At 36.6% G+C, this 144,179-nt stretch overlaps 4 protein-coding genes across 7 annotated transcripts in view; 3 read left to right on the forward strand and 1 right to left on the reverse strand.

The window, feature by feature from the left end:
* Window positions 1-16,282: 16,282 nt before the first annotated feature.
* LOC127975202 (ephrin-A3-like) lies at window positions 16,283-74,046 on the forward strand. The gene is made up of 5 exons (XM_052579068.1): window positions 16,283-16,929; window positions 62,387-62,673; window positions 63,335-63,400; window positions 68,475-68,552; window positions 71,472-74,046. Exons 1-5 carry the CDS (start codon window positions 16,823-16,825, stop codon window positions 71,591-71,593), a joined length of 660 nt encoding a protein of 219 aa, XP_052435028.1. The 5' UTR covers window positions 16,283-16,822; the 3' UTR covers window positions 71,594-74,046.
* Window positions 74,047-107,614: 33,568 nt separating this feature from the next.
* On the forward strand, window positions 107,615-118,761 carry efna1b (ephrin-A1b). Its single transcript, XM_052577500.1, has 5 exons — window positions 107,615-107,893; window positions 116,113-116,408; window positions 117,273-117,338; window positions 117,452-117,550; window positions 117,702-118,761. Exons 1-5 carry the CDS (start codon window positions 107,796-107,798, stop codon window positions 117,821-117,823), a joined length of 681 nt encoding a protein of 226 aa, XP_052433460.1. The 5' UTR covers window positions 107,615-107,795; the 3' UTR covers window positions 117,824-118,761.
* Window positions 118,762-121,805: 3,044 nt separating this feature from the next.
* LOC127975514 (sugar transporter SWEET1) lies at window positions 121,806-127,271 on the forward strand. 2 transcript variants are annotated; one of them, XM_052579652.1, is made up of 7 exons: window positions 121,806-121,847; window positions 121,921-122,031; window positions 122,595-122,672; window positions 122,980-123,103; window positions 123,760-123,921; window positions 124,969-125,088; window positions 125,173-127,271. In XM_052579652.1, exons 2-7 carry the CDS (start codon window positions 121,964-121,966, stop codon window positions 125,278-125,280), a joined length of 660 nt encoding a protein of 219 aa, XP_052435612.1. In that variant the 5' UTR covers window positions 121,806-121,847; window positions 121,921-121,963; the 3' UTR covers window positions 125,281-127,271. The 2 variants fall into 2 exon arrangements, with proteins under 2 accessions (XP_052435612.1, XP_052435613.1); XM_052579653.1 differs by having other exon boundaries at window positions 121,814-122,031.
* Window positions 127,272-138,734: 11,463 nt separating this feature from the next.
* The window catches only part of trim46a (tripartite motif containing 46a), a 12,539-nt gene continuing 7,094 nt past the window's right edge, over window positions 138,735-144,179 (reverse strand). For 2 of the 3 annotated variants that reach the window (XM_052578906.1, XM_052578905.1), the window contains 6 exons: window positions 144,023-144,179; window positions 143,702-143,823; window positions 143,256-143,603; window positions 141,899-142,128; window positions 141,029-141,096; window positions 138,735-140,402 (listed from right to left, as the gene is read on the reverse strand). The exon at window positions 144,023-144,179 is cut by the window's right edge and continues 97 nt beyond it. In XM_052578906.1, coding sequence (XP_052434866.1) covers window positions 140,012-140,402; window positions 141,029-141,096; window positions 141,899-142,128; window positions 143,256-143,603; window positions 143,702-143,823; window positions 144,023-144,179 — 1,316 coding nt within the window. In that variant the 3' untranslated portion in view covers window positions 138,735-140,011. Of the gene's footprint in view, window positions 140,403-141,028; window positions 141,097-141,898; window positions 142,388-143,255; window positions 143,604-143,701; window positions 143,824-144,022 lie in introns of those variants that run through there. The other variant, XM_052578907.1, reaches the window with a different exon arrangement.

Consider the following 144,179-nt stretch of genomic DNA (forward strand, 5'->3'; position numbering starts at 1 on the left):
CATGTTTTATTATTTATTTTTAATTTGATTTTTTTTTTTTTTTGGATTCACATTAAAAGGTATTAAAAGCATGGTACAGAACACATGATTACTGTGATATCTGTCATATAAAAGCACATAAAAACACTAACATTACAGTGATACAAACATAGCTGGTTTGGTGATTATTGTATTGTTGTATTGATTATTAATATATCATAGTAAAACTACAGTTACAGTTACTAATGTCCCATTTACTGTGTTTTAACTTCACATTTCATTTATTACTATTGTGTCGTGATTACCATGATTTTACTACAAATACAACTTACATCATTGATCCTGAAATTAATAATAATATAAAACGGATCGAAGGTCTATGGCACGTCACGTGACAGATAGAGTTTAATCACACTAATTAGCAGCTGTGTTCATTTATTTAAACGCAATGAAACTCAAAGACAGCCGCGGATGACCGATATAATACAGCGATTAAACATATGGCACTAATCTGATTAATAAAGAAGACAGAATACATTTGATAAAAGGCATTAAAAGAGCGTATATACGACTACTCACCCAAACTGTGGAACTGATAGCAAGTATCGCGCGATGTGTGCTGAATGAGACTTCTTGAACGTGATTTCATAGCGATAAACATCTCATGTCCTCGTGTCGAATTCTGACGCCAAAAGTTTCCCACTGAAAGCAATGAAGGTCGTAGTGCTTCGATAGTCGACGCCGAGAGGCACATTTGGCGTCATAAAAGTGACGCTAGGGGCGCTTGACCATGCTTCGGTTTTTGACGCCTTTGGAGTGAGAATGGGTTGAAGATCAGCACTAAATATGAGACAGAGCTAATAACAGTTTCTAACCTTTTTCAATGCTATTTATAAGAGAAAGGGCCGTTCAGGTGAGTGTGTTTGAAATAAAAAAAACAACGATGTGGTGCTTGGTTCGTTCAAGTAGGCCTTCCTTGCCAATGGAAAAGCTGTGCTACTGTCACGCTAGTGAAAATGTAGTTAGCAGCGTCTGCATATGTTAGACTACACTCTTTATGCTGTTTTTTAGAAAATGGGAAATAGGTTGGATCTCACATTCACAGATTATGAGATTAAAGCTCTGTGACTCACAGTAGAGATGGGTTGAGAAGCTCCTACGGCTCTGATAAGCGTGGTTTAACTTCTTGACAGTGTTTTGGGACTGAGCATCTGAACGCGCACACAATATTCCAACAGACAGCACTACAGCGTTTTTAAATATCACCGCTGTTCTCACCTGTGAAATCACTAAACCTCCTGGTGGTTGGAGAAAAGAATAAAGAAAAGAACCATTTGACTTAACCGTGGCGCCACGGGCACCCGCCGTGTGACTTAATCAACCTCCCAATCATTTTATGGTAAAATACCTGGAGAGAAGCAGAAATTGTCTAGACATAACATTAGCTCAGTGTCGAAGGAGAGATGAGACATTATTTCTTTGAGCGTATGTAAAGTCTCAGAGGAGAGAGGTTTTTGTCTGTTTCAGGGAGAATACTATTAAACCGGCTAATGACCCAGCAGAACTGAAATCCAAAACCATGGCAACAACTGCAAAAGAGCCACTTCTCTAATTACATATTAGCAAAATCGGATACTGTAATTAAAGAAAAATATATATCGTCCCCTTGGAATTATAAGATTTTATCTGACATTTTTGTCAAAATTGAGTTATTTCCATATTGTAATTCTGTGACAATTTATTGACATTATGTGATAGATTATTTTTTAAGTTGTATACATTATGGGATTTTTATTTAAAAAACAATAAGGCTCTATCTACACAGTCGAATGGAATGCAAAAACTTTGAAGCTCAATATCTCAAAACTACTCTGAATGCAGATAGAACCTTATAATTCCAAGGTTTGAGATTATAATGAAGAAAAAACACACAATTCAAGAATATAATTCTTAAAAATTCAAGAATATAATTCTTGAAAAGAAACCCTTATTAAATTGTTCGGTGTGTCATTTTTCTTAGCGAGTTGAATTTTGTTAAATATTCAATTTCAAATATAAATCTTTGAAAACTACCAAATCAAAGTGTATGTGGTGCAGTAAAGTGCATACAATTAATAGAAATTATATCATATAGACCCTCATGACTGTGTGTCATATTAATAAAGCTCTCAAAATAATTTCATAATTTGACCTTTTTATGAAATGGCAAGGAAATTCAGGTTTTAAATTGGCACGGGGAACACATCAACCAAAAAACAAACAAACGAAAACAAAGATGAACATCTGAAGAATTTTAAATACTTTTCCCCCACTTTTCTTGTGCGCTTTTATGAACCATTGACCCATTTAGTGTGAACATATTTTATTCTGTGCTGAGTAAAATAAAAAAAAGTTATCCTGCACTTATAAAATACTGTTATGTCATTTTATGTCCTGATTTTTTCCTCAAGAAAGCCTATTCAGACAGTCAGATTTGATTTGTGTTTCTGTCACCCAGCTGGTGCTGATCAGCCCGTGAATGCTGGAGGTTACGAAACTATAATATCTCTCATTTGTTCCATATTTCTAACATCAGTCATAAATGAGATCTATATTTTCAGATCTAGCTCACCGACTTACATCACATCTTCCCCCTTTGGCTGTACTTTGATTGTTTATATCCATTTGTCTCACATTGGAAAGATACATCAACAAATCCTAGAAATTGTATATGCATTGGATTTTTGACATACCATTCATTTGTTTGTGAAATTGATGGTTAAATCATTCTGCATTTGAATATGAAATTTAAATTGTAATTTAAACCTGGAAATAAATTAGAACTATTTTTCAGTAAATTTATTATTTTTAATATAAACTATATATATATATATATATATATATATATATATATATATATATATATATATATATATATATATATATATATATATGTATGTATGTATGTATGTATGTATGTATGTATGTATATATATATATATATATATATATATATATATATATATATATATATATATATATATATATATGTATATATATATGTATGTATATATACATTCAATATAAGTTTTTTTCCCATTTCAATTAGATAAATAGTAGTTATTTCAACTTGTGAGCTGTAAGATGGATGGATAGATAGATGGACTGACAGACAGATAAATGGAGGTTAAATGGAGCGAGGGAGAGCAGAAAGAGAGACATGGTACATTGACAGACTAAAGAGATCAAGTGAAACAATAAAAATTGTGCTGACTCTGAATTTTATGTCTATAATAAATGAGAGAGGGAGGGGTCAGAGAGAGGAGAGGATAAAAGAAGGATGATGATGGGGGGAGGGGCGTGTGACTGAGGTACCTCCACAAAAAGGAAGCATGAACTAAGACAGCAATATGTAGGAAAAGAGGAAAAGACAGAGGAGAGAAAGGCTGGAATGAGGGAAGAAAGAGAGAGGAGAGTGGAGATGATGGATGCGCTGCTCTCGTTTTGTGCCCCCTAACGAAGACTCTAATTAGTGTTTGTGTAATTCTGCACTGTCTTCACTGCCTGCTCATCTTAATTAACTACATTCATCTTCACCTCCCTCCTCTCTCTCATTCTATCCCTCGCTCTCTCAGTCTCTCCCATTGCTCTCTTAAAAATAACGCCGACTAACTGCGTCCCACCTGGAGCAGATCTGCTTTTACTGTACTGTACCTCCCCCTCCCTCTCGCACACTTGTTCTTTCTCTGTTTGTCAATAAAAGTTTAATTGGTATTATTTTAAGGAACTTCGATACTCCCAAAGCACCTACGTATTTGCTTATATGAGTGTATGATGAATAATAAGAGTAAATGATGGAAAATGTTACATGATGAGTATGAATATAATACATCACAAGGTCAAGGTGACCATATCCATATAAGTCATTACACTAATTAAATTGATTAAGGAATTGATTATTATTTTTATTTTTTATTTTAAACATCAACGTCTGTTTCAGTTCTGCCTGTCGTTTAGAATCCATTGATCATTATTCCTGAGTTTTCCCCGGGTTTTTATGCCAGCTTTTATCATTATTAAGCTGTGATTGCTGACTCTGTAGTTGCTCAGATTTGTCTTTGGCAAGAGTCCTAACAGTAATGAGACACGCTGCCAATTTGTGCTCTCGTTTTAGAGGCCGGAAGCTGTTTAATTTGCTTTGTGTTTGGGGTTTTATTTTCCATATGTTTCCATATGGGTATTCTGTTGCACATACTGCTTTTAGTTTGTGTTGATCTGTATGATGTTAGTGTTCGATCTGCAGGCATTTGGAGGGTCCATATCTCAGTGGTGTAAAAATCACAGTGATATTGCACTGAATTCAAAACATGTCAAACTTATAATTCAGTTAAAAGTCATTGTATCTAACCTGAAATCTTCTTAAGTGAAAGTAAACCAAAAACTAAAATAGGAAAAGTAGTTGGCTGGTGAAAACAGGAATGAATTGAATGAAAAATAAATAAATAAATAAATAAACATATATATATTTGCCAGTTTCTAAAGCTTACTAAACATTATAGTATGTCTCCATTCTCTCTGCTACCTTATATCTATTTTGAACAAATAGAGAGAAAGAAGAAAGAATTTTAACATGGAAACAGGCAACGCTGTTGTGTGACTTACACCTTCGAATAATGTGTACTAATCTAAGAGTTGCATTATTACTCCATACAGAGCTGCTATTGCTTATCATTAAGTGAGCATGCAGTTATGTTGAAATGTTTGAATGTGATAATGAGAAGGCAGCTGATAGGTGTGTTGTGTGATCTGAGGTTGTGTCACTGAAGTTTACTGGAATCTGTGTTCATGAAATCCAGGATTTCCCCCCATTTTCTTTCTCCGTCTTCGTTCTTAATTGATTCACTCATTACAGTTGATGTGACATTATATGACGTCAGTTTAAAAACAACAGTGTTACTATTCATCATAACCACATCACTTCAGACTCTTTCAGGCTGTGTGGGGGAGTTGAGTTTGAGGGTTCAATTTGATTGTCATTACAGTAAAACAACACTATATTTATAGTTTATTATGCTCACCATAGCTTTTTAAAAATAAAAATGCAATAAAAACAGCAATATTGTGAAATATTATTACAATTAAAAAATAATTTTATGTCATTTATTATTGTGATGCAAAGCTGAGCAGTCTTCAGCGTTGCATGATCCTTCAAGAAATCATTCTTATATATTGATCTGCTGCTCAAGAAACATATTTGATGATATAAGTTGTTCTGCATTTTGTGGAAACTATACTTTTTTTCAGGATCCTTTGATGAATTATAAATAAAGGTAAAGAAAAACCTATCTTTTGTATCATTGTAAATGTCATTGTTATTTTTGTTTTGATCAATTTTATTGCATTCTTACTGAATGAAACCAAAGATCTTACTGACCACAATCTTTCCAATACAGACCATATCTTCTCTCAGCCTCAAATGCCACAACCAGTTAACAGACCGTCTAAAGCATGTAGAAACACAAACATGGCAAGAAACGGCTGGAATAAACACTTCCAATCTGATTGCCTGGGTTTCTGCACAACTTCAGGTTGAGTCAGGATGAACAGATGTTTATCAGCACGTTGATAAACCGTGTTTACAAGTTACAAGGATAATTATGATCTTACATTTACCCAGTCTAATTGGACTGAAAGAATAAACAATAATTTGGTTCATCAAATGTTCATGTAATCATTCCAGATGCACTTTAAATTTAAACCCAACTGTTAATATTTAATATTCTTCTGTGTCAAAAACTAAAGCGAAAGTGCATTTCTACATATAAAGACTCAAGCGACTGTCAAAAGATTATTCTGATGCATTCTAATTGGCAATACAGGAAGTGTGCAATCACATCACTCTGAATCATAACCCATTAGAAATGCCACTGTAATTCATGAGTCAGTGTATTTTTGTTTGCATAATATGTGAACAATCTCAGGTAAGAACACACTCACATCATATTTTTTTCTTCTGAAAAGCATTCATTTTGCATCCTAACTAAGAGCGTGTGATGATATTTTGGCTGTACAGCTGTGCAGATGATGCAGGTCTCAGTGAAGCAATGGCCCGGTGAGACCAGCACACTCAACACAACAGCTGGGAGATGATGCTATAAACTGCCATACAAATCTCAAGCTGCACCGCAGTGTGCAATTATCATCAGGGTCATTGTCACACATCCACTGGGTTTTTTTAATTGAAAAAACTATAAACGTCTCAAGCTTATAAATGCTGAAAGGAAGAAATCAGCGGCCATTCAGAGGGATGAAGAGAGAGCAGGAGACAGTCGATGGCGTCCGGTGAATGTGAGCAGAGTCACCGTCTCATATTGGCCAATCAGTCAACCTGCCTGACAGTTATTACGTTAAGCGGCCAATCAGATTGCTCTGCCTCTTTGCCTGGAGGCTGAAAAAACAGGAAATGATGTGATCTCTTGTGGAAGTAGGACGTGGCTTACTGACACAGCTGGTAAGAAGTGCAGACTTGGAACACTTTGGAGAAAATTAGTGTTTATGTGTAAAACAGAATGAAGCCAATGATAGTACCTAATCTTTGAAAGCTGCTTTGTTTTGTGGATTCTTTGTAGCTTTAAGGACATCTAGAACACTTTATTTTTTTGCAGATTTACACATTTAAAATGTACATTTTCCTTATCTAAACTGATCAAATTTATTGTTGACTCCTTGTGCGCTACAGCTTTTTGTCCAATCAAATGTTAGTTAGGATGGGAAAGCCCCGCCCTCTAAATGACAGCAAGTAGCAACTGCTTCATGGCTGTGACATAACTAAAGTCTATTGGGGGGGGGGGGGGGCTTCTTTTTCTTTTTAAATTTTTTTGAGCTCTTCAGAATGCCCCATCCAAATTTCTAGTGGGAAAAAAAGTCTGTAAGATTCCTTTTATTTTTTATTTTTAAGAAATCGATACTTTACATAGCAATAATGTATTCAGTTGCTAAAAAGTGAGAGTAAAAATCTTTCCTTCTTTAAAAAATTGTACCACAGTTCCCACCAAAATATTATGCAGAAATAAAGTAGTAGTTTTTTTTTTTTCACATTAATAATAATAATAATAAGAGTTTCTTGAACACCAAATCAGCATTTTTCTGAAGAATCATGGAGTAATGGCTGTTAAGAATTCAGCTTTGCATCACAGGAAAAATATATTTTAAAATATATTCAAACAGACAGCATTTTATAGTTTTAAAATAATAATGTCACAATATTACAGTTTTTACTGTATAAAAAAATCTTACCAACCCCAAACCTTTGAATAGTAGCATATATACAAAAAAATTTACTAATTTAAAACCAATATAATATAATTATAAAAACTAAATAATAAGATGGAATTTGCAACTGATCCAAAACCAGCTGACCAGTATGAAATGTTTTCAAAGCTTTTAGAGGCATAGGAAATAAACATTTTCAAGGGATATTCAAGGAAATATTACCACTTTACAATAAGGTTCTGTTTGTTAATTACACTTAACATGAGCTAACAATGAAAAAATCACCTAAAATGTACTAATACATTAAAATCAAAGTTGTATCTGTTGACATTAGTTAATAAACCTAAGCTAAAATGAACTATGAACAGTTGTGTTTTTGGTTAATTAATGATTACAAAATACTGTAATAAATGTACTGGTCATTGTTAGTGAATGTTATTGCATCAACTTGTGTTAACATTAACTACTGGGACCTTATTTTAAGTAATACTGTAAGCAATTAAATAATTTTTGTTTTTGTTTTTAGACATTTAAATGTTACTCATTTGTCACACACATTATTTAATAACTGTTCATCAAGCTTACTTTCATAACTGTAATGAAATATGGTTTGCAGACAGTATTCTTATGCATGCTCTGTCTTTACCACACACACAAACTTGCGTGACAACCTCGCTCCTGCCTAAAGCTATCCGGTCTCTTAAGGGCACGTGAATGTGAAATACTGTGCTGCTCACTCTGCCTTCTCTTAACACACTCACTCTCTCTCTCTCACACACACACACGCAGACATTGGTCGATTCACATGTCGTTATGGTGTGAACCGCTGACCCAGGCTTTTAGAGAGCAAGGAAAGGATGTTATTGCAGTGAAGGGCATGACTTCTCACAGTAATGTTTCAGCGCTAGTCCTGAGTGTCGTACTTTAACATACACAGAAAAACACACAAATTTGAGACTGCATTGGAAAAGATTGGGTTCATTGACTCTGAAAATAGGTGAGGGTGATTTGATGGTGAAATACAAAGGAATGTTAGTCTCTGAAGCATGATGCCCAAGACTGATCACTTATTCAAATTCATGATTTTCCCTCTTGGAAAAATATAATTTTGTTTACAAAAAATATTTTATTATTATTGATGTGTTATATATAATAAAAACATATAATATACAATATATATATGATCATTATTTATATTTACAATTTATATGCTGATTATTTATGATAAATATTATTTATTATTTAGATTTACTTGTGTCATAAAAACACAAAAATTACAATTAAAACCTTTCAGTTTTATTTATTAACTTTAATAAAATTTAGAATAAATTGTAAATAATAATAACTTGTTATAATTATTTTATTAGTTTGTAAACATGTTTACATTAGTCATTAACTTTAATAACATTTAGAAGAAACTGTAAATAATAATTATTATTACTTTTATTCTTAATAATAATAGGTTGTAAACATGATTACATTACTTATTACCTTTAATAACATTTAGAAGAAACTGTAAATAATAATTATTATTACTATTATTATTAATAATAATAGGTTGTAAACATGATTACATTGCTTATTACCTTTAATAACATTTAGAAGAAACTGTAAATAGTAATGAATTATGAAAAATAGATTGCAAAAAAAAATTTGCATTATTTATTTATTCACTTTAATGATATTTAGAAGAAACTTTAAATAATAATAATAATAATAATAATAATAATAATAATAATAATAATGAATTACAAAAAATAGATTGCAAAAAATGTTATGTTTACATATAGGGATTAAAAGTTTTCCCAATTTCCCGTATTATGAAGTTCTATTCTGCACAAACAATAAATAAACATTTGTATGTATGTATTTATATATATACTTCATTGTATAACTTACAGTTTATCCAGGTGTATGCGAAGACTGTAAATGTGGAGACGACATGGAAAACCACGACATTGCAGAGATCAGGATGTTCTTACTAAACTGATGACTTGGCAAGGAGAAAGCTTGTTAGCCAGGCCAACAAGAACCTTAAAGAAGCTGTAAAAATTTATGGCCGTGACCGGACACTCCCTACATACAGTATCACCAAGTCTGAGTTTTAGGGTAAGAATTCAGGATGGAAACTATTTCTTTCAACAAATAACATCCAAGCTCATATAAATTTTGCAAAGAGACACAGCATCCAAAAATCATTGCAGAAAATCCAAAAGAAATATTTGCCAAACCAACACAGCTCATTCCACACAAACATTATCCGGACTGTCAAGCATGCTGGGGGTTCCTCCTGTTGGCAGAGACGGCTGTGCACAAGAGACCTCTGTGCTGTCTGACAGAGCTTTAAAGAACAATGAGATGAATTGTCCAGGTGTCTTACCAAACAGAGACTGACACTGTAAAAATGAAAACGTGCAGTTGTTATTTCAAGGATCTATTTCTGCTTGACCTGGCCATTGCAAAATGCGGCCTACCATTTTTACAGTATATCCCAACAGACTGATTGTACAATGTTGAAACTTGATCAAATTACACATCCAATCTATTAAATCAAAGCTAGAACTTTTGAATTATTAGTTTCATAGTTCATACATATCTTCCAGAACATTTATCACTTATATTATAATTTTCAACTGATCTTTTATTACTACCTTGACAAAAATACAAGCGATTGTAAAGCTTCTTCATATCCACTGTAATATAACTTTAATAAAAGACCTCTTTGATGAAATTAGATCAGTTTGTTTTTCTAAACATATTGTTTCCATAAAACAAGTGCATACTGTATGTGTTGTCTCTCCATCCCTCATAAACACACACACACACAATCACAAACATCCAGTAAGTGCTCCGAGGGGAGAGGGTATTCCTGTGGGGCAGTGCAGCTCCGGGCCTGATTTATGTCAGCGCTGCTCAGGGAAGAGACCCAGCAGAGCCCAGTCCTCATCATCTGATCACTGATCAGCACTGCATCAACAGGAGGCCACGTCAGCTACTCTCCCCTCTAAACATCATTAACACTGCTCATAGAAACCGCTATTTATTTCATTTTATTTTTAAGTTATTTATGCCATGTTTAGCCTTGTGATTAATTACAATAATTTATAATAAGTAGTACTTATTTTCAGACTATAGGTATTTATTTGTTTTTTAACAATTTAATGTCAAATAATTAGGCTAATATTACTCAGGGGAGGAAACATGCTTCAGCTAAGGTCGCAACTGCATTATAATTATAATCAAAGCACGCCGATTTATGAAGACTGGAGTTATGTTATACGCCAGTTTTGTTTACAGAAGTGCTCCTACGGCGAACATTTATAGTGTATAAATGCAAATGTAGAGCCTCTAAACTTACGGAAAATTTGCTGCGACTTCCACAAGTGGAAAAGAAACTCCTACCTGCGTATACAAACGGAAATCTGCAAAGCACGCGAACGTTTTCCCGTGAGCGCAGAAGAACGTTCTCGTTCACGCGCATACTGCAAATCTGTTTTGCGTTTTTTTCTTTACTTCACTTCATCTACGTGTTATTGTAAATTGTAGGTAATTTAAACATTAAACAAAACTACTTATGCTATAACAACGTTTAAGTAATTATTATAGTCTATGGGCTACAAAAAAATTAGGCTAAATAATAAAATCAAAATACACATTCTTTATTGACATCTATAAGTTTTCAAAAGACACATTTAACATCCAAGAAACCTTTCAACAACACACAAACACACACACACACACACACACACACACAAAATCTTTAGATTATTAGAAATTAAATGTTTAATGAAACGCTCTCTAGGGAACCTAAACGGGGAATTAATTTAAAGATGCAGTCCGTAACTTTGTTGTGTACTAAATGTACAAATTAATCAAATAAGCGATTACATAATTAATAAATTTTCCAAACCATGTTTTTTGCTTATCCTGAATCACGTACACCTAATAATTAACGTACACCTAAATATTTCAGACTGGAATCGCTGCGGAGTAGCCCAGTACCTGCGCGATTCGCCATAGACATAAACAGAGAGAAGTAGATCCGACTACAATGTTCGTCCGCAAAATGCACGCAGTTCTGTTTATGAACCGCTAGCGCAACAAAAGTTACAGCTTTAAAAATGTTTTTTTTTTTTTCTTTTTTTTTGCGGAAGCCAGTTAGCTGTTTTATGGCATCACTGCAAGAATAAAACAAAATACAAAGAACCTTTTTTTAATTTAAAGTCAATTTAAAAAGGCCCTTTTTATTGTTGATCATGTGGATTTAAGTTTCTCAAGCTCTCTGAAAAATAAAATAAAAATAAAGGCCAGTATGAATATTTGGCTTTCAAGAGAAGGAAATTAAAATTATTTTAATGGCTGGAGATTACAGCAAGTGAACAGCCATTCAGATGATCATGAGATGCACACCTATATGGTTTCTGAGAGGAAGCCAGGGATTATAAATGAATAATGTTTTAAGTGTCTCTGAAATTTTAGCCTTTGGCTCTCTGTTGGTAATGTGCCGAATTTGAGCAGAAGCCTGAAAAACACAAGCACATCTGCACGGCAATCTGAACAAAACCTGCCAAACATTTCAAATTTGATGGGGGAGCGAGAGAAAGATCAGTGAGAAGAGAGAGATCAAAGCAGGAAGAGTGTGGAAGAGAGATTGGAGGGGGAGGACTGTTGGGAGAGAAGAAAGATGATGAAACACTTTTTGCGGAGTAATATTTTCAACAAAAGTGTACCATTCATCCACATATATCAGTCATCAGAATCCAAACAAATGTTTCTCTCTCTTTCGTTCTCGGAAAGCCTGCCCTCACCGCATGGCCTTCATTCCACCGCTGCCGGCAAGACTCTCTCGTTCATCCATCTTTTCCAAAGTGCTCTCCTTCCCTTCTTCTCGTTCACTCCCTCCCTCTATCTTGCACTCTCCCTCAGCGCGCACTAAACAAATAACGATTGTATTTATCTCTATCATTCTCTCCATTTTCCTTTCCTCTCTCTTGTTTTCTTGCTCCCTCGTTCAATATTTCATGCGGATGAGAGCGTATCTATTCTAAGCTTGCTCTCTGCCACCTCCCCTTCCTCCCCAGTCGTTAAAAAAATCCTTTTTCTCTCCACATCATTCTTTCTGTCTACCCCCTTTCCCTCCATTTCTATAAATCTTTCTCTCTCCCACTTCATCCCTGATGTTCTGTGTCCCATTTTTGCTCTCCCTCTTTCTCTTTCCGTGACTGGACAATGTCCACTTCATTTATTCAAAGAGGTTCTTAGCCAGCATGATTTCTCTTTTTTCCATTGTTTGGCAAACAGCACACACACACACACACACACACACACATATGCGCGCACACACAGGCTTTTCTGTTTTTCCATCTCTTTCATTGTAATACTCTTTTCTTTTCACCAGCCTTACTAATATCTCCACCTGCTTCTTGATCATCTTCTCGTCTCTCTCTCTCTCTCTCTCTGTGCGCTCTACCTATGTCAGTGTTGTTTTAGGCACAGCAGTGGAAGGTAAACAGTGAGATTGAAAATTCATGTCAGACAGATGAGTGAGAGGAAGGGAGAGCGATGGAGGGACGGAGAGTGACAGAAAGTGAGAGAGAGCATGTGTGGAGGGCCACTTTTGCTTCTTAATTTTGAAACTAAAAAGCTCTAAGATATAATCGGTCCTGTAAAGCTACAAATTGTGAAAGTACACTTAAAGAAATGTTGCAGGTTAAAAACTTCAGTTCTATGCAGAAGCTGTGTGGCAGTTGTTGACCACAACAGTTGACACATTTGACTTGTTCCTTTAGTTTGTTTAAAAAAAGATATTAGATTCACTGAAATGTGGTTAAATATGGAAATAAAAGATAAAACGAAAGAATGGAAAACACATTACAGTAATGCACTTACAATGGAAGCTTGAAGCAAGTGTTCCAAAGAGCTTAAAAGCAAAAATGGTCAAGTTTTACTTAAAGTTTTGTTATTTGCCCTTTTAAATCATTTTCTATAATAATATTTGGAACATTCATGTTTCATTACAACCCTTCCATATCGCTTACTGTTATCCTGCTATCAGTGTTGGGGAGGAACTAGCAACATGTAACAGAATTATTTAATTTAATTACAAAATAAACGTAACTAATCTGTTTTAATTTCTTTCCAAAATTGCTCTGAATTGCTCTAAAATGTGAGACACCAATGTTTCAGGAGTTTAGGACACAGAATAGAAAACAGGTTTATTTGATAACAGTTTTGTTTCCAATTTGGGTTTTTGTATGCGATTTATTTTTTTAAATTAACTTAAAATTAAAAATAAAATTTTTACTAAAAAAATATTCACATGACTGAACACTCACTTTTTTATTTCAATTTGCTAATTATATTAACTGCAAACTTGTTTTCTTTTGTTTATATGCTGATTATTTTTCTGTTACAGCTGAACACAGCTGTATTTTATCTGGAATATTCTTAAATAGACATTTTATATGTGCTAGATTCCCATGGTGTGATATTTTAAATGAGATTTGGCAACTTGGGTAAGTGCTGCAAATATAAATCGACATTGTTATACAACAGTCTACAGAGCCTGTTTCAGTCTGCCCGGATGTCTTCAGCGTGACGGTGACGCGGCGTCACCTCCCAGTCACGGGGAGAGAACTTCAGTGTCATAAGGTCAGCCATTCAGCCCGATGTGTTTGTGTTTTAGTTGGGTAGTTTATATCTGAAAGCAAATCAAAGTTGGGCCAGAGCTGAATGTTCTATTAGATTGAAGGCTATGAGTGTGTGGAGATTGGATTTGAGAGCGAGAACCCGACAGATAGCGCCGAGCAGGAACTCCCAGAGCTAAATGTCATAAGGGCCACGGTGTCACGGGGCCTGAAAATGATACACTACCATTTTTCATCATCTGCTCTAGAGACAGAGAGACGCAATTGAATTGGGAAGCAGTATTGCAAATGAAAGATGTTTTATGAAAACTGACAATAGCCCGTCATGGTTATATAAAATGGTTTGAATCGTCGTAAATAAAGAAATGGAACAGAAAGGATATGTAAATGTCTCACTCTAGGGGGAGCGCACAACTGAATTGCTTGAATATTACAATTTAGGAGCTATTTATGATTGCAAATTTCAAACTCAATTTGCAACATATTTAAAATACCTGGAATCTTAGTGTGTGACGCGGATGTTGCAGAGGGGATATTTTCATCTACCGATTTACATTTTTTAGCTGGAGTCCCAAAACTTGGGTGCTGACAGGGCGAAGGAGCGACTTTTGAAAAGAGGAGTGAAATATCTCGTCGCTGCCATAGAAACTCTGGCAGAGAGAAAGATGGCAGGGCGATGAGAGTGAGGCACACAAAGAGGTGACAGAGGTAGATCACGAGAGAGTGAGTGAACAAAAGGAGGACAGAAATAGACTTCCAAAGAGTCAATGTAGCTTGACACAATGGGTGTAGGGTAAAGACAGGAGCTGGTAAATGTGTATGTGTGTGGAGGGTGGAGGGGTGGTGGCACTGTGCTTTACAAATGGGCAGCGGGAGAAAGACAGGTGAGAAGTAGTAAAAAACAAAAAGAGGGAAAAGACAAAAAGACAGAGGGATTCCCCAATGACACCTAATCTCTTCCTCTCTTTCTCACTGTCCTCTCTCCCTCTATTCCCTTCTTTTCTCCCAATAAATCATTTTGACTTCTCCTTAACCAACTCATTCCCAGCAGACAGGAGGCAAGCTGCAACTATCCCTCCTCTGCAACGCTCTCCTTCCTCTCGCTTGCTCACTTTTTCTCATTCCTGAAAAAATGAAACCATAAAAAAAAGAAAAAAAAAAGAAGGAAACTATCGCAGCTATCACCAAGGCAACGTGTCTTAAGGCATCATGACATCGACCATCATGTAATAAATATTACAAAGCGCTTTTGCTTTAACCATCTACAAACATTTCTGTATCTGTGTGTTATCTGTTCTACATTTTAGAAAAAACAGACAGACAGATAGACAGATAGAGAGACAGATATCAGGGTTGCCAGGTCTGCATAACAAAATCAGCCCAACTGGTCCTCAAAGCTAGCCCAATAGTGTTCCGGGGGAAATGGCTATCAAAATCTATCCAGGGGGATACACCTTAGTCGAAATAACATTCCGAGGCACCCACGACAGCAGAATAAAAGTTATCTAAGTTTGTGAAAAAATGCATCTTTGAGATACAGTAGATACCTGTAAATAGATAGATAGAAAACATGCCCAATTGTGTTGCGGGGAAATGGCTATCAAAATCTATCCAGTGGGCTCGACTTTGGTTGAAATCATGTACTGGGCGCCCACAGCAGCAGCCACAGTGTTAAAGTATCACAATTTTGTAGGAAAACTACGGATTTGGCAACATTGTGATAAAATGAAATAGAATAGAATAGGTCTGATAAAAGGGACACATCTTTCACATTGATGCAATTTTAATATAAAACAAATGACACAAGTGCAAATACAGGAGCGGGAGAGACTGATTACTATCATATGAACATTAACATCAGCTCAGCATCCTTTATGTGGATGAGTAGATCCCATGAGTGAAGGACAGGGATAGAGATGAGCCAATCCATCAATCCATTCACCCTCCTAAGAGGATTTCCCATAATTATTCCATATTAGAAAAGACCTACACTGTCTGGAGAGAGAGAGAGAGCGAGAGCGAGAGAGAAAGAGAGGGCAGGTGTAGATAGGAGGATGGAGGTTTGCGTATAATAGGATATAAAGCTCTGCTCTCTGACAGACAGTAAGAGGATGTGCTGGTGGTAGGTAATTAAGACTGCAATAGGAACCGTCCCTGTCGTAATTGTTTAGAAATATAAAATAAATTTGATGTCGTCCGTCTCGAGAGCAGCTGTCTAAAAGCATCTCTGAAAGACTGAGAGCTGAAGCCAACGGACGCGCGCTTTTGTCCTGGGCAGGAGGCGGAGCTGGTGCCTGAACGATCGAGCACAGCCTACCAAACAGCGCGCTGGTGTGTGTGTGTGTGCGAAAGAAAGAGAGAGGGAGCGTGAGTGTGTGTGTGTGAGAGAGAGAGAGAGAGAGAGAGAGAGAGAGAGAGAGCAGAGCGGTGGATATGGCCAAGGAGAGCGAATAAAACTCACACGAGCACTTGTTCGTCAGACAATTGTAAGTGTGAAGCATCCCGCAGCCGCGCATCCTACCAGATACGCATCAACAAACGAGAATATTAGTTTTACAATCACGGAGCCTCGTTGCCTCCAGAGTTTCTCTAACCCTACGGCGGGACACGCTTCTCTCTTTCCCGCATTTAAACTCTTACCATCCAGCTGCCTGCATCCATTTCTGCTCCGTCCGCGAAGGACCATCAGCGGTGGTCTCGTATCGGACTATTGGATTTGGGTTGACGCCATGGGGACAGAGGGAGGGGGTCTTCGCCATGGATTCTGACTTTTTAAACACTTAAAACAAACCTATAGATTGCGAAACCCCGTGTTTAAGTAGTTTTACGCTTCAGGTCGCATCTCTTCCTGCCCTTCTTCACCGAACGGGATGGTTCCGGCGCAGCGTCGCGTGGGGTGAGAAGATCTTGCAAGACTGAGAAGAAAAGCGAGAGATCGAGGGATTATGGCACTCTTCGCGCTCTGTCTTTTTATTCTGACGCTCACCTGCACGAACTTTGACCTGGTGACTGCAGCCAGGCACGCGGTACACTGGAACAGTTCAAACATTCTGTAAGTCGCATGTTAATCGTCATTTCCCCCCTCCAATAAGGCCTCCTTTTTTAGAAATTACATTTAAATAGATTTTTTTTAAATGTCTGAAAAATAGCCAAACTCCGCTTTAAACAGGGAGAGTAGGGTACAATATAGCTAAACTAAAATTGTGCATGTAGTTATCTAATCTGAAACCGGGATTCCCTTATAGCCCTTACTCCCCTGGGTAGCCTACACCAGTAGACCAGCTTTTTTGAGATGTGCCATGTTTGAGTGTATTGTGCATGCATTACTATAATTAATGCAGGTGTTTGTTTTGGTAATATTCATAAAAAAGTAGGAATTATATATTTACTAGATGTCTTGATCTTGAAAACAACCAGGTTAGGTAGATGTTTGATGAATAGGGTTAATGCTCTGTAGTCCTCATCTGAAGTCTTTCTGTCAATTTAGTAAAAAATCTAATAAAACAGAACAGAGTTTTATGCCTCAAGCCCCAACTGTAATGTCAAAGCCAGCCAAAAACATAGTAATGATCACTGAAAACACTGAGATGTACATACTGATGTGGCATAGAGAGACTTCTGTTCTAAATATGAGTCTTGTACAGTTTCATATCTGCTGTATGTTGTAGAAATGTGGTCAGATTTGAGCTTTTGTCCTCACAGAACCTTTCTCTCTCTCTCCCTCCTCGTGTGTCTCTTTCCATCACTTCTCCGTTCTCTCGCATGTTTCTCTCAGGGAGACTCCGTCTGTTTCTCCCCTCTGCTTTTTCGTTCTCCTCCCTCTTTCAACATCATACATGGAGCCCAGTCTAGTCCCCTGTTTCTTTTCATTCCATCTGCTGTAATTAGCAGCACTTTTTTAAAATGACCTCAATATGCCTGCATTGTGACACCATTCAATCTCAGCAGCTCTCACTGTCACACACACACTCGGTCTCTCTTTCTCTAACACACATACACACTTCATTTTTTGACTTCACATTAGATTGGATGAGGTGCTTAGGTCACGGTTAGGTATGTCAGCCCTGACTGAATGGTAAATTAGAGCAACAGTGGGGATGTAAATGAGTGTGTTGGTGTATCAGTGTGTGATCTGGCTCTACTGGTTGTAAAACCTATGAAATAATGCAGGAATTGACCTAGTTTACAGGTACTGTTCACACTAATAAGTAGCTTGGGGCAGAATACAAATTTGGCCTAAATCAAAATCCAATTAAAAACATAAACCAGCAGCAGCAGCCCACCTGCCTTAGAGCCTCTTATTTATTGGTACGTCTATCTCAATCTCAATCACTCACACACTCTTGACACATTTTACAGCTGTTGTCTGTGATTATATGAAAATCTTAAGCTTGTTTTTAAGATGGCGCACACAGTTCGATTTTTACAGCCATTGGACACCCCTAGATATGAGCATTTTGCCCGTATTTGAGTTTCACCCCAATGTAGTTTAAATACCCCACCTTCTGTATATACAAATATCTCTGTATATATAAATATTTTCAGTTATATTTTACTTATAGTGCTATATAATCATCATGCTTTGCGCCATGTTGAACATGGCTGTGTGACTGACTACAAACTCTGGCATTCATAAAAGAACAGAACTCACACATCCCCTATAAATTGATTGATTTTATCCCAGTACAGCCATGCAAATGCAAACATTTCAGTTTGATTAGTGATAAAGACTTATAATTTTGCAATACAATAGTGGTTCTCAACCAACCAGTGTTGCGCTTACCAAATCCATTAGCTAAAAGTGGTTGTTAGTTCCATTGTATTGGCAACGACGGAACTTGCACCCCAGGTTGGGACCTACTAGGGGACCTCAACAAACTTCCAAATGAGGGCAGAAGGATGATTTAGGCCATGTCCACAGGTCTTTTTCTTCCGTTTTGAGAAAATTCTCTGTCCACATGAAAACGCAAACACACGCTATGATGATGCACTGTCAAGAGCATGCTAGACCAACAGGTGGCGATATAATCTCAACTGTAAAGCCATGTTGGCCAATCAGCAGCCTGAAAAAGTTCAAAGTTGGCGGAGATAACAAAGCAGGCTCTGACATAAAAAGCCCAAAACTCCGGTTTTGCTTTCTACACGATAACACTGCAACCAGAGTTTTTGAAAATCCTCGCCCTGGCAGGAGTTTTCAAAAATGTTCAGTTTCAGTAATCTGGCACTGCATTTACGTGTGGACGAACGTCCAAAGCATGTAGAAAAAGCTGCGTTCGTGTGGACAGGGCCTTAAAATTATTCAAATTAACATATTATTAATAATACAATTTATTTTATTATTAATAGTTAAAATGAATCAGATTATGTCTTTGTGGCCAACATCATACAGTGTGAACATATTAGTTTTAACGTTAATCACACGTATTTATGCAAAACTTAAATTTACTGACTTTTTTTGCACTGAAGTTTGAGGAAAAATCTTGGTAAAATGTCCAATAACGGAGTGGAATAAACCAACATGCAAAGGGCATTTTGCACACACTGGTTTCGCGTGGGCCTGCTTATGCCTTGGTGTTTAACGCTACGGGATTATATCTGCGCCGCCATGTGCTTTTCCATTCATTCCGGAGTGCTCACTGTGCAGAGAAATTAAAAGTGCTTCTTCCACCCAGTTTCAGCGTACTGAGAAAGCTGCCTAACTGCATTAGCATCGGTAGCAGCATGGGGCCGGATATGTTACGTGATAAAGCCAAATTAAACTGGCTTATTTCCATGGATTAAGTTTAATAAGACTTCTTCAGCAAATGCCATTACACACTTTTCGGCCCACTGCACAGTATGGACATTAACCCCATTTTACTACAAGCCACAGTGTTTTCCCATTATTTCTACAAGATGTTTTCCAAGAAGTGTGTACTTAGTTTTGGTCAAAAAAACAAAGGTGTGTGGGGAAATTAGCCTGTGTGCTAGCATTATCTGTGTGTATATGTGTGTGTGTAGTCATCCCTCTCTTTCCGTAACTGCTCTGCAACACTGATAACACCCTGTTACCTCAGCTTGGACTAGTTATACAGCAAAGTGAAAGAAAGAGAGAGCTGATATTTAAGTGCTGTAATGCTGAATGTCGGTATGCTATACGTACACTTATTCTCATGGGTCAGAGTCTAAATGTAGCACAGCATGCTAATAGCGGTAATAGCTGTGGTCAATTTGCTGAATTTGAGTCTACAGCCAAAGCTGCACAGTCACTCCATCTCTCCTCACCGTGCACCAGCTAGTATTCTCTGGGTAGTGTTTTGACTCGGGGGTGTGATACGGCACACGTGTGTGTGAGTGTTCTACAACTAAACGTCTTTGTTTCGAGCTGAGCACGTTTGGTGTAAACAGTAAGAGAGGCGCCGTAGGCTATGAGGTAAAAATGAAAACAAAGCAACCAGACCACTGCCTCCTCATTCATCTTCTAAGAGAGTTATAGCTGAGTGTACCTCCAACTCGCACACATACACACACTGACAATTACTGAGCGCGGAGTGGGCAGTGATCCTAACGGCCCTACACTCTCGCTCCAGTGATGCGCATCCCAGAAAAAATACAGAACCCTCTCAGACGCATAATTGAGAAACAGGGTTGAATAAATACATACGGACTACCAGTTTTCCTGGGCGAACAAACAGTTGACGAAAGGATAGATTCTGTTTTCACATTCTCAGTGAATGCTTCATTACAGTTACATTAGGGGACTCTGTGGTATGTAATGGAGAAAAAAACCACTGTAAACACATGTGTAATATTAGTAGAGGTGAAGTGAGTTTGGACTCCATGGGGGAACAGCTCCACTCTGTTAAAGCGCAATTACAGAACGAGAGTGGAAAACATGAACTGAAGACAGCTAAAAAAAAAAACATTAAAACTACAAATCTGTATTGGTTAAACTGTGTGACCTATAAAATGTTGTTCTTGTGGTAACATCAAACTTAACTGGTGTGCAAAACTGGTTCAGCTGAATCAACCTGAGTACATTGGGTTTCATGAATGACATTTAAATGTTTAATCAGCTAACGTAGCTGTATGTATTTCCTTTTAGAAGTCTGTTACAGTGCTGTTAGGAATAATATAAGATAAATATAAGATCGGTTTGTGAATTGTACAATAAATTTGGTGTCAGGGTGAGGGGGAAGGGGGTTGTATAAGCATTGACATTTTAAAAAGAATTTCTATTTAATTTTAGAGCACAATCTGACAAGCTTTGTTGAGCATAAACCAAATGATCTTTTGGTGCCATTTAAAGACTTGTTAAAGGTGCTTTCAGTAGCTTTTTAGCTAGCATTAGCATCAGTGTTTATGTACGATAACAACTAGTACCACAATTGTGGTAGACCCTATGCTGCTGTCTATCAATGTGGTGTTTTAATGACTAATGAGTACTAAGATTTTCTGTCACCAGATCTTTCCACCATGTTTGCTGTGATGACGTTTACATTGTTTTTGTGTTTGTCCTTCTTTCTGTCTTCTACCTTTAGTTTTTACTTTGGTGGTTCAGATTCTCCTGTTGTCTCTGCTGGTGAAGTACAATAATACATGCTTGTCTAATTTTCACATTTTGCATAATCAAACAATACTACACTGTTGAGAATCTACAGAATGAGCGCTAATGGAAAGTACTTGAGCAAACAACTGTTTCTATGGTTTCCACTTCAGGCCGGGTGAACGTGATTTTTGTTTATGAGCATCTATTTAGGATACTGCTAGGTGAACTTGATGGTCTGACTAGAGTGTCAACTTTTAACACACTGAAATGTTTGAAAATCTTGTTTAAGGAAAATATACTTGGTGCTTTTTGTTTCACTTCATTCATCGTTCAAGGTGGGTCAGAAATGTTTCAGAAACTGCACACTGCGTAAGAGGCTAATAATGACACATTTGAAAGATTTTTAGTACTGACTTCTCCCTTTCTCTTTAGTTAGATTGTTAGTTACAGTAAATTTTGACCACATGTGTCTACGAGGTTCTTACCTCTTATGCTTGAAAATTGAGATTGTGTGCTCAACCTGCACTTTGAGGACTTTATAATAATGATTTATAAAGATGATAGGATTGTTTTTTTTTTAAGATTTGAATGATTTTATCCATTTTTGCTCAAAACACAGTAAAACCATACTTTATACGATTACAATTTAATTTATTTTAAAATGTAATTTTGTCCTATGAATTTTCTGCAGAATTTATGTTTATCACACAATAATGGTATTTTTTTCCCCAGAATTATCTGATGAATAGAATTTTCAAAAGCACAGCATTTAAATAGACATATAAAATGGTAACATGCTTTTACAGTCAATTTTGATCAATTAATGTGTCCTTGCTAAATTAAAACGAGTTTCTTTAAAAAAAAAAAAAATGTTAAAAAAAGAAAATAATTGTTTTTTTTTTTACTGACCCCACACCTTTGAACGGTAGTTAATGTGCACATATAGTCTGAATTACATTATAGCCGATTATTGTATGCGCAGGTCATTGCATAGCTGGTGTGTGAGTGTATTTGTTTGCATGCAAGAAAAAGCACAGGTGTGTCCAGGTGTTGTTCAGATGGTTCTCACACACACAGGTTGGTTCAAGTGAGGTGAGCTGGCTTCACGCTGTGCGTAGGTTAAAACTTTGGGATAAGCAGCTACTTTGCTTATTTCCTGTATTGTTATTAGTAATGCATAAACAAGGGATTTGATTGACAGGTGGATGGAAAGACTGAACAGCAAAGCCCATAAATCAGATAACAGTCTGATGTTTGCATATGCAAATTGCCCGGTGCATATTCATGAGTAAACGGAGAGATCTATCTAAGTGACAGAGAAGACCTGGTTCTCGTTCATCAACTTTGTGTTATCATTGAGTTGAAGCTGTTCTGCACGCATGTGCGCCGAGCTTTATGATGTTAGTATCTATGTGAAGAGCAGCAGTCTTTATTAATAACGCCAGTTCAACTGAGGCTGATGAATGAGGCAGTTGTGCATAACCACATCCACTTATCTCACCAATCACTTCTGTTTATTTATTCTTGGTCATGGTGAGGGGTTGCGATGAATGCAGGCGATGCCATGTAAGATGTTCCACACTCTTTTCTTTTCCATAGTGGCGTCTTTGCTTAGTCATTCATGATCACACAATTTATTCATTTAATGTTTTTAATACCCTCCTCACCTTCTGAGGCTAAGCCTGCCTTCATTTCATTCATCTCCTTTTTTATTCTTATTATGAATACCATCTCTTTATTTGTTTATTATTTCCAAACAGTGTCACACTCTCTATGAGCATGATGGAAGCAGTGATCCCAGCAGTCTTGGCACACTGTAATAATACAATAAATAATAGTTGCACTTATGTAGTTAGTTTCAGCATGTATGAATGGATAAACTGAAACATATTATTCATTACTATGTTCATGTAATGGCCAATAACCAATTAATTGTCAGTATTAAAATTCTGTTTAAATAAATACAATAAAAAACATATATAAATTATGCTATTATGTAAATTAAAACATATGTAAAACAGAGATTTATTTGGAGATTTGCTCATTATTACATTTAAAAGTGTTAATAACTTAAATAGAGGTGAACTGAAACTACAACAAACATATTTTTTGCGTACTCATTTGCCCCACTAGAAAAAATTAATAATTCCATTATTCCACTTAAGTGTTTCTGTGTCTTTCCAAAATACGGAAAATATTGATTATGTTCATCAGAAAGATGTCAAATTTGCAGTAACTCCCTCGGCTTTTGTTTTAGAAACACTCACAGAGCAGTGTTAATATGTAATTTAATACAGGAAAACACAAAGTACAGTTGTAAGTGTACATGAAAAAAAAAATCCAAAGCGAAAATATATATACAAAAAAAAACATAGCTAGATTACAATATTAATAACTATGGAAACATATCATCACAGTCTCTGGAAATGGTCTGTTTTGCTGATTTCCCAGCATGCTGTGCGGTATTAAGTAATTAATTTTTTGCAGTCCAAAGTTGAACAAACAAGGTTGTGTGAGATACTTTGGTCGAATGCTAAGAAAATGATAATCTCTGTGACATTTTGAGTTTTCTCAACTTTTCACTTTTGACAGTGCAGCAGTAGGAGGGGAGGATGTTAATGCAGATGGAAATGATGTGTATTTCGGGCCGCTTCTAGTCTCCAATTATTCACTTCAAAATCAGGCCAGATTTGACACACCTTTCATTACTACAACTCATGGTGATGAAACGAACAGCACTGTTTCTCGCCTCACACCGCTGTGTTTTATTATAAACAATTGATTTACATAGAAACACCATCTCTGTGGTCTCGTCATCACTCTTTCTGTAGAATGGCCACGATTCAATCCTCATCCAAATGTTGCTTTTCTTAATTTCCTGATTTATGGTTGTTACTAATCTGTAACGCCTCAGTTTTACAAGGCAAAATTCCCTCAGTACACCTCGAGAAAAACAGCTTAAACCAGCCTAAACTGGTCTCCATGTTGAAGCTAAGATAGTTTAGTTGGTTGCCCAACTGACAAATCCCAAAACCCTTTTAAAACCAGCAAATAATTATCCTAGACTTTTTTTCAGACGTTGATTTCTCTTCAGATCACACACGCAGACATAAACATGTATATACACACTAACGAATGAGCTTGTATGGTTGTGTGTGTGGTCCCCTCTAAGTGTATGTGTGTGGTCTCTTCATCTTCCTGTGTGTTTGTCCTTTGAAGGAGGGGAATTGAGCAGTGTAAATGTCCGTGATTCGAACAGGAAGAGCCGTGACTCCCGCTCATTTAAATCCAGCAGGCTGATGGAGGTGAATCGTTCAATGGAAGAGTCATCTCATCTTAATGAATAGAATAAAAAAAGAGCATTCAGAGTCTTTCATTCTGTCTGTCTCTCTCTCTCTCTCTCTCTCACCGTGATTCTCCTGTTACTCTGCTAGTTTGAGCTCTGGCACACAGAACAACAGCTATCTTACCCACAGACAGGCTTCAAAGCCTTCAAACACACACACATATAGTGAAACGCTGCCGGAGACTCATGTACACGGTGATATATAGACACATGACAGCAGGTTATATTCTCGTTAGTGTGTGTTCTATAAAATTGGATGATGTGGAGGCTTTCTGCCCTCTTCTCACATCAACAAGACACAACTGGCTCATGTGATCCATTTGAACACACACACACACACACACACAAGTAGGAGATCGAGTAGCACTAATCCAGACAGACAAGCTAATTCGGAAAGTATCGTATATGCAAATTTAAACGTGAAGAGGGTAAAAAGCAGAGGCTTTCAAGCAGGTTATAATCACACTTGCTGCTGCTTTGTGTTAGTTTAGTGTGACTGCCGCATGATCAGGGTTTTTAGCAGTGGTTAAACAACATTTTCATTAAGTTTCTTGTCAACGTCAAGGGTGGCAGAGGTTTAGGCCTGCATTAACTTTCTTGCGGTTTAATATGCAGAGACAACTATAAGTAAGCCATTTGTTGGTTGATTCCCACAAAAAAGTCTACTGTAAACACTGTGGAAGCCTCTCTGAGGCTTTTTCAAAACATTGCTCTGTTTGTTTGAGAATCCGACCGGGCTGGCATAGCAATGGCTCAGCTGAGTTTGAGGACATGGCTATATGTTTAGCTGACCAATAGCAGATGGAAGAAGTGTTTAGGAAACCAGTTTGAAAACAGTCATTGGCTGAATTTTAAGACATTTCTTAAAGACAGTGAATACCAGTACTAGTAGCTACATTCAAAATATTTTTATAAGGTAAAAATGTGCTGAATTAAATGGTTATTTAGTTTAATATGTTTGAATCAAATTACACTTACTAAAGAATATTTAAGAGTCTGTTTACATAGAAATAGCTTCTTATGGTTATTAACTGCCAAGAATGTGTATGCAACACTAATTTTCACTTAAAAAAATTAAAAAATAGATAAATCTCAGCTGCTTCCCATGCCACAGTTTTCCCATATTCGCCTTTTCAGTCATTTTTAATGGAGAATGGTGAGCTCTTGCTCTTTATATGAGGGTGTGTGTGTGTTTGCATGTGTGTGTGTGTGTGTGTGTAGAATGGGGGTTTTAATGGGGATTTTGACCATTAAAGCCATCATTAGCCGGGTCACGAGTGCGCCCTGTTCACCATAATCATGAACATTATTAGAGAATTAGCGAGAGTTGGAGAGTGAGTGTGTTTGTGTGTGTGCATTTGCACATCTTGGATGTTAATGGAGAGATTTTAAATGGACAAGCTAAATTATGACCTTGTATAATGGCCTTTTTTATCAGGCAATGTCAGACTGTGCTTCAGGAATGGGCCTCTGTCACACTGATGAGTACGTGTTTGTCTGTGTATGCGTTATTGTGTCTAATTCAAGTACTTTTTCTGCATATGGCAACGTTTTTTGTAGACTGTCAATCGATTGGAAGTTTTAAATTGTATTATTTACATAATATGTCAGTAAAGAAATCTAATTAGTTGCAATTTCATACCAGCAAGTCTGTATACCGATATTTGCTGATAAAAGCCCTGAAATAAAGATATCAGATGTTACATTATTATATTTTTAAATGTATCAACGTTTAAATGTATCAATCTGTTGAAATTGTATATTTTATTGTGCATGCACATTTTCCCTATTTTTAGACTTCGATTACCTTTAATGTCTAATGCTCACTTTAATTTAATCTCTAAAAACAATAATTTAATAACATTGTTAAATGTAATATTTAGCCAATCTAAAAATGAATATTCCCTTTTCATTCTGTACAATTCCTACATTTTCTTGAAGTGTTTACAATGATGAGTTTTTGGTGTTGTATTTTTCATTAATTTAGACTAGTTTTAACATTGGCCATTTGTAGGTTTTCGGCCATAACATAGAAATACAGAAATAATCTTAATATCAGCACATCTCTGCAGTATTTTTTTAGTTTGCTTCATTTCAGTGATGTGCGTTGTCTCTAGAAGCAGCCAACTATGGATTCACAGAAACATGAAGATGGTAATTAATCAAATTAAATTAACAGCTTAAATTGACAGCCCTTTTCCCTCCAAAATCTGTCTCGTTCCATTTAAATCAATTCATCCCAAAGCATTCTCTGACTGCCTTCCTTTACTGTGACACTCAGAAACTCCTCCATGAGCGTGTAATCCACAGAATACAAAGTGTACAACTGATTCTGTGAAACAAACTAGTTTCTGTGAGTCCTATCAGAAATGTATGTGTATGTGTGTACATAAGTCTTTACTTCAAAATCCTCTCTTGCCCGTACGTGGTGGCACAGAATATCAATGGCCTACTGCAGGTCCCGCTGTCTGAGTGAGTGTGTGTGTGTGTGTGTGTGTGTGTGTGTGTGTGAGGGGTGGGTGTGGGAGTGCAGTTGTTAGCATTGCAGGCTTATGGTAATAAATGCATTTTCACAGCAGTTAACAGAATTCTGTGTCACATCCCGGGAGAAAGACAGAGAAAGGAAAGGAGATGTCTAGAAAAGAAGGATTGAGCAGAACACAGGTAGATATTTATAAAGAGAAAGATGGAGGAGGAGCAGAGAGAGAAAGCAGGGAGCCCTTTTCTTATTTCACTCTGGGTTTACTGTCTTTCACGTGCATGCACAGATACATTAAACACACGCTCTCACACTAACACAGACTCTTGTTGAACCAAAGCAAGAGATCTCACAAACAACATTTGTGTGGGGTGTAAAACATCCTGATGAACTAAAGTTTAAGCATTTGTACTGTATCAGTTTTATCTATCCAAAAATAAGTGTACCTACACATAAGGATCTTTGTGTATGTGTCAAGTCATACCGCCCTAATTCTAATATCTTATGCCATATTTTATATAAAATACATGTATTCCATTCTGTGTACTTTAAATCCTATAACATATTTTTGACATAACACTTAAGACCTAGTGATATAAAATTATAATTAAACTCTATTTAGAATATTTCATTATTGCACAATGCAATTTTTTACTATTATCCCTATTTTTTTAAATGTCACTATGTATAATTTTAATGTATAATCTTTGAATTAAAAAATGCAAGATATTTAAAGTGTACCTAGAGTATACTTGCAATAGTTCCACTTTAGCACAAATAAATATACTTCAGTATGTGTCAAGTTGGACTCTCACACAATTAAAGTGCATTAAGCACAAAATAAGTTTCTACATTTCTCAGACTTTAAGTATAACAGTTTAGTATACAGTGCCTTTCGAATGTATTTATACCCCTTCATTGTTTTCACGTTTTGTTTTGTTGCTGCCTAATGTTAAACTGCTTTAAACAATCTACACTCCATACACCACAATTGTAAACCAAAAAATAAATAAAAAAATTATTAAAATGATTCTATTGTATAAGTATTTATACCCTTATCTGGGACAGTTGAAATTTAGCTCAGGAGCATTCATTTCATTCCTTACCTACCTATTTGTATTTTTTTGTTTTGTATTTTTTATTCCTTATTGTGTTTTTTGTTCTGCCGCTGTCATTATGTTGCACTGCGGAGCTTCTGTCACTAAAACAAATACCTCGTATGTGTGAATATACCTGGTAATAAAGCTCATTCTGATTTTTATTTTTATTTGGCTTGTAGATGTTACTACATTTCAAGTGAAGTTAACCTGTGGCAAATTCAATTAAATGGGTATGATTTGGGACGGCACACACATCTTAATAAAAGGTCTACCACCTGAAAATACATATCAGAGCAAAAACCAAGCAGAGTTCAGAAACAGGTTTGCGTCAAACCACAAATCTGTGGAAGAGTTCAGAAAAAAACATTCTGCTTCATTGAAGGGTCATAGAAGCATGTAGTCTCTGTTACCCTTAATGGAAGAAGTTTGAAACAACCAGGACTCTTCCTAGAGCTGGTCTTCTGGCCAAACTAATCTGGAGAAGGGCTTTAGTTAGTATGGTGACCAAGAACATGATGGTCACTCAGTTTGATCTCCATGATCAGAATAGGAGATAGAAGCAGTCTACAGAAGGACAAACATCACTTCAACACTTCACCGATCTGGGCTTTATAGCAGTGTGGCCAAACTCAATCCTCTCTTCAGTTAAGACACATTAAAACATGCTTGGAATTAAAAAAAAAAAAAAAAGCACCCAAAGGACCCTCAGACTCTGAGAAACAATATTCTCTGGTCTGATTGGCAGTCAATTCCTCAATTCTAAGCATCATGTTTGAAGGAAAACAGCTCTGCTCATCACCTGCAGAATACCATCCCAAAAGTAAAGTGTGCTTGTAGCAGCCTCATGTTGTGGGGCTGTTATTCAGCGGCAGGGACTGAGGGACTCGTCAGAGTAGAAGGAAAGCTCAGTGCACCAAAATATTGAGATCCCTATGCACACAGCATGAGTGGCTTATGGACAACTCTGTGAATGTCCTTGAGTGGCCCAGCCACAGCAAGAGCTTGAACCCAATCAAATATTTCTGGAGAAACCTGGAAATGTGCGTCTGCCCCCATCCAACCTGACAGAGCTTGAGAGGTGAAGAGATGAAGAGAAGGATGGCAGACAATTGCCAAATACTGATGTGCAAAGCTTTTCGCATCATACCCAAAAAGACTTGAGACTGTAAAGATGCTTCAGCTAAATATTTAGTTAAGGGTATGAATACTTATGCAATACACTTATTGCAGTATTTTAATTTTTTTTTATTTTTTAAAACTATGAATTTGTGACAATTCTGTTTCTGCTTTGTCAGTATGGTGTATTTAGTGTAGATTGTTGTGGGGGGAAAGTAATAAGTTTATCATAAGGCAGCAACATGAAAAAAATCAAGGGGTATAAATACTTTCACAAGGCACTGTAAGTACAATTACAGGGTAATTTTCTAAGCACGTAAATATGTAAATGTATTTCAAATACATATTAGTATTTTTTGTGACTAGGGTATTCATCTGTATATTTTATTTTTGACTATGTGTGTGTACTATTGTGCTTATCAGTGACACAACAAAGGTGTAAAGTGTTATTGTAATAATTGTACTTCATTGCTATATGGAGAAATTTGAGCTTTTACTGTAGTAATTTTAATTTCTAAGGATTATGTATTCCAACTTTGGTTAAAGTATGATGATTGTGTCCAAATTAAATTTAAATACAAATATCTAGCCAAAGGCATAATTGGAAGAATACTTTTAAGTGGAAAATTAACTTTAATTCTTAGCTGTTGAAATTTACTTAGAAACCTTTCACCTCATTCGCATTCATCTCATTGATGCACAAACTTGTGCAAAAAAGCCTGTTTAATTACAGTTTTCTCAATGTTCTAACTTTGAAAGACTCTAGGACATACCGAATGTTTAACAAAAAAGAAAAAAACTTGATTTTGTTAAACTCTAAATTCTGCAGCTGGGTTTAGTTGTTTGACACAATATAAATGACCTCTTTTTTTTTCTTTTTTCTTTTTTTTTTATAAATTAGTTTTTCTTGTTCAGGGCACACCAAATAATTTCATATTGAAATGAATTATCATTCATAACACTTTAACTTGTTTTAGTTGCTCAGTAAGATGTTACAAACGATTTTTACATCATAGTGACCAGTTACTTATGTACTTTGTACTAGTTGTACAGGAAAATGTCAAAAGTACTTTTTCCTTCAAAATATATGTACTTTGTGTACTAAAATTCAGTTTAATTAATAACTCTCCGTTGACATTACAATCTCCAGCACAAAGTACAATAATACTAAAGAAATATAAGAGCTCTAATATATGTTTCACTAATATGAACATATGCAAACTCACAAATCCAACACAACAGCACACTCCGTAACTGTATAAATCTCAGCCTATCCCTACAGTCGAAAATTACATTTACATATAAACAGTAAAGCTAAAGACACATACGCACAGACACTTCTGTGAAGGTAAACTCATTTAAAAGTTGAATATATAGTTTCCTCAGTATTGCAGTTGTCACAGGTCTGAGGAGCTATTTCTAACAGCTGTCATGAGTTTAATATAATTGAGAGAGGGAGAGGAGAGGAGAGGCTCGGGAGAGGGTTCATTAGAGAAGAGGGGGTAGCGAAAAAGAGAGGATGGAGAGATAAAGGAGAGATGGGAGAGAGGAAGGAAAACAGAGATGGGTAGAAAGAAATGGATAGAGGGATGGCATGTTGTTGCAGTGAGATCGGGTCTTATCTGAGGCTCAAAATGACAGCAAGCTGACAACACTCTGCAGCGCTGTGACACGAACAGACTTCACACACACACACAGACATACACACACACTGAGCAACAAGCTCTCACATGCACAATACGGTTGACACACATCATTATGCATGTGCACACATATACTTGCTCTCAATCACATACACATGACCCAAAGCGCATCATGGTTATACATGTAATTTTGTGTGTATAAGTGTGTGTTCTTACTTTCACACAGGAGCATTCACATTATGGTTCATAAACATAATTATGCAGACACACATATGTGCACGGCCAGGCACACACACACACACACACACACACACATGCGGCTTCTGGAGCCTGGGGTCATTATTTTTGATGTGATGTACAGCAGCTGGAACATGTAGGGGTCTTATATTCTTCCACTGGGACTGCAGCAGACCAGTGAAAAGCTTGTGTGTGTGCAGCAATTTATGATAAGAATGGTGCGCCGGCTCTGAATACATTACTTGATCATAATATTTCCGTATTTTCAACTATTTAATCTACATAATATCCTTTTGCTACATTTTCGGCTTTTTTGCTATGTGTGTGTGTTGCAGATGGGATTTATTGTATTTGAATGGGAAAGGTATAGTGTTCAGACTGTCTGGCCTATTTGAATTTGAATCAAACTGTGGAATAGTAGAATCGAGAGTGGACAGGGAAAGGCAGGAGGCGGGGGTGCGGCGGTGGTTAGTCTGGTGTCAGGACGGGGCGAGACGAGAGTGCGAGAGGGGCCAGACTGCCAATCAATTGTAATTATAATGTGGGTCAATTGTAATTAGTTTGAACTCTCATGTGACACTGCCACAGTGATATACAGTCAGCATTGCAGACCATATGCTGTGTGTGTTTGTGTTTGTGTGCGTCTGTCGCGCTCAGTCAGTCAAACGAAGGATATCGGAGACAAATTTGATGTGAATGCCTCTGAGATTTGACTTTGACCAGTTTTGGGGTCAGCAGATTTAAATACATTACCATGTCAAACACTGGTTGAGGACTTCATAGTGGGGCATTTGAATTCACCACTTTTGTTTGTCCTGCAAAATGTTGCTCCAACCAGCTCCAGAATACCTGCTTGGAGCTTTCTAATCCTGAAGACCTTTCCTGCATCCCAGTGTTCATACTATCCATCCTAAATGTTATGTGAGATTAGAGTAAGTGTGTCCAAAATCATAGTACAGTATTTTGAAAAGAGTATGCCAAAAGTACATATAAGTATATATATATATATATATATATATATATATATATATATATATATATATATATATATATATATATATATAGATAGATAGATAGATAGATAGATAAAAATGGCAGATATGTGCAACCAATGGTTAAGTAGAGAGGTTTAGATAAAAGTGTTTGACTTATTAATAATCAACATTGAACTTGGTAAAAAAAAAATGTAATTTAATGTTATCTGTGCTTTAGTCCATCTGCAACAACAATAGGAAGGTAGGAAGTTTAATTAAATAAAATGTGGAGGATGTTAACTGTGACAATATGATTGACAGGCCAGTTTACAGTGACAGGGTGCGTCTAAGTATGTGACAGGGCGGTGTATGCAACTGTATGATGTGATTGTACATCGCAAAGATTGCCTACGCTACTACTACACACTCAAGTACTACGAGTGTGTACTTTTTCATAACTTAAAGAGTACATACTTTAAGGGCGCTGTAAGTAAGCAAAATGGGACACAGCACTTGATTAGATGGTTCAGGTGTGTATAATTAGGGTTAGAGCTCTGCATGAGAGTGGCCTTCCAGGAGCCCTGATTTATACTACATCAAACATACATTTATAATCGTTGCAAAGTTGGTTCCTTATGAAATGTACTACATGGACAGTATACAATTTTAGACACACCTCAGTTGTTTTTTAGGCAAGATTCACCCTGAACTTTAAATCAGTTTCAATAGTTGACAGAACCTTTTTTATGGGTATTTGTTTCTCAGGGCCTAATTAGAAATGATAGAAAATCATGTAATTGTATTTTGTATAAAAGTATTAGTATTATGTCTAAAGTGTATTTAATGTGTTTTCAGTAGCAAATCATATTTCCCAAAAAAATTAAATAAATCTAATTAAATATTTCCCTTATTGGTGTTTAATCCTTCGTTTAACAAGCTCACAGCTTAGTGCACCAGAGTCCATTTCACACCCTCTAAAACATTAGTGACTGCTACAACATCTACTATAAATTAATGAATTACTTGTGATGTCTGCTGTTATTTTGCAAACAATACTTAAATGGTTTTAGAAAATTATGTTAACATATGCTAGCTGTTTTGGAAAGACTGTTAAAACAAAGATGCTTTTTGCCCCCATAATGGTTTAATAGCTGTGCTAACCAACAAAATTTTGACTTACCGTATTTTCCGGACTATAAGTCGCCCTTTTTTTCATAGTTTGGCTGGTCCTGCGACATATACTCAGGTCCGACTTATTTATCAAAATTAATTTGACATGAATCGAGTGAAATGGACCAAGAGAAAACATTACCCTCTACAGCCGCGAGAGGGCGCTCTATGCTGCTCAGTGCTCCTGTAGCCTACCGCTAATAAACATAGAGCGCTGTAGATGGTAATGTTTTCTCTTGGTTCTTGGTTCTAAATAAATGCGACTTATAGTTCAGTGCGACTTAAATATGTTTTTTTCCTCGTCATGAAATATTTTTGGACTGTTGCGACTTATACTCAGGTGCGACTTATAGTCCGAAAAATACGGTATTAATATAGTCATGTACTTATTAATATAGTCATGTATCACAAGGTGTGTCCCAACTTGCTTACGCATGCACTATTTTTGGCTATTTAGTAGTGTGAATTACAGTGGCCCAGTAATGATCAATACAAGGGAAACAAGCCGCCACACAACAAAATTAGTACAACACAACGGAAACAAGCCACAACACAATGAAAACAAGCCAAGAACACATTGGAAAAAAGCCGCAATACAATGAAATTAGCATAACACAATGGAAACAAGCCACAACACAACAAAATTAGCACAACACAATGGAAACAAGCCACAACACAATGAAATTAGCACAGAACAATGGAAACAAGCCGCTACACAACAAAATTTGTAAAACACAACAGAAACAAGTTGCAACGGAAACAAGCTGCAACACATCTAAATTTGCAAAACACAATGAAATTAGTCCTTTGCTTTTTAATTTTGCGATTTTGTTGTGTTGTGGAGATTTTGTTGTACTGTGGACTACTGGGCCACTATAGTACAGTGATCACATTAAAAAAGAAAAAGTATCAATTGACCTTCATTGACCAAAAAAAGTGTGGAATGTTGGGCACTTCACGCTCTTAACTTTTATAGGTTTCCTTTCGTATGGAAGGAGAGGGATAGAATACATACACTGGACTGTAGCGTACATCATTTGGGACACAACTATTGACTCAAACACTCGTTTACTTGATAGCTCACCAGAAAGATTAGCAATATTAATTGCTAAATTATCTAACAAAAGTGGCCATTGGAATATGTTTGTTACAGTCTGATTGTTTCAGTATTAATTACCCAGTCCATTTCACAGCTCCAGATACACATATCATAATAAAATCCTCCCTCAACCATTACCAGTTTCACTTGGCTGCCTATATGATGGCTGTATGTGTGTGTGAGAGCATGTGTGATTTTTTTAGACAAGTTAACGGAGTGTGAAGCTGCAAGAGCTGTCACTAACAGAGGCCGCAGCATTACTGGGTAACTGAATGGAGTGTATCGGAATCGGCTTATTTTTTTTTCTGGTTTTGACACGCCATGCTGACATAATTATACACCAGCCTCCAGTCAAAGACAGCACTAATGTAGGAATGAGGGGTTGGAGGTGGGCCCAAAACCCAGCTTTGTCACTCGTAATTAGTGATAAACTTTTCTTGGAGCCTGACTGGGCATCGACGTCTTGTTTTGAAGTTGGAATCAATCGAAAGTGTGCGATGCCCCATCAGGGATGTGAGTTTCCCACCAGCAACTTTGTCATTGATAATTAGAAGTGAATTTTTAATTTGTTATTGGGCGTCTGTTGCAGATTCCTTCCTCCTCCTGTTTACGCCCATCAGACACATTTTGGATTATCAATAAGAAGCAGGAAGCCTGTCATGGACTGGCATTTTATCAAGCCGAATGGTAGTGAATTTTGAACAGAGGAGAACTGGATGAGCTTAGCAAGTACATCACTTAAATCAACATAGAAAGTGCTAGTCACATAGCACCGTGCAGTTCTTTGATTTATATCCATCCTAGTCAGCATTACAGCTGTCTCCCATTGGGACAGTTAAGACTACATATAGCAGAACACATTTTTTTGGTGCCTTTACATACTTTAATGCTGTTAATAAATGAAGTGGTGTCCGGTTTTATTTCAGTGTCACACAAGGACCCAGTAACTACAGATGGGAGCTAGTGGCCTTGGACTTGGACCTTGGACCACACGTCTCTAGCTGATGTGAGGCAGGCTTGTTAGCCTGGGAGAAGATCCTTAAGTGGTTTTTGTGCTTTCTGTCATCGACTAACCACATAACAGAAGAGCCTCACACGGGATTTTTCACCTGTTTGCTATTTATAGTGAGTCCAAGGTCAAAGAATACCAGCTGCAAGCTGTGACTCGTAGCATTTCCCAGTGCATACTGTCTGCCAGGCTGCTGAAAGGAACATTGGATCTTACTGCTAGGTAGAGAAGCACTCAAAAAAAAAAAAAAAACTCATTATGTTCATTTTGACACAATGTTATATATTCACTTCCTTGATTTTGCATGCCTGCTTTATGCAGCTAAATTAAAGGATTAGTTAACTCAAAAGTTTCAAACCTGTATGGCTTTCTCTCTTCTGTGAATTGTAAAAGAAGATATTTTACATTTACATGTGCTTTTGAATACTGAATAAATTTGGTTGCTCTTTTCCAGATAGTTACAATAAGGGGGAACTGAAGCTTTTAGGCTTCATACTAGACATAAAAGATTTCAAAAAATACAAAAGTGGTTCTACTTCATTTTTTACTCATAATCTTCCAGTAACTAAACTCTTAATTTGAGAACCATCAGTGCTGAATCAATTCATTGCCGTCCTCTGATTTAAAAGAACTCTCTCATTAATGTTTCAAGAAGAGCTAAAACAGATTTTTTACTGTAAAAAAAATTAATTAAATTAGCCTATTATTAGTATTGATGTATTATTTTATATATTTTTACTTATTAATTATTAGTGCTGGGCAACGATTAACATTTTTAATCGACATTAATCACATTATTATGCACAAAACTGATAATGCATTCAAAAGTAGTGTACTGTGCACTTTTTTCATTTAAAAGTACTGCTATATACCCAAAAGTGCAATAACATTTGGTTTGCAACACACTTTTTTTAGAGCAGTATTCCTTTGACATAGTAGCAGTTCAAATATTTCTTGTAAATCTTAACTTCTAACATTAATGTATGATATAAAAATATATCATTGTAAGGCATGTTCCTGCAGGTTCAACATTACTGTCCAAAAATACAAACTTAACCCAATCCCTACCCCTAAACCTAACCTTACCAATAATTTATTCTTAAAATCAGAGGGAAATGATTGTAAAGCTAAAACTGAACATGTTGTACTTGATGAAATCACACTCACCATGTATATTCAGAGCCAGTTAGCAATGAACTTTCAAAAAAATAAAAAAAATAAATTCTTTTTTTTTATTATCTGCTTTAATCAATTAATTAAAAGATATATAATAATAACGCATTAACTTGCCCAGCCCTATTAATTATTATTATTATTTTATGTATTTGTTCATTTTTATGTAAAGGTATGTACAGTATGCTTCAGAAGTTTTTTGGATGTCTTAATACCTTTTAATTTTGAGTGACCAGCATGCTATCCAAAATATCTTCTTTTGTGTTCCACTGATGGAAATGTCAGGTTAGAACATGACAGTGAGAATATTATGACCAAAGGTTAATTTAGGGTGAACTATTCTTTTTAAGATGAATGCTTTTTAATATTACTTAATTCTTTGTTCAGCAAACAAGAACAGAAAAGTCAAATTTTTAACCTGTAATAGCTGTGTGAAGATGGATTGGTAATGGCTTGTCAACACACACCTCCGCAATAAATCCAGTATCTGAGCCCAGCAAGAGCTAGCCTGAGGCGAAAGTAGTGCCACGTCCCTTTGGGTAGGAGACTAGGCTTAAAGCCCTCAGAGCATATTGAAATGCCATGTTCGGCAGATCCCTCATTTGTGAAGCAGAAATCACCAACTAACCGTGCAGCGAGAGATTTTCAAATGGGATTTCTCACACTCTAACCTTGTAATGCCGGAATTTCAAATGAGATTTCGCCACCTGCTAGCGTGCTAGCATAAGGGGGGATTCACCTGCTGTATGGGGGGCAGGGTTTATCAACCATTAACTACTGTTCACACCAGCGCAGTTTCCCGCCAAACAGTTATCTCTACTCGCCCACCTGCCTTCCTCGCCGCTTTTCATAGCGAAGCTTCAGCTAGCAGATATTTGCAGTACAGCATAGCTGACCTCACCTGCTATTCAAAGAACCGTTATACCGATCTTTACCACACTGCCAAACTTTACTTTACACTATGTGCAGGCAGTGCTATCTCCTGTTGGATTAGCTTGCTCTTCAGATGCTTGTCAGATTAGCTATATGGAGCAATGGATATGCGATCCTTGTGAACAGAAGTGTTTATTTATGTTGGCCTCGGTGTTGATTCTTGATAGTATGTTGGTTTCTATCTGTGTACTCAAGCTTGAACGGGAAAAAGTCAGTGTTATTGGTCTCTAGCAAGTTTAGGGAGGTAACAACGGTTTCTTGAGAATTCAAACAAACCTGATTCTCTAATCAGTGTTCCCACTCTTCCTGGCCACAGACTTTTCCATGACCTTTTCAGTGATTTATTTTTAGTGGAAAGTATTTTGTAGAAATCATTTTATAGACATCGACGGACTGATTTATATCTCTAAGTCAGCCTTATGAATAACTTGTTTAAATTAATAATCTTATTAAGGTGCAGATTTCTCCAGATAGATCTTCAGCAGACAGACTGATGTTATCATGCTGGTTTGCAGACAAATTGTATTTTACACAAGCATTCACTTAAAGCAAAAGCTGGAGGAAAAAATACAAATATTGTATTAAATTATCCATCCATTCTCTAAACTGCTTGTCCTAAGGGTTGCAGGGATGTTGGAAAATATCCCATCATCTCAGTCTGAAAGCATTATATTATATTATATTATATTATATTATATTATATTATATTATATTATATTATATTATATTATATTATATTATATTATATTATATTATATTATATTATATTATATTATATTATATTTCCATTACTTTTCCAGATTGTCCTTGGCCATTCCTTGGAACCCTGTCTCATGCTCCAACACTATCAAAAATAATGCTTTCAAAAACAGAAACATTAGTTTCAGGGCCAAGATTTTATATTGACACAACACAGTTTGTTTATTTGACAAAAGTGACAAAATAATATTAAAATCAAAGATTAAAGTTATTAATAATAGCATAAGCTCTATTATGCAAAATTATTATAATGACAAGATAAAAAAAACTGTCAACCTAGTCAGAACAGATCTGCAAATTACACTGCCAAATGCAAAATGTTTTCATGTCCCGCAAATAAAATTTTGTTCTCCATTTTTTAACCAACCAGTGCAACAATCTGAAGAGCCTATAATATAGCATGAAGACATTTGTTTTTTAAATAATCTTAAGTAGAAGTTTAAGTATAAATGCATTTAATGACCCCCCTTTGCTCTGATGTTGTAGTATTTGTATATGTTTGTGTATGTATACAGGAGCAAGGACTCTTATTTTGTCTTATGCTGACCGACGCATGTACGGTTTCATATTTTGACAACATTGCATGCGAGTTTTCAAGTGTGTTACATTGAAACACACTTGCAGAAGCAAATGCAAATCCAAATCCACAATGTAAATAAATACACATTATTGGGGTGCACAGATATATATCATCTTTAGCCAAGAAGACAAGAGGAAAGGCAGTGGAAGCCAGAGGAGAGATGAGTGTTGGATCTTTGAGAGTCTAGTTGACAGCATGTAGAGGGCTCGAGTAAATCCTGGGCTCAGAGGAGCCGCAGTGTGAAATAGAACAGCTTACACTCACACTGGGGGACTTCGGGACATCACATTCCCGCTTTCATCCATCCCTTTCTCTCCTTCTCTCTATGTTTCGGTCTTTCCTCCCTCTCTCCCTTTCTCTCTGGGGCCATGCTGTGTCTCCTCTGATGCCCCATAAGAAGAGCAGTCACGGTCCATTGAGCTGCATGGACAGCAATTTGGTTGAGCTGCGCTCAAAGCTCAACTCATGAGTTTCTTTAGGAATAGTGTGACAGGAGTGTGTGTGTGTCTGTGTGTGTGTGTGTGGGGAGGGGGGGGGGGGGGTAAAAGGTTTAAGGTTGATGCTGGAATCTCAAACAATTTAGAGATTTTGCTGTATTTTAATGCTAAATTGCTAAAGCAGTGGGTTTGATACTTCCCATTCGGTCTAAAGAAAGCTTTGCGCTACGGACGTGGCCCCCAGGCTAAAAGGACCCTCTGACTATGCATTCATATGGATATGTGTGGGTTTTTGTGAAGCACAGTCTTTTTTTTCATATGTATATGTTCGTTTGAGTCTGGAATTGCTAGTTTAGCCGTGCATGCTAGTCTATTAGCATGTCAACTTTTATACTGAAATTAATCACAAATCACTCCCACAGAGAGCTTCTTAGAGAAAAAATACAGCCCACTGTGACCGAAACTTTGTTTCAGAGGAAGGAATTCATTTTACTGTGAGAATTTTTCATCTTTTGTTCTCAGTTTTTTTTTAAGATTGGGAATTTTGCTTTCAGCCCAGTATATTTTGAATGAATATCAGAGCTTTATTTGACATAGCATTGTTAACATTAGCTATTTCCTCAGTGTTTAGTTGTAGGCCTAGCGCTGTGATTGAATAAAGTCTGAGAGAGAGAGAGAGAGAGAGAGAGAGAGAGAGAGGTAGTTGAGGTTAAGATAAAGGCACAAGATTCCATTAAACTTGGATTCACTTCTTTAGTTTATATATTTAGCCGTTTAGTGAATGATCTGATGAGTATTGATTCAGTAGAGTGGAATCATTGCTGCTGGGCGGACTGCCTGTTCACACAGCTAATCTTTCCATTTAAATTATACATCTCCTTTAGATCGAGCGAGCGAGAGAGAGCTGTGTTTCAATGCCTCCCTATATAAATTTTGACCATTATTTCTATGCATAATGGAAAAAAAAGAATGGGGCTAGCAAAATTGTATTAGGTAATCAAATATTTAGAAAGATTACCTTGAGGTGTGCGCCGAATGAGACTGGACCACAGTCAATAACAATCCTCGCTCTTTCCGTAGACCTGAAGCCGGGGTGTTTGTGTGCTCACCACATAGGTGAGACTTTTTGGCATGCACTGCAGTAATATAAATATTTAAATCTGACTTTTAGCGCCTTGGGCTATTTTTTCACTCTTTGTTCGAATGCGGTCACTTGTGACTTATGCCACGCTCCAGTGTGAGGCATTCTGGGCATTATTTTTTACCATGCCTATAGCCTGAGTTAGGTTTTAATGTTCAATAAATGAGCCATACCCTCGCTTCTAGTTAACACACACACACACACTGGCTCTGCAGTGCTGATTGGCAGTCATTGTGCTAGAGGGTGAAATATGACTCTAATGTGTTTATCTGTAAACTGTGCAGTGTGCGTTATAAAGTGCCATTCTCGCTCCATACGACACAGCTGATTACGACGGCCTCGCTTAGTTTAGCCCTCAAGATAGAGAGAAAATGTGGAAGAGGAACGACTCTATCACTCCTCTTTTCAGGCCGATGGCATCAAACCGTGTCCGTTCGAAAGCTCACTTCGCATCACCGCCATAGGCGGGTAACTATTTTAGAGCACTCTGACCATTAAGGATGGCGCTTTGCATCGTAATAAAACAATGAAACAATTAAAGTGCGTGTATGCACGCAGGAATTGCTTTTTAAACCGTTTTTTCATGCTTCGTCAGACTGGGAGGGTGACTCTATTCCACATTGCGCCACTAGTCTTACGAGAATAATCATATTATGGACTAATCGCTTGCGCATGCTCGCACTGTATGCTTGACCAATCAAATTAACAAGTCATCAAAGTGAACTAAAAAGTAATTTGCTTTTCTGGTCCACTAAGTCAGACTCCCTATCTGAGCCACACACACACACACACACACACACACACATGCATACACGCAGTGGGACAGAGGGATACACTCCTGGGAGAGCAGGATGGGATCAGTGCCATCAGTAGCTTGTGAAGTCTCAGTGGTGAAATACACACACTCATAAAGACCTAACTGTTCAGGTGTACAACTATGCAGAGCAATGATTTCCCTTGTGTGTGTGTGCGTATTATAGGAGGAATTCATGTCGGAGTGTTTAAAGCTGGATTTGTGGGTCGGAGGGGTCCGACTGTGCACATCTGTTGAGAATTAGAAATCGAAACCTATTTACAGAGCTTATGTACGTAAACTCAACCTATGTGTTTGACGTGAAATCGAAACCTTTTTCACTGACAATCTCTTTTTCGAATCCCAGGACTGAAGCATTACAGAATATGAGCCTGAGTCTGTTTACTGAAGCTCTCAGCAGACAAACTCTAACAAGAGAGGAAGGCCAAGACCTGGAAAGAGAGAGAGAAAGGGAGGGAAGGAAGGAAGGAAAGAGAATGATGGAAAAAGAGATTGGATATCATGCTCAAAGTGTGATTATTCTCTCTCTCTCTCCATCTTCTCTCTATTTCTCTCCTGCCCTCTATGTCCATCAGTGCTGTCCATGATTAGAATGAAATTGAATTACTGCAGGCATGAATTTGCCTGGACTCCATGGCACTCCGATAGAAGGATAGATGGATGGATGGATGGATGGATGGAGTGACAATACTTTCAGAAGGAATCCGTTGAGGCTATCCTCAGGCAGTAATGTATTATGGACTGCCATGACAGTCTAATAAATGTGAATTTGGGATTTAATTGAATGGTTAGATAAGAAACAGAAATAGAAATGATAGATATACTGGAGAAAGAAGAGAGAGAGAATGAGGGAAAACAGAAATAAGCCCTTCATCTGTCACGGGTCTGATATATAAATATATTGGCCCGCTGTATTTTTTTTTCTTTTTCGCCTTCGGCCTTCTATGGTCCAAATTAGCCTATCCGTCTCGCTTTTTTTGTTTTCCTTCTCTTTCTTACTCTTCTGTTCCAACTGTGCTGAGTATTTGTTTATGGAATTAGCAGTTTATCTTTTTCTTTTTAACCTTTGACCTTTTACAGGCTGAGAGGTTTTTCCTTATACTCTTATTTTTTCCCCGTTTTTTTCTTTCTCACATGCAAAAACTCTTTTTTTAAATGTGTCTATATATATGTGTGTGTGTGTGTGTGTGTGTGTGTGTGTGTGTGTGTGTGTGTGTGTGTTAATAATAAAAATAAATTATTTGATTTTATTATTATAATTAAATTTATTATAATTTTTTTTATCATTCGTTTTTAAATTAATTGAGGAACATACCGGATTTTGAAGCAAGTTATTCAAAGAAAGAAAGAAGGAAAGAAATAACTTTATTTGATCGGTTTACAAAAATCTTTTCGAAAATAAAAGATTCATTTTAGTTTAAGGTTTGTTGTACAATAATAATCTGATCCGTGTGGGTATATTGTTTTGATCTTTTCATATAAATTGCTTATAAGCCCACAGCGTGTGACATTTTCATGCTGAAAGCAGTCTGCCTGCATAATCTTGTGAACTGCATCTATGTGCACGCATTACTGTGCTGTAAGATGTACTATCAAAATTAGCATTAACACACAAAAGAAAGTTCTCATTTTCAATATGCCATCCTCATGAATATTTGATTAGATCCTAGAGTACCTCTTGGATTCTTTCTTACAAGTGTGAATTCAGGTGACTGTAGTGTGCTGGAGCCAGAATGGCCTCGTCTGCATATGACTCCAAGTGTAGAATGGAAAGCCGGCATGCCAAGCTTCAGTGCATCTTGTTCATTTCTCCGTGATCGCTCAGTAGCGATGACATTGCTTGCTTTGTCATTGCTGAAGATCTCATCCAGCACATTACAGTGAAAGCCCTGAGGAACAGATGAGAACCTGGAGTCATAATCAGCACAATGGACACATATCATCATTATGGTCCTTCTAATGCTAGAGCTTTTGTGTCTGATAGATTGGAGGCAAATACTCTAAAATGTGAAAAAGAGAAAATAATGCCTGCTTGTTCTTACAAACTCCTGTGTGTTTATGTGTCCACTGGTAAATTATTCACCATCTCACCACATGCTGTTCTTTTGAATTGTGGTGTCTCTTCAAAACACTGTAGCACATGCAGGCTCTCAAATTAACTGGAAGACAGTTATACAGTTACAACAATACAACTATTGAATTTCCCCTTAGGATAACACTGATTTTTTTAAAGTCTTACCGTTATTGATTATTATTTAATGGACAATAAATGTCAGGTATTCAAATATTTTATATTTAATTAGATTTTATAAGCTTGAAATTGATCAAATAGTAAACTTAACTCATGTTATGCATGAATGCACACAGCAACAAATCACTCTTAAAGAAACAGTACCCTTCAAGAGTGATTCCCTTAAAGCATTAAAAATGTGGCATTAATGTTGCTGCTTTAAATCATCCAAAGATGATTGCAAATCGGAAATAAGCATCTACAAATAAACATCCAGTATTTGCCAATAACTATTATAATGCTCTCTGTATATTGTATGGTACATTGAAGAGGAGAGTGATTTGGGAAACAGCCATGGTGTTGTCTATTGTCTTCATTTACATTGTGCTTTAGGCCAGTAGTAATCCATGTGTGGGGAAAATTATCTATTAGGCTGCTACATAAAAATCCTTAAAGGGATGGTCACCCAAAAATGAAAAATCTGTCATCATTCTGTTTTCAGATCTCCTTCTCTATGACTTTCTTTTTTCTGTGGAGAATATTTTTATTTAATAATTAATAATTTGTTTTGTCCAAAAACAACATGGTGTACCCCATTAACTTGAACTTCATTTTATGGAGAGAAAAAAAAGTTATTTAGAAGAAATTACGTTTTGGAGAAACATGAGTAAATATGCCAAAATTATCATTTTGGTGTGAACTATCCCTTTAAGGGTATTATCTGGTATTATCCACCCCCAATAATAATAATAATAATAATAATAATTTTCATAATTAACTGTTGATAACCAACATTTTGAAATCTCAGCAATGTTTATTTAAATGAATAAATAAATAAAAAATACAATCAAAGCCAACATTCAACAACATTCTTCAAAATATCTTAATTTGTGTTCAAAGAAAGTCATACAGACACCTCAAGTGTTTTTGTTGGGGAGAACTATCCCTTTAAGAGAACTGCGGGGCCAAACCAAGTTGTGCCAAAGAGGTGACTCACCCATGGGTCATAAAAAAAGGAAATAGGAAGAGAACCTGACCTTGTTGCAGCTCACTGTCTCCTATCCTTCACCCACTATAAGTGAGAGTCGCCTCTGCTGCACCAAATCTATTTATGATAGATTGCAGTCTGGAATTATTTACGACAAAGTAAGTCTGGACATTTGGAGAGAATCGGTTCTCCAGACACCCACATACCTATCCAACTCTTTAACACAAAGGGCAGTTTTCCACCTCAGGAGATGAAGTTTGAAATGACCTCCGGACACACATCAACAGCTGCCCCGCTTTTCCAGCCCATGTACACACAAAGACACACTCATTCTTTCTCTGAAAGGGAACTGTATTGTTAGGGGAGCTATTCTAATTAGAGTTAATTACCGCAGACCCTCTCCTCTCTGTGGTAAAGTGAGTGTTCTGTCACACGACGGTAATGGAGACGGAAATAGAAACCGTCGACTGGGAGACAGAATGTTTGAAGGGGATTTAGATAGCGAGAGTTTGTGTGTGAGTTCCTGTGATGTTGTGTCTCAGGTACAGGGTCTTGTTTTACCACATCAGGATTAGAAGAATCATTATCTGTCACTTTGACGGACTGGTTTGTACATTTTCCATCTTGATCTATTTTTATGCATCAGTAAATCATTCTAATGCTTGACATTTTTAATGTGACATTTGATATCAAGATCTCTTCTGCTTTTCCCAAAGCGCTGTGTTCTTTTTTTCTGTTTATTTCCTCTCACAATTCGTTTCCTGGTTCCTTGCACAATAGTATGTTATGACTTCTGAACACTTTTTTTTCACATTTGCATCACATAACCAGACCATATATATGGCTTTTCTGAGGAAGTAAACTTGCTCAGTTGCCCACCTGGTACAGCATTGAAATTGTGAGGCAGAGAACATGGGTTCGAGCCCTAAAAAAAGAATTAGTCAATAATAAATAAAGTCTTTTTGAAGCAAACTAAAATGGCATGGTTGCTTAAGCAAATGTTTCTCTTGGCCTGGGTTAAGCTTTGCTGGTATATTATTTTTAAATGTGACAGTACTTTAGCCTTTTAACTATGCAGTCAACCAACTTAATAAAAAATTACCAGATTTACATGAATATGTTTTAGATTTCCAGTTTTCCACTCACTTTCCACTTATATTTCACAAAATGTGTAAAAAAATGTAATAATTTTGTAGAAATGTTGCCGCAGGCATGGCAACAACACTATAAATTTTTTTCTCTTATTATTATTATTTGTCAAAATTACAGAAAGCTTTTGTTGTTTTTTTTTATGTTTTTGTTTTATTATTATTATTATTCGATAAATGACAGAACATTTTTAACATCGGTTTTGCTGGATTTCCTACAAATCAGGCTTTGCGACAGACCGAGGGAGGGATGGACAGAGATAGAAAGCATCCAAGAGAAGGAGGGAGCTGATGAGAGAGAAACAGATTGAGGGAAACTGAGAGAGGGAGGCTGGGAGAGATGAAGGGGTCAGTCCAAGGAGATAAGGAGGGAGTTAAATGAGAAATGCACAGAAGAAAAACAGATATTTTACATATGGCCCGGTGACAGCTCAGAGGGAGGGAGAGGAAGAAAGGACAAAAAAAAAATAGAAACTGCAAAGATATAAAAAGTTTAATATAAAGAAGAGAATTGAGCAAACAAGGATACAGCAAAGGTACAGACTGCATAAAAAGGAAAAGGATTTATATGACCCTTACAAAGAGCACAGTGCTACAGTGACTTTATCAGGCACCCTATAAAGAATATGTTATCAGGTAACCTAGACAGTGCTTTATGTGGTAAAATGTAAATTAACTGATTTTTTAATTGAGATAAATATATTATATAGAATCATTGGGTCTGCCTGAATACAACTAAGGTCATTTTTATTTGGGCAAAAAAAAAAAAAAAGTACCTAAAGGTAGCAATTGCAAAGTTAGAAGGATAGTATTTAGTAGAAAAACTTTTTTTCTTGTAAACTTTCTTTTATTTACTCTAAACAAATATATATATTTTATTACTGTGTATTGTACAGGCTATTACAGTGTGTTTACATGGAGGTGAAGGGGTTTTGTTTGTTGTTTAAAATGTAAAAAATAAAATGTTTATTTTGATACCTGTTAAAGTTACTTTAACAGAATTAAACAGAATTAAATATAAAAATTAGGAAATGAGCATGCATATTTAAATATACATTATTGAATGTTGTTGAAAAAAAAAATCTATAGCGTGCATTTTGATAGGCAAGACGAATACGGAAAAATAAAATGGTAAAACACATGCGAAAATTTCAGCATGTGCAAGGACCTTAAAGGGATAGTTCCATCCAAGTAAAAGTATCCATCCATCATAAAACTACTCCACATGGCTCCAGGATGTTAATAAAGGCCTTCTGAAGCAAAACGATGTGTTAGTTTAAGAAATATGTAAATTCTTATAAACTATATGAACTGTAATGTCCAGCTTCTGGTCGCTCAAGCAGCTGTGTTCACAACAAGGTGGTCGAGCGTATGACAGAGGCGTAAGAAAAAGCGCAACATATGATCTGGGGAGAAAGTGATGAATGCAGATGCACAGAAGAGAAAGCAAAACAAACACCTTTCACACACTTATTAACATCCTGGGTATTAACACTAATGCTAACCAGAAGCTGGACGTTACAGTCTATAAAGTTTTAAAAGTCAACATTTTTGTTAAACTAACACATCGTTTTGCTTCAGAAGGCCTTTATTAACACCCCGGAGCCGTGTGGAGTAGTTTTATAATGGATGGATAATTTTTTTCGGATTCAGAAACAAGGGCACCATTCACTGCAATTCCACAGATTGGAGCAGACAGGAAAATGTTGAATAAAACTGAATGTGTTCATCTGAAAGAGCAATATCAGACATACATAGGATGCCTTGGGGGTCAGTAGATCTTTGGCTAATTTTCATTTTTGGGTGATCTATCCCTTTAAGAGTCATTGAAAGTGTCGTTATGAGGGATGCGGAAAGATGAGTATGTTATACCGGAGGAGTGCAAACAAAATGACACATCTGTTGGCACACAGGGGAAAAAAATTAATAGAAGCTATGACATCTCGGTGTGTGTTTATTTGTGTGTGCTGTTTGTGAACTCTACCGTACGGTCATATCTCACCTCCAGCACGAGTGAATGATTGTTTCTCTCTCTTTTGCAGTCTCTTTATTGCATCTTTGTAACAATGTGCGATCTCTGCTACCTTGTAATAAGGTGAAGCTTCTCATATTTTCATTCCACATTATCTCTCAGTATTTCCTTCCTTTCTCTGTTTAGTCTTTCTTTTTCTCCTTTGTGCCAAAATCAGCTCTTCATTATTGTTTCTGAATTGCTTCTTTATCTCTAGCACATCTATTTCCTTCTCTCGTTCTCTCTCCTCTATGTTAGAGATACGCTCAGTTGGCTTTGCTTTGTATGTTACCATAAGGACTGTGAACTTGTTCAAGTTGTACATGAAGAGGATGGGGTTTTTGTTGTTGTTGAATGGAGTGGACTATAAAGGGGCTCTTAAAAGTGGCTTTCTCTTCCTCACTCTCTCTTGTTCTCTGATATTAAATTTTCATCCCTTGTAGCTGAGAAAGAGGATGGCTGCTCGCTGACAATGGAAAGTGAGGAAAATAAATAGAGAGGGAACTGTTTGTGTGTATGTGTACGGTTTCAGTATTTTGTATGAATAAGCTCTTTTTTCTATAATTTAGACGTCATTATTCACATGAGTCATAAATCATACTTGAGTTACAGATGTAATAAACCTCTGCTAATAAATTTCACATGTAAAAGAGCAAAATCTATTGCCTTAACATAACGTATGTTCTTCAGTAAGAATCGGATTATAGCCTTCATCAAACTTTAAAGAGGATATTGGTATGCTGAAGTGGATTTTTAAGAGAAAATGAAGAAAATTTCCCAGGCAGTGAGCTTTGATTTATAAATATAAAATCAAACTGATAGTGTCTGAATTCAAATGAAACCTTTTACATTTTTGATCAAACTGTCATTTTGCTTCCTTTCACCTCTCATTTCCATATGTTCTATACACACACACACACACATATATTTTTTAATGGAAAAAAATAATTATGGTGTGAATCTTTTTACAAAAATAGATATAATAATAATAATAATAATAATGAAAATGATGATATTATTATTATTATTACTAATATTACTCTTATTTTAAATCCAACACTTGGTTTTGGTTGTTGCTTTTGTTGTTATTTTAATTAAAAAATTATGTAAAAAATATGATAATATGTTAAACAGCTACCATCATTTAAAATATGATTGTCATTTTGGAACAATTCAAAGGGATTGTTTATTTATTACCTATTTTTTAATTATATATATATATATATATATATATATATATATATATATATATATATATAAACAGTTACAGTGCTATTTTACAGTACAGCATTAAATTGCAAAAAAAAATAAATAAAACAACAGTAATAACAAATATTGTTATTATTATTTCAAATTCAGCGCTTGGCTTTGGTTGTTGTTGCTGCTATTTAAATTAAAAAATATATAAAAATGTAAAATAGTTATTTAAAAATAGCTTTTCACTTTGGAATGATTAAAAGGGTTTGTTCCCATTTTTTTTTTATTATTTTTCATAAAAATAATTCTAGTAATACTACTGAAAATAATAAAGTAAATATAAAAAAAACATAAATAGTATAAGAATTGTAGAACTGCTATCTATCTATCTATCTATCTATCTATCTATATATATATATATATATATATATATATATATATATATAAAGTACACACATTGAGAGAATGATAGACAGATGTCACCATCATCTGGAGTGGCTTATTGACATGGTATGGCAACAGTAATCATAAGAGGAAAAGGAAAAGCAAAAAAGAAGTAAGTGAGAGTTAAGGAGGGAGAATGAGTTTAGAGAAAGAACGATAGAGACTGGACAGATGTCTGAAAGAGTGCCCAAAAAAAAAGAACCCAAGACAGATGGAGGATGGAGATACAGAGACAGACAGATGCAGAAATGAGAGTCAAAAAAGTGTCAGAGTAAAAGAAAACTAGTAAAAGGGGGACAAAAAAGCAATCTACACTGGTTTATTGCTTTTAGGCTTGTCGGTTTGCTGGTTTTAGACAGTTTCTTCGCTGGGAGACCTTCACAAACCAGACATGACCACAAAGTCATTTTTTTTAGCTGGGGTTAGAAAGAAATAGAAGTAAAGAGAGGTCAAAGAAACAAAAGCGGTTGTTCACCTACGTTGTTTGACAAAACAGTGTTCCGTTTGGTGGGCAAAAGATGTTAAAATATGCATCAGAAACACAAACACAAACAAACACACTGTCTTTCCCTCCTCCTTTTTTCTTGCTGCACACTTTCACATCTTTCTCAAGAGGATATGGTAACGTTAGACGTGTGGGAGAAGACAGAGGCCAGCGAGGTTAATGGAAACACACACACACACACACACACACACACACACTTGCAGCGGAGAATATGTGCCATTTACTGTGTCTCACGTGTCTCTGGGACTCTGACTCTGTCAAACTGAACCCACAGATCACACATTTCTCCCTGCACATCCTGTTCAGTTCAGAACCGCTCATGGACTGAGACCCGACTGTGAATAGTGTTAGTGCGAGTGTAAATGTAGTTTAATGACGGCCCTTTATCTGTGTGTGTGGGTTAGTGGGTGGACTCGGGTTCGGAGAAAGTGCTTTTAGAGTGAGTACTTGAGACCATTAAACTGCTCCAATCTGCTCCTTTCTTAACCGCTGTATTGATTCTCCATAAGAGCCTCCAAACTACCAATAACCAGGGCTGTAAACATGCCACACGGCCGGAGCACGTGTGTGTGTACATGTGATGAGGTGGGGGGTTTGCTTTGGATCAATGTGAGGTTAAGGTTTTGAAACTACAGCTCGATAAAGGTGTGCTGATGTGTCGTTTTTAGATTGAGAGTGTAGGAGATTATCTGAAACTCTGAAGTTCAAGTGTCTGTTTACTCTGCCTTTTCATTTGTTTTGTCCTCCAGCACCTGGTTCTTTAGAAAGAGTCACTTAATTATATTAATCCACATTTAAATCTTTATGTATAAAATAATGACTCAAATGGCTCTTTCTCTCTAAGTATGCAACTGTGTGCACTGATTAGATTTGTGGTGGTAACAAACCTAAGGAAGGTGATAGAGTTGCCTCCAAATATTTGTTGATGATTAAAGTTCAAGTTAAAGTTTAAAGTTTTTTTTTACCTTTAACCAAAGCATGTAAACTGTTTAACTAACTTAATAAGCTAAAACTTCATATTTCTTCTGGCATTTCAGCAACTTTGGAGTGAAAATATTTGTTGTATTAATTTGTATTGGAGTGAAAAAGAAGAGTGCAAAAGCCTTTAAGTGCCATCTGCAATTTTCTTCTCAAATTAGTATTTTTCTCAGGCTCCTACAGTTATGTTCAGCTATTTTACTTTAATGGAAAATAACCTATTCATTGCCATTGAAGTGAAATTACCGATCTTACGAGCCTGAAAAAAAGGCTTTTGCATCTGAACTCTTCAAAAGTTTGTGTGTGTATATACAGTATATATATATATATATATATATATATATATATATATATATATATATATATGTCAGGATCTTGGCAAGGAGGAACTCAGGTGCAGACAGGATTTACAACACAAACAGGTTTATTTACAAAAAGGGGAAAATAAAAACCCACGAGGGGGAAAACAAGGGCTAGGGTAAACACTAAATAATTCTACAAAACACAATAAACAAGGTAAACAAAGACTGAACACTAACTACTAACAAACACTCACTGCAGGACAAAAGACTTCGAGGAGTTTCAAGGACAAGGTACAATCACGAATGATGAACACATATGAGGTACACAAATCACAATCACAATTCTCAGGGAACAAATCTCAATCACAGGTGAGGAACACAATGAACCGACGCAAGACAGAGCACACTAGGAGATCTAAATAGGGGGAACAATCAAGACACGACAGGTGGCACAAATGGGACAATCAAGACACGACTAGGTTAACAAGGGGGGCGGGGCAAGGGAACGAGACAACACAAGCACATGGCCCAAAGACAAGGCCATGCGCTTGTACACAGAACACGGGTCTGTCATGATCCTGCCTCAAGACTAGGAAAAATCAAGGACACGAGGGCAGAATCATGACATATATATATATATACACACACACAAACTCCTTTGGAAAAAGCACTGTAAAATAATAAATAAGTGTAACAACTAATTTTATAATAAATGTAAGTTTAATTGAAAATGCTTTTTCAACATTCCTCTCAATGTTGGTAGAAATGTTTTTATTTTCTAGATAATATATTTAATCATTTGCTTTGGCTTCAGTATAGCAGTAATATGAATACCAATTCTTTCATTTGAGTTATTACATTTGAATTATTACATCTTTGTCCACATTTCATGAGCAAGTATTAATAGATGAAAATATGTTAATATATTTTAGGAATAGTGGCTCTTGCAAGAAAAGAAAATACAATCCACACTCATTTACTGTATATACTTACTTGCAACAAGAATACACATGGTTTGATTCGTCCACAATGTTTTGTTCAGTGAATTTTTGGCTGACAAAATTAATTATCAATTCTAATTTGAAAAGATTAATTACATTTTATAGAATTAATATCATTCCTTTTTAAATGATTAGGCTTTTATAGTTTAATCTCAGAAAACTCAACAGATGTGTTGAACTGCATTATTTCCCATGTTAAATGTGACCCCCTTCTGTATTTTGGAAATAAAGTTGTTCAACACATTTGTTTGTTAAAGCGAAACCAGTTGGGACTCACTGGTGTAGAGTATGTTTAGGACTTAAGCCTGATGGACGCGTCCTCTCGCTCTTTAGTTCAGCGTCCTGTTTCACCTTCTCTTAGTCTCTCCGTCCCAGTTTCTCACTTCTGTTCCTGTCGTTCATTTCTTCATTTGCATTTCTCCTCTTCCTCATCCCTTTATTCCTCCCCTTCACTTCCCTGAATGTGTCCATCCATCTCTGTCGTTCATCATCCATCTCCTTGAGACACGCACGCACACACACAGTCAATGCTAATTCAATTTTAATTCATGACACATGGCCTGTACTGAAGCCAAATGCTTTTAGAATGGAACCCCCAGCCCGGACCACTGCTTAATCTGTGTGTGTGTGTGTGTGTGTGTGTGTGTGTGTGTGTGTGCGTGTGTGTGTCGCGTCCCTTTTTCCTTTCTGTCTGTCTAAAAGATTGTTTTAGAGATCCATTTAAACTCCAGACTACTATTGCAAAAAAAACAAACAAAGGATTGGAGTGGAAATGTTTTCGTTAAAAGGTTGCTCTTTCATAGCTCAGGAGACATAAATACTGTATGTTTCATTTAAAGCCATAGTTCACCTAAAAATAAAAATTCTGTGATCATTCATTCACCCTTACATCATTCCTGTGAGACGTTCTTTATTCAGTGGAACACGATATCATAAAAGTTTTGTACATACAGTTGAGATTTTACACATTATGACGTGTTTGAATTCATATTGAAATCTCTGATGTTTCCTTGCAGATCTGAGGATATTGGCAAATCTTAGCACAGTTTGGAATAATAAGATCTCTTCTCAAACACTAGAGGAGTAATGTTTTTATTCCGGAGAAAGATCTGAAAGACAGGTGAAGATCTGAAAGACAGGTTACTTTAGCTAAAGTTCCCAATTGCTGTCTGGTGCCTAGACGAAACAACAGAGTTATTATATAGACCTTTCTTTGTGGTTATTCTTGCCATGACGATGGAACATACAAAGATAGAGGCAAATCTGATTTTTAAAGGTTCTGTAGAAATGTTTTCTAAACCTTTAAAATGTTGACATGAACAATGAGCTCCAAGGCTATAAATCAAAGGTATATGTGATTCTTTTGAAGCCATCAGTCAGCATGGTTTCAACATCATTAAAAAAAAAATATATATTTTAAATTGCAAACTTTCAGGTGAAGTAGTACACTAGAAAAAGATCCACCAATCCAGATAATCATATCAATCAAAACCAATTCACAGCAAATCAAACCATCCACTATATTTGATAAAATATATGAAAGAATAGTGATATTGTGAAATGTTTTCTTTTTTACTATATTTTAAAAACTTTCATTATTAATAATTTGAATATGCTGATTTGGTGCTATTAAAAACCTTTGGCTTATATATAAAAAATAATATTTTACACATAACCAATTCATCTAAAATCAAATGTTTTGTGTCACGCTATACATTTGGGATCATGTTATCATGCTTTACTCATTCCCTTATAAAAAAAAAAGGAAAAAAAACAAACATGTTTTGCCATTTTTGTTTATATTTTAGCTTTGAACCAAAGGTTATGATGTTGTGATTCATCTTAAAGCTGGGTGGTTTTGTTCATGGCCTAGAGAGTTTTATAAAATCACTGTGGAGAAAATCAATGGGAAAACACTTCCTGAACCAAGGCTACTGACAAAATGGGTGGTTACCGTTGCACTCAATATGACCAACAGAGCTTAATCAACACACTTAAGACAACCTCATAAAGCAGGACAGCGGCTTGCGGCCACAACAGCACATATGACACATAATTAACAGGCTTTGGCAAAACATCAAGCTTGCATAATCGAGTCATTCTTCAACTGTGGTGGCAAGTGGTGTCCCTCTACTTTACCACAGTTGAAATAAACTTTAAATACCAATAAATTATAAAAAGTTTGCATGTTTGTATTCTGTAGGGAAACACAATTTGTGCACTATTAATAGTAATTTTTTTGTTTTAAAATACATATTTAATTGAGTTTGGGAGGCTACATTTGTAACAAAATATGCATGTTCCCACCATACCTTAGAGAGGTATCTCGGAATGTAATTGCAACATTATAACATTTTGAACACAAATAAAGTGGTTATAATGTGATATTTAACACAATTTAAATTGTTTTAAAAAATACATATTTTGTTATATTTAAGAAAAAAGTAATGTCCCCCAAATGCGTGTCAGTGGATTTTGCCCCTTTAAGAAAAGGGGGAAATCTATTTAACCTACTATTTAAACTACTTCCTCTGTTTAAAAGTCAATGCAGGTGCTGGTTGATGTGAGGGTTTTTCATTTTCTTAAAGTTAGCTAAATGTCTGACAATTTTATGTGTCACACTTTATTAGTGTATGTGGTGTTATGTTGATATCCTGCATATTTTAGATATTTTAATAAAAAGTTTGATAAATGCATACTTATCAAATATTTCCAAAATGTCCCCTGATCTTGAAATCATCATGATGGCAGCCTCCATTTTAGAAAAGTCTGGATTTAGGCTGATTTGTCTTTGGTGTTGCTTTCTTTTCTGGTAACACCACAGAGCCTATAGTGACTTTCTATTTATAATAATATATAAAGTCTGTGGTGTTATAATTACGTCTGTGGTGTTACTTCAAAATGACATAGACATAAGTGTCTGTGTCACCAGTGTTTGATTTAAATTATGTTCTAAAGCTTTCATTTTAATAGATAAAGCATATTTAACTAATTTTAAATGCATAGCACTATATTTTATTAGGAAAAAACAGACAAGCATTTTTACAAATTCTGTCTCTCATATGCCACCCCAACTGAAGAATGACCCAATCCCAAAGTTAAACAACACAAAACGGATAACTGGGCAACCATTTAGCTTAAAAGCTTTGCTTTCCAGGTGCATGATGGGAAATCAACTGCCTCCAGCTGATGCAATAACATGTATAATAACATAAAAGAATAAATAGAGACATGCCCACACACACAAAGAAACAAGGCCCAGCAGACACATACATTCTCTCTCTTCATTGCTCAGAGGGGAGCTGTGTTCTGTAAACTTACTTGAACTTGCAATAAAGAGAGCGAAAGAGTGAAGGAAAGATGCAGAGGAGAGCAAGAGAGTCATATCCTCATTGTTGTTCAGGAGACAGGGAGTAATAAACAGTAAAGTGAGGACCAGTGTGTGTGTGTGTGTGTGTGTGTGTGTGTGGCCGGTCTCTGTGTAGAGGTGACTGAGAAGAAAATCGAAAATGGCTAGACTGAACTAATATATTGAAAAAGATGAAATATATTGTGTCTATTGAAAATCATATCTGCACCCTCTGTTTAATAAACAGAGTCTCCCAGGTTAACTTTAATCTTCATGTATTATCGAACAATGTCAGAAAGTGGCTCTTTGTGTGTGTGTGTGTGTGTGTGTGTGTGTGAGTGTGAATGTGTCTGTTGGATTAGTACAGTTCAAAAGGCTAAAACTCACCATCAGGCCTGTGACACTGAGCGACTGCGCTGATACAGAGTGAGAGAAGAGAAAGGAGAACAGCGGAAAAGAGTGAGATGTAGAGAATGAGCCGCAGAGAGGAGTTAAAGCAGGAGAGCGAGAGATTGGTTGGTTTCTAATTGCCTGTGGCAAATGGGCTTTGAAACGAGGGGAAGTGAATGGAGGTGTGTGTGATTTACGCTCACACACACTCTGCTGATGTGAGAGGAGCGGTGATGAGGTCGGCCTTGAGAGCAGGTAACAGCAGCTGAACTCTCCCCCCACCGACACATATCAATTCCTTAGCAGATTTAGCAGACCAAACACACACTCATCCTCTCTCTCGGCTGAAACACTGATTCCGAGACAGTTTGATTGATTAAAAAACCTGCTCTGAAGCCAGTGAAAAGTAAGTGTCTGTTTGGCTGCAAAGAGTGGAATTGCGGATTAAATTTATTGGGGTGGCATGTGGCACGTTTGCAGTCGCACCCATGTGTGTGAGCTGGCGCCAGAGGCTCTATGATGCCTCTGAATTTAATAACCTTTCAATAATTTACCGCTGTTGAGGAGGAACGAAAGGACGAGTGAAGAGAAAGTGGTGGAGAGGGGGGACCAAATAATTAGATGAGAGACAAAATGGAGATGCGCAAGAAACATGGAGCTCTAAATAATGTCAGGGGAATCAAGCACCTATTTTTTGAGGGTTCACTAATGGCAGTCTTGGCTATAGTGCCAGTCATGGAATTAAGAATATTTAAAATGTTCAATAATAATGTAATATAAATCAGTAGGCTACTTTCAGTGTTGATTTCTGTAAGTTTTATTGTTACTCCAATAGGTGGCAACAAATGTCTTTATGAGTGAGTCATTGAATCATTTACTCAAGCGATTCATTCAGAAACAGTCATTTATTCAGGAATGTAATTAGGGGTGACCCCAAATAGTCAACGATTTGATGCTTCAATTCGAGGAGCCTGATTAGACTACCAATCTAACAGTCGGATATTTACGGGCTGTTATGATTATGCCATTCTGACTATATGTGAGCACTCAAATGTCTGATTTCAAAACATTTCAGCCGGTGTATATATATATCGTGGATATATTATTTCCCTGATATAAGATGTATTTGGTTTTGAATCAAGCGCTTAATGGTAGTACTACGGTGATTATCTCATTTTAGTTTTAGAGTTTGGCTGCTGTGTTTCTGCTAATTTTTTCGTGAAGAACTCGTCCACAAAAGGACTTCATTCAGAGCCCCACAGATATGTTCATGTGCATTTGGGCTCTTTTTGCAGATAGCCAATAAGTCCTAATATTAACGTTATTTTGTATAAATAACGAAGCGTATTCTACATTAAATTATGAGTTGAATCCCATTGATTAAAAACTTGCTATCAAATGTGTCACTCTACTGGTCATCTTCAGCGCGCGCAGCTCAAAACAGAAATGCAGAACATTAATAACTACTGTCATAGAGGCTAACTTTATAATCAGAGCACTATTGTAAAAAAAATGTCATTGTTAGGGTTTCCCTGACGTTTAGTGTTAACTATCTCTTAATCAAAACATAAAAAACATTATTTACCCCGTTTGTATCTGCGAGGCATTTGTTACACATTTTCCCTGTGTGTTAACATCAGTAATTATGACTGTCGAATGTCTGACTTGACTCAATGTATTTTGCCCCGCCCCCAAATATATGATTTGACTATTAGTTGAATATCAGCAAGATTCTAAAATTCCCATTTGACTGTGAAAATCCTTAGTCGGGGACACCCCTAAATGTAACATATGAGTGAGTTATTAAACCATTTTCTTAAGTGATTTATTCTGAAAAACTGATTCATACAAGAATAACAAGTGTGTTATTGATTCATTTACTCAAGTGATTCATTCAGAAACACATTTAACACTGATTCATTGCTGAATCATTCACTAAAGCTTTTTATTAAAATATATTGATTTATTCAGTATTAGGAACTAAACAATACTTTCACATGTTTGGTTGGGCTTTATTTTGAACTATTTTTATTCACAGAGCAAAATTAGACAATGTTAATTGCAAAATTATATCGGAAATTTAAGTGACTTATTATGAACTTCTTGTTCATTAAACTAAAGTATAAAATGATGCTTTTGGTCTGAATATCAGTGCAGCTGTGATAACCTGCAGACAAACCACATGATATTCAGAGTAACAACACTGTTGCTCCGGGTGATACTTCTTAACTGGCTCGATGCAGAGGTCTGTATGTTAACTAAACACTTACGCTTAGTCTACAGTCATCAGTGGATCTGCAGGTGTCCTTTATAGAACGAAGCAAGTGTGTGTGGATGTGTGTGTTTGTGTGTGTCAACGTGCCCCTCACATGTGTTTTGTCAACTGTTCGCAGGACAGATACTCTCCTTTAATTAAATGAATTGAGGGGGTTAATTAGAAGAACAGAAAAGAACAACGAGGGAAGAGAAGAGAGCTGCTGTTTCTCCTGTGGTGCTGATTCAGCTCTGCCATTTCTCTCTCTCTCTCTCTCTCTCTCTCTCTCTCTCTCTCTTGCTCATTACAGATATGCTCTGTAGGCACAATCATTCTGCATATATGTGACTTTGAGAAATGTGCATCTTACTTGTGTTCAACATAGACAGGATGAGGATTTTAATTAATATGTGTCCTAAATCAAGAAATGGACAGTAATAATGGGATTTCATGGTGTACTTGAAACATTTGATTAATGAAGCAAACTAAAACGCTTATGGGCAGCTATGTTTCAGATTGTATTATTGCTTTTCTTGGCTTTTGTTCTCTTGTAGAAGCTTGGTCTCTGTCTCCCTCTCTTGTAGTGACATTGATCCACTGAGTCTTGATCTTGCTCTAACCTGCTGTCCCAAAATCCCTTACTGCCAAGCTCAGCATCTTGCATCCTGGACCCACACAATCTATCTGTACACACATATACAGTACAATAACGTTGACTTGTGTATGTATGTGCCTTCAAATGTTAGCTAAACAGTACCAGTGTTTTTGCTCTTGTAGACAGAGAGGTACCTACTCTGAGCCGAGGAGAAAATGTGTTGCAGGCATATTTTAAATACTCAGGAATGGATCATTATTAGTGATTTTAGTTCTTACACAGTGGGTTACGTTTCCTCTCTTCGTCGCCCCCTAGTGGACTTAAGAACAACTGCAGATTGTCTTCCATTAGTCTTCCTCTTGTGATTGTCAGCATCCATCCATGCACTCCTGAACAGTTTTGGGTGTAACGCATTACAAGTAACGCGAGTTACGTAACCAGATTACTTTTTTGAGTAACTAAAGAAAAGCATTTATTTTTAAGTTTGAAGGAAATATCTGAGTTACTTTTTCAAATTAGTAAAGCCAGTTACTTTGTTCTCCATGTATTGACTGACAGCTCTCATGTTGCCATGTTGAGAGAAATCAGAATTGAAGAGTATTGTGTGTGAACATGATCTTACTGTAGTTCTAATCTTGACTAAATATGAACATGTATTTACTCATCTCACCTGCACAAAAACAGATGCAGTATTCCTCAAAATTAATTAAAACAGTCAAATGCAAATTAAGAATATGACACGAACTTGCAATAAATATGTTAATTAACACAAATATAATTTATCTATTTAATCCTGTTTTATTCACCAATGTCTTTGTAACTGATTTTCAATGATCCAATTCAACCAGTTGAAAAATGTTTTTCAGTTTTATTATTGCTGAATAGTGTTGAAGTGTCTTCTCCTGCCATTTGTTTGCACTGTGCCCCATACTGTACAGATGTGAATTTACATTTCCTTCAGGCTGAGGCGTATTCATTTCACTTTTGATGTGAAAGGGCTAACGTAACTGGTTACTTTTTTAGGAAATAGCACAATATTGTAATGCATTACTTTTAAAAGTAACTTTCCCCAACACTGCTCCTAAATGTTTGTAATGAAAGAGAAAAAAGTTTTTTATTCTTGAAATACAAATCTGAAAAGTTTGCTTCATTTGTGTGGTCATAAAGAAATATGTTCTTGCACGTATTTATAGGCATTCAAATATTTATTCAGTGTTCTTTAATCTGTCTGACTTCTCCGGTCAGTCACTGTTTCTCTATTTCTTTTCTTATAAAAATAAAATTTTACTATCACCACTCTGGTAAAGGTCAAGGGTAGATTTGAAATGTTAACCATTGATTTAATTAGAATTGAAATGTGATTACAATATTTATGGCAATAACAATGATTATGATCATATAGTTTTATATTTCTTTGAAAACATTTTGCTCTTTAATGAATTGTTTTGTTTTAATATTTACACTTTGCTCAGAGGCCTATAGTTTTAACAGCAGATTCTACTGTGGCAACTTACACAGTATGCTGTGTCAACATGCTACATGATTGGTCAACATGTGTTTAATGTGCTTTGTGTTTATTATTATTATTTATTTTTTCATGTCAAATAATACTGGAAACACTCAAAACCTTTATTATTATTATTATTAATAATAATAATAATAATAATAATAATACTATTATTATTATCCTTTCCGGATGTACGTGCATGTGTGTATAGAGGGGTGTGGCTCAATAAGAGGCAAGCAGAAAACATTGCGCTCACTCACCATATTTGCATTTAAAAGTCAGAAGTAAGATGGAGAAATTGAATTAGAGGATTGTGTGAGTGGGGATCAGAAACGGGGGGCTAGGGGGGTTCGTTAATGCAGCGTTTTTGATCTTCATTTAATAATTGAATAATAATCTCCCTGGAGAAGTGACCTAGAACTGCAGAAAAGAAATTGATATTCATTTGGCATCAAAATACTGACACCTGCTGGTCAGTCGTTATTACTGCAATTGCCCGCTGAGTTTCACTCCATCCTCTCGGTGTCTACTGCTGTGACTTTGACAAACGAGTGCAGTGAAGAAGGGACCGCGGCTGGGGTTTGATCTCTGACGCTTGCCCGTCTGCAACCTCTCCAGCCTGCAGTATGACACTTCCCGCGAGAGCTGCATTCACTCCTCGTTGTTTATATACTCTGCGTTACGCGCGTTTTTATCAGACTCCGTCTTGGAATGGTGAGACTCATTGTCAATACAGCTGCGCACTGGAGCGGTATAACAATATATCACTACAGGTCCCAACTCAGCCATCAGTCGTCTCTCGCTTCTTCATGCTCTCCTTCATTCTATCTCACAGGCCCGAGGGAGCTTCCCCCGAAATGCAAATGTCTGAAACAAGCTTGTACCAATTCTGCCTGAACTTCAGCCGAAGAAAAGCATCCATAATCACGTGAAAGCTTATTTTGTCCTCCTTTAACTTTGAAGGAAAAAGAAAAGACCTGTGTGTGTGTATAATGATTCACAACAAAACGAGCAGTTTCGTCTTGTGTAATGATTATACTGTAAATGTAGCAACATAAATAATCTAGTGCATGAGCTCTATTTCCTCTAGGAGATGTCACTGGGGCCGAGAGGAACTCTTTTTTTTGCTTTTCATTTTGGAGGAATGTGAAATCAACTGCACCTGACCTTGTGCCATTTTAAATCAGATGTGCTTTGCTGATTCCAAATGTGAGGGGATTTCTAGTTGTCCTCACATTTGGCTTGGCTGTTGGAGAGAGCAAATGATTGTTCTCAGCTGCATCCGTGTCATCTGGTGTCCAGCCGTGTGTTTCCACTGGTCGTCTATACATTTTGTGTAATTCAAGCATATTTTGCAGAACTCTGAAGGTAGTAGTTAAAGTACAGTATTTGGTTGACTGCACTGTCCGTCAGTTTTATTGCAAACTAAAAATAAAACCATTGAAACCTTTTTTTCATCGATTAAAATAAAGCTAAAATAAAATATAAAGATCAAATAAAACAAAAATTCTAATGAAACAAAAATGAGTGAAAGTAACCACTGAAATAAAAATAAAAGCTGTACAAAGTATATCTACAATAAATAATAAAAATGAAAAAAGCACAGAATTATAATTAATAGAAAAATAACATGTATTTAGAAGACATTTACATGTATGCATTTAGTTGATACTCGTCTCGTGGACTCGTGGCAATGACTCCATCAATTATTAATAATTACTAAAGTATTTAAAATGGAAGCAAGTGTTATATTTAAATATTATATTGTTTAGTAAATATTTTAGTTTCTATTTTATTTTGTATTGTTTTGTTTTTATTCCTCTTTCCTTTTCTGTTAAATTTTTGCCCAAGGAAATGGAAAATTGGAGTACAGGAATTGTGAGATTGTGAAATTGAAAATTGTTTTGCAGTTGCTTATACATAAATCTGTCATGTTTGTCCTTTTTTTTGGGGGGGGGGGGGGGGTGGACCTACTGTATGCGTAAAGATATGCCAAATGCATGCATTTATGTATGTCCAGCATTATTTGTGCAACAGCTGACCATCTTTTGTGTGTTTCTTTGTGTCATCAGACTTCGTAAGGAGGGCTACACAGTGCAGGTGAATGTCAATGACTATCTGGATATCTACTGTCCTCACTACAACAGCAGCCAGAGAGGCGTCGCCGAGCAGTACGTGCTCTACATGGTCAGTTATCGTGGTTACCGTACATGTGACCCGCAGCTGGGCTTCAAACGCTGGGAGTGTAACCGTCCCCACGCCCCGCACGCACCAATCAAATTCTCTGAAAAGTTCCAGCGCTACAGCGCCTTCTCACTCGGCTACGAGTTCCACGTCGGGCAGGAGTATTATTATATCTGTGAGTATATAGTGAGCTTTACCTCACCTATACATACTTCCAAGTCTATTGTGACACAGCCCTGTATGTTTGTGTATTACTGTATATGAATCTCAAAGTTTTAGAATAATAAATTATTATTTTGCATTACTACATTATTATTTACTAAATTATTAAGCACATCATCCCAGAACCCAGATTTTCACAAGTGGATAAAATGTGAAAAAGTTATCTATACTTTCTTTTTTTTTGTACTATTTGTTGTCCTGCCTTTAATTTATGTTAAATTAAAATGATTAAAATATCTATTTATATGTTATAATAGCTACTGCAATAATTTTACAAATATGATTAATGATAATTTATTGATTATTGCTAATCAGAATATTGGGCATTTAATAATAATATTAACAGTTGTTGTTATTTTTATTTATACATAAAAAATTAAGTGCAAAGTATATTAATATTGTTTTTTATTTTTTGTTGAAATTGGGGTGAAATTTTAACATTTTGTGTGAGATTCAACAGTTTGTGAATATAGAATGTTTTATAACTCTCATTGGATTATGTATAACAACTGTGTCCTTTGGATGTACAGTACTAAAGTACTAAAGAATATTACAGTTATGAATCCTGTTTCTGTTGATTGACAGATGACTGACATTTTGCGGTATTTTTTTAGCCACACCCACTCATCACCACGGCCGGAGCTGCCTGAGATTAAGAGTGTATGTCTGCTGCTCAACAGGTATCGACCTCTATCCATCCATCTGTCCATCCATCATTCCATCATACATCCATCCATCAACTCATCATTTCATCCATCCATCGACCTCTTCTATTTTTCAGTCAGTTGATCCACCTGTCAGCCCATTTATGAAGTTCACTCAGTCCGTGTTTCTTTAACTCCTCTATCTGTCTTTCTGAGAATTAAATCAATCCGTTTACACAGAAAGCACACTCTCTCCCTCTCTTTTCCCACTAGGTTTCACATCTTAATTTTGTTGTTTGGCACTGCAGTGATTCCAAACTGAGGGTTACTTGAAAAGATTTCAATTTTGATTTGTTAAACCTGCACTATCATTCAAAATTAAGATTCATACAAATTTTTTGAAGAACTTTTATTCAGAAATTATGCATTAAGTGGTAAATGCAGGAAATGTTAAGGATTTCTATTTCAAATAAATTTTGTTCTTTTGAACTGCTTGTCCATAAAATATTAAATCAGCACAGCTGTTTTCAACTTTGCTAATGGTTCTTGTGCACCAAATCAGCATATTTGAATGATCTCTGAAGGATCATGTGACAGACTGTAATAATGTTGCTGAAAATTCAGCTTTGCTATCACAGAAATAAATACCATTTTGAACTAGATAAAAAAGTTCGTCAAGACAAACTTTAAGTTGGCTTGAGAAAGCCTGACCAGAAAGTCTGAAAAAGTTTGAAAAGTTTGAAAAGTTTGAAAAGTTTAAGTTTAAAAAGTTTTAAGTTTGATGGTTTTCAGTCTAAGATAGATAGATAGATAGACAGATAGACAGATAGATAGATAGATAGATAGATAGATAGACACAGTCAGAAGATAGATAGATAGCTAGATAGATAGATAGAGAGATAGATAGATAGATAGATAGATAGACAGTCAGAAGATAGATAGATAGATAGATATATAGATAGATAGATAGTTTGAAAATGTGAAAAGTTTAAAAAGTTTAAAAAGATTTAAGTTTAAGAAGTATAAAAATGACAGTGATTAACATATTGTTAGCATTACAAGCAAGTGACTATCATGTGACAAGCATGTACTTAGCATGATTAGCAAGGTATCTAGCATGTCGCTAGCATAATTAGCAAGTGACTAGCCATGTCGTTAGCATGATTAGCAAGTTACTAGCATGTCGCTAGCATGATTAGCAAGTTACTAGCATGTCGCTAGCATGATGTTAACATGATTAGCATGTTTCTAGCATGCGACTAGCATGTTGCTAACATGATTTTAACATGATTAGCATGCGACTACCATGTTGCTAGCATTATTTTAGCATGATTAGCATGTTGCTAGCATGATTTTAGCATGATTAGCATGCGACTAACATGTTGCTAGCATGATTTTAGCATGATTAGCATGTTGCTAGCATGATTTTAGCATGATTAGCATGTTGCTAGCATGATTTTAGCATGATTAGCATGCGACTAACATGTTGCTAGCATGATTTTAGCATGATTAGCATGTTGCTAGCATGATTTTAGCATGATTAGCATGTTGCTAGCATGATTTTAGCATGATTAGCAGGCGACTAGCATGTTGCTAGCATGATTTTAGCATGATTAGCATGTTGCTAGCATGATTTTAGCATGATTAGCATGCGACTAGCATGTTGTTAGCATGATTTTTAGCATGATTAGCATGTTGCTAGCATGTCTCTAGCATGATTAGCATGCGACTAGCAAGTTGCTAGCATGATTTTAGCATGATTAGCATGTTGCTAGCATGATTTTAGCATGATTAGCATGTGACTAGCATGTTCCTAGCATGATTTTAGCATGATTAGCATGTTGCTAGCATGATTTTAGCATGATTAGCATGTTGCTAGCATGATTTTAGCATGATTAGCAGGCGACTAGCATGTTGCTAGCATGATTTTAGCATGATTAGCATGTTGCTAGCATTATTTAAGCATGATTAGCATGTTGCTAGCATGATTTTAGCATGATTAGCGGGCGACTAGCATGTTGCTAGCATGATTTTAGCATGATTAGCATGTTGCTAGCATGATTTTAGCATGATTAGCATGTTGCTAGCATGTTGCTAGCATGATTTTAGCATGATTAGCATGCGACTAGCATGTTGCTAGCATGATTTTAGCATGATTAGCATGTTGCTAGCATGATTTTAGCATGATTAGCATGTTGCTAGCATGATTTTAGCATGATTAGCAGGCGACTAGCATGTTGCTAGCATGATTTTAGCATGATTAGCATGTTGCTAGCATGATTTTAGCATGATTAGCATGTTGCTAGCATGATTTTAACATGATTAGCAGGCGACTAGCATGTTGCTAGCATGATTTTAGCATGATTAGCATGTTGCTAGCATGATTTTAGCATGATTAGCATGTTGCTAGCATGATTTTAGCATGATTAGCATGTTGCTAGCATGATTTTAGCATGATTAGCATGCGACTAGCATATTGCTAGCATGATTTTTAGCATGACTAGCATGTTGTTAGGATAGATAGATAGATAAGTTTGAATAGATAGATAGATAGATAGATAGATAGATAGATAGATAGATAGATAGATAGATAGATAGATAGATAGATAGATGAGTTTGATAGATAGATAGATAGATAGATAGATAGAGTCAGAAGAAAGATAGAGTTAGATGATGATAGATAGATAGATAGATAGATAGATAGATAGATAGATAGATAGATAGATAGATAAATAGATAGATTAGTTTTAATATAGATAGATGAGTTTGATGATAGATAGATAGATAGATTAGTTTTAATATAGATAGATAAGTTTGATAGATAGATAGATAGATAGATAGATAGATTAGTTTTAATATAGATAGATAGATGAGTTTGAATATAGATAGATAGATAGATGAGTTTGATTATAGATAGATGAGTTTGATTATAGATAGATAGATAGATTAGTTTTAATATAGATAGATGAGTTTGATAGATAGATAGATAGATAGATAGATAGATAGATAGAGTTTGAATATAGATAGATAGATGAGTTTGAATGAGTTTGAATGGGTTAGTAATAGTACATAGGTTAGTCTGATTGAGTCTAATGGGCTTCAGTGTGTTTAGATTTGAATTTTTGACAGTTGGAGTTCACGGAATGTTCAGTTGAGCAGAGGCTTTTCAATGCAAGTCTATGGGATTTTTATGATTTTTAATCTTCAGTTTTATGAAAAGTATAAGTCCGATCAGTTAGAAAAGATATAGCACACCCGGCGAGATTAGTCTGAAGAGCTGGTCCGAGTTTGGAGTCTGTAGAGTTAAAGCTCTAGGAGGAGTTAGAGTTGATAATTTTGTCTCAGAAGAATAATAATAATAATAATAATAATAATAAGTTTAAATAGAATATCAGTAAGTTGGCTCTCTCAAGCCAACTTAAATATCAAAATAGAATTTTAAATTCAAATAACTTTTCACAATATTACCATTTTACTGTATTTTTGTACGTTCTTTGTAATCATAAGATAGTTTTTTCAAAAACATTTAAAAAAAAATCATACAGATGGCACTTTTTAGTGTATTTAACAGAATCTTTGACATTAAAATAAAAACAATCTAATTAAATAGTTATTATAAAATTATTATTTAAAATGTCTTACCTAATTGATACAATATCAAGCTGAAAACAGATAAAAACATACTAGCATAGAGAAGGCTTTTGGGGTATATAAAACAAAAAAAGGTTGGGAAACACTGCTATAACTTGCTCACTTGCTCTTCCTCTGTCATTTCTTCCCTCTCTCCCTCTCTCTCTCTCCTTCTCTCTTGTATCCAGGTGCTGTCAGGATTCATGTTCTCTCACAGTCAGTTTGCTGGCACTGAGTGTTATTTTAACCCCTCACCCTCTCTTTCTGTCAGTGTTCATGTTCATTAATAATATTCCAGTATGTGAGAGAGAGAAAGAGAGAGCATACTGTGTGCTGTCTTAACCTCTACCCTCTCTCTTGGTGTCTCTGAGTTCTTGTGTCAAGTGGAATCTGTTATTCCTGCTCAGTCAGGTCTGAACTCCAGTGCTTTGAGTTCAAAGGGCTGAAGCAGGGCTGATGTATTTATAAGGATGTGGAAAACTCCATATTAATGAGCTGATGAGTTGAATCAGGTGTGTTAGATTAGAGAGATAAAATGTGATGTCACCGGAGACCTTTAAGACCAAGATTGAGAACCACTGAGCTAAAAAAGAATCAAACAAAATTTAGTAGTTTTGAGATGCATTTTAAGAAGTTGAAATTAATACGCCATCTTTGAAAACACAACACATGTTATGGGACTCTTAAAGAGTCTGACTTTTTACATTTTTACAAAATTAAAGCAATACTAAATACCAAACCTAAAACAGCAACAGCAATAATAATAATTATTATTATTATTGTTGTTATTATTTTCTAAAATAAATGATTGCATTTTTACAGTGCAGTTGTTCTGGTCAAAACAAATGATTAAAATTCACACTTTCTGCTAAGCCGACAAAAAATTTTTTTTATCTATACCTACTACCCTGATTTATTTGGATATCAATTTCACAATTAAAAATAAATATATTTTATATTCACAATGAATAAATGTTGTGTTTTTTTTTCTCCTCAAATAAAAAAAAAATAAAAATTCACAACTTTTCTTTTTTACTTCCTGTTAAACTGAAAGAATATCTTTTTTCTAAGCACTGTTAAGAGTTTTTTTTTTTAATTCAAATTTACTTGCATATCTATTTTACAATACATTACAAATTTGTTTTACACTCAAGAATTTTATATCCACAATAAATGACATTTTTACTTTCTGTTAAACTGACATACTATATTTTTTCTAAACACTATAGAAACATAAATTTAAATTAAATGTATAAAATTCACAATAAAATAAAAATAAAATATTTTTCAAAACTATATCCAGTTTATCTTTCTGTCTTTTTTTCTGAACTGGGAACACTAACTACCCCATCACTTTCTCACCGCTGCGTATGACCTAGAGGAGCTTACAAATAAATTCCCAAGTCCTTTGAGAGCATGTCTATGATCCTTCAGAGAGAGGAGAGAGACTGTGTTCTGAATCTCCTTTCATGTCTTCCAGGATCTGATTCAGATGATGAGCCCCAGCCCACAGAGCCAGACTACACTCTAAGACCCAACATCAAAATCGATGACCTCGGTGAGTTACAGTTACACACACAACAGACGGACCACACTGACACTTATACATATGCATAGATATCACTGACTAAGTTGACATTTACACCCATGGATTCTGCGGCGTCCACATGCCTCTTTCCTAGTTATACAGTAAGCTCATAATTCACACGTGTGCATTAGCGCATATTTATTCTTATAAACAAATTGGGAAGGAAGTTACAAAAGCCAAATCCACTTTATGTGATTTGAATGTGTAATAAAAATGCATATGAGATCAACTCTAATTTGCTTTTCCTGTGCACACGGCGCACACCAAACAAACACAGCAGGTATCTGCTAACACACATCTGAGTGACACTAATGAAGCCACGAGCTAAAAGGCAAATGAAGCGTGAGCTGCCTAGCTATAGTTAGCTTGATTAGCGCTGAGGCTAGTGTTAGCACTGATTAGCAGTGGCAGAACTAGCCCTCCAGTTCCCAGCCTTACAGTTACATCCTGCATTTCCTCAGTAACCCGACTCAAGGACAGCGACGACCGCACCATTTAAATGAGAGAAAAGAAATTGATTTGACTTCAAGTGTTTTTAGGGAATAAAGAGGCATCGATCTGTTCGTGTTTTTTTTTTTTTTTCTCGAGCGTGTGTTTTGAGACAGATGGATGTGGATGTGTTTTGGGTCGTCTCTGGGTCGGAGCCACCTAACGATTTCCAATAACTGGAATCTGAGTAGCGGCTCTCTCCCGCTTGCTCCGATCGGGGGTTCAGTTTTCAAACGGGCCAGAGAGGGGAAGAGAACAACCGCAAGAGGCCAGCTGGGTCTCAGGAAGCCACACATCTTGGTACAGCTCCATATATCTGTGTCCAATAAACAAAAGAAACAGTCTCGTCCTTGCTCACTGCTGTCGCATTAGTATTGACCAACTTAAAGCACCAATGGAAATGATACATTTCGAAACTGCACTCTAAACTTCTACAAACAAATCAAAAACCGCCACAGGACACTCTAGAATGCTGCGAGTGCTTTTAAATTAAGTGCTTAAACATTTTTCTTTTTAATAATTTAAATAAAATTGGATTCTAAAGTCATTAGAAACATAAATTCTCATTTGCAGGATTCTTAATGTCAGTTCTGTAAATCTGCTGGAGCAGTTAGTCCCATTAATGGCAGTAAGTTTCACGCTACAGTTGGAATTCATATTAGTTGCACAAATATGCAGGCAATCACAAAAACAGATGCAATAAACACAAAGAAAGCTTTTATTTGGCCTTTAGGGATAATGCAGAGGAAGAAGATGTGTGTGGAATTTTGCTCATTCCATTCTCTTTATTGGCTTTTTTTTTTTTTTACAATAAAAACAAACCATTTCCTGCTTGTTTTAAGCAATTGGTTAATGTTGGATATCCTGAACTAACAATGAACAATACTTTTGCAGCATTTTGTTTAGAATAGCATTCATTTCTACTTATACACTACTGTTTGGAATCAGTGCAGATAATAATGTTTTTGAATGACTTGCTTATGTTCACCAAGGTTTTTAGCACTATTGCACAATTAATGTGCATTGATTACAAAATCTGTTTTTCCAATTTAGCAGACTTTAAGTATTCCAGTTTAGTATACTGAAAGTACAATTGCAGGGTGTTTTTGTTAAGTACGTAAATATATAAATGTAGTATACTATGAAGAAAAAAATTCTAATATATTTAAATCTATTTATTTTTCACTAGGGTAATGAACGCTATAAAATTATGTTCATTGTTATTTCTTGACACTTTAATGCATTACCTTATGTTAAGCTTCAACCCTTATTGTAAAGTATTACTGTGATATTCAATGAGATGCAAAGATCTCTCTGTATTGTAATGTAGGATTTGACTTCCCATTCGGGTCATTAATAGGACAAACTTATCCAATTTCTCTGTAATCCATTTTCCAATGGAGAAAAACAACTTAACGCTTACATCGTATCAGCTGATTAAGTCACATGACACGTCAGTAGTAATTCCAGCAAACTAAACAAGTTAGAAACGTCTATTCGTCTGGGTCATGAGATTGTATCTGTGTATGTTGGCACAGAGTGTTGAATTCCAGCATGTTAACAACATCACGTTCCAGAACATCCCACACAGCTTCTCTTTCCTGCCTGCCATCCAAGAACTCCAGTCAATCAAACATTCTTCACCCATGGTACACTTTCTTTACGCAGTGTCTTTTAAATGATTAATCTGTCAGATATTGTGTAAAACACAAAAATAAAGACTTACACATTTACCAGTGTTGAAATCCATTTTGCCTATAAATATAATACATGCAATTTAGTTTTTTCATCTTTAGTTTCATGAATTAACAGAAGAATAACAATACCAAAGTTTAAATATTTCAGTGATAAATGGAAAATTAGCACCCCAGACGTGTGTGGAACAACTGTCACATCTTTTGTCTGTGTGTAACAACAACATCATATTATTCTGTCAAAACACACTGACAAACTGTGTGCGTGTCTGGGGATGTTTGTGGCAGCCAGTTTGCGTCACACGCTATTCCTTGTGACCTGAAAGTGAAGACGTGTGTTTATTAACTTGTCTGTCACAGCGTCCGTGAACTGGAAGACACCTGCTCACAGTCGCAGACACCGAAAAACTGGTTTTGTCCGTCTCCTTTGATGATGTAACAGAATTCCATAGACTATTTGGGCACATTGGACACACCTCTTGTCATGATAATAGTTACATTTTAGTTTGCTGCGTTCACAATGAAGCCTGTCTATAACTACACATGAACACAGACACCTTCAGTACATACCTGAGTCACTGCGTTTTATTTTTAACTCCTTCCCTTAGGCCTCAGTTGGTCAGAGGGTTTTCTATACCTTAGTGAGTCACGCAATATTAGTGTCTAGACCTCGGCTTGTAATTTTGTTCTGTCTGTCTCTTTCCAGATGACTACGATAATCCAGAGGTCCCGAAATTGGAGAAAAGCATCAGCGGAAGCAGTCCATCCAGAGATCGCCTTCTCCTAACCGTGGCATCACTTTTCCTCATCACCCTTTCGGTCTCCTAGCATCCACATCCTAAACGTTGCATACCAACGTGGCCTTGGGGAGGGGGGAAAGAAAGGGTCCAGGGCCTTTAAATTTGCAGATAAAGACTAGGAAAGCAATGGGAGATGGAATACTTGATGCTGCAGCAGCTTACAGAGTGTCAAGCACCAGCCCACAATTCAACAGTGGTTTCCATATCTTATAACAGAGACACACTTTGCGTGTCACGCAGATAATACTAATACACCATAATGATAACTGTGCCATTTCAATTACAATAGTCCAGATTGTTTGTTTGTGTGCGTGCGAGTTTTTGAGTGTTTATGCGTTTGTGTGGCGCCTCCGGTGCTCGGGGGCGGAGTGGATCTGTACTTCGGTCTGAAGGTTTGATGGCTCTATTATCTGTGAATTGGCAGGTTAAAAGTTTAAAAGCATCTCGGATTCTGTTTGATGAGAACTGAAATGAAACCATCTAGAAGTTCAGGTTACTCGAACCCAGGAAAAAAAACTGAAGCGCTGTTTAATCCAATTCTAGAAGTATTTGTTTCTCTCTGTGTATTTCTGTTGCCAGAGAGACGTACAAACCGCTGGATGATCATGGAATTGCCGTTGGGGATGAACAGCAATATTCATTTGATGAGTTTAAACAAGTCTATAATAGAAACCGATCTCACAAGTCAAAATCAACTCATTTTGGACTTTATAAATTGTTGCCTCGTCAAAAGAAAAGCATTAAAATCCACTTACATCTGATTCTTGTGGTCGCACTTGAAAGCAAGGGCCGATGTGGTTGTTCTGTGATGCAGAGAATTGAGACAGAAGTGATTTTGCACGAGCGCAAACACAAGCGCGTTGAACACATTGAGACAGAAGCCAAATAGCTTTTTTTGTTGTTTTCGTTCCTTCTCCCTTTTGATAAAAGGTGCTTGAGTGTGTGAGTGATTGCAAGCGTATGTGTGTATGTGTATGTGTGTATTCGCTCATTGATGCTGGAAAAATCACCTGTAGACTTTATGGACTTCAATCGGAGGTGGACACCTACACAGACACTGTACATAAAACACTTGCATTTATTTATGTGTGGACGTCCTCCGATCATTTTTTCGGACAACGCTGGTTCCTGCTGGATTCGGAAAAGCTCCAAACCAGCTTTTGGCTGGTTCATTCCAGTTCGAACCAGTTCCACTCATCGCTGCCTGGTACTTGACTGCTTTCTGAGGTGATCAACAAGACCAAAAGGAAATCGAGAGGTCTGGTGGTTATAATCCGTTTCTACGGCAACAGTTATTCAGCTATACACACACACCTAAAGGCATTAGAGTCCAGCAGGAAATAAGAACAACACACACAGTAAGAAATAACAGCAATTGCTGACAACGATTCTGGTGACACTTTTGCCAAGAGTAATACAAGCAAACAAATGCTTCAAGGCAGGTAGTTATTGCATTCTTGCAAGCTTTTCAAAGGATAAACGGCAGCGTATGCATCAATCATTTTACAACAAGGTTCAAAATTAAGGTTCTAACTCTTTTAGACTAGCACCTTATCACAAAGGCAACGACATCATATCATGGCTCACAATGATTGCAGCAACCAGCGCCGCTTTTCGCCCTAGAGACAAGCAAATACTGCTTAAACTAGCGATGGCATGTGGTTTAGGAGAAATGATGTGTGGTAGAAGTTTTCTTACATAGAGTCATAATGTACACCTTCTCTCACAGCTACAGGCTGTATCTTTACATATTGATAAAGCCGTTTTATTGTATCATTCCGCTTTTGCTCTGAAAAATCATTTCAGTTTATGTGGAACATTACGTCTGCTTTGTATTCCATTACTACGGTTTCACACAAAGCAACTTCAGAACAAATGAACACTAATTTGAATGCTCAGAATGATACTTTACAGACTTGAATCTACATTTAATTTGTTTCATGTGGTCATTTCTAGGCATTGGGTTCAGAATAAGTAGGGTTTTGTGCTTTTGGGTTTTTCTGAAAATTTTGTTTTTCTGATGGAATAATGTCATATTTCAGAAGAGTCGATCAGGCTAAGAATCACTCTTCAAATGTTGCACTGACAAAAACTTGGACACGAGAATTGTACGTGTGTGTTAGAGACTGCAATTGTTAGAAGTTGACGTTTGTCTTAAAACTAGCCTAAATAACCTTTCAATTTTTGTGTTTGTGTGTGCGAGTATGAAAGAATGAGATCAAAGGGTAATAAAGATAAAAGACTGTGTGAATGTGTGTTTATGTGAGTTGTTTTCCATTGTTTATTCTAGGCATTTTCTGTGTGAGCAAGTGTGAGTCAAACAAACTGTATTGTTTTGGAGGAAACAACAAAAGCATTTATTAGTGTTGGACACAACTGATTACAATCATGTTTACCTTCAACTGGAATGAATTTAAAGGACTTGAAAAAAGAATCTGTAAACTGAACAAACCATAACAAAGCTTATAATAATTATAATCATGATTAAAAAAAAACACTAAGCCTTTGATTCATATTTGTTACAGACACAAAATAATTTTATGAACTCATGTATGGGTATTGAAATGTCCTGAATTTGATCAGTCAGTGGAAACCAAAGGACGAAATCTAATAAGAGTATACAATTTACAAACATCAACTCCCCCTCACTCTGACTTCCCATCTCCTCATAAATGTAGTTTCAGGTTTCCCACTGCTGTCATCAAAAACAAGCCATCCTTTTTCAATCTCACAATCTGGTATTTTGCACACTCCATCATTTCTTTTAAATCTATAATCATAGTGTCAGTTATCTCTGCACAGTGTGTAAGAAGCAAGGAGCACAAAGTTGAAAGGATTACTATCAGAGGCCTGATGCTGGAAACATCTTATCTGATCACTTCTGCATGAAATATTTTTACATATCAAACAACATTGTTGGACTCAGGATGGATGTCACTTTTTCAAAACTGATACCCATCCGAGCAGTTTTTACATTCTTTTGTCTGCCAGTGCAAACTGTGAGAGAGATTACTACACCTTATTCTCCCACAAAACTTTTAAATAACAAACTTTTAAATAACAATTTTATATATATATATATATCAGAATAATTGCAATTATTTCATTGTACTGACAGTCATATATATATATATATATATATATATATATATATATGTGTGTGTGTGTGTGTGTGTGTGTGTGTGTGTGTGTGTGTGTGTGTGTGTGTGTGTGTGTGTGTGTGTGTGTGTGTGTGTGTGTGTGTGTACTGTCAGTACAATTAAATAATTGCAATTATTCTGATAAATTCCAACCAGCATTTATTTTTAAGCTATTTATTTATTTATTTAAATTCCAACATAATTTTATACAAACCTAAAAATGTATTTTATGAATTTTTATTTTCTCTGAAATTTTCTGCTGACCCAGCACCTTCTTGTTGGGTTCCTGGGGACATCCAAACTCCAGTTTGAAAACTTCTGTCCTAAATCAATGTTTTTCAACTTGGTGCTTCAAGTGTAATTGCATCAGGTTAATAATATCATTATGAAGGAGAGAAAGAGAGAGAGAAGAAGAAGAAGAAGAAGAAGAAAAATAAGAAGAAGAAGAAAAAAAAAGAATAGGCTACATCTACCTAACATATGATACTGGCATTTGTAATAATATGTAGGCCTATTTATTTTCTAAATGTAAGAACTGATGATATAGAAAAGGATCAAATGGTCAAGTAGCAGTAGGATATCTAATGGTATTTGTTAACTATACCATATATGAATGAATGGTTTTGAAATATCAGGGGTCATGCCCCAGAAAGGGTACACTGGTTATGTGGACCTAAGTTCTAATAATCATTCTGATTTTGAGAATAAAGGAAGTCCACACCAAAGCTATAAGGATAATGGCACCAATCAACGACATCGTTGTAACTTAATTATTTACAGAAAATATTTTTTTTTTTTGTTCTCCAACTAGTGAAGAAGAAAAAATTAGCCAATTAAAATCCTGCCTATTTTAAAAAGCGCGCGAAAAAATGTAGTCAGTTGTTGCAGATGTTAATCTGTCGCTTTAATTATACACAGTCATCGATTCTGGTGTGAACGAGCTTTATAACGTTAGTTGCTGAGGAGAACGAGGCAGAACAGATTTTTTAAATTATAATTAGATTTTTTTTTTTCATCTTATTAGAGTGACGCTTGGTTCAGCGCAACGTGTCGAGACAAAAACTGACATGACTGCCGTTCCGTTAAGCTCGGCGCGTGAGTAAACCGTCTGAACACACTGCAACAATAACGGCAATTGATCCCTCAGACACACGCTGATTTCTGCTACCGGCCACACAGACACTGACTTCATCTGCTGTGGGAGAAGGACAAAGACGCCTCGTTAAATCAAATGATGGAGCTTATGAGTAAAATCTCCCGTGTTAAACAAAGCAGAGCAGTATAATGGTGTAGACAGACCCAGCATCTGAACAGCTGTATGTGGTGTAATTGTTAGTTTATGTAGGAAAACATCAGTAACAGAAATTCAGTGGTGACAAAGTTTCTTCCAAAAGTACGTTACATAGTTAATTGGAGGGAGTAAAAAAGGAGTCATTGTCATTCATGTCTAGGTGAATCTCTGGTGCAGGATCTCACAGAAGTACACAGCCTGGAGGTAGGCCTAGCCATATTGGCTATTTCTGCTGTCATAATATAGCCTACCCCCACACAAAATCGCCCTTTCCCGTGTCATATATAATCAGAAACTTACCACCTTATTGTGATATATTGTTTTGCAGATCTAAAGATAATTGCTGTTAACTGTTAGACAACAGCTAACATTAAAACTAACTGAAAACATGAAGAAAGGTAAATAATTCTTCTGACCATCACAGCAAAGAACATATTTTGAAGACCGTAAAAGTGTTTTTGTCCATAAACTGAAACTGAAAGGGTTTTAATGTCTTGTTTTGTTTTATAGAAGACAGAAACACGTTTGGAACTATTGAGGGTGAGTAAATTATGACAGATTTTCATTTGAATTATTAAAAAAATATATATAATAATAATAATAGAATAGGACCACACCAAGCATCAAATATATTAGTCCACAGGCATCACAACAGCGCTTTTGCTTCATGAAGATGTAAAAGATTGGATTAGATAGATTGCATGAAATGATCTTTGCCTTCTGGTCATGTACTGAGCTTTGGTTTAATGCGGTTACACAATTTAATCAGCAGGGCAGGAGTGAGAACAGCAAGATCACTGTGTTCTATCACACACACACACACACACAACATCATTTTATAATTAATACATTCTATAAAACAGTTTGTTCTTTGTGTTAGGCCATTTATTTGTTCACAGACCTCAAAAAAGGCATGTTGGTTAGATGTAGGTTGTAGTTTAACTTTATGATCACCGGGTGTCTCTGTTTCGTCTTTTGTACATTCAGACTAATAATACTGCTGATAGTTTTTCCTAGTAATCCATAAATGAATCCCGCTGTGTCTGTTGTATAAGAGGGGGTGTAGGGGTCTGGGATTACACCGTCTGGATTGAGTCTAGTAGGGTATGATATAATCTCCATGTGAAGGTTTAACACAGACACATGTTTTCACATTATGATCCAGGTGCATCACTATTTTAAGCTTTCATTGACAGTTGTTCTGTATAGACCTAATGTGTCAGAGAAACAAGTTTGCTGCCATCTTTAGAATTTCGTCTTTAGTTGTTTTTGTGGTAGCTCTACTGTTGAAGAGTAATTATGATTTATTAACTGCAGAGTTGACAGCATTTTAATGTTCGAAGCGGATGTCATAACAAATGTCAATAGACTGCAAATGAGCGTTTTATTCAAATATCCGTTTGACAGTAAAAATATACAAACCAGATGAGAGAACACAACACAACAGGCACAGTGCTGAAAGGGGCAGGGCTACATAAAAGGTCTTTATAGATGGCTTGCAGAATGAGTCAGTTCTTATGAATGTATTGTTAAGATTTCATTCATTATCTTTGAAAAATATTCCCTGACATTGCCTATGATAATAGTTTTATTCACTAAACAGATCAAGTTATTTAAAGTGCCCCTATTATGGATTTTTGAAAATGATCTTTCAGTTCATGCTGTGTATAATGTACCTGTATGTGAATGTAAACCCTGCAAAGTTTGTAAAGCTGAAAGTGCATCATAAATATAGTTATTGTCTCCAATGAAAGAATCACCTCTGAACATCTAAAAAGAGTTGTTTTCGAATCCCATTTCCGCAAAGTTCATACGTCACAACGTAATATATTTGGATAATTGGCGCCTATGATCTGCGTGAACACATGGCAAAAACCTCCCTCAAACGCTGTAGCTCATTCGTGTGGATAGCGTAATATTGTGAAGACGCTGTGCTCTGTGCTGTGAAAATCAATTTGCTTTATTTTCACTTCCAAAAGATGAGGCTGTGAAGAATCAGTGGTTAAAATTCATCTTTCCATCGATACCTCAGCAGTATAATCCCAGCATTTTGCTGTGTTCCCATAATTACAATGATGACTGCTTCCCCAGTCTCTCCAAGTTCAACAGAGAAGTCGTAAAAGGGTTGTCTATGAAAGATGTGTCAGTGCCCTCTTTTGGACCAACTTGTTCCTCCGAATCACAGCCTGTAATATATCGCTGTAATGTTTTTTTTTTTTTTTTTTTTGAGGATGTATTATTAATAAGAAAATGAAAGTGTTTTTTTACCTTGCTTGCATGCGTGTAAACCTTTTGTTGGAGACTTCTAAAACCAAATTATGAACTTTTGAAGTAGAATAATAGAGCCACTTAAAATAATACTTTAGGCCAGATTTACTAAGTAAGGCAAATAAGCAAAAGTGTACAATTCCAAAAAAGCACCCATGGAAGGGGTAAGTTCTGCATGTGATTTACTGATAATGCTCAAATTAAAGAACATTCATTGCAACACAATGACTAACACAATCTACCAAGAACAGCACACATTTGCATTATGTTGCAAACAAACAGAATAAATTACAATTGTCATGGCCTGGCAAACAAAATGACCACCAGTGTGCAGCATCCAAATGGATCAGTAGATATGGGGATGATTAGGAGGTCATGATGGTCAGAGGCCCATGGGCGAATTTGGCCAGGATGTCAAAGTCACTAATTCAGGGATCCAATCACAAAGGCTAACAGCTCACTTTAGTTTAGAATTATAATGGCTGAAATTTGTGTCTGTTTCACTGAATAAGGAAATCCAAGTTTGAAATAGCAAGTTAATGATGACAGAATTGTCATATTTGGGTGAACTATCCATTAAAAAAAACAACTTTTACTGTGTATATTTGATTTTTAAGAGGAGTTTGTTTGTGCGGAGGATCCGATTGAAAGTCTGATTCAAATCAGATGCAAAGAGGACAGATAAAAACACCATCTCTCTTTTTATTTTTACTTTTTTAACTAGATAACTCCCTGATCTTTGCTGAACTTTCAGAGGAAGCCTCTCCACCCACTTCTTATTGTTCAGTGCTATAACTGTTGGCTTCCGTGGTACCAGGATTGCCTTTGGTTTCCGTCTTGACTCAGTGAAATGAGGGGAATCTGTTATGAGAATTTAAAGTGTGTGAATAAGGCCCACCCACTCACCCCATATGGCCCTATCAGAAATAATCTTCCAGCGTAACTCTGTTAGCATAAATTAGCATCCATTAGCATACCCAGAATGATTAGTCATGTAGGCGACATGCTGCGCGCGATTTAAAATACTTCTCAGAAAAGCGATTACTTGATACACCTCAAAGCAGAATGATTCCCACATACTCATTAATGCCTTCAGTAGCCTCATTACTCTGTGTAAGCTATTCCCCCGAAAAACCAAATCGTCCCATTTTTCACACAGAGAATTAACCTTGCCATCGCACCCTGTTCTAGATGATTTTGTTTTCCTCTGTAATTTTCAAAAATGACCGTAATCACTAGACAGTGAATATGTCATTACTGGAGGGAGATGAGATTAGCAGTGTAATGCTTAGCACTGGCAGAAGAAGGACTGAAGTGGGAAAAAACCAAAGAGCTAATCCAGCACTAAATACGATATTAATAACTGTCCAATCACATTCATCGCTAGTGGCCACTTCATATTTCTGGGCGACATCATCACCATTCTTGTCCCCTCTATTGCAGTCTAAATGTGGCAAGCATTTGAGCTGTCAGTCATCTGGCCGGTCTATATACGGCAGAGAGTGTTTCATTAGTCAGTGTGTATCGAGGCAAAAATGACTGAAACGTTTTGCTTGCCAACTGCCGAGAAGTTTTGTCACCCTCAGATTTGCTTCCTTTTCCGCTTTTAACCCTCTAGGCATCTCATCTCCCACTCTCCCTTGGCCCTCCCCTCTCTCTTTTTATGCCTAATCCATTTTTTTAAGGCTGCATCCATACAGCTCTCAACAGATGGATGTTATATATAGACACACTGGCGCTATCAAACCTCATAGTGAGCACTCATTTACACAGCCTTCAGAGAACAGACAACCTCAATTAAGCATAATTATGACCACTTTAATGACAGCATGACTTAAAGCAATCAAACATTTAAACAATCATTAAATAAGCTATTTTTAGGGGTGTTTTGCATTATATTTAAATAATTGATAATTTAGTGAATAACTTACAGTGGTGCAGTACATAAAGCTTAAGCATTAGCACATTATGCAAGCACAAATATGCTCCTCAGGCTGAATAGAACTAATACGAAAACCATTAACGGCCCAAACTCAGTCCTCTGAGAAATACATTTATGGCATTTCCAATCATGTGAGGTTTTACTGTTATAACTGGAAAGCATTACGTAAGAATTGATTAACATTACATTTTTAGCGTATTTTCAGGATTTTATTTGAAACAGGAATCTGAAAATCTCATCTGCTCGTTTTGTGTTTAAAAGTAAAAACAGAAAACAAATGTCGATTGATATGAAATAAAATATGGGATATACATAAATAGATAAATGCTCTCAACAGTTATTACTGTAGTTCCTATTCCTGTTACTCAATGGACATTAAAAATTAATAAATAAAAAATGTCAGTGAATAAAAAAATTATTTGGTGTATTTTTTGTTAGAAATTTGTGCTTTATACAGTTTTAGACAAGATTTGAAGTGAGAATTATGATACTAATTATGAATTATGAATCTTGGATTAGTGTAATAAAAATTGGAATGGGGCATGTGTGTTTTCTTTAGCCTTTACATTCATTGTAATTTTAATTGACAAAATGGTTCTGACACAAATAGGAGATATTAGATAGCTATACACTAGACACTATAGCCATTAATTTTCAAGAATTCTCATGAGAAACTATTTACATTTAGAAGTTGCTTTGGTTGGGTTTGAATCCTTCAGCTCTTGGGTCACTGGGTTGGGTTTGCTAAGGATATCAGATGTCTTGACCTAATTGAATAATTAGACAAACCAAGGGACATGGATTATTTGTAACTACAGCCAGACCTTGTCCTTAAGCCACCCAGCGCACGCTATGCACAAGAATTCCCACTATTAAACAAACTCACACATTGTCCTTTATTTAATATTCAAACCATTAGAGGTATGAAATATGACAAATATTCTGGAGATCAGTTGTATTATTATAAATATGTGGAAACTCAGCTGCATTGTATGTTTACACGTATATGTGTTTAAGCATTTTACATGAGCAGCTGAGTTGAGGCAGTGATGTCGTCAGGGTGATGGAGACTGGGGTGGAATAAAGATCCATCTAAGCTCTTAAGACTTTCAACTAATTGTGTTGCCTAATTGTATTATCGTCCTTTGACTGGACGATAACAGCAGCCAGTCCTTAATGCCACCGCTCCTGAGCGGCCATATAACAATTACGAAACCTAATTAGACTTACACTCACTATTGTGGCATCATTACTATAGAGAAAAATGCCAAACATAATCTCTTTATATGAGATATTTAAATAAATAAAAAATATATATTTATAAAAAAACATTACATTACAGTATATATTTATTTAATCATGCACACTGAATATGTGTAAATTATTTATAGAGTACTGTTTAAAGGTTTGGGGTCAGTAAGATTTTTGTAATATGTTTAAATTCAGTCTCTTATGCAAAAAATACGTAAATAATATTGTGAAATATTACTAAAGTTTATAGTGGCACTTTTATATTGTAATATATTTTAAATAAATTTTAATTCTGTGATTGCAAAGCATTTCAGCAATGCAATCATTTCTCCATTCGTCAGGGTCACATGATCCTCGTGTATTAAAAACATTTTGTGCTGCTTGGAACCAACAAAGTTTTTGTTTTCACTTTGCACTTTATGAAGAAGGTTGATGATCATTACTAAATCTGTTCATACTTGTTGCAAATGTTAAGTTTAAAGTTCAGCTTTAGGTGAAGACTGCAAAAAAAAATACTATTTGCGTCATACAGCGTGCATGACTGCAATCCAAGTATATTTAGCCAAATATTACTTTTACTAATACATTTTTTCTAGTTAAATACTGTCATACCTACACACACCGAGCATGTGAGCACATACACTACCCAAAAGGATGCAAGCTGGCTTAAGTAATGGATTTTATAATGGCTTTTCCAATTTAGCACTGCATGTCTAAATCCCTAAAAGGTGTATTAAATATTCTCCAGCCATGTTATCCGATTAAATAGATTTGACTTATGGCAGGTAAGACCCAGTCCTCGCAAAGAATCCTCTCAAGATTCAAGACTGACCAAATCCACTAACCTTCAGCTTAACAATAGAGACAGTTTATCCCAAGCTTAAAACCACTGAAGCTAAAACAGTGAGAGATTTGTATCTGCCTGGATCTATATTCCCCCTTGAATCATAATAGCATTACAGTGCCAGTACCTGTTTGCAGTATACATTTGAGTGACCAGACAACCTTTGTCTCAGTGACGTGGCTATTTCATTATACTGCAGTCATTTCAATTTGGCAGAGACGAATGTGACCACAAATTATATGATACTGATCTACAGGTCAAAACTCCTGAAAGCAATAAATTGATTAAAAGTGACAGTAAGGATTTCTGGTTCAAATAAATTCTGTTCTTTTTAAAGGGTTAGTTCAACGGAAAATGAAAATTATATCATTAATGACTCACCCTCATGTCGTTCCAAACCCGTAAGACATCTGTTCATCTTTGGAACACAGTTTAAGATATTTTAGATTTAGTCCAAGAGCTCTCAGTCCCTCCATTGAAAGTGTGTGTACGGTATACTGTCAATTATTAATGACATAATTGTCATTTTTGGGTGAACTATCCCTTTAACTTTCTAATTATCAAAGAATCCTGAAGTCTATTTGTACTACATTTATTTGTACTAAAAGCATGTGGTATGTAAAATCATGTAGTTCTTGTTATTTACCACCAAATATTATTTCTAGTCATAGCCACTCATCCTTAGTATGACAAAAACATTTAATACAATAGTTCAGGTGTGTTAAAAGTAATCCTGTCAACATGTATTACAACTCTCAGTCCATGTAGGAGAAAACAATAGCACGTGTCAGAGACTTGGAATCCTGCCGGAGTTGCATCTACTGATTCAGAATCTCGGTCCTACTGTCAACATGGATTAATGGCACGTTTCATAAGTTTTTAATGTGTACGCCTAAAAAACCTGTCAATTTCAGTTGTATTGTCTAAAGATCCGGTAATGATTGTTATAATATTCATTTGAGAATAAAATAAAACATTGTCTGTACACTTAGACAGCTGCTGCAGCTTCAGGAACAGATTTGTGAATCTATCAGCACTGAAAAACATCCTCTGATTAGTGTTCAGGATGGTGAACATATTTCTTCTCCTCCCTGACAGGTTTTCAACAGGTCTCTCTTCACTCTAAACGACGTATTGTGGCCATTGAAATAATTACACAGTCTATTATTCAGACCTGTGAGATTCCAACAAAAGACCACAATAAATATCCAACTGCGCCCTTTCTTCTCCTGATGTTCAGAATCACACTTTTTCTTAAAAAAACACACACAAAAAACAACATTGTGCAAAAAAAAAGAAAGGCCATTTGATCTACCCATGAACACTGAAGTATGATTTTGATTGCTGAGGTTTTGTGGGGCAAAAGGTTATTTTCGATCACAATATTTTTTCGGGTCAGTTCAGGACGAACGCAATGCCCTAGCTTCGCTGAAAATAAAAGACTCCATTACACAACCATTAAAGCCCCATAACAAAAACAACTTACTGAAGTCCAGATTTAAAGCTGGCACGTCTCCTATGCTTCTTTCTCACAGTAAGTGTGTTTGTGTATTTATACACTTTCAGTCAATCGCTTACTACAAACAGCCATTCCCTACTAATTAATTTAGTAAACTCCATTACGTTAAGATGTGCCCAGTAATCTCCAGAAGGTCAGTAAATCAGCTCATTGAAGTGGTCAGTCTGTCCTTATGTGACACTAAATGCCCAGTGCCTTTGGTTGATGATGAGGGCTGCAGATACAGGTTCACATGATTGAGACCAAATGAGGTCTGGATGAGCTGCCCCAAACTGACGTGACCTTGTGAAGGGTTTTGCAGAAAGATTTTATGATTTGGGCATTTTATGAACAGAATGTCAATCCCTGTGGCCGCAAACTTGACACTGATGACCTTCACCACTGAATCGGAGTCTGATGACCCTTAGATGCATCTTTGGAATTAAGCAACGAGTGAACCAGATCCTTCACATTAGTAAACACGACTGTGTTTAGTGCTCAAATCCAGCCTAGTTGGCATGAATAAGAGTCTGTATACTCTGCATCTGAAGCACTGAGTCATTTAAGGACAGCACAAGAACAATAAATGCGCTGTCTCACACCTACAAACACATTTAACAACAGATTAGAATAGCAATTAAATCACCAAACTTGGCTTCTGTGAAATAAACTAAGAAAAGCATGAGATTAACAGTGTTAATTAATTATGTTTTAATCTATTGATAGTGCTAGTTTTTAACAGTAAGAAATATAAATCAAATCTGCGTAGTTTTTAAAATAATAATAATATCAATAGATTTAAAAAAAATTCAGATCGGATTTCATTTCTACGCTTTGGCATCCATTCAAAGCATTTTGATAGGAAAGAATGATTAATGTAATTTTTTCAATAAAGAGTGAAAAGTGTGTTTAAGAGTTTATTTTCTAGTTCACAGGGCCAGAAGTCCCCATAGTTGTAGAAACACCTAATTATCTTCGGTCTGAAGCAGTTCTAATACCACCAGGAATCAGGGAAAGCTGACATTAGATATGCCAATTAGGGGTTTACTATTATAAAAACACATTCATCAGAGGACTCAGAATGGGGTCTCACAAAGCCCCTCTGCCCTTTAAAGACTGATGAAACTAGAGGTAATGAAAAGCAAAAACTCACACACAGTTGCAGTCTCTCTCTCAGTCTCCCACTCACACAAACACACACACGCTGATAAACAAACAAATTCAAGACCAAAGACCCAAGACAGAGATTTTAAACCTTTAGGAGTTTAATTTGAACATTTCATATCACAATTACATGGAAAAAGAGTTTGAAGAATTCCTCTGCACTTCACTGTGACCTGACCAGCCAGTCTGACTTACAAATACAGCACTTGTATAACCTCGGTTTAAAAGAGCATATTCAATCCATTGAGCGAGGAGACAGAATGTGATACAGAGATGGACAGATCAACAGAAAGACAGAGGGGGAGGGAGACAAGGTCAAGCTTCGGATCACAGGGTTCTCAGTTCGGCTGGCTAGTGTGTTTATTTCTAGTCTCTTTTCACATCAAGCTTTGTATGACACCAACATTAAAATGATAGAACAGGCTCGAAAAATAAAAGAGAGCAGAAAACAGCTTAAATACACTCAGTCACTGGGACATACACCATAATCTCAACCATGAGACGGCCCTCACACATACAAGCATATTCAAAGTAGGGTAGAGTTATATCCTTTTTAATCAATTTGCTATCATTCACATTTCCTCAAAGGGACGGATGAGGCACTTGTTCACTCTGACAGCTGTTTTTCGTCCCAACAGGCCCCTTTCATTCATCCGTACATCTCTGTGTTTCTGCCCTTGAGTTCTCACAGTAACAGAGGCCGATTGTCCAATTGTTATACACACACACACACACACACACACACTCATTTGCAATGTCAGTGATGTCAGATTGCAAAGAGTTCACAAACATCACACCACCCTTCAAAAGACTCTGGGAAACAGAGGAACTACTGTGGCACTTGAATAAATGGTTTATTTGCTTTTAACAAGATTTCTGAGAAGCAAAAACACACTTGACTTCTCGCGAGGAGATAAAATTATCTAGCAACATTGACTCGGGTCTGATAATAAAATATTGTCTACCTAATATAAATCTGTGAAGCTTTGTAGTCAACATTATGAGTCATTTGTGGAATTTGACAAAACAGCCTACAAACCAGGAAGGCTTACTGTACGTGTGTTTACCTTTTTTATGTGTGTGCGTGAACATGAAAACAATTGAAACACAAAGACGATTAGAGGCATTTAAAAAGTCCATCATGGGGCTGATGATGAATAAGCATAAACAAAAGATGTGTAGAAATCAGTGAACTTGTTGCTTAAGCAGAGACTGAGATATGACACTCCCTTTGCTCAAAATATTGTCATGTTGCTAACATTGCATTGAATGCAGGGTTTTACCCTTCGGCAGCACTTCAGTTACTGTTTCTTTCGCCCTCATGATTTCTCATTAACACTTAGTCCTCTCAGTTTTTCCACTGCTGGTTTTTAATTGATACTCAATGGAATATGCTGAAGTTAATTTATTTACTATTTATTTATGGTTTTAAATCCTATTGTTTTATATCACACAAGACCATGACCAAAATCCGCAATACAAATTCAGTGACATCATGTAAACACACACACAAACAGAAACGTGCAAAACCAAACACTCCATTTGTAGCTATAAACACATATTTGCACAAAATCTTTGTCATAGAAAACAAGCTATGTGTATACATGCCGCCCTTTTGAATTTTTATAATTAATTGCCCTGAATGAGATACTGTGCAGCAGTTCAACTGTCACATCACCCACCTCCTTGTGTATATCATTTCAGACTTTCACACTAATTCTTCATCAAAATACACTCATAACCCTCTGAAGTCCCACCGGCTGGGAAATATTTTACAGAACTCATTTCCTCGCATCCAGCGAGGTAACTTACAATCCCACATACAGCTATTTGCATACATTTCCAGAACCTAATTTGTCCTTGAATGTCGCAGTGAATCAAATAAGAATCATTTCTCTGCAAAACATTAATCATACCCAAATTCTGCTGCTAAACTAAAAAGTTATGTGTGATGAATGAGAACGTTGTGAACATTAACAGTTGCACAAACGCTAATGACTTTTATCCTGTGGTAAAATTTATGCTAGCAAACTGTTTACCAAAAAACAAGAACAATAAACAGCAGCCCGCTGAGGAAAAACTATAGAAGAATGAGCATGGATTTATTGGATTTCGTAACACCCTTCGTGGAGTTTATAGTTTTCAAAGTCTAACCTTCTGTGCTCTTGTATAACTTTAACTCAATCATTTAAGAGGCACGTTTGCTAACATGCTAATATTCACTGAACCACTTACCATTTATGCCTGAAGTGCTCTTGGCCGATCCCTGGATTAATAAATGAAAGACTGAATACATCGAGGGCACCAACAGGGCAGGAATGTCATCCCAGGTCCTCAAACAGAGATGCCCTGCAGGTTCAGATAAAAAGGGGGGTCTGAAGCATGAGGGTTAGTCTTATCGTCCTCACATCCACATCATCTAACATGTGTAAGAAAGTATGGTTGATACTGTATGTGATCTCAAGCCAAGTTCAAGGGCAACTAAATCAGATGCAACATGGCCTGTTATGGCCATCGGCTCTCTGCAGGTGCTCTCAAGTGTTTTACAGTGGGGTAAAAGCCCTTCCTGTGTAAATAGTAAAGTGCACCTAAGGCCATAAACACATGTAATACATCATTCGACCGAGATAAGGAATTACACTGGAATTTATTTTACTCAGTCAACCACCCTTATCGCAGTTGAGAGCGTGCTCACAAACACACGATAGGGTCACCTAGATGCACGTAGGCATTTTCGCATGGGTCATTGATCATGACATTCAATTTCGCTTTCTTGATTGTGTGAATAAGGAACTGGTCAGTATAGGCAAGCAGACATACAAATGAATGAATACCTTTACATATATGGATTTGTGCTCCTGTTGACTTGTAATAAAAGGGGGTCGGTTTTCCATAATGTGGGCCAGCTGTTATGGATTTGTCGCAGCAAACCAGACTGCCAGGAGCCGGTAACGAGCTGGACTTAATTAATACCCAACACCCCCGTGGCCTGAACCTCGACCCGCTCATTCTCTCTTTCATTCTCTCTCCAACTGAGCATTCTCCACATGCAGAAAATAATGAATGTGAAAATGAGAGTAATAGAGCTTTTAATGTGAATCTTTAAATGAGGAACTCTGTGCACGAATGATCTTTGGAAACCCTGCGGCAAATCATCTCCACGAATCCTGCTGCTAAACATCACATGCACACATGAAGTGGGAACAAATGTCTGCATGGGAAATTAGGGAGTCGAAATTTAATTTACAGCTGGAAACAATAAAATAACTTTATAACACAAAAATTAAAAAGAATGATTAATGATTCTTCAAGTACTTTTATGGACTAAGTATTTGCAAAAAAAAAAAAAAAGGAATGCTCAGGTCCCTTAGTTCATTGTAAACTATACATTGGTTGCATTGTATGTGTTTGATTCATTATAAATCAGGGGAAAAAAGATTCAAGTCAGAAGAATTATAAGCTTTAGAGTCACACTTCATAGTTTGTGTTTTTGATTCACTAAAAAGAACCACTTAAAATGATCATTAGTTCTGTAATCGGTCTCCTTCGTACTGATTTAGGGCTCTACAACCAAAATGCTACAAACCTGCATCCTGACGATGTATCAATAATCTTTTGGACAAATGTTTTCATGAGATAGAAAATCACAGGTTAGAGTTTACCAGACAAATGCACTGAAATGCAAAACTTCTTCGCACGGGCTTGCGTTTCCAGGTCTATCAGCATTTGCATGCATATGAATGGATCTCCTTTAATTATTTAGTATTGCAGGAAACTATTTACAACATTCCATTCACACTGGCTTGAAGAATGCATGTACTAGAACTGTTACAGGAACCAAATCTTATTACAGTGTTTTTTTGTTGTTGTTGTTGTTTTTTTTCATAATTCCTTGTGCTAAAAGGTGGTTTTCACAGTGATTCCATAAATATCAATTTTGGTACCCTCAAAAAATTTTTTAAAAAGATTTTACCCAAAAGCTCATTGTTTTTCAAATGATTTTATGTGTTAGTATGTTTAAGATGCTTTCAGTCTGAGTTATAATTCTGCAGGGATTGGGTGGGGATCTGGGTTGGACTGACAGGAGACACTTATTCATTACTGGGCAAGACTATGAAATCAGGGCTAGTGTTGGTCATCTGTGATTTGTAGATTCAGGCCAGAATAGGGTGTGCTGGACATTTGGCAGGCCAGACAGAGGATTACACACAGATGATCGAAGCTTTCTGAATGATAAGCTCATGTTAGGGTCAGAAGCGTGTTTGGGATAAAACATGGCATGGCTAGAAGTGCAGTTCGCTGCAGGGTATGAATGAGTTTTTGCAGGTCAGGAGAGCATTGGATGTGTGTGTGGTCACAGATAAAGTCAGTCTGGGCGGTCACGAGAGGGTATGTTTGGGTGTGTGTGTGGTCAGATTTGTCTGAGCTGAAATCAGTGTGTGCATGAGTGTCTGCATAGAGTTGTGTCATGTGATCTTGATTAAGTTTCTACAGAAGTGTTATCCATGTGTGCAATTCAGTTGTGTGGTGCAGTTCAATCATTGCTGAGTGTGACCTAGTTGAGTTGCTCCAGACAAGTTAAGCTCAAGTGATCTATGCTTACTTATTCAGTGCTTATTGACATACTTTAATCTGCAGATATAAAAGAGTAAACAGCCCTGGTCTCTGTCCATGGAACATATTTTATTATGTGCTTATCATATTATTCTCCATTTCTTTAGTTTGGCTAGTTAGTGCGTGTATGTCTGAGCCAAAAGACCTCAACCGAACCCAGATGCTCTGATGCCATCACCCACTTGAATGGATTCAAAATGTATGTGTTTAAAATAAAAAATGTCATAAGCTTGTACAAAGAGTTGCTCAATTTTCGGAATGAAAATTTTCTGATAATTTACTCAATCTCAGGGCAAGATGTTCACGTCTTTCTTTCTTCAGTCGAAACAGAAATTAAGCTTTGGAGGAAAACAGGCTGATTTTAAATTGGTATACTCAATCCTGTGCAGGTGATGAGTTATGTAGGAGCCACTGGCTCATTAACAGACTGACTACTGTAATACATACTCAGAATAAACAGGAGCAAGAATGCCTACTAATGTCAGGTTTATATGGGTGGAAGGGGTGGTCAGGCTGAACAAACTCAATCGAAAGGGAAAGAGAGAAAGTGTGGAAAGAAATCAGCCTTTTTAGTGGAGGAGTAATAGGATGTGAATGGATGTAAATCAGAAATACAGAGGAGTGACATAATGAAGGGTTGAAGGAGCGCATGAGTCAGTGAGAGCGAGTGAGAGGCCTCATGGTACTGCCACAAAGTCCAGCCACACATAGGAGAACTGTAATTAGGACCATCCCAGAATAGAGGAAACACTGGAGAAAAGGAGAGGGAGGCAAATGAAAGCCAAAACATGTCACGCAAAACAAACAAGAAACTTTTGAAAAATGTATTTTGCATTGGGTGCCACCTACAAATCATATTCCTCATGCAAATAGGTAGTTAACTTCTTTTTTTTTTTTTTTGATAGTTGACATGTAGTGTTGAAAATGTGATATGCTTCACTTAATCTTAAACTATTTTAAACAGCATTTGCTAAATTGATTTTTTTATTTTTTATTACCACAAACACATTTAAAACATGTGAAGACAAAATGTATATGGTTATTTACAAGACCAAATGACTCTGGACCACAAAACCTCAAGTTAAAATTTTTCTAAATCGAGATTTATACATCATCTGAAAGCTGAATAAATAAGCTTTCTATTGATGTATGGTTTGCTAGGATCGGAAAATATATGAGATACAACCAGTAGGATAGCCAAAAAAGAGACTCTGGGTGTGCATATGAAAATCTGGGTGTGCCACATTTATTGTCAGATTACTGTGCAAAATTATGGGATAGTATTTTTGTCGCACTGCTTCCGTCCAACCAAACTCCTAGTGGTAATTTGCAGGTCGTGTCAAAATGTAGTTAATTGTTAAATGTAATAATTTTCTTCCAAATACGATAATTTTGAACTTCTGGTAAGACGATACTTGGACATTTCCAATCTGGCAACACTGTCTGTTGATGTTGATCCGGTGAGGGAGAAACATCCTCATCAGGTGTAACGTTAGGCCTTGTGACCAGCTGTCCATCAAGAAAGAAAAAAATTAAGAAAGGAGCTCTGCGACATATTGCTAGCTAGCAATGTGCAATCAAACATTATCTGTTTATATCATAGACTGCTGGGGTCACAGTCAGCTGCTGTTTGCTGATTGGTTGGCGTCCAAATGTCGGCAGATATATTTTAACAAAAATAATTTTAAATGTAAATTACATTTAACATTTTTAGCATTATTGCACCATATACTGGATTCTTATTTCTGTGCCCCTGAGAGTATGATTCAGTGGCGTCACAGAACTGCCAGATTCAAACAGCTTTCACGCGTTGGCTGGCACTGAGCCAGAGACGGACACACTCAGCGCTTGTCATATATCACAATTAATATGTTTATTTTAGGTTTCATACATTTAAATATACATAATCACAGTAAAACAATACATTGGTAGTTTGTAAAATACACACTGATGTCTATGGAAGCAGCAAAAACTATCTAATCAAATGTAATTTGCAGATGTGTTTAATTCATATATCAGACACACATAGCAGAACAATAAAGTTTACTCTATTCTTCGTCCAGTTCAACAGCCACTTACTTCCATGTATTTCGGGAGAAACTGGGGAATTCAAGTGCTGTACGTTAAATCCGGTTGACAGCACTCTGAACTGCAGCGCTCATCTCGTTATAGATCAAGATAATTTATAAAGGTTTTTAAACGAAGAATCAGAATATCAGATAGTTGACATGGTAAGCAAGTTTGTGTTTATATTTTATTTATATTATATTCTATTTTAATAAAAAATGAAAAACTAAATAAAACGAATAGCAATACATCTGTTAGTGGCTGCGGTGTGTTACGTGACAATCATGACGCATCGCCATGGAAACAAGGGGTCTGTTAAAATATTTGTAATTTACGCGTGAAAGGATTGATTTAAAAATATATATATATTCTAAGTTAACAACAATAGCCCAAGTTTAGTAAACATTTTTTATTGAGACTATAAAAAATAATTATGCATCTATTTTTAGGTGTGCCAGCTGCCACTGTGGGTGGCACCGGCACACCCTGGCACACCCGTGGCTACGCCACTGGATACAACTATTTGAAAATCTGTAATCTGAGGGTGCAAAAAAAAAAAAACAATTCTAAATACTGAGAAATTGACAAAATGAATTCTTAGCAATGCATATTACTAATCAAAATTAAGTTTTGATATATTTATTGTAGGAAATTTACTAAATATCTTCATGTAACATGATCTTTACTTAATATCCTAATGATTTTTGGCATAAAAGATAAATCAATAATTTTGACCCATACACTATTTTTTTTGGCTAATGCTAAAAATATTAGCATTAATATTAAGGGTCACATATTCATAATATATTTAAACCTTTAATCTAGATGTTAATGATGTTAACTTATCAGTGTGATATGACATGAGAGTTTGTTATGCTAAAACACTGAAGGCAAACTGGATAACTAGTTTATGACAACATTTCAGTTTTGCTTTGGAAATATAGATTATGTTTATTTTTGCATCTGCTTTTCTGACAAGCAAAAAAGAAGACTGCAACTTTGTTTGTAAAGTAAATGCATCCAGATGTTTGTTACATTTGCCCAGAAAATATTCCGTATTTGAGGACCAAGGGGGAATTCACTAAGAACAAACTGTGCCCACCGAAAGCCATGTTTATTTGCACATACTGTCTGCATTAATTTGACATCTGAGTCAGTTAAGGAATTATGCAAATCTATCTCATAAATCAGTTCTAAGTGCTCATTAGTTGGGGATGTGGCAGACTACTGCAATCTGGCTTACTTTACTAGACTTTTGTTAAACTCTTTGCTGTACTGAAAACCTGAAAAGTTAACAACATTCCATATCCACAGGTACATGATGTTTAAATATGATGTCTTAATTCATAGGGAGATACTAGCAAAACTAAATTTATCTAAATATAATTCATTGTGAAAAGTAAACAGATTTAAATCTAGATCATAAACAGATCTGACATATTATGTAGCCAACGATGTGGCTGGTCAGAGAGGCTCTGCTGTGGTCACTGGATGTGCTCTTTGTTCTAAACCCATAATTGCTCCCCAGTTTCCGGTGTGAGTGTTATCGATGGCTAGTCCGTAGACAAGCTAATCCTTTAATTGGGTTAAATAAACAGCAATCCCCGCAGGCAAATGTCACACTGTGTGTCCTGTTATGGAGATCCTAATCAACTCAAACACACGTGCACACATGCTACCATAACACTGACCAATTCAGCCACTGGATTACCACATACATAATCAGTTATTTTGCTATTGCCCTATAAATATATCTAAACATCAAAAGATTTTTACTGGAAACACAAAATCATAGGTCTTAAATAAGTCTTAAATTCTTATGCAATTTAGTTTCTGTGGTTATGAAATTGACGCAAGCAAGGAAATTTCCCATTTTGAAAGAAACTTTGTATTGGACTTATGGTTGCATAACATTTTTACTGGATGTTTGGTTTTTTGTTTTGTTTTTTAAGAGAAAAAAAATATTAGATTTTAATTTTGCAGTGTCTTGACCTTTTTACCCTAAAAATAATGGCTATGACGAAAGTATGACAATAACAAGAAAAAGATTTGTAAGAGATTTCATTACAGGTTTTTCAGGATTATGTGATGCATGTTTTGTCATTTGAATGTTTATTTCCATGTAACACATAGTGTTTTGTTATTTCCTGTAGAAATGTTACAGTCATCAGTAAGCGTAAGATTACAGCAATAATCCCTTTTAAAATCATGCGCCTTGTGTTGTGAACACTTAAAACGGTCCTGCAAAATCAAACTGGTGAGTAGTGTATCTGGTTGCATTTGTCAGTTAATGAGTAAATTTTTCATTTTCATTGGTCATTACCTAGGGGCACACGCTGTTAATAAAACTGTGATTTCATTCAGTGTACTGTATATGTTGCACCAATCATCGCTTCAACAATTCATCAAATTAAAAACGGTTTAAAGTGTATGTTGAGATTCCTTCGAAGGAATCGTTCACCCAAAAATTTTGCCTACTCTAATGTCAGAATGAAAGTTTAAACAGCTGATAAAAACTTCACAATAATCCAGTGCATCAATTAACATCTTTTAAAGTGAAAATCTGTCACTTCTAGGCAAAAGTCCAGAATCTATAATAAAACCAGTGAAAAAGTCCAACCCTCTCACATCAAAATCCTCCGACATATTTGTTTAGAAACGTTTTGGGCTGTTTTCGCGTGCAAATGATGCTTAATCTGTGCTTATTTCTCCCTATTCAGACAAAATGACTTTTTCACAAGAGAAAACAATATTCTGGATATTTAACTAATTGAAGCAATGGTTTGAAGTTAAAAACATCTTAATGATGTGCAAGTGTTATTTCCAGTTCATAATAGTTGGAAAATCCCTTACAAAATTACCAAAAATAGGTACAGACATGATTATATGCTTTTTTGATTTTTTTGGAAATAATCACACAACATTAACACATTAAAATAACAGCCCTAATTAAAATGCTAACTATTGAGATGACATCATCTAGGTCACTGAGTCTAATTACACCCTTGCAACTGTTTGCTCTCACAAAACCACACGTCTCTTGTACTCATAATGCAGCAAGAAATCATACATACATACCCTTGCATGAGCTCATAATATCAATCATCTGTGTTTCTGGTTTATGTCTTGTGGGAAGAAGATCCATAATACAGAACAGACCGTCCTAAATATCCAGCACCAGGTGCATGTATGTCTATGTGTGTGTGTATGGCCAGAGGGAGAGCCCTTCATGGGCAGAGTAAGTGTTAGACGCCGAGTTCTTGTTAATTACGTGTCACTTATCCAACAAGTTTCACACACTTCCTGCTGCCAACAACGCAGGCTGTCCCAGACACCCAGCCAAACAAACAACACGACACAATCCCACAGCACATCCGAGCACACTGGCAACACAACCGTATAACAAAATTTATACTTAATGCATTAATGAATGTTCACAAATGGAACCTGTTGCTTTTTCATGCAGAATCACAGCTCAATTCCCATTCAAGGCAACAGCAAGACAAATCACATCAAAGCAGTGAAAAAGAGCTGTCAGTTGCAAAAACAGAAAATGCTGTGTTGCAACAATGGTATCTAGCAATTACCCTAAACAATGAGACAGAGAAATACTCTGAAATTAAGAAAAGAAAAAAGAGAGAGAAACGGGTGAAAAGGTGAAATGGAAGGAGGGAGAAAGGACATGAGAAACCATCATGACTAGACCACTGAGGCTAGTGTGGTCAATGCCTGGTGAGCAACACACACTTATTCTTTACCTCTCTCCCACACATAGAAATACACACACTGAGTGCATAACTTACTCACACACAGTAATATCTGAACCGTGTATTAAAATACACATATTTGTATGAATAAAGATTATTCAGTTTGATATTATTAATAATTAAAAGTACTCAAATTTGATTGGCCAAGCAGCTTTCTCAAGAGTGCTGGATTCCAGATGGAAGTCAGCATCGCTTTGCCCTGCTCAGTTTGAAGTAGTGACTTTAGAGAAAGCAGAGCAAGGGTGTCACACAGTATAGCCAATTGCAGCACACTTATTGAAAGGAGAAATGAAAGGCAACTTAATTTCTTCATGGTCTTGACCTGGATTTTTACCATTACAACGCGACATGGCATATTTTTTTAACCACTTATTATTACTGTTAATATAATGCTAAATTATTTAAACTTCACATGTAATGCACAAAATGAATGACGGATGATCACACCATGAGGACTCACCTGGGCTGCGTTTTCCAAAAGCATCATAAGCCTAAGTTGATCGTAGCTCCATTGGTGGCAATGGGTCTACGATGTACTTGGGTTACGATGCTTTTGGGAAATGCAGCCCAGGCTGATATGACCAAAAACTGTAAAATTACTTTCTTGAAGTGGCCATGGTATGTTCACATGGTATGTTCACTGTTGGAACATTCATTTGGAACATCTACAAATGCCCTAGATCCTAGTGAACTGGCAAATTATAGGCCCATTTCAAATATTCCATTTATGTCTAAAATTTTAGAAAAAGTTGTGTCTTCTCAATTTAGCTCCTTCCTGCAAAAATCTGTATGAAGGATTTCAGTCAGGTTTCAGGCCCCACCATAGCACAGAAACTGTATTTGTTAAAATTACAAATGACTTGCTTCTTGCATCAGATCAAGGCTGCATCTCATTGCTTGTTTTACTTGATCTTAGTGCTGCGTTCGACACCATAGATCATGACATACTCATAGATCGATTACAAAACTATACTGGTATTCAAGGGCAAGCTCTAAAATGGTCCTCTCTAAAAAGTCCTACTTGTCTGATCGCTACCATTTTGTTTATATAACTGGGGAGTCATCTCATTTGTCACCAGTAAAATATGGAGTGCCACAAGGATCTGTCCTAGGTCCTCTTCTATTTTAAATACATGTTGCCTCTTGGTAATATTATTAGAGAATACGAGATTAGTTTCCATTGTTATGCTGATGATACTCAAACTATATATATCAATGAGACAAGATGAAACTTCTAAAATTTCTAAGCTAACAAAGTGTGTTAAAAATGTAAAAGATTGGATGACCAATGATTTTCTCCTATTAAATTCGGACCAAAAAAACAGTACACAGAATCTAGTAGACTACAGTTTTCAACTAAACTGATGTACTGTTACTTCCTCTACAGCCAAAATTTGGGTGTTATATTAGACAGCAACTTGTCTTTTTAAAACCATATTTCCCATATTACAAAAACTGTATCCTTCCATCTTAGAAACATTGCCATGCTACGAAATATGTAAACTGTTTTGTGATGCAGTAAAGCTAGTTCATGCATTGACGACCTCTAGACTGGATTATTGTAACGCCCTTCTTGGTGGTTGCCCATGTTCAATAAACAAGCTACAGGTAGTCCAAAATGCAGCGGCTAAAGTCCTTACCAGGTCAAGAAAATATGTTCAATTTTACAGTCTCTGCACTGGCTACCTATTAAGTTCCGTATCAGTTACAAATTATCATTACTTACCTATAAGCAGGGGGCAAGGAACTCGACCAGAAGTTGAAGTCAGGTGGGGGCTGCCATCTTTTAGCAGAACTTCACTTGCGTTAGCAATCCCATTGACTCCCATTCATTTTGGCGTCACTTTGACAGCGAATAACTTTACATCTGAGGCGTTTAAAGACTCCGTTGTCCATTATTTATTTCTAAAGATACACGACAATGTATAAAGGGCTCTATTACCTTCTATGTTACATTATGGCCCCGTATAAACAGATTTTGTAAAAAATAGGCTAACGATTGCGTCATAAACACTCGTCTCTCTGTTGCATTACCATACAGACAGGAGGAGAAGCTCGCAGGCAATTAACTTAATATGGCGTACTGGCGTTACATTTTAAAATACTATACAAAATAATTAATCAGAATACTTACTCCTGCTCACTCACGCCAAAGAACTCCCTGCTCAAGCTCGCCGTCTCTGCAAGATTAACGATGGCAGTTTGCACGCACAGCCACTTAGAAGATTTACATCTGTCAGACAGGTTGCTGACGTCGTCAAGCTTCGTTTGAGTCTGCGCGTCAGAAACGGAAGTGCTAAAAAAGCTAAAAATGGGCTTCACTTGTCTCAATTGAGTTCCAATGGGGTCGCTGTGTCCATTTCTTTTACTGTCTATGCCTATAAGGCCATTAATGGTTTAGCTCCTGCGAACTAGCCTTATACCCCGCTACAACCAATCTCGCTTCCTAAGGTCACAAAACGCTGGACTTTTGGTAGTTACTAGGATAGCAAAGTCCACTAAGGTAGAAGTTTTTGGCATTTGGCTCCCAAACTCTGGAATAGCCTTCCTGATAATGTTCGGGGTTCAGACACACTCTCTCTGTTTAAATTTAGATTAAAAACACATCTATTTCGCCAAGCATTCGAATAATGCATCTCATAATTTGTGACTGCAGTTGTATCTGATCAAATGCATATTCTTATTCTTTAGCTTGGGTTAAACTAATTAATTTTACTTGGTTGGAACAGCAGCTACGCTAATGATGTCTCTATTTGTTTCTCTGTTTTTCCATGGGTAGGATTTACACAAGCTCCAGTCTGGATCCAGAACACCTGAGAGAAGATGATGCCAACCCCTCAGAGAACATAACTAACAAATATTGCTACTTACTATGCAATCACATTATAATTGCTGTTAATAGTGTTCATCATCTGGTTGACTATGTCTTGTATACATTTTTTTCTGAAAATTCCTGTCATTTGCACATAAACTGATCACCACTTATAAGCTACTACTAATTATTGTGGAAACTTTGTTTTTCTGTAAAGATGCTTTGCAATGATTTGTATTGTAAAAAGCGCTATTCAAATAAACTTGAATTGAATTAAATTGAATTACCACCCTGGGTCACATGAACATTAACAGCAAATTTATTTTCCTGAAGTGACCATTCTATATAACCTTTGCTAGCAGCCTTGTCGAAGGGCATTTCATGTACAGATTAATGCTGCTTACATTTGGGAGCATTCCATTCATATTGCGCCCTTCAAGAGAGCAAAAATCACTGTCGCCCCAATTCATCATCTGGGTCTGTTTGTGTCATTATTTTCATTTTTGTGCATTCCTGATGGCTAAGGGGTGGGAGAGGTTGACATTTTTTTGGCAGGTTAAATCTTTATGCCAGTGGGTGGCAACAAGTGACTATTTTTAGGAGTGGGCATTTGTAACATTCACTTAGCCAGTTTATTTCAACCCCTGATTTATTCAGAAATAAAACCGTGTGTTTCTCAGAGATGAAATAATGGTTTGTTGTGCTTTGGATTTGTTTGGAACTATTTTCAACAAAACAGACAAAGCAGCTTGATTCATATTTTGCCTAAACAGTAAGTTACTAAATATTTTTTGCTTATTGCATTAAAGCAACACTGTATTTAATCAAAGGCCCTTTAAGGGTATTCTATAGTCTTTAATTGTATACAGCTCAATTAAATGGCGGTTTTAATCTGTGGGAAATGTAAAACTGATTACAATCTTTGAATGTTCATGCAGAACATTCTTTTTCATTCCACTGCACTGCTTTTGAGAAGGTCTTTTGCAATGTTTAACGCATGACGGTGCTCTAAAAACACTGCACCGAAATTAAGAGACATGCCACTTTTTAAAAATGTGTTTCTAGATCTTGCAGCGGTTTTTTCCTCATTCCACTTCTCTGTGTTTTCTAAACATAATGTTTTTTGTGTGAATGCCATTATTTGAAAAAGTCTACATTCTTAGCTAGTGAAAATGAATGATCATGAGTGTGAAATATAACCCAATATCATTAGTGTGAACCAAGGGGCAAGAGGAGGACCAAGGGACAAAAGCAAAATGTTAAGTCCATAAATAAGTGTATGAAGTTGTTTCGTTATTGAATTATTGCAATTTGTTTCATGTTTGCTTGTCGAGTGGGCTTTGACAAATACAGAAACTGCTGTGAGATGTAGTGAGATGAGTAAAGAGCGCTGCATAAATTTACGCTCTTTGTCGCCCACACAAATTCCTGAACCTAATAATTACACAAAGGCCTATTATTTTGTTTCCTTTCATTTAAAATCCCCTTTTTCCATTAAAAATTATTTATCATGATTAAACATTTGGCAGCCATTAATACACCTATAAGTCTTTTAAATTCAGTGGCTTAAGATGGATAGATTTGTGAATGAGCTGCATATGGCAAACATTCTTGAGCATGTATTTACAGAATATACTCTCACGTTACAACTGTTATAGAATGTGTGTATTTTTATGATACACATGTTCATGAACACACCATGTAAGCCACAACAGCATGTTGGAAGTGTAATGCTCCCCCAGGTCACAACCTTATGAATTTAAATCAACTTTAGTCATTTAACACCTGACTTACAGTTCAGCTCGGCATCTACAACTGCATGTACTGTAGATTTATGCATTTATGAAGAGTATTTAATAATAACTGTGCTTTGAGAATCAAGAAATGTTTGCCGTCAGTGTTGCAATTCCCAAGCGCCACAAGAAAATGGATCCTTAATGTAACTAATTATCATTTAATTATTATTAATTCAAGTTTTAAGGCTGGTTTGTGAAGCCTGAATGCACAAAGCTTTGGAAGCTTCTGTTGTGACAGGAATAACAAACCTAGAGCGTCTATTCAGTGTGTGCTTTCCAGTAATGCTGCCATCTAACCGTATGACAATGCTACTTCTATTTTAATGCAGAAACATAATCACAAGCATTTATGGTTTGAAAAAAAAAAAAGTGTGTCAGCGCACATTCAGTTGTGTTTGTCTGAGTCACGGTGATGATTCTCTAAACAATGACTGCTTTTCAGATCGGAGGATGATCCAGCATCTCTCTTTCTGCCTTTTTGTTCCTGTTATTTCTTCTGCTCTTGTGTTTGAACATCACAGAAAGCCAAATATACACATACAGTGTTGTGTGATCATGAGTGTGTATAAATTGTCACCCATTGTGTCTTGACTCCACAATAAAATCTGCCCATCTGGGATCCTTGAATATGTGTTTTATTGCTAATGAATAGAGTGTGAATCCATGTAGAGATGCTGAGACAAAGAGATCTGAGGACAGAAGACTAAAAGAGAGTTCAGTCTTGGTGGCGTAATGCAGTATAGACTTTTTTTAAACTTTTTATCAGTATATTTGGGCATGTAGCTGATTGTATTCCTTCTTTTATTTTTTTCCTCACTGTTCAAATATTTAAGGTCAGTATAAACTTTTTTTTTTTTAGAAAATACTAGTACTACTAAATACTACTGACATTAAATTGAGCAAAAAAAAAAAAGTGTCAGTGAAGACATTTCTAACGTTACAAAGGTTTTCCATTTCAAATAAATGCTGTTCTTTGAACACTTTATTTATAAAAGAATCTGGAGAAGTATCACAATTAGCAGCACAACTTTTTTTTTTTTAACATTGATAGTAATAAGAAATGCTTCTTGAGGCAGCAAATCAGCATATGATTTCTGAAGGATCATGTGACACTGCAGACAGGAGTAATGGCTGCTAAAAATCACGGGAATAAAATTGTAATAATATTTCAGAGTACTGTTCTTTTTGCTGTATTTTTACCTAATAAGTGCATCCTTTGTGAGCATAAGAAACTTATTAAAAATAAATAAAAAATAAAAACTTACCAACCCCAAACTTTTAAACAGTGGCTTAAATGAAACATATAAATGATAAACTTAAAAATGTTGTTGACATAAGCATCATATACAGTCTACCACTAAAAGGTATTTTTTTCTATTTAGCCAGGAATCACAGCCACATTAACGGTATTCAGTTTAGTGAATCTGCCACTTGTTGTTTCTGAGAAACAAGAATGTCATGACAACAGCACAGAGATGCATTTAGAGCCAGTTTCACAACACTGTTGTGCATGGCTGTTGAGTAAGAGGATTATTAAGATGAAAGACTTTTTTTTCACTATTATGTTTTGTTACATGTTCTGAGCAAAGCAGCGATCAAGGACTAGTTTGACTAGGAGTTATTATTCCTGTTTTATATAAGGTGTTATGGTTTTTCTTTTGAAAATGTACAAAGAATGTGCCGAAGATCAACATTGCTCATTTTATTCATTTGTTATATTTGTTAAATCTCATTTGTACTAATTATGTTCAATATTTTTATTTGAAAAAACAATGGGTTAAGAGTCAACCTCACAAGTCACTACTCTGAGTGTCACTGAAGAAAGACAACAAAGGCAACTAAAAAGCAAACTAACTGCTCAGTAAAAACAGAATGAGGAAAGATAGAAACTTGACAGACGCCACCTGATGAAAGAAGGAAAAAAAACAACAGAGATCAGATATGGATGATAATTACTGGTGGTGATGGTGTGTGTGTGTGTGTGTGTGTGTGTGTGTGTGTGTGTGTGTGTGTGTGTGTGTGTGTGTGTGTGTCGGAGGAGGTGCTGAAGAAAAAAGAGAGAGAAATAAAGAGAAACTGTGGCAGCCGTCTGGCACATAGAACAATCTTTCATCTGCTGCTTTTAATCCTGACATGGTCCACATTCATGATAAAGCTTGCGCTTGCATAACCAAAACCAAATTCATAATCATAACACTAAGCCTTCTGACCATCTCTAAATTTAGAGAGGCTTTAAGCAAACTGAGAAAGATGCTTAAATTGACAAAATGTGTTGTAAAAATAGATGTATGCAGTGTAGAAACACCAAAGTCACAGCTTTGAATTAGGACAAAAAAATGATTAATTTGCCATTGGTGCCCCTTTGAAAAATTACAAATGACATAGACTGTAAAAAAAAAAAATCTGTAAAATATACGGTAAAAAAAACGGCAGCTGTGGGTGCCAGAATTATACCGTAAAAAATATGGTAACACAATTTTAGGTTTAACTGTTTTACCTTAAATGTACATCTGTTTTGTACCTTTGTAATACACTGGTAACCATCAAAAGCAGGTGGTGATGAGAAAGTCACGTGATGAAACAAAGCACATCACAAGAAGCTTTTAAATAATAAGATGCAGTGTCATTCACACAAACACTAAACACCATCACGGTTTAACTACATTATATGTAATATACAACCCTAATAAACATAATTTATTAAACATTATTTCAAAGAAAAAACATCAAATTAAAATATAATTTGAAATGTAATGCAGAGAATTTTGGGAACATCAGTTTATGGTTTTTCCTTGTAAATTTTACAGGAAATGATACTGTATTATACTGTATATTAACCATTTAACATGTTTGCACTGTAGAATTTTTACAGTTTTTTACCGTTAAAATCAAAGTCATTTTTTACAGTGTATAATTATCTAAAATTAAATAAAAATATGCCAAAAATATATATATGTATTGTTTGTGATTAGCATGCATTTATCCATATGCATTGCAAATTACACAACAAATTCTCATTTAAAGCAAATTATCTAAGACACTTGGTTGTGAATACATGATTTCTGCCAGTGTTCTAAGAAAACACTTTTACCTGCAATTTTAAATAAATAAATAAATAGAGAGGGTAAAATTTAATTGCCTTTGATCTTTTAGATCAAAAAAAATCTTCTTTTTATTCATTAGAAGAGGAGAAGTTTAAGCATAGGTACAGAGGAAAATATATATGGTTCAAATTAACAAGGCAAAGGACCAATGGCTCAAACAAGCTACATCAATGGATCATGAAAGAAATTAGATCATAAACATATAAAAGTGCTTCTAGAAGCCAAGAAAGGGCACATGGAGAAAAGATGGAGGGAAATGATTAGGGAGAAGCAGATAAACGTCTGTGCAGAGAATATTTCAGTTAATAATTGGCCTGTGTTTAAGAGCTTAACCAACCAAGAGTGTGCAAGTGTGTGTGAACATCAGCTTTTTGCCCCCTTTTTGAGGACTGTGTCTTCAACCAGAGTCTGGCCCTCAATGAAGACCACCTATGGTAATGAGGAATCATCCTATTGTATCTACAAAAAGAGAACAGCTTGTCGGAGTGTGCCGCAATGAGACTGAGTGTGACCAACCAGGGAGATAAATAGAGAAACAGAAGTGTGTATGTGTGCCAAGGGGTCAGAGTGTGGTGCTTCTAATTGATGACCTCAGATGGAGGTCACATAGAAAACAGGATCTGATTATTTCAAAACTGTTTCTCCATTGTCCATGCGTATGAATAAGAGACATTTTCATACATCCAATAAAGACCAAAAAGTCTGTGACAACATTGAAAATTTGGAATGTATCTGGAAGTTGGATTTTGTAAAATAAAAATACAAATAAAAATAAGAGGATTTCACATTGTCATGTTATTAATATAATTTGTAATTGAAAAAGTTAGAGGAAGAGATAATACAGAATAAATAATATGCAAATATATAATTCATGTGTTAAGGTGCAAAATTAGTTTTATTTTAAAAAAGCAGAATAAATATATGTGTGTGTGTGTGTGTGTGTGTGTGTGTGTGTATACAAAATCTTTCCTGAAAATCTGGATTTAATTGATCAAAAGAGACAGTAAAGACATATATGTAATTTATTCATCAAAAAACTTCTTTAAAAAAAGTGTTACAGTTGCCTCAAAAATATTTAGCAGCAAACCATTTAACACAGAAGACTGAAGTAATGGTTCCTGATAATCTAGCTTTTCCGTCACAGGAATAGATTGATTTGTTCATTTGTAATAATCTATATCATATATAAATGATCAAATAAATGCATCATTGGTGAGCTCAAGGGACTCATTAAAAAAGTACTATACCAAGCCCACACTTTTGAACAGTATTGTACTATTTTCCAATGATTGTAAGAAGTTTTTTTTGCAGTAGCAGTCATAGGTAAAACTTATAACCCTATATGGGAGTGATAGGCTTTTTCCTTTTCCCTATTTTTGCACTCTAAATAGTTAGTTCTCTAACTGTTGATTTTCTCCTACATGAACACCTACTCTGTTCTCCAGGTCATCCATCACTTTGTTCATATATATTATGCAATTTTCAAAGTAAATCTATTTTGCTTTCCATTTCTCTCTCTCCATTTTCTTTCACTCAACCCATTTACACATCTTTCCATCTCTCAGTGTTTTGCAACAGCAGGTTCTCTATATGCCTCGGGGAGTATCTTAGCACAACGAAACAGAGATCCACTCCCATTTCCAACCAAACCCTCAACGGTTTCTACACCCTCCCTAGGTCTTCAACTTTTTTCATCTAACCACATAAACCAATATTTTCCATATTTGATTTATTATCCCAACCCATTCCAACCATTTCCCTGTTTCAGATGCAGTACTGCACGCTATTAGCAAAAAAGTAATTATATGTCAGTGATTATTCACTCAGGTGAGGCTTAGAAACCAAAACAATGTGTATATAAATGTCTTCTGTAGTTGCCCGAAGGGCAGACACAGCTTGAAGCGTATAAAGGTTGACCAAAGTTTGTCAATGTTATTATTGTTGTCATTTCTTTTGTTGCATAACTGTGGGGCTAATTTTGCATGTCAGGCAAGGCAACTAACAAACAAAGTAAGTGTTCCATAGAGATGCATTCAGCTCATGATAACAGCTATGGGCTTGTTTCAAGATGAGGAATAAATACATTTTTCATGAGATATTTCATCATTCCCATCTGAAGTTAGAAGCTAATCAAAGCTGTGAATAATTTTCTTTGTTGCACAGATGAGATCTCCTGAGCCCACGAGGATATGCATTAGAAACTTGTCAGCTTAAATGCTAAATTAACTATAAACATCACTTCATAATGTGTTGTTATTGAATTATCCTTCTTCTTCTCATTTTTCAACACAAATGCTTTGTTGGGATATCCTGCAAGTGATTACCTCAAAGCCCCACTCACTAAATGACTCTGAAGGCCATGCATTTGCTGAATGCTGCAATAACAATGAAGAGGAACTTTTACACACTAACATTAACAGGACATTAGAGAATTTGTGTTGTACTGGATCCAGGGTTTCCAGGCTAAATGGCAAAGTCGTTTACACCTTTATCACTTTGTATTATGCAAATGTGGCCTTTGTTCAGAACACTGGATAAATGCCCATTCACTTTCATATGCATAACACACACTTTCACACACAAGTGGAAAGTATGGCCCAAAAAAATGCTAAACACTCCCACACAGATCTATCCACACTTTATAGACAGCAGCGGCTACTGTGTAGGGGGATAGTGAGAGAACAAAAAAGACAGTATGTACGAGAACGAATGAAAGAGAGAATAACTGAGAGGAATTTCAGCTTCTGTCATAGACTTATGCATGATGCCAAGCCAGGCTGTAAAGGGAAGCCTGCTGTGGGCAGATCTGTTCCTGAACATTTGCTCCGAGCTCTACCTCCTACGCCGATGGAGCTCATATTCTGCATTTTTCAGACTGAATAGTCAAAAGATGTCTACAACACATCCCTGCTGTCCCTGCTCACCTGGTGAAGGTGATGCATTTCTCTCAAAGCAGACGGAAAAGCACCCTCACTCACACACTCAACCTTGACTAATTGTCCCAAACTGAAGCCTTCAACAACATGGAACGTGCATGAGCCTGCCCAGCCCTGCCTAGCCCAGCCCAAAATAGGTAGACACGCTTTCCTCTCAGCTCACCTTTCTACCCTCAAGTCAAAAGATCTGGACTAAATGAGGATAATTGGTCTGGACTGTGACCCCAGGATGAGTAGCCAGACCTGGATTAGAGAGAACCAGGGAGCCCCTGCGGAGGTGGGACGAGGGGGAAAAGCCCGGATGACTGGAGTTGATGTCATATTAGTGTTATCAGGTGTAAAAGGGAATTTTAGGGATTACAGTTTACTGATTGATACCCAGGAAATCCTGCTTTGTTTGTCATTCTACGCGATGTACAATTTCCAAATGTAATATTTCATAACTGACTGAAAAAGACAGCCCACAGTAAATTACTCAACTTGCTGTCACTGATTTGATTAATGTTGAACAGGGCTATAATATCCAGTAAACAGGTTATATATAACCTATAGATATCTTACAGTTCGACGCTTGTATTGAGGAAAAAAATGCATTTAAGATAATTGAAATAAAATTTATAAAACAACTTTCGTAAAATAAGAAATTGGGTTACTTTATAATAAAGACATTTTATTATTATTTGTGTTATGAATATCAAAAGTTTATAAGAGAAGAATAATATTTATTTATTTATTTGGTTAGAATAAAATGTGACCCTGGACCTCACAAAACCAGTCATAAGTCACTGCAAAAGCCAACAATATGAGTCCAAATGATCGATTTTCCTTTTATGTCAAAAATCATTAGGATATTAAGTAAAGATCATGTTCCATGAAGATATTTTGTAAATTTCCTACTGTAAAAATATAAAAACTTCATTTTTGATTGGTAATATGCATTGAAAAGAACTTTATTTGGACAAATTTAAAGGCGATTTTCTCAGTATTCAAAAATAGTTATATCTCAGCCAAATATTGTCCTAAGAAAACATAAATCAATGGAAAGCTTATTTATTCAGATTTCAGATGGATTCCCATATAATAATACATTTTAATGTAAAAAACTGATTCATTTGAGAGTTATTAAACTAACATAATTAAAAACAGTGTTAATTGAAATACAGCTTAAATAAAAATAATATAAAATATTGACAAAAACATAGATATTTGACGAATAATATCAACTAAACAATAATTAAACGTTTCCTTGTCAACTAATTGAAATGTTGAAGACCTAAAATGACTATAAATGAACTAAAAATAAATAAATACACTTACAAGGGTAAAAACGTAAAAAACAAATAAAATGTAACGAAAATAACAGTTCACAATATCAATAAAAAAACTATAATATTCTGTTAAGAAAACTAAAACAACACTGATTTATTTGTCATGGTCTTAGCCTGTGCGTAGAGGCGTGTCAAATAATAAAGCTTTCCTGGTTTCATTGGATCTTTGTTCTTTGGGGGCGTGGTTTACGAATCTGATTGATAAAGCGGTCTGAGCGCACATTTTCTCCACACTTTACCGCTACAGTTTCTGCTAGAGACTCATATGAACCTGTTATCCAAGTACATCTATTCACTAGTGTTTCAGCGAGTCTAGCACTGCAGTAGTGCACATTTTACGTTTCAAAGTGCAAAACAATCCACTGCACTAGTATCTATTCATTTGAAGAGCATTATATCCCGGACTCCATGGATTTTCTGTGGCTGGTGTGCGTCGCGGTGAGCGTCAGCTCCTGGTACGCGTCTGCGGAGCGACACAGTGTTTACTGGAACAGAACGAACGCAAAGTAAGATTTTAATTGTATAAAACCTTTCAGCTGTATTCATCCATCTTTATATAATGTAATTCATGCTAGCAGTCTTCTGTGATATTTTAAATCTCTGCATAGTACACTAACACGAGTTCTCCAACTAAACGCTTGTAATACGCAGAATATAAATATAAAAACTACGTATTATATACACTGCATTAACAGTCTAAACATTTTCACAACAGTTTAGCTGCTTTATTTTATTTTATCTAGTTCATGCAATGTTTTGTTGCAATTTCTACTTATTTGCCCTTCTTGATATTCATTCGGTGGGGGAAGGAGCATGTATAGGTTAAGGAAACAAATAATATCTGTAACACATTACGAATCATTAACCCCGACTTGCAGTTGTTTACTAGTTCAGTTCACTTATCACGCATTTCATTGGTTTGCTTATCTCTGCCTCTAGTCTAACCTTTAACATGCTAGGGAATGACATGATAATTACTAGAGACAGCATCTGGACGGAGAAGTACATGGAAAGAAACCAGACAGATGGATAGACCGATCAGCCTAAATATACACACAAGTTAGTTTTACTATATTTATGAGGGCATCCTATTGACAGGCTTTGCTACCAAGATATATTTACTGTATAACTAATAGTCTAACTTTTACACACACATCCACATAAACAGACATAAACACACAAAATGAGATTATCTGTGGCTAGTAATAGCTTGACCTTTTTATGGGAAGTGTCTTGTTACTCTTAGTAAAGAAAGAAAAAGTGAAAGTGACGATATTAGTATGATATTAAGTTGTTACCGTTACAGTTGTATAAACCCCAAAGCTCCTTGATGGGATGTTTCATCAAATGATTGCGATTGTAATCTCACCTCAGTGAGGAAGGACAGGTCATCAGACACTTTAGTGCGATCGATACGAAAGACAGCATTCAGAGCGATTTATTACGCTTTTAGCAGGAAACTCAAGAACAAGAAGATGGCCTTTTGTGGATATCAGGAGTTTGTTACTATAAAACAGAATCTTTGACCATGAGATAATATCTTTTTATTCCTTCCCATAGTAATTGACTTGTTTCACCTGGATTCACACGCACACAATGATAAGCTTAGTTATGAAAGTTAACTGGTGATAGCTGAACTGAATCCGTGCTCATGACCCATTTGGAAGTTTTCGTGATGTCACAGGTGATTCACAACGTCTGTTGTGATTCGGTCTGTTTCTGTGAGTAATTTATCAATGTCATTGTTGCGCAACATGAGTGTACCAGCCTTAAGCAGACACGGTCTCAGAAGAGCTTGGCTTACTATCAGCCAGCAGACAGAGAGAGAGAAACAGCCGCTTTGCCTGAAGAAATAGTGAAAAAATCATGTAATAGAGACCAAACTCTTTTTAGGACCTGCTGTGAAAAGAATGGGGCAGAAGAGAAAGTGATGGAGTAATAGGAGCTGCTTGGGTTTGGGTAGAAAAAGAAAAAAGAAAACTGGATTGGTAATTTGAGTTAGAGATGTGGATGGAGAAAAAGAGGGGGGGGGGGGTTGTGGCACCAGTATGGTGCTTGGTCCGGTCTCTAATCCCGACATGGTCCACATCCACGGAAATGGTTGCGTAACCACACTAAGAAAATGTGTAATAACAAAACACTAAGCCCTCATAAAATCTCAGCATTAAAAATCTTGAGTGGATCTCTTCTTTTAAAGCTCTTGTTCTTGTACACATACACAAAGACCTTGCTTTATTAGCATTGAAGAGGTTAAAAACAAACGCCCACACATCAAGAGCAGAATTGTAAATATAATCCCATTTTGAGCTGGTCATAATCTGGCAGGTGTGGTGGGATCTGCGTTTTAACGGCATCTTTTTCCAAGATAAGTCTCTGTTATTAATCTTATAGAAAAAAAAATTCTTAGAATAAAAGAAACTTCTTTTACTTTTCTTTCCTTTAACAACTTCCATCAAAGCTTTGTTTAATCAGCCCGTGAAACTCAATCAGTCTGTGTGAAATTGGATTAGTCAGGCTCGACTAATCAATGGCAGATAGGTGTTAAATATTAATTGGCGTGATCATCTGATTCTGTAGGTGGCGCAAAAGCGTTCGCACGCAAACAAACACAAACACATGCTCGACTGTTTTTAACCATGTGGGTGTGAGTGAACAGTAATGATTTAATCTCCTGCGCGTGGACTTTGGCGAGCTGACGCTCTGGTTTGACGGGTACTTGCGTGAGTGTTCGCCCCGAGGAGACTGGTTTTTCAGGTCCAGATTGACATATGGACGTTGTTTTCGACAGTCTGTTTTTGAGCTCGTCACATGCCTACGCCTGCACGCTTAGTGTGCTGAAGGGGAAGTACACAGTCCAATCATGTTAGCATCATTGAATCATTATTTTTTGCCCTGAATCATGCGTTTATTTTTATGTAGCTACATGTTGTCATATACATGAGCATTCACTCATCAAAGTTTCACTGGCTCGCATACGGGGGGGAGGGGAATGTGCAATTCGGGTATATTTAGTAGACTGGGATTCCTTCCAGCAAACATGTTGCTATACTTGACCTTTCAGCTGTCCACTCATTGTCCACCCCATTTCTTCATCGTCCATCCCTTCCTCAGCAAACACACTTTGTTTGATACATGTATCTGAGCATTATATTACTGAGTTGTTCTCTTGAGGAGGAGGGGAGCAAATAGATCAGCATAACCAGACAGATTCCACAGACAGGCTGTAAATACACCATCTTTAACCCTCCCATTTTTTTGTTTAAGGTTCATAAACACGCAGACATGGTGGGCTACGTATGCAGGGCTATAATCTGTAAAACGAACAGAGTTCAGGCTCAGATTATATGTAGATGTGTGTAATCTGGCCGGATGACCCATTCACACAGAAATCACAGTGTATATTTATAGACTCCAGTGTAATCCAGTGTTGTATAATCCTGCTTTACACAGAAATTGATGTGTATGGAAAATATAATCCAAATTCCACAAAGCGTTATAGAATGTTCTACCATCTAGGGCTTGGATTGATTATGAAATCATAGCCCTTTCTGGATAATTTCTGGTATTTTTTTTTTCTTTTTTTTCCACAGATTAGAGTTCCATTTCAAGAACTCAACTGGTCAAGTTATGATGATTAGTAACTGACAGAAAGTAATCTGTTGTTCCAGTTCAGTTTTTAATGTGCATATAAACCCTTTAGGCCTGTTTTTAACTCCTTGCTTAGTTTCTTTTCTCTTCACTCATTTTAACTCATAAATCCCATTATTCTGAGCTCATCCTGTCTTCTCCTTATCTTCAGCCCAGACTTCCTCACTATTCCTCTCTGTATGTCCTTATTACCCCCCCAGCTTCATCTTTCCTTGCACTTTTTTTCCCACACAACTCCCTTTGTCTATCTCGTTTCGTCCCTGATTACTGTTTTGATTCCCGCTGCCCTGTTGAGTTGGAGTTTTCCTGTTTTTCTGTCTGCAGCGTGTTTGATTGTGTAACTGTCGGTGTAGTAAAGTGTGTGACCTGTGTGAGCTTCACAAATGTAAACAAAAGAACCAGAAGCTTGTAGCCTGGCTTTACTTAATTACCTCAAGTGGAGTGTTTGCATTCAGCGTCTTCAGCGGCTCACTGTTGCCATCTACAGAACGCTTACAGTACTTTCATTCAGTGCCTATATTGTTTTCAGTTTATTATTTCACAAGTACTTTTGTGTGACTCAAGTCGCTGACTTTGAATAAAGCTCACAGGATGCTACTAAACAACAAGCTTGCATATCAGCAGGCAATTAACATCCATTTAAAAGTGAAAGAGAAAGGGAGGAGGGGGAAATCAGGCATTTGTGAGGGAAGGACTGAGGGAGATGGGACTGGGGGGTGGGTGATGGGTTAGAGGTCAGAAAGAAAGAAAGAAGTGTTTCTCTAAAAAATTAGCCTGAATGAAGAGGCCCAGGTTTATAATGTGATTTTAAACAGAGCGGAGAAAGAAAGAGGGTGGAGAAGATGGAGGAAAGGGGGATGGGAGACAGAAAGATATATACAAATAAGATATATAAAGATTGGGGTGGAGCAATAGGACAGTGATGGATGGGGTGAAATTGTGGTCTTCTGCTTTAAACTCACAAATTGCGTATTATCACACATATTATCACACAGCCTGTGTTGTGTGATAAAGTTTTACGTTGACCTAAAACTTCTTCTTTTTTTTACTCCGGCCATTGTAATATAAATATCATGATTTGTACGTTTGCAATATTTCAATGAATTTGAGATATTGTGCAGCCCTACCCCCAAATCCAACTTAAAACATGTATCTGTAAACCCTTCCCCCAAGCCCCACTTTAACCCCTGCAAACGGCCCGTATTGGATGGGTCTGGTACCGGTGAATAGCAGCGGTGTGATCCGTGTGCTCAGTGTGATAATCCCTGGTTTGGAAGAGCGGATTAGCTGGATGGCATTCCGACCCGTTCCGCTACGGCTGGGGTAATTACCGGCATGTAATCGGGCAAGAAGGACAATATGAGAACATACTGATCGGGAAGAAAGTGCGAGAGCGGTGAGGTTAAAAGGACTTAGCGGACTTAACACCTTGAATCTTTCAGACTTTAACGATATGAAGGTGTAAGACTGAGACGTCTCTGTATATTATACTTGTAATGGAGAAAGAAAGCCAGACAGACACGAATAGCGTAAAAGCTCCGTGCAGGCGTTTGAACAGACAGGTTTTATTACTTGATAGTGTGAGAACAAGCCACTAAAATAGGATCATAATACTTGTCATGACAAGTAGCAGGTCTTAAAGGTTTTCAGTAACCAAACCCTCAACTGTGTGTGTGTGTGTGTGTGTGTGTGTGTGTCAACTGCTGACAGCGAGTGTAGTGCAGTTGGCAGTGTGTACATCTGTTCTGAAGCACACAGTGCTGACCGTCTCTCATTGTGTGTGTGTGTGTGTGCTCTTGTTTTTGGGACATATCAGGACACAACTCTGTATAATTACATTGGTATGACACAGGTATTACAAGGAGAAGGTGACTTATGAGGACATAACCCATGTCCCCATTTTTCAAAACGCTTATATATCATACAGAATGAGTTTTTTTGAGAAAGTAAAAATGCACAAAGTTTCCTGTGACGGTTAGGGTTGGATGTTGGTGTAGGGCCATAGAATATACAGTTTGTACAGTTAGAAAAAACATTACGCCTATGGGATGTCCCCACTTTTCACAAAAACAAACGTCTGTGTGTGCGTGTGTGTGCGTGTGTGTGTATGCTGCTGACACAGTTAGGGTGTGTCTGAAAAACCTGACCCTGAACTTTGACATTACTGAGAGTTTAAAACATTCATCAGAGAGATGAAAGAACACAAACATATCTGAAAAAAATCAACTATATATGATACAAAATAGTGTGGGGGGTATTTTTTTAAAAAAAGTCTCTTATGCTCACCAATGTTGCATTTATTTGATTGCAAAAGAAAATAAAAAACATTAAAACTGTGATATTCCAATTATTCCTGTTATGGCTGCTGAAAATTCAGCTTTGCCTATTATTATTATCAATATTGAAAACAATTGTATTGCTTAATATTTTTGTAGATATTGTGATTTGTCAGGGTTGTTTAATTTTGAACAGCTTGTATATATTATATATTACATAAAATATATAATAGATTTTTTTATGATATGCCCTGATATTATTATGATAGTTTTGTGTTACACACAGTGGATCATCTCACGTGGGCCGCCATGTTGAGATCACATGACCAACCTAATCAGTCAACATAAACCAATTAGTTACTCCAACTTTAAGTTTTTAAGCCCACAGGCAAACATTTAAACCCAAGCTCCTCTGTGTCTTGTGATGAACAGATGGGTGATGTGGCCCCCGGGGGCTGCGGGTACAGACACTCCTCTCGGATCTGTGATGTTTACATGGATCCGTGCCTCTCTTACAACAGCATCACTCTCACGCTTGGCCCATCACAGCACAACTGTCACACGGGAACAAGTGGACACGGCGGCGTTTGAAGTGACCGATCACTAGGATGAAAAACACGACAGAGCTTGTCTGTGATTGTTTGAGATATCAGCGGCTGGCCTTGGATCAGCTCAGAGAGATTAGAAGCGCATGGGAATGGCAGAGTGAGGGCCCACCAGACCCTCTCAGCGTGAAACTAAACTAGGGATGCACTTAATATGCAATACTTTTTGGCTCAAAAGAAATTAAAAATAAAACCTCCAAACTAAAATAAATGATTTAGATGCCGATTGTGCATCCTTAGGCAAACACCTTGGTGTCCAAAGACTAGACGCGACCCTGAGGCCGATCTTTGTGAGAAGGAGGTGAGGAGTTGATGACACCCAATTTGTGTTGTTGTCTTGGTCTTGCAAACACATTGTCATTAGGTTTCAAATAAACTGCTTCAAAGGAACATCAGACGCTTGCTTGGTCTCATCAGCCGTGATTTGTTAATTGGCATATTGAATGCACATACAAAAACCGCTGCTTTCCCACACACAGAAAAGGCAGCTGGCTTAGCAAGGTGTACACCCAGTCTTTTGAACCCTCCATTGATTAGAAGCTGTGCGAGACTGACTCTAATCTCCGCATTAACCGGCGCTAATGAGCGCAGTGATGTGTATGTTTACCCCCATCTGAAAAGACCGCCAGGCTGTTTAGACAGGTCGGCTAATGCTTACCACAGGGGCACAGTGGGAAAGAGAGGGAGATGAAGGGGGTTGGAGTGGACAACGGGGGGCCCGTCGGGAGCCTTTGTGTCTGTCCGTCATTTAACCATGGCTCCCGATGGCAACAACAACAAATACATGTGCCAAAAGGGAGAAAGTGATCGAGCAAAGGGCATGCTGGGGGAAAGAGGCCGCCTTGTATTTTGACAACGGTTCACATGAGGGCCGTGTGAGTAAATGTTATGGTAATGTGATTGGGTTTGAAGATTTTGGATATATGGAAATGTGTTGGCGTGTAGCGATGTAACACTCACCAATCACATGACTTATGGGGTTCGAACAATGGTGTCTTGTGGTCACTGTGGGAGTGACGGTACTAAGAAAAACATTGTGATTTATTCATAAATGTTGTGCAAGCAGTTTTTGTACAAAATTCACAATAGTAAATCACTGACAACATGAAAGCAACAAGACCGAAAGAATAACATACAGAGAAGCCTGTGGATTTGTCATTTGGACATCTGGCAACAGCAGTAGGGAAGCTTAGATCAAGACCAAAATGAGAAAAGCAAATGAGACGACAATAAAAGAAGAGGCAGACAGAGAGGAGGCTGTAAAAACACATAGAGCCGATTCAAAGAGCCTGTCAGTCTGAGCGGCTCCAAGCATAAGATTGTAATGGATCACACGAAGTCAAGAGGTTTTCATCAGAAAGAAAATAAATAATAAATTATAAAATGTATTTTAGATCTGCCAAAGTTAACGTGTTCACTTAAAACAAGTTTAAAATAAATGTAACCTTTTTTATAATAATTTGTTTTGGAACAATATTTATTGTGGAAAACACTTGATTGAATTAATTAAAATAATTTATCTACAGTAAAAAAATATGTAATTTCCAGATAATAAATAAATTATGCTGTTATTCACTATTTAGTTATATAGTGATTATAGTATATATCATTATTTAATTCTGACAACATTTGTCTATAAGAGGAAAAGAGGAAGGTATTCCAGTTCTTTGTAAAAGTAAAGTGAATTAAATGGACAAAACATGTGGTAGAAGTTTGCAAAACAAGCAAACAAAAAAACGGATGGACATAAATCAGTGAAATTAATGAAAAGGAAACCTGCCTTTTCATGCAGGACATAAAGAAAAACACAGTTGGACAATTTCCCACATTTCTACAATCCTTCACCTAATGTGACACCAAAATACAGAGAATGAAAGAAAGAAAAAAAGAAAAGAGGGATTTTACAGGGTGTTTTACGCAAATAAAAGCAGCAGGTGAAGGGTGAACACCACGCACCCACCTACACACATGCATCAGGGTGTAGCTCTCGCTTTTGGTGTGTACTGATGACGCTTGCCTGAGGATGTTTCAGTGTTACCAGTACTTTTGTTTCTGTTTGTTTGCGCACGTCTAGTTCTTTTCTGAGAAGGTTTTAATCCTGAGGTGTGTCTGTGTTCTGTACAACTCTATTGTAGATTGTGTTCAGTAAATATTGACAGCCATTCATGGATTTTCTCTCCCTTTTTTCTCTTCCAGTTTCCTATGGGATGATTACACCGTGGAGGTCCGCATTAATGACTACCTAGACATCATCTGCCCTCACTACACACGTGGCGAGATCCCATCCCAGGAGGCCGAGCGGTATGTGCTCTACATGGTGGAATTGGAGGACTACGAGAACTGCAAGCCCCAGTCCTTCGACCAGCTGCGCTGGGAGTGCTCCAGACCTTTCGCTCCTCACGCTCCAGAGAAGTTCTCCGAGAAGTTCCAGCGCTTCACTCCCTTCACTCTGGGCAAAGAGTTCCGCCAGGGAGAGAGTTACTTCTATATTTGTAAGCATCCACATCTCTAACTCAAGTGTAGATCTTTGTGGCATTTTGGATCTGCTTACGACAATTAGTAATGATGGATATGAGTAAAATCATTTTAATATATACTTAAAGCAAAAATGTATTCAAAAGCTGTTTAACAAAACCACTTCACTGCTTTTTTTTTGTCTTTTGTCAACCAAATCAAAGTGCATGTGATGTGACCAACAATTTCAAAAGAATAAATGCATAACATTTAGAAACAAATAAAAAAATAGTGCTGGGCAGCAATTAATCGTTAAAGTTTTTGTTTGTATAATATATGTGTATTGCATATATTTATTATGTACATACAGTGTAAAGACACACACATACAGTATATATTTTGAAAATATTTACATGTATATTTTATATAATTTACATAATTTATATCATATAAATATATTTCATATATGAACATAAATATATACCCGGTGTGAATTTATATATGCATAAAATACACATTTCACAAACACATATTATGTACAAGAAAACTTTTATTTTGGATGCGATTTTAATCTTTGCCCAGCACTAAAAAATTTTTATAAAATAATAATAGAACGGCAAAAAAGAATACATAAAATAAGAAATTGTACCATAGAGATGGCCCCTGAAGACCTTAATCGTCATTAAGAATTCAATAAATGTAGATAATCTTTAAAAATGGGTTTAAAAATCATTTAGAAAATAATTTTTAATGCATTCAAAGTGTGAGGTTTTTTTCCCCAAAGCTTATGTTACAAAGATGACCACAAAATGTATGCATATATTAGCATTTATAAGCACATCAAGTGTATGTGTAGTAGGCCATCAGATTCCAGTTCTAAATTTGTGCTCTGTTTTCCACAGCCAAGCCTCTTCACCATCATGGACAGGAGTGTTTGAGACTGAAGGTGGATGTAGTTGGACCTCATGGTAAGTCAGATCAGTTTTTTTGCACTTCTAGCCAGACATTTCTTCAAGGTTAACTGGATTACACAGACAATGAAGCCTTACTGAGGGTCCAACTATATCATTTAATTTTCTAGGTTCCGAGATTAAGAAGAAGACCATGGAAAAAGATGAGGAATTAGAAGGGAAGGTGGCTGCTGGTGGAGTCCATAACCCATCAAACAGGCTTCCAGCAGGTGAGCACTTCATATCAGTTACTCTTCTCCTCACTTCTGGCAGTGTGTCCATTTGCTTTAGAAAACATGTAATTTTTAGATTTCGTAAGCCAAGAGTGATTGGGAATGATAGTGAAATGTACTCATCATCCTTCTCTTCGTCTACTTTCAGATGACCCTATTGCCATGATCCCAGTTGTGCAGAGGAGTGTGGGCAGTTCGGGTGTTCACATTGCTCCCGTCTCAAGTTTCGTCACGTTGATCTCTTTATTCCTCTTCCTGCTTCTCCACTGAACCTAATATAAGAAGACTTAATGGACGCTGGTCCGTCAGGACCCAAAAGACTAATGCCGGTGCTGGTTATCGGCTTTGAAAATCGATTTTATATAAAGACTTTTTATACAAACTGAAGTTTCGGTGCTGGCGTGCAAGTTGCTGAGTGACGTGTTTGTATTTATGTTTGTAAGAGTGATATGAGCAGAGAAAGGTGCTTTTTTTTTTACCATTCTCTGATTCTTTTCCCCATAAGCTCTTTTTGATTTACTTTTGTAGACCGTTTGTGTTCATTCTTCCTGAAATTCATCACAAATGTATTCCCAATGTGATGCGGATTAAACCCTGAAGAGCGGAGAGCTTGTCTTGTAACCATCAGCTGTATAAATGGAATTGTGATCACAAAGTTGAACAATGGGTTAGATGTTGTGTTTGATGGAAACCTTCTCTCTACTGTACCGATTTGAGCCAAAGATCACAGGATTTATCTTAAAACTGTACCTGATCGTGCACCTAAGAGTTGATGTTTGTGCATATAACAGTGTTTGTACATCTAGAAGAGTTATCAAGCATTGGTGTTTCCTGTGTTTTGGATCTCGTGTTGCTGTAGTTTCAGTTGGTTTCTGTGATGTAATGTGAACACACCCTACAAAATGTACTGGCACTAATGTATAGATGAGATCAGAGTTTTTTTAAACAACATTTGGTTTTGAACAGGAATGTTTGGTTGTGCTGTTAGAGTTTTGTGAGCGAGAGAGAGAAGCCGGACTTCTGATAGAAAGCACAACATGCACAAACAATTCAACGGTTTAAGAAATTCTCTCAAATAAGTTAAAAGAACAATTTCTTTTGTAATAACTTGTTTTGTACTGTTATTGGTTTATAAACTTGTAAATAGTTATGTAAAAATGTACATATTGAGAGTTATATATAATAAAGACATTTGTTAATTATGAAAATGTGTGAAAGGTTATTTTTATTTATATATATATATATATATATATATATATATATATATATATATATATATATATATATATATATTGTGACGAGTCAGCTGCCTCCTCCCTGATTGTCACCGGCACCCCGTCCTAAATCGCCGCCCTTCACCAGGCTCCCGACTGGAGTGGGTGTGTGAGAGGAGGGGCGCTGGACGAGTCAGGGCTGGCGGCGTGTGATGGGGCACACCTGAAGGAAGTGGAGCCTCATTACCGCCGCTGTTTAAAAGCCCAACGCGCCTCTCCTCAGGAGACCGGTCTCTTCCCCGTGCATGCACACTGGTGTCCTCGTGGGTCCAGGAAGGGTGCGTTGAGGGACTCCCGCGCCACCAAGACGTGAGCTGCCGGACCCGCGATCCGGATGGGAACCGCACCCGTATACACGGCCGACGGGCCAGGATGCCGGGCCGTCCATCCCCTACCAGCGCCGCGGCCAACGAGAGAGACGCGGCCGCTAGGAGAAGCCGCCGCCCCTCGCGCCCCGGACCAAGGAGGGGAGCGCGTGCGGCCGCCGGACTCCGCCCCTTGCCTGGACCCTTCCTTGATGAACACTGCCCGACCTACACAAATCCCGCAGCACGACGAGGACACCAGATTCCCTGTTATTTTGGACACTTTCCCCCTTTGGCCACTTTTATTCCCTTTGTTTTATGATTTCTGTTAATAAAAGCCTCTCCGAGGCCTGACGCCACGCCCACTGTGTCTGTCTTGTGCTCCTCCCGTGACACTGGTGGAGAATGCGGGCAGGCGGAGTCTAGACAGCGCAGTTGGGAAACGTCTGGTGACGTCACCCCCCTCTCGCTTGCAAACGTTCGTGAGAACCCAGACTGGGACGGAGGAAAACTGGGGACAGCCTCCCAGCCACACAAGGGGTAAGTGATTTTCCATTGTCATTTTACCCTGTGGTTGGTTGAGGCTGTCACTAAAACCCGGTTTCTCTGTCCCTGTTCTGGTGCGCTGCGAGAGGGAGGACCGCCCGGAGAGGAAGCCCCGCCCACTCCGACCGTTTGGAGCCTGGTTGAGGATGGTAGCACTCCCGTGTGGGTGGCGCCCTGGGGACGGGGATGTCGCTTGGGAGGGGGAATGTGACGAGTCAGCTGCCTCCTCCCTGATTGTCACCGGCACCCCGTCCTAAATCGCCGCCCTTCACCAGGCTCCCGACTGGAGTGGGTGTGTGAGAGGAGGGGCGCTGGACGAGTCAGGGCTGGCGGCGTGTGATGGGGCACACCTGAAGGAAGTGGAGCCTCATTACCGCCGCTGTTTAAAAGCCCAACGCGCCTCTCCTCAGGAGACCGGTCTCTTCCCCGTGCATGCACACTGGTGTCCTCGTGGGTCCAGGAAGGGTGCGTTGAGGGACTCCCGCGCCACCAAGACGTGAGCTGCCGGACCCGCGATCCGGATGGGAACCGCACCCGTATACACGGCCGACGGGCCAGGATGCCGGGCCGTCCATCCCCTACCAGCGCCGCGGCCAACGAGAGAGACGCGGCCGCTAGGAGAAGCCGCCGCCCCTCGCGCCCCGGACCAAGGAGGGGAGCGCGTGCGGCCGCCGGACTCCGCCCCTTGCCTGGACCCTTCCTTGATGAACACTGCCCGACCTACACAAATCCCGCAGCACGACGAGGACACCAGATTCCCTGTTATTTTGGACACTTTCCCCCTTTGGCCACTTTTATTCCCTTTGTTTTATGATTTCTGTTAATAAAAGCCTCTCCGAGGCCTGACGCCACGCCCACTGTGTCTGTCTTGTGCTCCTCCCGTGACTATATATATATATATATATATATAAAACAATGGCAACACAGAAATTTTTTGTGAAATTTGTTGAGGCCTCAGAGTAAAGTTTAACACTGTCAAAACACTGTTAACACTCTCACTGTCAAACTTCCTGTCCTTTTTCATTCCCTTTTCAACTCTTTTTCCTGGCCAGGACTTCACAACTTTTAACCAAACATTCAAATAGGGGTGAGATGAATGAAAGAAGAGAGGGGGGATAGTAAAGTGGCACTTGGGTGCCAGGACGTAACTTTTTCTTTGACATTTGAGAACATTAAACACTAGATACTTCTTCTCTATTTAACCACGTCAATGGAAAATTCATCATTTTGTTTGAAAGTATGAAGTGGAATGTTTGCAGCAATAGCATCATGTGAACTCTTTATACGGTCGTCAGGTATGGCTATTTTTGCACCCCCATAAATCATGGGATTGTAAAATCCCTCATAAACTTGCCTTGTTTCTTCATAACAAATGCTATATTGATTAATTTGAAAAAAAATCATTATTGGCCTGGTAATGATTAATAGCCTAGTCGTATTATGCTACAGTGAAGAACTAGGTACATGGCCTTCAGAGATATATATATATATATATATATATATGTATTAGATTAAAGCATTAAAAGACTGATGAACTGTTAAGGCGTAAGAAATAAACTACATCAATATATAAGAAAATGTTAAATTAGATTGATTTCCCATGGCACGCTGAATTAGAAAAATTCTGTCAAACTATAACTATATAATATAAAATACATCACACACATATAATTGTTACACATATGTAAACATATAATTGTTAACTATGATGGTACTTTATTGCACCAACTTTGCATAGACGGTAGCATAAAACACCATTTCACAAAAAATAAATATATAATTTAAAACAATAAACCTTATGAGTGAGCATGACCCAGGACTCTACTAAAACAGTTCATTCTTGAATTTCTAGAATTTCTAATACAGCAGTATAGTTACATGAGAGAGAAAATGGTTGAAATATTTGTTTTAATATCAAACACTTTTCCTTATGCATAATTGTCCTTAAACTCCTTTACTTTTAAAATCTGCATCTCACTATACAACCTATAGCCTACTACAAAATCTCATTATATTCAAAGAAATATATCTAACAATCATCGTCACATTACACCTCTCATTTCACTACACAACCGGACTACAAAATGACGTCGGTGAGCAGCGCTCGGTGACAACCAATCAGAGTGAAGGAATAGATCCCCGCTGATTACGAACACGGAAATTGAGGAGGTAGACGTCAGCGTTGCACGACTGCAAGATTCATAGGTTTTGTGAATATAATTTATCTCGCTTGATTCCACAGGTGTCTGAATAGAAGCACATATCATTTTTCGCATTTTCAGTCTATGGATTTTCTGCAGTTGCTATCATGTGCGTGCATCATATTCACCGTCGGGATGTTCACGACGGGATTGTAAGTGTGTTCTCCTTGATATTTATAACCAGTCATATCACTTAATCACATTAAGTTAATGTAACTTAGCTGAGTTAAACTACATTTGCGGGTTTTAATAATTTTCGCAGCTGGTGACATGTCTCGCCTAATATAATCTGACTTCCCTCAAACTAAGTAAACAGCCTCCTCACAGCGATTTAACATTAACGTTACCATGATAACAAAAGTTTCCGCCAACATACTACAACTTACTTATTGTTACGACTGATAATAGCCAACACTGACATCAAGAACATCGCACATTATTATGATTTTACAGCTGTCCCAGTAACTGTAGTAATTATGGTATTTTGCCTGAAACAGTGGTATATTTTAACAGCTATATTCTGTATGTGTATGTAAGTTGAGCATCTAAACATTTGGAGGTTGTGCAGGTCACCTGAAGCAAATGCAATATGCCATACGTGTTAACTTACAGTGGAAATGGTAAAATATATGTTCTGCAAATGCATAACTTCCTGTATCTATGCTCATATTGCAAGATAATGTTCTTCTCATTACATCCCTCTCTGCATTTGCAGGACAGACTTGAAGAAAATGAAGGCCACACAGAGTGCAGATAACGTACAGTTTCTGCCCTTCCTCACCACATGTTTGAAGTATGCATTTATTATTTGACACTTGTAGCATTCATCTGGTAATGTTGTATATATGTGAATGTATCTTCATACATGCATTGTGCATGGATTTCAGTAAGGCTGATGATACGCGGGGCAACTTTTTGGACAATGTTGCCATCAGCGGGCAACCAGGTGAGACGCAGGGCCCATGGCCGATCTAAAATATCCAGATGGAGTTTTGTTACCCATTCTCAATGAGAAAGTGCCCAAGCAACGTTGTTTAAAAAAGTTGCCCATGTATCATCAGCCTTAGTCTGAATGATGAATGTTTCTCTGTGTGTTTTAGTAATCTAGGCTGGCTGTACTATGGATTACTGAAGGGAGATGGAACGTTGATGTTGGTGAACATCATCGGGGCCTTTTTACAGACCTTATACATCATCACCTACTGTCATTATACCAAAGACAAGGTTTGTCGTCTAGCACTGTCTTTTTTCTATTTCTTATTAATTATACATTGGGGGTCCAAAGTCCGAGACCATTTCCTTCTGTTTTGCATTTTTTATATTTTAGTATTAAATATTAATGTAATATTTTAATTACGAAGTATGTGATCAGCATTGCAGCTTGATTGAAAAGTCGAAGTGAAAAATGAATGTCCCTTTTTTTATTTAATATTACATACATTATCGATAATATAGTTTGAATTAATTTGATAAAATTAATTTAAATATTAATATCAAGTTATATTATTGGATTCATCGTTTGTGGGAAATTTATTTAACAAGTGAATACTATATAAATTAATACAGGCATTTTAATTACTTGTTATATCATCAAAATACTTGAGTGAAAAAAATTAATTAAAAAGTTTAAAATTGAATTGAAAAATGAATTAAAACCTGAGTTGAGGGGGGAAATTGAATTGAAGAACTTTAAAGTTTACATCCATGTTAAGTCAAATTTGATCCAAGATTTTCTTTTGACTGTGTGCTCAGACATTTAAACCCCACTGTATACAACAGATAAAAGATTTCGGAAATAATGTTTTATCAGTGTTCAGAAAATAGTCAAAATGTGTCAAATAAATGGTATAATTACTTAGCTTAATCTGTGTGTGTTTCAGAGGCGAGTGTACTCGCTGACACTGGCGATGGTGAGTGTGTTGTGTGTAGGCTGGGTGTATTTCACTGTGCTTATTCCTCCTGGAGAAGCTCAGCTCTCTCAGCTGGGTCTGACCTGCAGTGTGTTCACCATCAGTATGTACCTCTCTCCACTCGCTGATCTCGTGAGTACGCAACTATACATTTAACCAACATTCATTCTGTTTAAATATACAGGCAGCAGTTACCTGCACATATTTACTGAGAATCACATTGCAGTAAAGCACATAAACATATTGTGAAAGCACCAGAAGCTTGTATTAGCATTGTAGCATATTACCAGCACAGTCTATGACAAACACAACTCATAATAGAACATATTTAAATATATTTAATTGCATACATAAATGTGTTATTTATACAGGACTTTTAAAACCATGCTGACACATCAAACTTAACACAAAATAAAACCATGATAACATATAAATATGATCAAATAACAAGGCTGATTATGAATTAGCTTGATGGTGGAGGGAAAAAATTACAGGAATTACACCACATAATAGAATTAAAAATATAATTGAATCAATCAACCATGAACGAAAAAAAAAAGATTGCATACAAGAAATAGACTAATACAATTTATGTTAACAGTGACTCCCTTGCATATCACATAAAGCATACATCAACTCTAAAAGAAATGTACATGTCCCTCTTATCGTTTCCTTTGAAAAAATAAATAAATAATGGTTTGGAGTCTTGTATTGACATTCCAGCATTCCATCATTTGTTTATCACTCCATTCATCCTTCTTTTCTGTGCCCTCTCATAGTCTCCATCTTCCTGTTTTGGATCTCTCTCTCTCTCTCTCTCTCTCTTCCAGCTCTTTCGATCTGTCCTGTGCCCTGTGTTGAATTTCCTGTCATTCTCGTACCTCCTTTTGTTGCTTCCTGTTTTTCCCTCCATCACTGTCTGCAAGTGTCAATATCTGCTTGTTCTAGCAGAGACTATGCGTGAGTGTAAATGTTGTGGTTGTGGTTGGAGCTGTAATGCAGCATGTGCGCTTCAGGGTTGCTGATCTTTGGTGCTTAAGTAGAAGACACAGGTTTGAGTCTTGATGCTGTCATGTTTCAGTCTGCTTTCTGTCCCCTCTGTCCTTTTCTTTTTGATAATAAACCATAGCAAAAGCATTTTCCTCTTAAAAAAACATTTGTGTTCTTCATTTCCACCAGCTGGATATTGTGCGAACTAAGTCTGTGGAGCGCTTGTCTTTTTCCTTGACCGTCGCTACATTTTTCACATCAACATCATGGACACTGTATGGCCTTCAACTACATGACTATTATATCATGGTAAGATGATAAAGCGACTGATCTGAGACAGTGGTTTGAGGTGAAGCTGAGTGTCATTATTTTTATTATTATTTTGTCTTTCAGGTGCCCAACACCCCTGGCATCTTTACTAGCATAATTCGCTTCTTCCTCTTCTGGTGGTTCGGAGACGTCATGTCAAATAAGTCCTCCTATAAACTGATCCAAATCTGAGAGAGGATTTCCACTGAATGTGATTGAATTAAATTAATTGCCTTCTCTACTTTCCTTTACCCAAGCCAGAAGACATTCTGGTTTCCTTCACATTTGACTTCCATGATACCATCTGAAGTGAAACTGCCACTTTAAATTCTGTGTGGACAGACAATTTTCACTTTTTCTTTTGTCTTTGTAGGAAAAAGCATGGTTTACCCAAAAATGTTAATCCTGTCATAATTTACTCATGATCGTGTTATATTCCAAATCTGAGTTATGGCATGAGAGTGAGTAAATGTTGAAATTAAATTACATTAAGTTTCTTCCAAAAAAAAAAACTAACTGCATTTATTCACTTATATTATTCCCAACCTGTATGACACATTTTCAATTTTTATTTTTATTTTTATTTTTTATTTATATAATTTTTTATTTTTTTTTCCTGCATGTAATTACAAAGAATTGGAACAGGAGCTTTAATTAAAAAGACCATACTATAGTAGTCATCATATCATTTACTATATTCCAAGCTTTCTGAAGCTGTGAGTTAAGATTTAAGAAACTAAAAATCTTGATCTTAGCTCTTGGCACCTGTTTCATGAACTGATCATTCTTGGTCTTTTCAATGAATTTGCTCATTCATCTGAATAACTCAGATCAAGCTCACTGGAGGGGAATATGATCAGACTATCATATAAACTTACATGTAGCAAACATGTCTTTAAGATCTGTTTTATGAAACTTGTCTATCATGAGATTTCCTGTTCATTTTTATTATTTATTTTTTTTATATAATAATTGGGTGTGAAAGACTCTCCTCAGAATGTATTTTGTTGTGTCCTGGAAGACAAGTAAGTCATACAGGTTTTGAATGACATAAAGATGAGTAAATAATGACAGTACATTAACATCTTTAGAATTTTAAGTTCTCTGAGTGACAGACTATTTTCACTTGATCGTTTGGTTAATCCTTGTAAGGATCAGGACGCTCTCGGTTTGTTTGGATGTATATCTTAATAAGTGTTCAAAATCTGCAATTACAACACGCCTTTAACTGAGAGCTCAAACCTGTTTGTTCCCTTATGAAAATTAACCATAGATTTATTATAGTAGTAACCATGTTATTTTTATTTATTTGTTTTTTTTTTTTTTGCTGTTAATCACCATTTGAATAACCAAAGTTTTACTACAAATTCTATGGTTAGTGTAGCCAAACCATGGAGGTTGTTTGTTTGTTTTTTTGTAGAAAAAAAAACATGGTTAATTGTCATAAGGGTTAATTTAGCTGGTTCTCTGAAAGTGATGTGTTACTGTTAAGCAGGTGCAGTTCTGTTACTTAATGAATGTTAATTAATCATAGCATCATTCTTAACTGTGTCCATATAGCAGTTTGGCAGCTATTTCATCATGATCCAACTCGAGTGACAAAGCCCAAAAGAAACCTTATGTGCATAAAACCTTCCTTTGTGCTGAAGAATAACGCAAATATAAAAATGAGTTTGACTGAATGTTGTTTAATTCAAAATATCAGTCTCTGAGATTTCAGAGAACAGGAAAATTGTACGTTTTGTAGCTGGAAACTAAAAAGGTCATTTTCTTAACCCTGTCACTGTCAGAACAGTGTTCTTTACAATGAACCCATAAAAACAAAAACATAAAATCTTAAACCACTTAATGGTACGTATGCTAAATGGTTTGATCTGTGATGGACATAAACTTACATTATATATCTTACTGTACATCTTTATTCACTGCAGCCTTTCCAAGTCTCTAAGACTGGGCTTTGTGAATATAAAAAAAGGGTTATTATGATCATTTAAAACATATCAACGTTGTTTTATTGTTACATTGTTTATTGCTTTGGTGTTGGAAGTTTATTTGTATGTTCCTTTGTACTATTTTATATCCTATGCAACAGTGTGTATTATATCAGAGGGGATTTAGAGGGATGTTCTTTCTGGAGTTTACTGAAAACAAAATGTCTCAAATAAATTTTATATAACATATAACCTTCAGTGTCTGGCTGAGACTGAGAGAAGAAGTTATGAGAGCTTAGCAGAGGAATGTGAGAGGATGTTGTTCTGGTCTCAGAGAGGATCAGCGCTGATTGGGAGCAATGAAAACTCAAACATGCTCAAGAGCCAAGGCATAACGCGTGCTGACAGACGTTTTAATTTCTGTGGGAAATAGCAGCACCTTTATCTCCCGCTATTAGGTGTTTTGTTTTGTAGAGCTCTCCTCAAATGTTTGCTTGTTTGTATTTGTCTTGGTTAGCACGAGCGAGTGGGAACCGCGTGTTTGCCGTTTCTCACTGCCTATGGAGTCTTTACATGCTTTTCCTGTCTGCTTCTCAGAGAAAGACATGAAAGAGGAAAAGCATTGTGGGTGGTGATTGTTCATCAAGAAAGTGTGTTTCTGAAAGAAAACGAGAATTAGTGATTGGCAACACCTCTTTTGTGAGAGAAACAATGCTGAGCAAAGCTGTCGGAGACAAAGGGATTTTTAAGATGTTCAGTCATGTTTGTTTGAACGCTTTTAATGGTAAATGGTCAAGTTTACATTGATAAACAAAGTGTTAGAAGATCAGTGGTTCTCAACTGACGGGTCATGACCCAAAATGGATCACAGGTCCATTCTGCTGTGAGAGTTATAGGTCACAGACAACGGGGGAGCAGAAATGCATTAAATCATGCATAGTTATTATATGTCATCACTACTGATAGAGGTATACAAATACACTAAAGCATTAGTCTGGCAATGACAGTTTTTTTTAAATATACCATATTAATAAGTAAGAATTGTTCACCCAAAAAATTCAAATTTCCTTAAAATGTATTCACCCTCAGGCCATCCAAGATGTAGATGAGTTTGTTTCTTCATTAGAACCGATTTGGATAAATTTGGTAATACATGATTTGCTTTAGTAAATGGGTGTCATCAGAATTGGAGTCTAAACAGCTGACACAATAATCCTTGAGTAATTCACATGACTCCAGTCCATCAATGAACATTAAGCTGTTTTAACTTCAAACTGTTGCTTCTGGTCAGGATATGAGTCTATAACAAGTGCTCTAGTGAAAAAGTCAATCCCCTCTTGTCCTCTCACATTAAAACCTATAAACTATTTGACTCATTGTGCTTGATCTGTTCATTTTTCTCACCTGATTCAGACAAGATTACTTTTACACTTGAGGAAGCAATATTATGAATAGAGGACTTGTATTTTCGTTTTAAGTAAAGGTTTGGATTTCTAAACGCAGCTTTTCACTTTAAAAAATGTTGACTTTGAGTTGTGTGAATTACTTGTGGATTATTGTGATGCTTTTATCAGCTGTTTAGACTTATTTTGACGGCACCCATTCACTGCAGAGGATCTACTGGTGAGCAGTGATGTCATGCTAAACTTCTACGAATCTATTCGGATGAAGAAACTCATTTACATCCACATACATAGCCCGAGGGCAGCACAATTTCAGCAATGTTTTATGTTTGGTTGAAATATTCCTGTAAAACAATCTTAGTTGAAGTGAAAATAGAAAGCAACTTCCATGAATAGGTTGAATTCATTTATTTCGCAGATAAAGGAGAAGTCAGTGATATTCAAGAAAAAAAAATGACAATAATTAGGTCAGAACCTTGTTATTTTCCATTTGAAAAATGGCCACACCACAAGCTCATCACGCCAAAACTAGGAAACGGTTTATTGTATTTACAGTATACACTGTCTCTGTTACTCAGATAAATAAACCGAGACGGGGCTGGACGGTCAGGAGTGATGGGTGACCATGTGGAGACAGAGAGACTAGACAACACTCTCAGTCCACGCTCACACAAAAGTGTGTCCAGTTTTTTATCCTTTGTCACACAAGGTGGGAGCACTTGTGTGACCGCATCCGGGCAAATGTGTGTATTATGAATCTCATCTGCTTGATCTTGGACACGCTGCTCTGTTCTCATCACTAACAGCTCAGTAGCTGTGGTTTTACGTGTGGGTGTGTATATTAGGGTTTAATCAGTACAACAATGGGAGTCCACAGCAAAACAGGATACCACTGTTTCCTGCAGCGGAGACTGTCTCTGGGATACACACACAAACATACACACCACCTTAAGGCTGTCTAGGTTGCTAACTATACTCTCAGTGACATTTTTAAGGATTCCCATATACAGTTGATCAATAACTAGTATTGGTAATGTATGGTAATGTATAATTGGCACCTTAAGGATCTATTTCTACTTGATTTAAACCCTCAAAAAGACTATTATTGGTGTAACCAAATGTGATTCAGTCATATTAAATATACAATTTATTTTAAACCTGAATTGTATTACAATTTTATATTACATTCTAACATGTCAGTGATGATCCAAATAAATGTGCAGAAAGAGCTTTTTAAACTTCTGTTCACTGAACTCTGAAAAACAGTAGTGTGTGTTTGCTGCATCAGCATGCAGGCATGTGTGTGTGTGTGTGTGTGTGTGTGTGTGTGCAATGTCAGCTCATATGTTTCAGCTTTCAGCAAGTAAAACACACCTGTGAGAGCTCCAGCTGTTGTTTTGAAGAGCCCAAACAAGGGAAGCCGAGACAGAGGAGGAGGAATGTGCTGCTCTCTCCTTTTTTCCTTCAGCCCTTCTCATCTCCTGTATCACGTTTGTTCTGTTAACTTTCATCTCATTCAGGTCTCTTTTTTCCTAACAGCCTTAATTATATCTGTCTCCTCGTGCTTGTTCGCATCTGTCTGCTTCTGTCTTCATGCCAGAACCGTAGATGTTAACAAAGATGCCGGAAGCACCACAAGTCGTACCGACATGTTTTTAATACATAGACTCCATTCTTGAAATCTAGAGAGAAAAGTAATAAACGTGAGACGGAGAGCAGAAGACACAGGCACAGACAGGCAACAACCCTTTCGGCACCTGCTGACCTCTGTCGTGGATATCAGGGGGTTAAACTTCTGCTAGTAAAACAGGTTAGGTCAAAGGTCACAGAGTATAATGGTGACCTTGTTTTTCTCCTGTCCAGCTGTCTAGCCATCGTCTCTCTCTGTGTTTCATGTGCAGTTGCTTTAGGCAGGTATTTATGAGTAACTCTATGTAGACTAGAAACATTCAAGCTGCTATTTCAGGCTTTACCTACGTTATTTTTCTGTACTGTATCATTTGCACTAGTTTTAATGGCAGCTGCTGGGCAACTGTTGTAAGCTGGGATGTCCAAGTAGCAAACCTTGAAAAAAAACACATTTAACTCTGTTAAGAGCCCTCCTTTAAAAATTGGGCTCCTATAAATATAAATGGCTGTCAATGGATAAAGATGTCTTTTGCAATCAGATTTGGACACATCACCTCCAGAGTCTGATTAAATCACGTTTATCAGCCAAATCTCATCGCCTTGCCTGAACTGGAGCTCTTAAAAGTGCATTTAATAATTTAATGCTAATTTTATAGGTTTTACACATTAACGGTATGATCACATTTACCTTTGTATGGTGAAATTCCAATGGTGAAATACTTTAATCTCAACAGGAATCCCTGCAATTACACATTAGGACAATTTCTCAATGGATTGTTACATTTTCAGTATAATCACTGAAAAATAGTAACTGTTTGGTTATCAGAATTCTTCAAAATATCTTCTTTTGTGTTCAAGAGCAGAAAGAAAAGAATGAACAACTTGAGGGTGAGTAAATGATAACATAATTAAATTTTTTGGGTGAACTATCCCTTTAAGAATTGAGTGTTTTTGTGAGGAGTCCTCTGCATTAGATCAAGACTCATAATAGCTCTCTCTAAAAGTGTTTTATTATCTGTAGTATGTGTCACCTTTTGCAGTGTATTTTTCACTGTTTTTAAATAATTAGGCATATTCAGATTAACTTAACCAGGGTTTTTCACTAAACAATTGACAAAATCCTCATGCTCAATGGCTGCCAGCCACTTCTGTAGACACATTAGTAGTGTAGTTTGGTGTTGAGATGAGCAAAAATTAAGAATGGAAATTTATTATCAAGCAGAGAAGAAACTGCTGAAGAAGCAGAAAAGATCTTAAGGCAGATGGCATAAAGAATGACACATAAAAACGAACAAACGTAGCTATAGCATACACAAGGTGGAAAGATTTGAAGACAGAGAAAATAGTGATGCCCAAGTTGCTCCTTTCTTCACTGGGTAAGTGAATTCATTATTTTGTATACCTCTTTAATTAAACTTAAAAGTATCAGCGATTTGTTAATCTACATCAATAGGTGGTGATGCTAACGCTAGCTAATCCAAAAACCTTTAAACCTGGACTATTATTTTGTGGGAGGTAGTAATTGAATGGATAGGCTATTTTATTGTTTTACCTGCCCTTACGAAATAGAAGTTTATTCAAGTGTGCTATTACTATACTTATTTCAAACTATAAAATAAGGAAGTTTAAGTTTACTTTTTATGTACTTCTCAGAAATGGGCTTTATGTACTCCTCAGAAATATACTTAAAATGACATTTAAGTTTATTTGGTTATGTTATACTTACAAAAATTCTCAATCCGTTTTTTCATTATTACACGGTAGAGGGCGCTGGTGCACATCTTCAGCACAGAATTTCCAAAAAAAACAAAACGGATGAAGACAAGAGAAACGCCAAATACTCAAACATGTAACAGATCATCTGACATGAAACAGCATCAAAACTTTAACATTATGGAATAAAATGACAGATGAAGAGGTAATAATTACAGTCAAGCTTTTACGTTTTGATTATCATTCTTAATCCAATTCATAGTCTTGTTTTTTTTTTTCAGCTTTTTGTTCAAAATGTTATTTCTTTATTTTCTATGAAACACATTAAAGTGTTTAAATAATAAATGCATGAAGCTAGAATAAAATGTTTTTTAAAACCTAATTCTTAAAGTATGATGTAAAGTTCACTTAAAGGTGCTGTAGGGAACTTTTGTAAAAAAAATATTTTTTACATGTTTGTTAAACCTGTCATTATGTCCTGACAGTAGAATATGAGACAGATAATCTGTGAAAAAAATCAAGCTCCTCTGGCTCCTCCCAGTGGTCCTATTGCCATTTGCAGAAACTCCATCGCTCCCGGTAAAAAACAACCAATCAGAGCTGCGGTCCGTAACTTTGTTTGTGTTCAAAATGTAGAAAAATGAACATAATAAGCGAGTACACCATGAATCCATTTTCCAAACCGTGTTTTTAGCTTGTCCTGAATCACTAGGGTACACCTATAATAAGTGTTTATATTCGGACTATTTTAGATTGCTTCGGGGATACCGCGGCGGAGTAACCCAGTACCTTTGTGATTCTTCATAGACATAAACAGAGAGAAGTAGCTCCGGCTACAATGTTCTTCCGCAAGACGCAAGCAGTTCTGTTTATTAACCGCTAGAGCGTCAAAAGTTCCCTACTGCAGCTTTATGAGTATACTTGCAGTATAAAACTACTAAACTAGTATTTTACTGAAACTGTACTTCAAAGTGTACAAAGTATTTTACAAGTAAACTATCAGTAGGCTATACATATATGTTCACTTTTAGTAGCCTATAATTGCAGTACAAATTACAGACATAAAGGTAAACTAGTTCAACTCAAACTAACTCAAAGTTGCCTACTGTTATACTTGAAGTATACTAAAAAGTATACTTTTATATACTAGAAAGTGGGCCAATTTAGTCCCAAGGAGTATTGAAACAGAACACTTACAAGTATACTATAACGCTGATATTTGTATACCTGCTACATAAAGTATACTTAAAACTATACTTGAACTTTCCTTAAGTATACTTAATAAAATAAACTTGAATAAACACAGTGTACAAAAGCACAAAAATGGACACCACAGCTGTGTTTTTGACCATTTTATTTCTTCATTTTTGACTAAGATTCTTTAATTCCTGGTTTTAAAGAAATTTATAAAACAATACATAGCTTTATAGATTATGATTGATAGCCTTCATTATAGTATTTATTGTATGAGATTAAGCTACAGACCTACATACTAAGTTTCTGTGAAATCATATTTTTTTTCTTCATATACTGTACTCCGTACACAAGTACAAGTTACTTCAATCAGTCGACGAGACTTCTTTATTGTGGAGGCCTCTGGATGGAATCAGAGACTCTCTGGACGAGTTTGGCACACTCCGCCATGTTGAGGCGTTTGTCGTGATCGTCATCTACTTCATCCATCCACTGTTGAGTCACCATAGGGTTCAGGGTCTACAGAGAGAGACAGAGAATAATAATGGTGCACATGATCCATTTTCAAACTTAATCTACAACCTTTCTAAACCATAAAGGCAGCTTGCTATAAATGTGTGTGTGTGTATGTATGTATATATATAAATAAATGCATTTCCCAATAAAATAATTAAACATGAGTTTTCCATTTAAATGAATTAACTCAAGTTTATCTCATAAAATTTTAACTGGAAAATATTTATTTGTTTGTCAGGGTGTCTTTTTCCTACCCACTACCCAATTTTTTCTTGGACTCCTTAGCAATCCCTATATATCTAAACATCATTACAAAATGTATTTAATTGATTAAAAAAGATTGTTCACCCAAAAATGCAAATGCAGTCATCTTTTACTTGCCCTCCATTATTCCAAGCTTGTATGAATTTATTTCTTCTGCTGATCACAAAAGAAGGTATTTTGAAGAAATTGACTTCCGGCAGTTTAATCCATGCTATGGAAGTCAGTGGGGATCATCAACTGTATAGTAACCCAGATTCTTCAAAATGTTTTCTTTTGTGTTTGGTTGAAGAAAGAAATTGAGGGTCAGTTAATGGGTTAGTTCGCAGCAGCACGCACATGCGTTGTGGTACTATCATAAACATATGGCAGACTGACACGGAAGAGAAGAATTTGTTGGAAAAAAGTCACACAAAAAGCGTTCTAGCTTCATAAAATTAAGGTTGAATGACTGATGTCACATGGTCTATTTTAAAGATGTCCTTACTACCTTTCTGGGCCTTGACCGTGGCAGTTCCCTTGCTGTCTATGTAGGGTCAGAAATCTCACAGATTTCATCAAAAATATCTTAATTTGTGTACCAAAGATGAACAAAGGTCTTCCAGGTTTGGAACGACATGAGGGTGAGTAATTAATGACAGAATTTTCATTTATGGATGAACTAACGCTTTAAGAAAACCACATGTATACAGACCTGGATTGCCCGTCCAAACTCAATCAGCATCATTTCAAAGACCTTTGGCCCATCCAGAAGAAGGGTCCCACCCTGAGTGTAGTGTGTGCAGATCTCTTGTCCCAGACGAGGAGGTGGGGGGGGGTCCTCTATTATAGAAAAATAAAACAAAGGCAAAAGATTTAGATCCCTGTGAACATGATTAAATGACACGACAAAGCAGTAATATCTGAATTAAAAAAAAAAATAAAGACTAGAATATAATAAATCTGTATGGTCTCCAATGAAAAGAGAACTGTGATTGGACACTCACGTTGACAGTTCACCACAGCGGCCAGGAGGCATAGGCTCAACACTGCCATCAGGTGGCCAAATTGTGCCATTGTTGCAGGTTTTTTGCAAGAACAAGACTGTGAGACTCGGATGAGGAGAGACTGTAAAGAAAATAGAGGAAATTAAAGTAACTTAGACAAGAGAGAATTGAAAATATTGTCACTATGTGGATTTTAAATATTTTAGTCCATGTGTTTAAGTTTCTGTTTATAAGAGAGAGAAGAGAACATTTTTGTAAACATTATTATTATTTATTTTTATTTTTATTTTCAGGTTTATACATTTAAAGTTTATAGAAAAAAATGCATAAACTAACAGTAAATGTTCTCCAGGTAATAGTAATTTGCTGTCTTCAGCTTTATTTTTTATTTTATTTACACTGTATAAATGGGTCTTAATATGCATGAAAATATACAGGGATTTTTATATTTGATTTTATATGATCGTAAAATTAATTTTATTTCCATTATTTCCTCTTTAAGTCATGCTTTAATTTAGTCTATAGTTACAACTTAAAGGTTACCACAGCAATCTGCAGTCATACACAGGACCTAAACCTCAAGTCAGTTTTATTTAAAAACATTAAATCTAGTTCTAGAGTTTGCAGAAAAGATAAGAAAAGGGGACAATAAGCTGGTTTTACCCTTATTTCCTCGTTGAATTCTCAGTGGTTCATTCAGTTATCTTTTCATCAATGCAATCATTTTGTAAAGAATGCAAACAGTCTTTTTAAATTCTCACTGAAGTGTATTGCTTGAGCTGTCGATCCGGTTGTGCAAGCTTTTGTTCAACTTAAAATACAAGCAACAGTGGAAGACATAATGTGGGTTTTCACATGCTGCAACACTAACTTGTCATTTTCTGGTAAATACTAGCGAAGAGAAAGATTTAAAATGATAGTTCTCCCCAAAATTCTACTTTCTCTTAATCGCTTCTGACCCATCTGAATGTCTTTCTTTGGTGGAACAATCTGACGTTTGACAATGTGACCATTTCAGTCACCATTCACTTGCTGATAGTGAATGGTGACTGAAAGTGTCTTGCTAACATTTGTTGCATTTTAAAGAAAATAAAAGTCACACAGGTCTAAAAACACATGAGGATGAGCAAATTATGACACGATTTTCATTTTAGGGATTAATGTATATTTTTAAAGTCTTTCATCTATCCATATGTAAATATTCTTCATTTACTAGAAATCAGCATTGAGTGCCACACTAGTCTGGGATGACAGTGTAGCCATTTGAATCATATTTTTAATTTTTTATTAATTATTAGAAAGTGCCACTTTATAATACCTGATATGTTGTGATTCTGTATCTGAAAATTGACATTAATGGATTAATAAAATTATGATATTGCGCAGTGGTATTTTATTAATTTCTTAATTTCTTCAGCATGCAATTGTAAAATCAAAACATATGAATATATAAAGAGCTGATAAAAAATCATATTTAAAATGTAATTAATAAAATAAGCAGTAATAGCAATAATGTTTACAGCCTGCAGTGAACACCAGAGCAGAACTTTGAAAATTGAAAATAAGAACAGAAAACATAGTTTAAGAGAACGTAAAACAATAGTTTGCAGAGAAAATGAGCCGTGTGCAGGTGCTTCTTACCTGTATCAAGTCTGAAGAGAAACTGCCTGTTGCTCTGAACGAGGAGAGAAATACTAGACATGTCATTTACATATCACCACCCATTCCCACATTGGATACAGAGAAAAGAGTTGTGTGGGAGGGGAGATCACAGATTTGTTGATATGTTCTTCCTTGTTCCTGATTAACATCATGAAAATAATGCAGCATTCATCCATAAATCAGCGTATTATTCAAAACTCTATGTTCTCAGACTGAGGCGCACGGTCTCACGAAGCAATATAAAAGGTATATGAACATAGTGCATTAAAATAGAGACTGAAATGGGTGAGTCGGCCTCTATATAGGACAAACAAAAACCGGACTGACACGTAGCATTTCAAAGCATTCTGACACGAAGCATTCTTTTCCTTTCACTTTAATAACTTGACAATATGTGCTGGGACTTTCTGAACAAATATTCACATCATATGAAAAGAAACTGCTAGTAAAGTATAACAATGATGTGCTTGGGTCACAATAAGTGGTTGTAGCACTCATGTTTGCCTTACACTTTGAAACAGCCTCATATGTAGATGCACAGTTTCTTGTTTTGTGTTGTAACACAGATGATCACAATTATGGCTGTTTTGTTCTGTCATTTAGTCTTTACTTGATTGCATCGAACTGCTTAACAAAGACTACATGAAACCAGTTAAGCTGGGTATTTAGTCAATGAAAGAAAGAAAAGAATTTCCATTCTATATACTTCAGCTATGACCTTTTAAACTCTTTCACTTTCACATCAAAATGTATGTGTGACTGTTTCATCAAAAGATTCTGATGACATGTCTGATGAATAGGATGCACTCACGATGATTCAAATATCCATCTTTATTCTGATCTGAGCAACGTTCCCAGTCTAGTGATGGAGAGAGAAAGGAGATATTTTAATGGTGGCTCTTCATTCATGATTAACTTTATATTTTACATTCCTTGTTTAGGTAACTGCTGTTTGAGAAGACTAACAGACCTGAGTTCCCACCCAAACTCTAGTGTGATCATGTCAAAGGCCTTGTCAAGTTCAGACGGCTGGATGTGTCCTGCATGTACATGGAGCTAATGTCATCATACGACTAAGATCGTTTGGAAGTTCTGCCAGGCATAGAGAGCAAAAGACAGTTTTCAAAAGATAAAAGACAGAAATATCCAAAGGCAAACCTCAGAAATGGGCATAAAACGCTGTTAATTGCTAAGCAAAGTAAATGAGAGCAGTGATTAAACTCGCTTTGTTCAGAGATGATCACAGCAGCCAGCAAGCACAGCCTCAATACAGCTAACCGCTGTTCATATTGTTCCATTTTCACAGGTCTCTTAATCAGCAGACAAAAATAAAAGATTACTTTGACAAATGAACCTGTAATGGACAGTTAATGAAAAAATGAGATCACAGTTTGTGCGGAGAACAGCAGAAAGATGGGTGAATCTTACCCGAATCAAGTCTGGAGAGAAACCCCAATGCCCAAAAACAAAAAGGACAATGTCATCTAGGTTTCACCCGCTATTTATCAAGGATTTTTGTGTAGTAAATATTACATATAATTATTAAACTTGGGAAGGTCCAGGGAACAAGAAAAACAGAGAATCAGGGAGTTTTTGCAGTTAACTTCCTTAAAAAGGCTTAGTTCATCCAAAAATCCTGTCATTAATTACTCCCCCTTAAGTCGTTCCAAACCCTTAAGACCTTCGTTCAACTTTGGAACACAAAACCATCCCCTGACATTTCAGAGAGTGCCCCAGAACATAATCAGCATTGTTTACATTCAGTAAAGCGTGTGTATGCTAAATGTAAACAACGCTGATTACGTTCTGGGGTACTATCCCAAATGGTGGAAGACGGTAACATGAGGGGAAGAATTGTTGAATAAATTATGTTATTGTTTTCTTTGCGCACAAAAAGTATTTTCGCTGCTTTGTAAACTTCTAGTTTAACCGGATGTCACATAGATTATTTCACTGATGGCCTTTCTATGTTTCTGACCCTTGTTTGTGATAGTAATCCTTGCAGGATTTCATCAAAAAATATCTTAATTTGTGCTCCGAAGATGAACAAAGGTCTTAGGGGTTTGGAACGACATGAGGGTAAGTAATTAATGACAGAATTTTCATTTTTGGTTGAACTATCCCTCCAAGACCGGTTCACACAGATGTTTTTGTGTAGAGCATTGAAGTTTGGAGAGATTTCTTTTACCTTAAATCATTTTAGCTTTAGCTCTTAGAACACTGTGTCTATGTGAGCGCAACAGTGAAACATGTCCACCTAGCATGTTTTTGCATAGAAAACATAATGGAAAAGCTGCAGAGTGGAATGTATAGTGTGTTTTGTGTAAATAATACAAAATAATACAAGTGAGAAATGTTGATGCTTTATTTCACTTCTGCCATTTGTGACTTTTACAAACATTTTTCCAATTTTCAAAGGACCAGCATGTTTAAGAAATGCTACATAATATCCTCAACATCAATATAAATTCACACAATGAGACCTGAATCTGCAACAATGCGTCCAAATAGCAGAAAACATGGCCAAAACCAGAGCTTTCAGCAACTGTCTTTATTGCAATAACATATCGAACACTCACACACACACACACACACACACAATAAATACAACTGACATTCTGTATACAATTCAGAAATTCCCCATTAACAACACACTCTAATGACTGACAGTTGCACGGTCATAAGCAGCATCCATTTCTGAAATTAAACTTTGCCCGCTAAATTGTTGTCATCATACCCATTCTGCAAATGAAAAAGACATAACCATAGCAGTCATGATTATGAAAAAAAAAAAGTATGGGGTGTGTCTTGTTGTGTTTTGGAGATTATTATTTAGGACATTCAAATGGGAGAGTCGGTTGTGTAACACTAGAGCAGGCACCTGTAGAGATCTCACAAAAGCAGGTTCTTTTCATTACACGGTTGTTCTTTTAGTTTCGCTTACTGAAGGCATCCATCAGCCCTGTTTTGGCCCAAACAAACCAAACAGACAAGGTCTCTATGCACAGGACGTGTACTGACACCAATACAACATGTCCAACCAAAGGCTTCGCATCTTGGTTGAGCCTCAAAGTAGCAAGACAATTCAAAGACATTGGGAAATACTTAGAAACATGAAACTGATAAACAGGACAGCCATAAACTGTCTCAAATGGATTTGAATTGCAGTGTGATCACATTTCAAGGCATTGTTCCATTTCTGTAGAGCACAGACATTGTTAATGAACAAATCAAGATGTTTACTAACTATTAGCACACCCTTTTTATGCGGTTTGCATGCTAACAATGCTGAAAAATGAGTTTGTAAATAGCAAGGAACCATTTGCTTTGTGTCATGAGTGAACCTGAACCATACCTGATTTAATTTTTTGATTTTGTGGCCATAAAAACGATCGATTCCTTGTTATTTAAAATTGACCTACATGTTGTTAGCATGCTAAATGTCGTTAGCATCCATGACCACTTTTCAATGTCTATCCTTAGAAACTAAATGAATCTTAATATAAAATATCATTAGTCATTGCATCATTAGCTACGAAATAAGCAGGTAAACAAAGTTGATAGAAAACGATAAAAGAAGATTTGCTTAAAGGTGCTGATTTGACTTGTTTCAAAGCGATCAGACGGTTTAGTGACCCGTGTCTGTGGCACGTGTTTGGATGGTCACTCTTCTTGGTGGGTTCTGTTCTGTACTGTGATTGGCTATAAGCTCTTGCAGCTGCAGAGCACCTCCCCCAATGAAACAGAACGCTGGGCAAACAGGGGCCGAGCAATCAACAGACCCCTCCCACAACACTCGCAAAGAGTGCGCATCATAAAAAGTGAGCCGCCCTTTCTCGAAGTCCAGACACAGTCCAAGGCGAGGTGGTAAGGGGGCAGTGAGCGGGCCGCTAGAAGTGTTAGACGCCCCACACTTGGGTAGTAAGATCTTGCCCATGCCCATTGTGAGGAAACAGAATGGAGGAGCACTGTCCTGGGCGTCCTCTGCGCCGCTGTCATGACCACTGTCTGGATCGTACCTACGGTAAATAATGGAAGGAAAAAAACTTAAATCATCAAAAATATAGCCTAGGTAAGTCATCTTAAAGGGGTCATATGATGCAATTTAAATTTTTCCTTTCTCTTTGGAGTGTTACAAACTCTTGGTGCATAAAGAAGATCTGTAAAGTTGCAAAGACTAAAGTCTGAAATCCAAAGAGGTATTCTTTATCAGAGTTAAGACTCTGCCACGCCCCCCTAAAACCCCTCGTTTAAACACGCCCCCACATATCTATGTCACTCTGTGGAAATTTTTGTGTTATGTAGCCCAAATGTTCACGCATAGAAATAAGGCGTGGTTTCAGTAACCGCAGTTAGTGTTGAAGCAGCCATGTCAGGGAGATGATGTGTGTATCTAGACGAAAGTACTTTATTTGGCCTTCCGAAAGTAGATGCATTTAGGAATCTTTAAGATTACTTACAACAGAACAAACACATTTTATGGATGCCCATTTCATGGACCTTGGAGAGGAGGAAATTCTGTCTTTGCTATGACAGTCTGATGCTTCTGAATCAGATACTGTAAGTATTTTTGTTGTTGTTGTTAGTTTAAGTATTTGCTATTCAGTGTTCAAATGCAGAGTTTTGCGCATCGTCATGGACTCACCGTGGACTTGCCATGTCTTGTGGAAGATGGAACCACTCCTGAAGTTTTGCTTCAATACCCACTCCCACCTACACACAAATTAATTGATCTTATTATATGAAAATATATGAATATACTAAAATGCAATTCATAAATATAACTTGAATAAGTGACCCTGGACCACAAAACCATTCATAAGTTGCACAGGTATATTTGTAGCAATAGCTAAAAATGCATTGCATGGATCAAAATGATAGATTTTTCCTTTTTTGCCAAAGTCATTAGGATATTATGTTCCATGAAGATATTTAGTAAATTTCCTACCGTATATAATCAAAACTTAATTTTTGATTAGTAATATGCATTGCTAAGGACTTCATTTGTACAGCTTTAAAGGCAATTTTCTCAAAATGTAGATCCCCCCGCCCCCACCACCCACCAATAATGAATGCAATAAATAAATGCAAAAGTGTCAGTATGCTACAACAAAGAAAAAAATCTACATTTCAAAATTAAATCCTTGAAAATAATACTTAATTCAGTAATTTGTCATACTTTTCATATTACTTAACAGAAAAAAATCTACATTTCAAAATTAAATCCTTGAAAATAATACTTAATTCAGTAATTTGTCATACTTTTCATATTACTTAACAGAAAAAAATCTATATTTAAAACGTACTGTATATTATCTATTTTTGCAACAAAAAAAGAGAAAAAAAGTGCAGTACACTAGCTCTCAAACGAGGTAAATTTTCAACATTTAAAATGAATAATATACAATTTAAAATGAATAATAAATTCATAAAAAATGAAAACAAACTTTTGTAACATTATTAATGACTTGTCAGTCACTTCTGATCAATTCAATGTACTAATGTCTATGATGACCTTAACCAGATAGGATCCAGGCTCCACTGAGCATGCCCAGTAGTGTCGTCCCTGTGTGATGGACACATCGGCCACAAGGAGGTCAGAGGTGAGGTGACATGAGGTGAGCGCCCGATCTGCAGCCTGCAACAGAGTCATTCCAGGAACACTCCGGGCATATGTCTGCCCTTTCCCCAGTGCCACCCGCTCCGCATGTAGGCCCCAGCGGGAATCCAGGCAGAACGACAACACTGAGGTTGAGGTATGCAGGAGAAATGAAGAGGAGGAGAGGAGAGGGATGGAAAGGCCAGGTCATAAGGAGCAGAACACAAACAAAAAGAGGATGAAGGAGTGAGCACATAATTAAGAGACAGAGAGAGGAGGGTATATATGGATAACCAATAAAGGCAAGAAATGGGGTTGGAAATTTGGAGAAAAGAGGGAAACAAAGAGGACAGCAGGAATATTGTACATATTCAAGGACTTTAGGATTCAGAGGAGATCAAGCAGCTGATATATTCCAGTTAAACAGGAATACAAGTCAAAGAAACAGCAGAGATAACAGGAGCAACGAAGGTGGAGAATAACAGGAAACATCAGGAGAAATAATACAGAAAGAAGAGCAAAAATAGAAACATGTCAAAGAGTGTAGAAATATACTACTGATAAGCAACAGAATAATTATATGAGATAAAATTAAAAAGAATGTTATAGACCTCTAATAGCACAAGAAGATCAGTTTCAGGTTGACAGAATTGTGGGATGGATGGATGGATGGATGGACAAATGAGCCAACACAGATGACAGATGAGTTGATACAGATGGATGGATGAACAAGCAAACAAATGAACAAACGAACAAACAGAAAAATCAATAAATCAGTGAATGAATACATGGATGGATAGATAAAAGATACATCAATGGATCAATAAAACGGAGAGACGATGAACCTGTATGGATGGATGAACAAGTGAGTGAACAAACAGACAAATAATGCATGGTTGGATGAATAAAAGGAGGATGAAAGAATGAATTGATATAAACAAATGAAAAAATTAACAAAAAAAACTGAATGAATCAATAAATCAATGAATGAATACATTGATGGATGGATACATGGAGAATGGATGGATAATTAATGGATACCAGTAAGTGAATACATGATGGAAAAACATCAATGAATCTTTAAATGGATGGATAGACAAGAAAAACAAGTGGATGACAGACAATGTAAGAAGTAGAATGAGTGGAAAAGATGCAAAATAACAATGAAACATTCAATAATGCAATAAACTTGAGAGCTGGAGAAAAATAAATGTGTCTCTGATATTTTGAAGTGGTCCAGACTGAAGTGTGTTTGTATATTTGTGCATCTTACCCGGTGCAGGAGGTGTGTGTAGATACACCTCCTCACTGTACTCTCCAAACCCTGCTTTATTACAGCCTCGAACCCTCAGGACATACACACTGTCCATCTCTAGCTTGTCAATCACTGCACTGGTCCCGCCCACATCATCCAGACGCTGCCATGAACAGTGTGTGCCATTACTTCCTGAGCTTCCTTCAGACAAGACTCTGCCCCACAATGCTCCAGCTCCGCCCACTTTCCTCTGATACTCCACTGAGTAGTGCCAGGCGGGGGCGGAGTCCTGTGGGAGGCGCCAGCACAAATACAGCTGGTCATAGGCCAAGGTCTTTTGAGTATCAATCACAGGAGCCAATGGGGCTGCAGATGGAACAGAAGGGGTGGGATTAAATGCAATTACAAATGCATGTGCATTTAATTATTATATTTGACATAGAAAAGACAATTTTTATGAAAACCTTGTATAAAGTCCATGCTGCTGAGCGTTTTGAGTTCTCTGGAGACGTCCATCTGAAAGTGTCGGAATGAGGAATCAGCAGATAGAGAGAAATGCTGTAGATTTTCTATTGCTTTTACCAGTCTGAGGAGAAAAAAAGGGATAAATATCAACCTTTCTGTATACCAAGTGATTGTGTGTAACATAATATTCCCACATTTATGTTGTGTACTTTGAAATGTTTCTATGGAACCACACAAAAGGCTGTTGTGGGATTTGTATTCCATAAATAGCCAGATTGGCACAATCACAGCAACCCACACCCACAAACATACATTCTAACCTGCTGTGCGTGACTCTGGCGGCCTGCACGAAGCACGACTGGTCAGTTTCCTTAAGCAGCTCTTGAGTGTATGTGAGCAGCCCTGCGTTTTCCAGAAGACTCTGTTTTTCGGAGAGCTGTGCATTCAGAGTTCCTGCTCGCTGCGCACGAGCCCCCT

This window comes from Carassius gibelio, chromosome B16 (assembly GCF_023724105.1).
Source record: "Carassius gibelio isolate Cgi1373 ecotype wild population from Czech Republic chromosome B16, carGib1.2-hapl.c, whole genome shotgun sequence".
Lineage (NCBI taxonomy): Eukaryota > Metazoa > Chordata > Actinopteri > Cypriniformes > Cyprinidae > Carassius > Carassius gibelio.

Excerpts from the sequence above, each read along its gene's own strand:
- LOC127975202 (XM_052579068.1), top strand. The coding sequence starts at position 16,823 with ATGGCACTCTTCGCGCTCTGTCTTTTTATTCTGACGCTCACCTGCACG. Across the intron at positions 62,674-63,334 it reads GCAGGAGTATTATTATATCT|CCACACCCACTCATCACCAC; the intron begins GTGAGTATATAG and ends GTATTTTTTTAG. Across the intron at positions 68,553-71,471 it reads CATCAAAATCGATGACCTCG|ATGACTACGATAATCCAGAG; the intron begins GTGAGTTACAGT and ends GTCTCTTTCCAG.
- efna1b (XM_052577500.1), top strand. The coding sequence starts at position 107,796 with ATGGATTTTCTGTGGCTGGTGTGCGTCGCGGTGAGCGTCAGCTCCTGG. Across the intron at positions 107,894-116,112 it reads TGGAACAGAACGAACGCAAA|TTTCCTATGGGATGATTACA; the intron begins GTAAGATTTTAA and ends TTTCTCTTCCAG. Across the intron at positions 117,551-117,701 it reads ATCAAACAGGCTTCCAGCAG|ATGACCCTATTGCCATGATC; the intron begins GTGAGCACTTCA and ends GTCTACTTTCAG.
- LOC127975514 (XM_052579652.1), top strand. The coding sequence starts at position 121,964 with ATGGATTTTCTGCAGTTGCTATCATGTGCGTGCATCATATTCACCGTC. Across the intron at positions 122,032-122,594 it reads GGGATGTTCACGACGGGATT|GACAGACTTGAAGAAAATGA; the intron begins GTAAGTGTGTTC and ends CTGCATTTGCAG. Across the intron at positions 123,922-124,968 it reads TCTCTCCACTCGCTGATCTC|CTGGATATTGTGCGAACTAA; the intron begins GTGAGTACGCAA and ends CATTTCCACCAG.